This window comes from Ammodytes marinus (assembly GCF_949987685.1).
Source record: "Ammodytes marinus genome assembly, chromosome: 4".
NCBI classification, from domain to species: domain Eukaryota; kingdom Metazoa; phylum Chordata; class Actinopteri; order Uranoscopiformes; family Ammodytidae; genus Ammodytes; species Ammodytes marinus.
The window spans coordinates 17111002-17222484 of NC_137233.1; the positions used below are offsets into that span (position 1 = coordinate 17111002).

At 41.0% G+C, this 111483-nt stretch overlaps 8 protein-coding genes across 11 annotated transcripts; 2 read left to right on the forward strand and 6 right to left on the reverse strand.

Moving 5' to 3' along the window:
- Positions 1-7564: 7564 nt before the first annotated feature.
- il17rc (interleukin 17 receptor C) lies at positions 7565-14599 on the reverse strand. 4 transcript variants are annotated; one of them, XM_080025440.1, is made up of 15 exons: positions 14527-14599; positions 13982-14208; positions 13390-13636; positions 12503-12606; positions 12255-12369; positions 12113-12154; positions 11891-12009; positions 11039-11095; positions 10780-10855; positions 10457-10674; positions 10146-10199; positions 10005-10056; positions 9778-9873; positions 9342-9380; positions 7565-9252 (listed from the first exon to the last, which is right to left on the reverse strand). In XM_080025440.1, the coding sequence occupies exons 2-15, from the start codon at positions 14087-14089 to the stop codon at positions 8624-8626; spliced, it is 1956 nt and encodes a 651-aa protein (XP_079881566.1). In that variant the 5' UTR covers positions 14090-14208; positions 14527-14599; the 3' UTR covers positions 7565-8623. The 4 variants fall into 4 exon arrangements, with proteins under 4 accessions (XP_079881566.1, XP_079881568.1, XP_079881567.1 ...); XM_080025442.1 differs by having other exon boundaries at positions 13982-14224; positions 14527-14588; XM_080025441.1 differs by having other exon boundaries at positions 13982-14287; positions 14527-14588.
- Positions 14600-16249: 1650 nt separating this feature from the next.
- Positions 16250-29897, reverse strand: LOC307249706 (inter-alpha-trypsin inhibitor heavy chain H3-like; the record flags this gene model as incomplete). The annotated part of the gene is made up of 18 exons (XM_080026557.1): positions 16250-16364; positions 16451-16535; positions 16678-16826; positions 17476-17644; positions 18592-18699; positions 23470-23690; positions 24236-24357; positions 24444-24623; positions 24743-24924; positions 25165-25275; positions 25367-25535; positions 25625-25741; positions 25896-26024; positions 26232-26342; positions 26449-26611; positions 26852-26956; positions 27068-27228; positions 29826-29897. 18 exons carry the CDS (start codon positions 29895-29897, stop codon positions 16250-16252), a joined length of 2469 nt encoding a protein of 822 aa, XP_079882683.1.
- A 3719-nt stretch (positions 29898-33616) lies between these two features.
- On the reverse strand, positions 33617-58107 carry wnk2 (WNK lysine deficient protein kinase 2; the record flags this gene model as incomplete). The annotated part of the gene is made up of 29 exons (XM_080026558.1): positions 33617-33913; positions 37131-37453; positions 37565-37609; positions 38371-38469; positions 38698-38931; positions 39062-39294; positions 39408-39997; positions 40144-40208; positions 40331-40388; positions 41427-42292; positions 42786-42947; positions 43093-43135; positions 43272-43442; positions 43528-43644; positions 43737-43899; positions 44021-44070; positions 44263-44676; positions 44847-45269; positions 45414-45530; positions 45765-45797; positions 46396-46518; positions 47558-47868; positions 48212-48479; positions 49445-49664; positions 49852-49940; positions 51117-51274; positions 52225-52445; positions 53071-53243; positions 57424-58107. 29 exons carry the CDS (start codon positions 58105-58107, stop codon positions 33617-33619), a joined length of 6750 nt encoding a protein of 2249 aa, XP_079882684.1.
- A 3686-nt stretch (positions 58108-61793) lies between these two features.
- ninj1 (ninjurin 1) lies at positions 61794-67146 on the forward strand. The gene is made up of 3 exons (XM_080025445.1): positions 61794-62149; positions 64733-64970; positions 66436-67146. The coding sequence occupies exons 1-3, from the start codon at positions 62090-62092 to the stop codon at positions 66576-66578; spliced, it is 441 nt and encodes a 146-aa protein (XP_079881571.1). The 5' UTR covers positions 61794-62089; the 3' UTR covers positions 66579-67146.
- A 129-nt stretch (positions 67147-67275) lies between these two features.
- card19 (caspase recruitment domain family, member 19) lies at positions 67276-71487 on the reverse strand. Its single transcript, XM_080025444.1, has 6 exons — positions 71434-71487; positions 70797-70939; positions 69914-70070; positions 69704-69766; positions 69483-69548; positions 67276-69396 (listed from the first exon to the last, which is right to left on the reverse strand). Exons 1-6 carry the CDS (start codon positions 71438-71440, stop codon positions 69287-69289), a joined length of 546 nt encoding a protein of 181 aa, XP_079881570.1. The 5' UTR covers positions 71441-71487; the 3' UTR covers positions 67276-69286.
- A 498-nt stretch (positions 71488-71985) lies between these two features.
- bicd2 (bicaudal D homolog 2) lies at positions 71986-83494 on the reverse strand. The gene is made up of 8 exons (XM_080025439.1): positions 82998-83494; positions 79677-79889; positions 77232-77384; positions 76401-76835; positions 74888-75772; positions 74521-74672; positions 73710-73941; positions 71986-73249 (listed from the first exon to the last, which is right to left on the reverse strand). Exons 1-8 carry the CDS (start codon positions 83229-83231, stop codon positions 73247-73249), a joined length of 2307 nt encoding a protein of 768 aa, XP_079881565.1. The 5' UTR covers positions 83232-83494; the 3' UTR covers positions 71986-73246.
- A 1010-nt stretch (positions 83495-84504) lies between these two features.
- Positions 84505-86393, forward strand: LOC307249242 (uncharacterized protein). The gene is made up of 8 exons (XM_080025886.1): positions 84505-84533; positions 84797-84837; positions 84959-85030; positions 85194-85262; positions 85428-85478; positions 85661-85723; positions 85814-85888; positions 85991-86393. The coding sequence occupies exons 2-8, from the start codon at positions 84801-84803 to the stop codon at positions 85996-85998; spliced, it is 375 nt and encodes a 124-aa protein (XP_079882012.1). The 5' UTR covers positions 84505-84533; positions 84797-84800; the 3' UTR covers positions 85999-86393.
- Positions 86394-87542: 1149 nt separating this feature from the next.
- LOC307248956 (transketolase-like) lies at positions 87543-95269 on the reverse strand (the record flags this gene model as incomplete). The annotated part of the gene is made up of 14 exons (XM_080025523.1): positions 95154-95269; positions 93834-93951; positions 93616-93729; positions 93417-93514; positions 92248-92439; positions 91892-92010; positions 91544-91740; positions 91246-91410; positions 89912-90068; positions 89318-89448; positions 89124-89207; positions 88887-88980; positions 88680-88802; positions 87543-87730 (listed from the first exon to the last, which is right to left on the reverse strand). The coding sequence occupies exons 1-14, from the start codon at positions 95258-95260 to the stop codon at positions 87543-87545; spliced, it is 1887 nt and encodes a 628-aa protein (XP_079881649.1). The 5' UTR covers positions 95261-95269.
- Positions 95270-111483: the final 16214 nt, after the last annotated feature.

Consider the following 111483-nt stretch of genomic DNA (forward strand, 5'->3'; position numbering starts at 1 on the left):
CTTGCTTTTTTTCCACACTAAAAAAACTGAGTTTGGCATGTTCCACACACACCAGATTTGAGTGAATTTTGTTGCCATTTCTTGTTTGTAAAAGAAAGGAAAAGAAAGAGCTTAGAGATTTTTGTACGCCTTTCGCCTTGCCTGCAGCATCGGAAGTTTCCTTGGCTGAGTGAGCAGGGCCCTCCTGTTCCCTGGCGTGTTTTAGCCTTAAGGCTGTGGCTGCCATCAACGTTTCTCTTCATGTTACCTCATTTAATTCTGAAGTAGTCAAAAAATATATATATATTTATCAATCTATGCAGGTGTCCACATAGAGTGAGTGCATTTTATTTTCCCCATTATTATGCCAATTTATTGAGCAAAGTGTAATTAACCATCCATTCAACAAGGCCAAGAGAGTGGTCAGAAAATATTCATCAGTTAAATTATTTTGAGGTTCTGAGACTATGCACCTATGCACCTCCTCCGTGTTGCAGGAATTTTTACTAATGGTGCTTCTGCTGGTGCTCAAACTAAATGTTGTCAGATGACCTGGTCAATAGTGGAGGGACTCGACCCACAACAGGTTGCAGAAATAACTGTTAACGACTGCTTTGTACTTAGGATTTACCCCGGGGGGCTTTGTGAGCAACAATCACATCAAGACCCAAATAGAGGGGATTTCCCTGTATGAATACTGCTACTATACATACCATTATAGACTATTAAGTGGAGGCAATGTTCAATAGATGTTTTCCCTGCAGGTCTACTGGTACCATTGACAGCCCAGTCTCTGGCCTACAGTATGCTCCTGCTTCCTTGTGATTCTCCTCTTCCAGCAGTAGTCTGTGTGAGCTACCTGAAAAATAGTGACTTGTTTTCTCCTTCTCAACAAGGTGGCCTGTGCCTCGTAAAAACTGTACACATATGATAGATATGCATATATTATACATATAGAGAGAAATCTATAGAGTGTGTCTATACGTGGTCAGAAAATCGTTTCAAACTGACGAGATAATATATGTTTTTTTTTCTTGATGGTTATTTTTCTAACTGGCTGGAGGTCAGAGAGGTGTCTTATTCAGAGTTGAGCAGTTGGATTTTCCTCCTGGTTTGTTCATTGTGGGAAATGCTCCTCAGCAGCAAGTAACATTCCCTGTCTGAAAACACAGGACAGCCCAAAAAAAGAAGAATGAAAAAAAAAAGCTTTAGAGCAGTTTAAGGAGAAAATAGAACAGTATCCAAATCTATCTAGAAAAGATTACATTGTAACATTCCTTTCTTAATGTGAAAACATTCAGTTGGAGACCACTTGGCCTGTGGTGACAACTTTGAACAAAAAGAATATATATTTTTTGCAACTCACATAAGTAACAAAGAAATCATGTCTGCTGCACTCAGCGGTCAGAAACTTGCACTTGTGAGTGAGGACTATCACTATTAACATCCAAGTGGAGGTTTCGAGTGACTCTGTCGGGATGCATTTCTTTCGCGTGTTTGTTGTTGTCGTCTTGTGAAGTGGTGACATATTTGACCGTGACAGCTGATCAAGTAGAAAAAGCAACACACGTTGTTAAACTATATTGGAAAACTGAATTAGACTGTTACTATCCCCACTCCCTCTCTCTTACCCCTACGGTGCGTGTGTTGTTTGTTGTATATAAGTGTATTTCCATCTTCCACAAACTAAGGTGATCCACGCATCATCTTTTCGCGTATCCACTTCGCACATGAACCTATACAGCTCCTGTCACAGACCAAGAATCGGCAGTGTGAGTGAAATGTTGGTGTTTGTGTTTACAAATGTTAAAAGAAAGGTCCTGATTTGGATTTGTTTTGATTTTAAATGGAAAGACAATGCAAACAGACAGAGGAGCAAAAATCCTCCCACTTTACCATCAGGGGGACGGAAAACGAATCCTCCATTTTCAGGTCGTATCTACTGAATACTTGAAGTAGGGGGTTCTCCTACCATGAAATAGCATAAATGATTTACATGGTAGAAAACATGAAACATTTCAATTGTGCCCATGCATGCTGATTTTTACATAATGTGCCAACTGAAAGTGATGACGCAAGGATAATCTCCTGTTCACTATGCAGAGCGATTTCTCAAATGTTGTGTTAAAAAGGTTTAGGAGACACAGAGGCTTTTAGAGGCTGGGGCTGCTTTCCCAGGCTTAGACTAATCCTGGTCAGACTGACGTCACTCTCAGTTTGAGGTGGAGTCAAGAAGTCAAGTCTGCAGCCATGTCTAGAAGCGGTCTTGTAGAACGAATCCAGTTGAAAGGCCTCTAGTTTCACCAATACTTTTCAAAAGGCCTACTGGAAAAAGGATGAAAAGCCTAACATACATTTTCACTTTATTGTTGTATACAGATTGTTTTTCTTTTATTATATGTTGCTAAACAACTTTGGGTTAAACAAAGCACTGTGACCAATGCCAGAAACATTTTTTGTTTGACGGAACAAATATAGTTTACTTTTTTTATTATATAATTTGTTATTTAAGTATACTTTATTTTTTCTATTGTTTCAGATTATCAAAAATGCCAGTTTGAGACTGTACTATTTGTATAAGTAAATGTTTTGGGCTGTACAGTAAAAACCTAGGAACAAGTTAAATGTGAGTGTCCAGCATGCTGAATGATTACTTGTGTGAACGTGAGCAAATCTCTCATTAATTGCATCTGCATCGTGACGGTGTGATGTTGTGTTTGAGAGTGATGTGTGTGTCTCACTTACTGTGTCCCATTAGTAGACAGCCTGTGCAGTTTTGTGAGAATGCAGCATGTTTTAAGGGTTGCTTGTGTTAATGCATTCAGAAAAAAAGAGAGACGTGTGTATGCGGGTGTGTGTGTGTGTGCGTGTGTCTGCATAGCTGCTTTTACGGATTTGGGTGTGTTTGTAAGTGTGTGTATATGTGAGTGTTATGAATGCACAAGAGAAACTCTATTTCAAAATGTTATCAGAGAAAGTCCATAGAGAAAACAAAAGCAAGATTGAGTCAAGGTTTTGAATGAAGCATGGATACTCTGTGATGTTTTTTGTTTGTTTTTTAACCTAGGAGGCTGTCCTCAGTGCCCCCGTTTGCTATTGTATGTGCTGTATCAGAATATTACTATTGAGTGTTGGCCAGCTTGTTTATATCCATCAAATAAAGGTGACATTCTTTCTGTCTCTGTTTGTGACTTTCTACTAAAATCAGTTCGATCTTAGTAGTTAATGCCAGAATTTTCTATCACTAACACAGTCATGGTGTTCAACTTAAATGCAATTATGATACTGTTGAAAGCTGCAAACTGAAAATTCAAATGTCTAATTTAATTAAGTTTGGTTTCTATTTATATTATTCATTACAATGTTGGTACCGCATTAACATGTTTAGGGTAGGAATAATATTATGTGGTTAGAATAGTAATAACACAATTTAAAAAATAGCAAAAATGTCTAACTTGTTTAAATAACTATTACTACCAACTTCACTAAAATTTATATCATAATTTTTCAAATCACCCAAAAAACCCTGAATTTTCAGTAATCCAGGGAAGTAAGAACAGCGCCCTGCAAAATGACAAGAGACTGGTAATTATAATATAATTATATTAACACTGGAAATTTTAATGTAAGTAATTTATATTCTTAAAACAAAGTCTATATAAATGTACACATGGACAACAGGTGCATAAAAAATTATACTTTGTAACACATGTTACATGTTTAGAGAGTGCTATCACAGTGTTATTGACCAAGAATAAAAAGCAAATCTATAACATGGTTTATGCACTCATATAAATTCGAACAAGCTGCGCTTTCTTTCATCAAGCTACAATTGGTCACATTATGTAGCTACTGGTGGCTCCAAATACCATAACAATATGGCAACTTGCAAACAATAAATATCACAGGGTAATAAAAGCTAATTTCCAGCTCAGTACAGGGAAAGGTTAGATCTGGATAACAACTGGAAAAGTTAAAAGTCTTTTTAATTTGTTGTGAGATCGATAACCCTTACCCAGTTCAACTGAATCTCACAGTGAATAGTGTCTGCTTAGCTGCCATGACAACAAAGACAATTCCATCCACAGATGGAGAAATAGGCATTTAAGTACTTTTAAATCAATTACTTAAATTGTAAAACAAGATTCACCTCCTTTGTTTGAGTAATTATTTGAGGCCTTGCCAAGCGGTGACACGTGCATTTGCGCATCTGCAATATAAATCTTTTTCCTGCAACAGTTTTGATCTTTAATGTCCCCTCAGGAAGCTCTCTAAGAGACGGTCTCCCTTGTCAGAAAGCCAGTACCCTGCCATGGCTGCCACCGCTCCCATGAATATAGATGTGTAGACCAGATCTCCCTTAGCAGCCAGTGTGGCCAGAGCACAAAGCACCACCCCGGAGAACATCTGCTGCAGCACCTCCACCTCATCGTCCTGGACGTCCTCAAACAGACCTTTCTCCTGGGCGCCTGCACAGAGGTTGCAGTAAATTGAGGTGATCACGGCATTGTGGGTGCAAACATCTCTACGCATGATTGTACTGTATGTGATGGAACTCACTAGGCTGTCGCTCCTTCACACAAACGCTGTCCCTGAGGAGGAATCCTTCAGCACAGTCACAGCGGAAAGAGCCTTCTGTGTTAACACAAATCTCATCCAGACCGTGACAGGCGAGGACCCTTTCACTGCATTCATCCACATCTGACCAAATAATGAAAGACACATAAGGATGCATGCTGCTAATGGCATAATACTTAAAAATATGATGTGATAATTATAATACCCAAACACTTGGCCCCTGTCAGTGTGTACCCAAAGGCACATTTCCTGCAGCGTGCTGGTCCCTGACCCATACAACCCACACAGGCCGGGTCACAGTCTGAGGAAAGAGAAATACCATCTAAATCTTTACAACATAACTATGTTACAGGTATTCGAGGTCTCTTTATTGATTGCTCTGCCATGTCTAAATAATTAGCCAAAAAATGATGAAAAGTGTGTTACTGTTTTTATTGTTGTCGCTACATTTCCGTGCAGATAAACACACCACCACATATTTTAGTGTGGCAGAAGTGATCAGTGAGAGGGATTATTTTTGTGTGACTATATCATTTATTTTTTCATTACAATTTTGCATAATTTTGCAAAAGCTCTCAAGTGGAGCTACTTAGTTGGACAAAATAAAAAATGTCTTCATCAAGGGCCATAATGGAAGACTTCTTGGCCTTAATTGAGTAATGATCGACAGTTTGTAGATGTTTGTGATTCAATTTCTCCTTTCTCAAGATGTCTAACAAACTAAAAAATTAACTTACTTTGTGGGCATTTACATGACTGCTAAAAATTGTTTACCTGCTGTTTAGAGTTTATACTGTTATGCTTCAGCTGTATACACTACAGTTCAAGAATGATTATAACATGATCTCAACTTTTTTATTTTTTTTTATTAACCTTTATTTATACAGGTAAAATCTCATTAAGACCCAGGGTCTCATTTACAAGACCCATTTAATGCCATGGTGTAGTTTTATAAAGAAAGTTAACCTTGGCTACAGTTGGTGGCTAGTCAACACACACAACCTTCAACAACTGTACATTCAGCACACTGATTTCATGATCACATAAATATTATAAAAACTGAAGATGTTGTTAAAATACGGCATTGATAAATAAATAAAAATGTAGTAAAACTAATAAAATGTTGCACTCTTAATTTATCTTAATTATTATTCAAATATGATTTATTGATGTACTCAAGATTGACTTTTTTGCTTTTTCATATAACCTTTTACCAACTTTTTTTTCAGTTTTGGTGCTTAAAGGTAGAGTCCGGGATTCTGGAGAACGCTTGTCGTCCAAATCCCTTTTTGTCAAAATCAGTGACTAAGTCTTGATCCACTACCTGACCTTATTCTGTGCGCGCTAAAAAACATCTGGTGTTAAAGACAAGGCTCTGTAAACTGGTATGTAAACAAAGGGGCCACGTAAGTAGCAACATGCCTGTTTGCCTGTGTATTAACACTGACTTTTCAAAGCACACAGTACGGACAGGTAGCAGATCGTGAGGAGATTTTCACTGATTTTGACAAAAAAAATATTTTGACAACAAGCATTCTTCAGAATCACTAACACCACCTTTTCCCTGGAATAGTGCTAAAACATTTTAATGAGTAGATCAACAGATTGCAAAATTACTGGTTCTCTCTCTTCCATATTATTATAAATTGAAAAGTCTATGGATGTTGGACTGTTTGGTTGGTAAAAATATGTCACCTAACAGTGAAATTATAATTGACTATGTTGTGATACTTTAAAGGTTTATTTAGTTATTAAGTTTAATTTTATTATTTTTTTACAATATAAGTATATATGTGTATTTTACACCAATTATAATACACTGACCTCTGCACTCAAAGGAACCCTCTGTATTGAAGCAGTAGCTGTTTGCAGGACAGATACCCATCTTGGTGCCACACTCATCAATGTCTAAAACAAATTAGAAAACATGTGACCAATAGTCTTATTTTATTCTTGTGCCATACGAGTATGATTTCCAGACTCAAACAATGAGCTCTGTTTACAGTACCTACACAGGTGTTATAATGGAGCATCCATCCTGCTTTGCATTCCTCACACTGGTCATTTTCTGGGCTTGAACACTTATTGCAGGAATGTGAACAGCTGTGCACCATAGCCATCAGACAACACAGCAAAGAAGCCTGCAGGAGGTCCCAATGAAGAATCCTCATACCCTCTCAGTCCAATCAGGTCCACCTAAGATCAAGTTGTGTATCTTATATATAATATAAAATACAACATCCAGGTTTGTTAAGCTAAACCATTAAAGTGCTTATTTCATACTTATTAATTGGTGCGCCCTGAAATGTGTCCTTTTCCCTTTTGAATACTTTACATTTTAAAGTTGGTTACTTATTGATTCTAATACTTATGTAGGCTAGACTTAGCCTACTACATATTTTGAATGCAGGACTTATATTTTTAATTTACAGAATTGCTACCTTTTATACAGTCGATGTTTTCTACAGAAAATCTCCCACCAATGTGAGGAAACGGAAAGAGTAACAGTTTCTCCAACAGCACTTTTTTAAATGACTGTTTAACAGACAAGGACAGAATTTCGGAGGATAAAGCGAATTTAGGCCTAATATTCTGAGCGTTCAATATGTCATTTATTACACATATTGAGCTAGATTTTAATGTCAGCTCACGGTAAAAACTGATATTTGAACAGTCAACGCTCCAAACACTTGAATGGAGCTTAAAAGAAAACAGTGCCATGTATTAAGGGATTTGTTTTTACCTCTTCAATGTCCGTCGACAGAGTTTAAACTTTGAAGTCTATGGCAAAGTTTAAATGCTGTAACGAGGCCGAGACGCGTGCGTTACACTGACTGTTGATTACAGACAAATAAACCAAACAGTCCGGGCGGGCGGAATGCATCAGCCTGGCAGCACCGCCCCTCCGGAGTGTAATGAAATGCTTAACAAGCGCAGGAACTGACACCAGCTTGCACCAATAAAATCCATCGCACTACACGTAGAGATGGCCAATCACAATCCCAGATCCCAAATAAGCACATTTATTTATAGACAAGGGTTGAGAGAGACTACAGTCTTACAGTAGGCCTACATAGATAGGCCTATAATTAGTCCATTGAATATAATCTTAAACATGTTCTCATTTAAAGAGTAAGTCTGGTCATATTCTATATTTGTATAATGTATGATCAGCAAATACCAGGAAAAGACTAAAAAAACATGAATTAATCTGCAGGCACAGGCTGATATCTTTTCCCCTGTGCCACAGACCTAAATTGTATATGGACACTATATAGCCTACAAAAGTGTTGTTGTTGTTGTCGTTATATTTAACATCTTCTGTAAGACGAAACAAATAAATGGTTTGGGGTTTGAAAACACCAGACAGGGAAGTATCGAGAGACAAACTACTAGCATATTTTTGTTTTTGGTCAATTCATGACATTACTTGACAATAACAACAAAATAGATGAAAGCCTTCCAGCCTTTAAAAGTGTCAAATGTTTATTAGTGGTTGAGGAAACGTTTTTATTTTCTATGGCTAGTGCCAATGGAGTAGGTTGGTCAATGGCTGATAATGCCGATATCACGTTGGTGTCTTTTTTTGTTTGTTTTTTGCATTTAAAAAATGTATAAAGATTTCATACTTATAACGAATGAGAAATAAAATTGAACTTGCGGTAAATGAACATGTATTAAATAAAAGTAGGCACAGAAAAATATTTGAAAAAAAAAGAATAGTCATTGTCTATTGCACTTTGCCTTCCCTGGCTCTGTGAAATATTGCCATAGGGGACTTCTGGATATCGATCCAGCAGTCTGTAATTATTAAATTAGAAACAGATACAAGGTACAGTAAATATTTAGGGATTTTTTTTTTTCAAGCGCTAATGTTGTTCCACAGCAGCAAATCAGTACTTTTTTATTGGCCTGCAACCGGAGTGTAGGTTAGGTATTGGCCATTTATCGTCCTGATAACTCGGCCGATGGAAAAATCGCTCGACCTATGATATTCATCTCTTCCACAATTTGGATGATCATGTCCTTCATATGCAAAGAGCAACAGTAATGTTCAGGATGACAATTATGGGTGCTTCAATGACTCGGTTTCCAAGCTTTTCTGGTCCCTCTCTGGCCTCCATCTCCATCTCCACCCTCTCCATGTCCTTCTACCAGACCCCCTCCCTGTCCCCCCCACAGTGAGCTCAGACAACAGGCCTTTGGACTGAGAGGGAAGCTGGAACAGGGGCAACCCCTGAAAAAGCTCTGGTAGTCTCTTTTCACTGCTCAGACGGGAGTCAAATTTCACCAGAATGAAACGCTCTGAAGCTCTGCCCAGCTGCTTGTCCGCTTGGATGAGGCACAGGGAGGCCGTGTACACATCAGTGTAGGGAGACAAAGTCTGAGGGAGACCCTTGCCTTCCCCCTTCGTCTTGATAGCTTCTGTTTGCCGATGGGTCCATTCCTCTGCTCGCTCCAAGGCTTTGCGGGTCAAGACGAGCACAACTCGACCGCCCACGTTTTTCAGCTCCAGCAGATGGGAGTGCAGCCATGGCAGAGGCCCCCGAGCGCACTGCTCCCTCCTGCTCCACTGGTCCACACACACACTGAAGCCCTGCTTACAGAGCAAGTAGCCCAGCTGAATTACTGACTCTGAAACACCATCATCCACATCTGGAGGGCTCAGCACCACCACATGACGCTTTCTGCCAACTAAGGAGACAGAAAGCAAGCGGATAAATGTCAGAGAGCTGGCTCCTAATGACCCTATGAGTTATTTATTACATGTAAAGAACACTTACTTTCTAAAAATCTGCCATGATGCCAGCTCCATACCCACTCTATAATGGACAGCAAATAAGTGAATATATCAGAGCAGGGTTTTATCAGAAATACAACACAAGGATTTTTATCACGTGGGTGCCACTAAAGATTGATTCGTTAACATGTGGGTAATATATTAATAATGGGCAGTGCAGAAATGTCCAGATCTTTTAAAAAAGATTTGACCTTTGAGGAAATTAATGGAGGCTTTGTGAGAAGTGCCTTAGGACATTAACAGTCAAGAGTCAAGTTGGATAATGCATATTTTATTGGTAACAAATTATATAGCAGAGAAATTAAGCACTGCTGTGTCTTCTTATTAAGTCTTCATGTGTGTATCTGGTATTCTTACATATTTAACACACTTAAAGCACACTAGAGAAGAAGTGAGAAGAAAAAATGAATCAGACTTACTCTTGACAAAGCCATGAAGGAGATAGAATATGAGCACAGCCAAGCAAATGAGCAGCATAACACCAACAACTAGGAGACTCCAGCGCCACCTGTCAGCTGCAAGTGTTACACAGCAAAACAAAACCCCATTGATACAAAAACAAAAACTGAAGAGACAGGTGCCTTATTTCAGCAAAATATGTCATGCAGCATTAGTTTCTGCAAGTAAAAAACGGTGTCGGACTCACTGTTTTTAAAACAGAATGGACCCAACTCAGATCCCATTCCTTTTATTTTCACCTGCACAGATACAGAAATGGGTTATTCTGGTTCAGTAACTATACAATGTAGTATATGACTCACAGGAGTAGGTCTTGCTAATACATTACCATCACACATGGTGAGAGCTCAAGGTGGATGTCTTCAAACACCCCTTTTTTTACCTGAAGAGAACACAATTATAAATTTGTTAAGGCGCTAAACCTCACTTATGCCCGCGGCTCAGTCATTATAAACACATGCTCTGCAGCCAGGCTTTATTCTAACCCACAAAACTTTATTTTTAATTGTGGCGGAGATCCCGTTGTTTTCGATGATACCAAAATATTTCTATTTTATGATGCATCCATAAAAACGTGGATATTTCCCTCAGTGTAAACATTATTTTACACACAAAACTAGGTTTTATAGTTTTTCTTACCCAGTGTCCCTTGCTGTTTTGTTTCCATGTGCCAGTCGCCAGCTGTTGTCTAAAGCCCTTCATCTCCCTGCAGCTGCTCTCCCTGAGACACGGCCACACTTCACCCTCCAGCCTGCAGGGGGCAGACAGGTTCCACATCAGCATGGTGTGGTTGTTGTTCATCTGACCCTGGCCCACAGACACTGAGACATTGTCCCATACATTCTTTTGGAAGAAATCTGAAAAAGACACAAAGGAAAACATCAGCATACCAATCTTAAACCTCCCTACCCTGTTAACTGACAGTGAAAAGAAAGTGGTGGCAACTACAAAGAGAAGCAGACCTTCAGAATTCTCCCCTCTGTTATTAAACGGGCAGAATTTAGAGCGTCTGGACATCTGACCATCTTCATCCCATACCTTAACACACACACACACACACACACACACACACACACACACACACACACACACACACACACACACACACACACACACACACACACACACACACACACACACAGAGTCATATGGTAGTCTACTGAATACACATCACTGTTGATATGTTAGCCAAAATAAATGATGATGTTTTAGTGGTGTTACCTGGAAACACATGCAGGAAGTCACAGAATACAGTGGAATGGTCGGGCTGCTCCATCTCTATAAAGTAATAATTAACACAACTTGGCTTTAATAATGTGGCTCCGCCCGCCTACCTACTTCCGCTCAAATTTCATTTTCCCTTCAGTGGTCAAATGAATCGATGATCTGGTAGAATCAGGATATCTGACAGCTGCAGTAACCAGCAAACTGGTAGATATAAGTTAAAACAATTATTCATTGTTTGAGTAAATTTTCATACTTAAATGCCAACGATTTACTGGTTCTAGTTGATCCTTTTTTGTTGTTGAATTAAAATGTTTACCTTTTTGACTGCTGATTTGATATTTTTCTCTTTTTACATTTTTATTTACAAAACAAAAAAATTAGATTAATTCATCTGCAGATGAATTAATAATTAGCTTATAAGTTATTTCACTTTTTTGATTTGTTTGGTTAAATTCAGTAATTTGCAATCTACATGCAACAGACAAATTTCCCAAAAATATTCTGTTAATAAAGTGAAATCAAATCAAGTCAGTAATGAAAATAATCATTATTGATATGAAAATATATGAAAATCCTGCTCATAAGTTAATGCATATAATAATAATGCAATAGGTGTAGTATAAAATACAAACATGCACAGGGAGCATTCTGCATAGTGAGTTCTTTCTTTTTGATATACTTTCAGTACATTTAGCTGATTTCATTTATTTACTTTAAGTAAAACATGACTTATTTACATTGTTTTATTTATACTTTCACTTTATCTGAAGCTGCAAAAACAAACAAAACGTACAAGAAAAAATTAAATAAATAAAAAAAAATCAGACACTGATATACAACACTGACCTGACATTTTCCATTCTGCTCATACTGGACACACATTGACGGGAGGCTTTTATTCCTGCCAGGAAACTGCAGCTCCAGACATTTAATTTTGTGGTTAATTTTGTATTGGGGTATTGGCACTGAATGGAGGGAAAGAGAAACTGGTTTATTTCTCCATAAAGATGCAAAACATTGCAAGGAAAGGAAATGCATGTATTAATGATAATGTGAGGGATCATTTACCATCACACTCTTTTACACGATCCTGCAGCTTCTGGGAGCACACTGAAGACGGACAATAAATATGTGTCAAACACAGTTGCCATACTTGGAATAGCCAAGTTAGGAGTTCATCAGGTGCTTTTAGTTACAACTCTCACTTTACCTTCATCTACTGAAGGAGCATCAACTTCTCCAATTTGCCGTGGTTGCTCAAACGAGTAAACAGACACTTTACTGCTGAAGGAAACCCCAGTTGGCTCAATTATCACCAAGGAAATCTGTAGAAGTCAACCAAACACACACACACACGCACACGCAGCCAGTTGATGAGATAGTGTAACTGGAAGTGAGTAGGCAGAATATCCCTATTGACAGAGCAAACTTTATTCCAGTATTGGGAGGCTACAGTACCTTTGCCGTTTTTTTCTGAGTAGGAGCTGCATGGTTAACCGTAAACTCCACCTTCTTGCATGCAGGCATGGCATTTACTTCTTTGTAACACACCGTCACAGACTCTGTTGCAACATAGAAAGTAGAACAAAGGGTTGGGCTTTGTAGTCATTGAAACAATTATATAAAATTGAAGTGTAAGAGCAGCACTTAAAACTTAAAAAACCTGCGTCTACCTGGTCATTTTAGTCTTAAAAGGGTATACTACCACTTCGATGTTCATACCAGTGTTTTTTAAGGTTTTAACCTACGAGCTGACTGTGCCGAATTTTTTTTTAGCCAGTTGTTTATTTCCAAGCAGATCATAAACTTATACTACTGTGACTTAATTATCATTTCAGCGAGTTTATCATTATCAAATCCAATATGATTCATTAACAATGGCAATAAAGCTTAATATCTTGTTTCCACAAAAGTCCAGCAACCTCTACACCAACACAAAACACAACTGGTAATGTTACATTATCCTTTTCACATCTTCCATGTTTGCTCATTCATTCTTTCGGGATTGATTTCTAAACATCTCACAACACGCTCTTTGGTAGCTGACTGTCAAAACTTGGATCTTGTTCAAAATAGTTTCCATTGCAATTGCCATGTGAGGATGATCTCAGACTTTTTTTTTTGTTCACTTTCATGGGTTGCCTATCACAAGCAAGTTCATTTTCAGGCATTACTGAAATCCAATTAAACCAAAAGGAAAATATTTCAAAACGTGGTTACTTTATGAGACGGTCAGTGGTTACATAGAATCCATTTGATGTATTGGTTAATGGATTTAGATATACAAAACATGTTCCTGTAATAACAAGGAATAACATGACAATGTGCTGTAGCATAGTTCATACCTTTTGGACTCCTCATCTCTTCATTATAATCCTTCTCGTCAAGCCCAGAGGGGTCTTCATCCTCAAAGACTTCATGCAAATGGATGTTGATGTCTATGTCTACATCTATGTCTATCACCAAACATAATTTACATGGTCCTCTATCTTTACAACAGAGTTTGAAATATGGCGTCAGGTTTTGGACATCCGCATGATTCTTTCCTTTGGTGAGAGGCATTTCATTCTCTATGGTGCAGTTAGAGAGACCCTAAGAAGGAAAAACAAATGACAACGCATGACGTCATATGTTTTCTGAATGCATCTGGATTGTAAATATTTTTACTTCATACTTCTATGGCGATGAATGTACATAAAAGAGCCTGTATTGTGACTAGCTGGCAGATGGTTGTAGCCCTTATGTCTGCTTTTAATTAAATGTTTGATAATAAAACACTTTGTGAGTGAAAAAAATGGAAATGAAAACGTCAGGGCAGGCTACACCAGTACAAAAAGGAAATTAAGGGTGATATCGGTCAACACAGAACCATGTGTAATGTACAGCAGCACAGGAAATGTATGTTTCAGTGTGTCCAAGGAGCATGCCCCACTGTACCTGTGAGCAGATGACTTTATCTCTGTCCAGAGAACAGGTTGATGTGCGTAGAGTCAGTAAGACACACCAAATGGACCATTTAAGAGGAAACATTTTGCATGTGAACATCCTAGTCCAACAGCATTTTTCTCCAAATATCTTTCCCCAGGAAAGAAATGAAAATCTTGTTTAACAAGTCCAGTTTCTTCCTCCCCATCGTGACTTCAGGTTAGAGATTCACTTGATGGCTGAAAACGAAACAAACTGTAAGGGCCAATAGAAGATTGTGATTGATACCTGGGTTTCACCTTTAGTTATGTGTGTGTCCTGTGGAAAAAAAGACATCTGTGTTCTCTGGCAGTTGTTTCTTCATAGGTTTCCTTTGAGTTGAACATGGAACAATTGCAAACACCACATTTTTCTATTTAATACTAAAAAAACTGACACAGACAGTTTTGTGGTGTACGACTAACTTCACAAATATTGGAGGATATTACTCTAACATTAGAAATCAGGCTGCATCAAGTTTCACTAGTTAGCATAGAAATAGCACCTGCGTTACTTACCGAGTTAAGTAATCATTGAGGAGTGGTTTTCCTCTCTACAGATCATTCTGCGGGACACCTTGTGAAAAGTGTTTGAGTCAACTGAAAAATGAGCCATACAGCAACGTCTAAGTCATGACTCAGGAGACGTCCCGCCCTATCTCCCTCCCACTCTCTCTCTCTCTCTCTCTCTCTCTCTCTCTCTCTTTCTCTCTCTCAGTGCAGTTGTCTCTGATTTATTCTCAGCAAAGAGCATAACATGTCAATGCAATATCCTGAAACTTCCTGCTCCCATTCCTGACTACAGCGTAATCAGCATGACCTATAGGTCAAAGTCCACAACTTTTGTTTTTATCTTAACAAGACTGCACCTTGAAGAGTGGCTTGAGGCAGCGTTGTACACAGAACTGTGTTTTTGAACCAGCACGGTTTCTCCGGCAACAACTGTGCCAAAGTCAGCTTTTACTTGTTAATAGGATTTGGCATAGATTTTTTTCACTTTCAGTAAACTGTGCCTTGACAAACAAGTTTGTCACCTCGGCTTGTAAGAATCCACATACCTTAAACATGAACAAATAATGCACCTTACTGAGGACAATCCCACATCACACAATGAAAAACAGCAGCTCAACTGGTTTGACCACATGTCGAGCTGAACACAGACCCCTGTCTGCCTTAAACTCACCAGAGTAAAAAAAACATCTTCTATTTACTCAAGCTCATTTCTACTTCAAGTGTGACTGTGTTGGGTCCTTTCCATTTAATTAAATTGTACATTCACTCTGCAATATGTTGCTGTAGTTTTTCCAGAATAAGATATAATCCTTTGTTTAAACTATACAAGCAGACAATGCAATGCATGATCAAATACTTCTAACATTTCTTTTTATTTTAGTAAAGTTCTTAAAGCAGGAACTTTTTTATTATTGTCATGTTTTTTTTGTATTGTGGTATTGCCAAAAAAAAAGGATTGAATAGTCTGCTGTGTAATATGATGTGTGACATTGTGCTTTCCTTTTATCGAGTGGAGAAAATTGCATCTAAATCTTTAGCAAAAACATCTTGAGCCTTTCCTTTCACATTTCATAAATGTAATGCCAGGCTGTAATAATGCTGCGATATATAAACAGTACGCTAACATTCCACTGCTTCCACTTTCAACGTTCTTACCGCAGAAACAGTCTCACACAGGGTTGCAGGTTACTTTTAAAGCATTCATTATGTATAAAGCACTAAGATGCTTAGCTTTAGGGCCGGCTATGATAAGAAGAGATTGCAGGATTCGTTGTTCTGTTATTTATTATGAATAAGAAAGAAATATACAATTTACATATTGCATAGTAGCATGTAACTATACAATGTAATATCATTTAAAAAAGTTGAATTTTTAATTACAAGGTTTTAACAGTAGACCTTGTAGTATTGATGCCAATTATTTCAAATCTGTGGATCGAGGTCAATTTGAAAGGGAATATGGTGCAGGGCTGTTGTGCTGTAGAACAAATGCCACTTTGAAGTCTTAATTTATTATGTTCACTTTAGAATAGCCTCTTTAATTTTTGAAGAATTATAGCAAAACAAGTATAACAGTGACACCATTGCCAAATCCCGAATATCAATGACTTAGGTTCTTAAAAGACAACTGAAAATCTAGGATACAATTGATTTGTTTATGTAGATGACAGATGGTACGTATTTTTCGATGACGAATCTGTGATTGCCTAATTATTCTTCAACATGGTTCTCAGAGTTGAGAAACAATAAAATCCTCCAGGGGCCTCTGCAACGCAGACTCAGCGGGCATGTGCCAGCAGTAGAGCGTTGGGGGAAATAAAATGCCGTAGTCAATGGCAACAGATCTACAAAAGGAAGACATAAATGTTCAATTATCCTTGAGTATCAGAGTTATAATAATCATGGCATTCTCAAACAGAACAAAATGTACCTGGTAACATCAATCTCCTGGTCTCCGATCTTAAGCTTTGTTGAGGGCGCTTGCTGCACCACCTTATAAACTGCAGGTTTAAGAGCTGGACACACAGAGGACAAGCAATAACACTAGAGCTAATAGACACAGCACAAAATATTTGTTTCTATCAATGAGTCATTTCTCCATCAATATATTGCTGACTTGATGTTAAATCAAAAAACAAATCCAGCCTTTTCACCTACCTAGAATTCCTGTGAGGTTGTTGTCGGATGGCCGCTGTCTTAAAACTGGCCAGAGGTATTTTTGTTGATTATCATTATAAATTAAGATGACCATGCGTGTGTCTCCAACCGCAACATCTATTTCCTTGTCCCGCTGAATCACTGTCAAACTGGGAAAAAATGAATTATGTCTCAGCATTCTTTTGGACTCTTTTTTTAAAAGGCCCTGCACACACACACACACACACACACACACACACACACACACACACACACACACACACACACACACACACACACACACACACACACACACACACACACACACACACACACACACACACACACACACACACACACACACACTTTTTCCATTTAATTTATCTTGGCTGATTACAACACTGCTCATGCATAACAAGTGCAAAGCTACTCTGTGCATTATGGGAGTTCATCAGACTCAATTCACCCATAAGAATGATAAGGGTGTAAATGATCTCAACCTGGCAGGAGCAAAATGTCAATCAAAAATAAGTCAGCACTTTTAAACACACATTCAGGGGTATTATAGTTCAAAACAAATCAAATCACCTGTGTGGCTTTACAACAGGGTGTGCAGGGGCATTTAAAGGGAGTTGTAAATAGACATTTGAACATCATCAGTGACATGTTTTATTTTTTCTTGTAGAAAGTTAGTGGGAAGATTTACTGTATGCCACTGTCAAATCTGCTCATCAAATATGAAGCTCTCACCAGCAGCCAGTCAGCACAAAGACTGGAAACAGTAAGAAACAGTTACATTCAATTAGACTGCAAAGTCACCTTCCAACTGTGATGGGATCCTGTCCAGTGTGCTGAGTCACTGTCTGTCCCTCTCGGATTGTGATTCCATTGGTGTCAATCTCGACATGCTGGTCAGCCTCGAAGTGGATGATGATCCTTCTGAAGCCCCCGTTTACTACTGAATCCAGCTCACCATTCACGTACAGCTCTATTACAAATTAAAACAAAAGCAACTTGATGCCACACTTCAGTTGTAGAGAACTAATGGAGCGTAGCGTTAGTTCAGGCAGGATACAGAGTCAAGCCGGCTGTCAAACTCTGTACGTCAGCTGACAGCCAGTTTCTGCTTCTAGCATCCCATTGGCCATCCACTCAAAGTGGCGCCTCATTTAAGCTGCTAGTCTGCCTACTGGTGCTGCTTCCTCTGCAAGCTCTTGCAACCCACCTCCACCCCACCACGTCCTTGTTTACTGTATTTGTCTATCAATGTCATTTCTGTTGTCATTGACGCTTGTTCTGTTCTGAACCCTAGTGGGTCCTTGCTGCAGATCTCTACACGTTTCGGTGTATACTGCAAAGTATTCTGCTAATTAAAATAAACTTCTATTTTGACTAAAGTATCCCTGCCTAAACTCAGATTATTTAGGTTAGTAAAAAAAGAACAAAACAAAGGGTACTCAATCAGATTCAGGCAGACAAGCTGTTGTGAGATGAAAAATGGGAAATCAAAAAGACACAACAAAATATGTGCTATTTCATTCAAATGTGGGAACTTTTCTCTAGACCTACTCTTTGCATTTCTATGAAACAATGGACCTCTGTAGGCCTGCGGCTCAAACAGTTTCTTCAACAAAACCATCTGAGATGTTTAGCAGGGAAATGTGTCAATGGTGGAATCGTTAAACATTGGAAAATTGACAAGGAGCAGCACCTCTAGACACTGCTTTTTAAAAGGGATCACAAGCCATAAGGGTTGGTTTAATCATCAACATTAATACACTTGTAAGTATAGGCTACAGCAAAATAAAATAAAAAATAGACAGTTTTATATTACACTTAGAGAACAAAAGTCAAAATAATAGGGATTTATTGATAAGGCTGTTTAAGGTTTTGAGGGGAAATAGTGATGGAGAAAAGAAGAGGAGTATTACTGACCTCTGCTGGGATGGTGTAGTAGTTTAAGGTGGGCATTTCCAGTGACGTCAAAGCATAGTGGAAGAGACAAATCCTCGGTTTTTAGCAAAAATCTGTGAATGGGAGAAGCTGCAGAGGAACACAGAGGCAAAGAGACACGCAGAGTCACACAGCAGTGGTGCCTTCCTACAGTGGTGATCAGTACATGAATATGTAAAACTTCACAGGCATTATCAAACAATGTATTTGAAGATCATTTGAGATTTATATTTACATGTGTATCTATGACACTGATGTGAAAGAATGAAGGACACGTTCAACATATCTCCAAATATCTTTTACTACTTATTTATGGTGGCAGAGCTTTTATATACTATCTATGTGGCAGAGGTCATAGTTATGGAGCAAACCTGTCTAAAAGTTTTGAAACAGGGACATGTTTTAAATCAATTTTAATTTTGTTCTGACACATTGTTGTATATTGTTTGGACTTAATTAGCCTTTTTTGTGTTTTTAAGTGTAGTACTTTACTAATTAACAAACCCAATTATTAACTATGGGAGGGAACAGGGCCAAACCATAAGAGAAACGGGGTGATATTCAAGATTCAAGATTACTTTATTTTGTCCCGAAGGAGATTTGTCTTAGACGTACAGACTGCTGCATAACACATAACACAACAAGACAGTAGAAAAATAGAATACTATATAGAAAAATACAGTGCCTAGCACACAAGTGCTGACAGTGCAATGATAAAGTGCATACATACATACAGACAGACATACATACATACATACATACATACATACATACATACATACATACATACAGATCTACAAATGGCATTCTACTAACGGCCTGAGTTCAACAGAGTAACGGATAGTGGAATGAATGAAAATTTATACCTGTTCAAATATCTTTTCTTGCATTTAACTGGGACTCTGTACCGTCTGCCTGAGGGTAGCAGGTCGTACTCAGAATGTAAGACATGAGAGGGGTCTGCAATTATTTTCCTAGCCTGTCTAAGTACTGTTTCCTCAAATATTGCTTGGAGAGTGGGGTGCTCCCTCACTCCCATCACTTTCAATGCTGTGAGAACCAATCTGTTGATTTGAGTCTTCCACTTCACAGTTAAATTACCAAACCAAACAGAGATTGCATAGCGAATTATACTTTCGATCACCGAACGATAGAAAAGCAGCATCACCTTCCTTTGGACACCAAACACCCTGAGCCTTCGTAGAAAGTGAAGTCGCTGCTGGATCCTAGAGCACACACTATTTACATGAACACTCCAGGATAAGTTATTGTCAATATGCACGCCCAAGTATTTGTACGAATCAACCTGAGCAATGTTAGCATCTTGAATAAGTAACAGAGTGTGGTCCCCCACATGACCTGGGTCAAACACCATTTCTTCAGTTTTTTTTGTGTTAACTGTGAGGTGATGGTCCTCACACCACCGTACAAAGTTGTTTACCTCCTGCTTATAAACAAGGGTGTTCGTATCATTATCCATAAGACACAGAATGGCAGTGTCATCCGAGAATTTAATAAAAGAGACACTAGGATGCCTACTGATGCAGTCATTAGTATATACTGTGAATAAGGGAGGAGAACTTACACACCCTTGAGGAACACCTGTACTTATTACTTTTGACTGGGATGTTGTCTGGTTCACTCTAACCTGTTGGGTCCTGTTAGTTAAAAAAGAGTGATACCATCTGATGATATATGGATTAACAGACATCTCTAGCTTAATGTATTTGTGCTAAACTAAGTGATGCTATAATGCCTGATACAGTTAAAGATGGATCAACTGGCCGAGGTGAATCCCTTTCCAGACCTCAACAACATACCTAGCCTCTACATATGTGAGTTAAAAATGTCTTTATGATGCTTTTCTTGCCAATCTTTTTCAGCTCTGTAACAGAAACAGTCAGATTCTATATAAAATATTCAGTCGATTACATCTATCAGATACTTTACCAATAGAAGCAGAAGTAGGCCTAGTAGTAGTAGTAGAAGACACAATGGTGGGTGGGTGAATCATGTCCATGTCCAGGTCAAAATAGTCTATTGTACAGATACCAAACAAAAAAGGTAGGATGAAATTTAAGGAATTTCTCTGATCCGAGCACAAATCTGAGGTTTGTGGTAATAAAGCTGATAAACTCATGTTAGATAAGACCAACTCTCCTAATGTTGATGAATACAATTTGTTTATAAAACACATTCAAATTTGAATTGCCTTTGTGCATTTAGATATGCAGTAATACATTCTTTTTTAGATATAAATTGAAATTGCATTTTGGTAGGCATCAATTAGTTATATTAGGATTTTCTTTTGAAATCTACTTACATGTTACTTTTTGTTTGTAATTAAAATTGTATTTAATTTTAACAAAGCATTGCACTGAGAGATATACATTAAAAACATTATGTTATCAATGAATTAACAGTGGATTTGTCATGTCAGAATTGTGCAGACGTGTATATATGTTATACCCCGAAATGAATATTGGCTTCCATCTGGAAAAGATGTACAGTATTTATTTACTTTAAAAAACAAATTAGCTTCTAGTTGGCCAAAAGATGAATGAAAAAGAATGTATTCCTGAGGTAATACAACTGGGAAGAGATCCGCCTACTCACTTAAACACAAAAGAAGGGCAAACTGCGCTGAGCTACCAAACTTTGTGGGTGTGTTGGCACAATCTTGTTTGTGGATACCGTGTTAAAACGGTGCAGATTGTGGGTGCTATTTCTCTGCAAATCATGGCACTATTAGGTCATAATTAAGTAATAATTCAAAAAATTTGTATGTATTTGATATTTCTACTACAAATCTTCAAGTTTAAAATATGATTAATATAATAATGCAGTTTTAATCCTAAACAGGGTTTGTAACCTAACCCTCCAAAGCCCTTTTCACACATAGGTTCCAGCAAATTACTGGTATTACATTCTTGCACATTGCCTGCACCACTATTGATTTTCACTGTAGCTTATTCCTGCATATTACCCTATCACTCTTTTTCACACGTGACATGGGCCTGTGTCCACCAAACATGCTTTTTAAAGGCGGAGCGCTCCTCCCGCTCTTTTGGCCGCGCTATATGTAGTTGAAACAGTGCAGATGTGTGTCAAAGTCATACCAGGGGGGCCTCCAACACCATGACGAATGTCCATGAGCCGGTTATTTGGTCTTACTGAGGAATTAACAAGATGATAACAGGAAATTACAAAACAGTAGTTAGTTTAGCTTTTTTTATGATGTTGTTTGTAAATTACCTACACCCTCATATTAGTTAGTACCAAACTCAATAATTAACTGTACAATAAAGGGTTTAAAGAACCTTGTTACAAGTTTTACAGTGCCTTGCATTAGGATAACACTAAGTGTGTTGGACAAATTCCTCAATATCATCTGTGGTATGTAATTATAGACTCATTTTAGATACGATGCTACTCATTACACTGCATGTTCACAAATGCCTATATGAAACAGAGCTTGCCTTGGGCATATTTCAGCAACCCTATCAGGAAATCTGAACAAGCACTGGAAATCAATCACAGTGAAATACTTATGGTATAGTCGTATTGCAAAAGTGCGGAATCCATGGTATACCTCTAGCAGGGGGGGAATATTGTAGCCCTAAGAAAAAGATGATAAAATGACATTACGATGCAGTTATTAACCTTGAAATACATGCATATAGTGTGTTGCTAAAACAAATTTAAAATCTAAGTGGCATTGTGCATTTAGACATTAATTGTATAAAACACTTTTAGATATAAATTGGTCATTTGGCAACACATCAATTAGTTCTATTAGAATAAGAAAATATTTATTTGAATGTAACTTTTCTTGTTGTGTTTCAAAATTGTATTTACAGAATGTAAAAAAAGCAATGTACTCAGAGTAAAAATAAATACATTGTATTATCAATTAAATAACAGTGTATCTGTAATGTCAGACTGGTGCAAATGTGTGCATAGGTCATACAGTACCTGGCATTAAAGCAGCGTCTGTGAAAGATTGATGACAAAAAATAGAGCTATCTATTAACTTTAAACTACTATTTAAAACAATTGTGCATTCAGACATTAATTGATGGAACTTTTTCAGATATAAACTGGTAATTTGACAAAGCCTCAATTAGTTCTATTAGAATAATTAAAACATTTGTTTGAATGTAACGTTTTGGTTATCATTCAAATTGTAGAGTAAAAATAAATACTGCTGTGTTTCTCTGCGGCCTCGTGCCTACGACCGAATCACAGCAGTGCTGATATAGAGCGACAACATGCTCCCTCTCGTGTGCTATTGCTTAAATAAATATGAATGTATCTGTAATGTTAGAACGGTGCAGATGTGTGCATATGACATACAGTACCTGGCATTGAAGCAGCAACTGGAAAAGATTGATGACAAAACATACAGTTATCTATTTACTTTAAACTACTATATAGTTGTTGACAAGTTAGCCTTTGGACCAATTGTGTACGGTGTCAGCGTTTCCTTTTTCATGACCATAATTCATTTCTATCAACGGTCTACTGTTGTTGAATGACACTTAAAAGTATTAGCAATTCATGTTAATTGTATAGTTAGTTTTGATTAGTTATCAATTATGTTTCATTTGGAAACAAATAGTTTAATCAATCAGTTGATCAATCAATTCATTATTGTTAATGAATTAAGTGGACTTCATACATAAATACTTATGTGCAGCTCCACACCCACTCTTGAAATGAAATGTATCAATACAAGTACCTCCCATAAACTGTATAGTTAATGTAAAAAAACAATAACTGTATCCAACTGACACCACATCATGGACGTGTGCCTTACATTGCGCAAAAAAAAAAATTATACACATTTTCGTTGCTCACCCATAAAACCTCGTGTCCTAGACGAGTGTTGACGATTCCTAACACCGTGTCTCCTTGGCTGTGGTGTTTCACCTTCTTTGGGTTTATGGAGCACATCTGTGTCCTCCCCCAGCGGCTTGGTGACCACCATGGATGTGTGTGGGGTCACAAAGTTGTACTTCAGTGACAACTCCAAGGCCTCTTTCTTCGCATTCTCCTTTTTGGGTCCAGACAACTGCAGCCTGTGTCACACATGATGTCCATATGTTTTAAATAAGATACTTAACGATGATAAAGTAATGTTTTGGCTAACACGATCTGTTAATTCTATTTTTAGGTTGTCTCCTCAGAAGCTGTTAAATATTGGTTGATCAATATTTTTATCATTAGCATTAATTTTGCTTTATAAAAATTATTCTGATTAGATTTTTGAGCAGTAAATCTGCCAACCCCTCAGCATTATAACTGCATATACCACGTAGCAACAGTAACTTAGGAGGATAAGAGCACTGTTTTTGATAATCAATTGAATCATTGAAGTCACATACAAAATGCTAAACATTCTCTGGTTCAAGCTTCTCAAATCGTCAGATTTACTTTATTTCACCGGATTTCAAATTTTTATCTGTTGGGGTTTTCAAAGACATCGCCTTGGGCTCTGATATTTTCATTTTTCCTTTTTATTTTATTTATTAGACTCAATAATAAATTGATTCAATAGAAATAGTATTGCAGTCTTTCCATAAAAAATGAATTATAAACTAAAGGAGGTCGGTGTCAAACTTACTCTTTCTCCAGCAGCTGTTTGACTGTGAGGTAGGCCCAAACCCTCTGGATGTGGCCATCAGTCGCTGTTCCAGTGGACTCCACGGTGCCGTTTGTGTCAGAAAATACCATCTTTCTATTCCTCTGGCATAGTCCAAATGAAATGTCATGTCAGTCAGTGCACACAGGGACTTTAACTCATGTTTTGGAGGATTACATCTGATTCTTACCGAAATGGCCACAACTTGTGGAGAGAAAGTTTCAATGTCATTGTCAGTGATCTGACCGGCCACCACAATTTCCGAGCCATTATAATACTGGCTGAAGTTACTTTGGGTTACATTGGTGCCCCCCTCATAGATCATTGTCACATCTATCAACAGAGGAGTGGCCACCTCTTCATAGAAACCCTGTTGAAGCACAGTATGGAAAATGCATTAATGTTGAATGTCTCTTCAAAGTCAAATAATTATTTTATGAAAGTGTAGCAAATCTATAATGTGAAGTAAGTGCTACTGATTTAAAGTACCTCCAGCTGTAAATCAGCATCAGAGTCTTCATAAATTCGTCGTGCCACACCATTGTTCTGCAAGGACATCTTCTCAAGGAACTCAAAGTTTACGTCAAAACCAAAACCAAGACAGTAGAGAGGGAATTTGCCAGCAATAGCCGCTCTTACATTTGACTGTATTTCTTTGGGATCTCTAACCCCTGCAAAGAAACCAGACATTGGTGGTTTTCAACAGAAAAATTAGCTTATACACAGTAACAATGTTCCTGTGAAAAGTTACAGTGTGCACATGAACACATTTTAAGCAATTAATTGTTAAATATGTTGTTGTTGGTTTATTTAAATATCCATGATCTTGTGTTGTTAGGGGTGTTATAGTTATTTCTTAAGTATGTGTGCATGCACATGTGTGAGTGTGTGTGTGCGTGTCTTATTGTAACCTGATGTCGGGTCTCCATCGGTGAGAAGTATAAGGATGGAGGCTGAACCGTCCCTGTGATGTACATTCAGCATGTCTGCTCCTTCCAGCACTGCTTTATTAATGTCTGTGGCTGAAATGAACCGAAAACGGGTTTCATTGATGTCGTCCTGCTGTCAAACGTTAACATCCCTAGATAAAATATTATTTATGAAAAACCTCACATGCTCTTGGTTCAATAGCCTGTGCAAATTCTTTGGCACTACTCAGGTTTTCTTGGGTGGCCTGAACAAGTTCTCGTTTCCAGTGAAGAATGCTGCTGTCGAAAGTGATGATACCAAAGAAGTCATCTTCAGCCAGGTCGTTCAAAATACGGATTAATGCAATACGGGTCTGGGGAAAAAACATCATAGACACATTGAAACAGTGCAGAAGAAAACTAAAACTAAAAAAATGTTTTTGATTATTTAAAAAAATTGTACCTGTTCCATTTTTTTGCCGTGCATTGAGCCACTGCGATCAATAACAAAGATGACATTTTTGGGTATGTGGAGAAGATTAGATGGAGCAAAGTGATGAACAAAGTACCCATCTGACGTCTTGGGAGGGGGAAGAAGAAGGTTTGTTGTTGAGAAGAAAGATATTTTGAAAAGGCAAGGGAAGATAAAACAAACATTCACATGGTTGGGGTATTTATTTTAAGGTCTTCCTTAGTTAAGGAAGGAAGTTCCAAGAAGGTAAATTGTGCCGTACCATGATTTCTCCCAGTGAGGTGTCCCTGTTGACATCATAAACAATAACCAGATCTCCATTCATACCCTCATCTCCACAGCTGTCACATGTTTTCTGTTGGTCTTCTGTCGGGTAGAAATAAACCCAGGCCTGGGAACATAATGAATCAGGTGTAATATGTGGTGTATAAAAATGTATGAAGGATACTAAGAGAAGTGCACAGGGATGAGCAATGAGACTGAAGTCTGTCTAGTGCCTGTATGTACTGTATAGTTGAACAGTTAAATAATAATATAGCATAATATAGCAATCAGCTAAAGTTAAACAAAGATTAGGAAACCACTGCAAGCTGTATACCTGATTGTCTGCTTGTGTTTTGGTGATGGCATTGGCCAGGGCTTTGGTGCTTAGTCCTCCTTTAATGTCTATAACATTTATGCCAGCTTTCTCATTAATGTACACATCAACCTGTCGTTAAAAAGAAAACAGAAAGTTCAGACCCTGGAAGACATTATTACACAGGCATTGTTTTTATTGAAAGACCACTGAATAGGAACCAACAGTAGAGACACACCTTGAAGTCTCTGACAGGCTGCATGGGCCGGGCATGGATTTGCAGCTCATACTTGCCAAGCCTGCGTTTCAGCAGTTCCTCATATGTTAGTTCAAATGTGACCTTTTTGTGAGCAGCCACAGTCACAGAGGTCTTAAATTCCTCCAGGGTTCTCCCTACAGAACTGCAACAGAGACAATAATCATTGCCTACAGATGACCCATCATCACAGGTTATGTATTGCCTTAGTCAGGTTGTGAGTTGAGAGTAGTTCAATGGCAGCATTTTTTTTGCAAGAAGAATTTTTTTTCTTTGTCTCTACTCTTATCCTGAAGTACACAGTACATGATTTTACAACATAAAATACACTTTTCTGAAAGCCTGGCATAAGCCTGGCAATAAATGGATCCATTAATACATGTACCTGACAATCCCGGCGCTTTCACCACGGGACACCGCCTCAGTGTACTGCTGCTGTGCGGCCTCCTTAGCTTTCACAACACCATCGTATGGCTGGCCATCTATAAACCTGAAGACCAAGGGAAAGTTTTATTTTGAGTGTTCCATGGTTTTATTTTTCACGATTCTTTACTTAATTATTTGCGTGCACATTCCTGTAAATGTTCAATGCTTCACACACATTCGGAATTTAGAGATGAAGGCGTTCTTGGGAATCCGTACTTCAAACTCTATTTCCCTTGGTGCGTCCACACGATTGGCAACGCGGCTTGTGATGACAGTGGTGGCATAACGACTGGTCACTGTTGAGTTGATGTGAAAGCTGTAGATGTCCCAGTCGTCCTGAGCAAATACAGGGGGCACATTTAAACGATAATGCAGTAACTTATTTTTCCATAACATGATACAAATTCTAAACTAATAACATAATAACTTTTTGCCCATAATGTAATGCGTTATTAGCCTCTGAATGGCAGGTTGTTACATCATTGTAAGGGTTTTTAAAATATCCTTTAAAATTGTAATAGCTGGATCCAATAATGTAGGGGAGAACGGGGTAAGTAGGCACACGTTTTACTCTAGTGAGAATTGCTTATCACCTAAACATCTTTCAATAGTCATTCCTACATTACATTGAAGCTTAAGGTGTTGGCTTGAAATATGTACCCCTCACTTTTTCTATCTTATTGTAATAAAGAAGAAATTAATCATCAAAGACACCCTTACACATTGTGACAACCAACCCCATCAAGGGGTCGGTTGTCAAACACTATGGGGTTGTTTGTCACAATGTTATCTTAATGGGAATAATCTTAAAAAGAAGGCAAGAAAGTAGAACTAAATTTGAAAGTTTAATTGCATTGTCAAGTTGACAAATAGGCCTACATAACTTACTGTAGCCTTGGCAGCTGGTCTAGTTTGGGATACACTGGGTTGTTTTGATTTTGTTGCCCTTTTTTCTTTTGCATGCTAGCTGCCTTTTCCTGCTCTATTCTTTCCTTCTCTGGGGTGTCAGTGAGGATACAGCTTAACAATTTATTTCGTTATTGGGTTCCTTTTCTGGCTGCAGCCTTGAGATAACATGTGACAACCAACCCCCCAAAAAATGTGACGACCAACCCCAACTTGAATTTCTTGCTAGCATCAAGGCCAACAACCATCTGACAACTAATTAGCTTGCTAACCACAATCTAAAATATAGTTTACCCTTCACACTTTGTATGGGTAACAAGTGTTTTGTTATAAACCCATTGTGTAAAAGCCTAGAAGAAAAATACTGAGGAGCTAAATATTTTCAATTTGACATGAAAAACACTAACAGTCGTCTCACTTCAAATTCAGCAGTCTAACTCCAAGGAAGACTATGTAGGTGACCTCTGATCCCAATTCTGGATATTTACATACCAAAATTTTGCAGACAGCGCCTTCTGGTTCAGAGATATAACGATTGTGACAACCAACCCGTGTGACAAATTACCCCGTTCTCCCCTACTCATATCACTTAATTTAAGTTGTATTTATTGGCTACAAAGTTTCCTATATCTTAAATATTGCCTTTTTCAAATACCTGCTAAAAGTCCTGACCACACAAACATCCCTACCACCTAAAGTAATTAGATTATTGGTTCAGAAATGTAATAACTTAATTGGAAAGTTACTTCACTTCCCGCTTTCACGACACAATTTTTTTTTTAATTATTGATTATTATTGGCAGTTATTGCATTATCTGCAGTTATACATTATTGGCTGCTATGTTGTTCTGGCTGCTGACAACCAACTGACCAAAGATCAGATAGTGGTACAAAAAAATAATAATTATAAAAATAGTGGGTGGTATCAGTCAAATCTTATTGGTCCAACTGCCTAAACACCCCATTCTTGTTATTGTACATCCAGTGACATGATATGGACACCCACACTCCCACCATTTCACAACCCTACTGTTAACTAGTCCCTGTGAACCTTTTAACTTGAGATCAACATGATGGGAACCAGCTTTTTTTCCAAAAAGGGAGTTCAGTCCTCCCTTACATCACATAAAATAACATGTTTTTTTATGTTCCTTAAGAGGACATAACATTGTTGAGTTATTGTTGACAATAATTTCCTAGAGTTTTACCATAACCATACCATTGCCAAATACCAAGTCTTAACTCTTAAATTGTTCCAGTTTAATGTGTCTTTGTCCCCCACAAGGATAATCCAGGTACAATCAAACACACAGGCAAACACACACATACTGCAGGAAGAGGGCCAGCAAGTCAAACTGCACTTGTTTATCAGAGTGAAAATTCAACGTGTTGCTGACACAGAATTCAAGTTAACCTCTGGTGCATCTCTAAAAAAAAACTCCTTAATAGACTCCTAAAGCCATTTTACGTACATTGAGAATTGATATGTTTATAAAAATAACATGAATATTTTTTTCCCCAGATTTTTTTATCACTTTTCTAAAATGTAATTTTGCTCTCCCCTGTTACTTAGGCCACTGCAGGCCACATTAATACATTAATTAAGATTACGAAGCCATTTGCATGAACACATCCTCAACAGTTGTATAATGAAAAACCCAAATGTCCGTAAAAACAGTACTAGATAAAGTACTGTGCAAACGTTCAAGGGAGGTGGGGGAAGAAAAATGCTGTCAACTAAGAATGCTTTCAAAAACGGAAGTTTTAATGAGAAGAGTAGATGGCTGTACCTGGGTCCCACTGGTTTCTGCCACTTCTGGGCTGATGGATTGAGATTTTTCTTCTGTTCAGCTTTCTCTTCTCTTTCACTGAACTTTGTTCATTTATAAAAATCAACTATTATAACTATAAATTCTTATGTTACAGCATTTTTCGAACCTGCCTAAAACGTTTGCACAGTATTGTATTTCAATTGATTCAGTTTCTTTGCAGTGTGTTGGTCTGTCTTTCAGGTTTTCTAATCCTACCTTGACTGGTAGTGTGGTAACCGAAGCCAGCAGCAGCCCACAGAGGGCGATTCGCACTGCAGTTCTCTCCATGATAGCTCCCACCAGAGTGCAATCAAGGCAGCTGAAACAGTCTTTTGTACTCAAACAGTAAAGGGCAGCATTGATTTTCTCTAACACTCCTCTTTCAACAACTCTCTCACTTGTATACGTGACAAAAACTCTAGAATAAAAACACACAGCCACTCATTTTCGTACTTTGCATACTTGGAATCAACCCCCATAGCAACGTCATAAATCAGAAGAAATGTATTGTAGTATCTAACGTTATGACACATTCTAAGATTACTGTTTAATCAAGAGATTGCTTGATTACATACAGAATTAACTATAAGGATAGGCAGGAAGATTGTCCCCTCGTGTGTGCAGTAGAGCTAGGAATTAATGTGAATTGTTAAGATTAGAAGTCTGCATGTAAATGATCATTAAATCACGTTTAGTCCGTGTATCTGCTTAGAGACAGATAGAAAGGATTTCAATGTCCTATTGTACGGCAAGGCTCGGTCAGAGAGAGTTCACAGCCTCTAGCGTCCAGGAATGCTTCTTTTAATTGGCATAGCCTAGAGATAAGTCATAGGTTATAGTTACACAAATTCAGGAGATGAAAATAACTATAAGTTAATTTATCTGAGGTGTCCAGCAAGGTTTCTGTAAGGCGTGGGACCAGACTTTCTTGCGTCTCCTCCTTCGGTCAATTTATAGCCTCAGACAGGTCAGTGAGAGGATGTTTTACCAGACATAATTAAAGGAAGATAGCATAGAGACACTTAGAATTCATCAATCAGAAATGAGTGAGGGCAGATTTTAGAGAGGGAGACTGACCAACCAGGACATCACATTTTGGGGTTTAAAAAGGACACACACATGCAGAGAAGGTAGGTGTAATATGGAATTGGGAAAACTAGGTTGGCCACCTGGACTGATGCAGGCTTGAGTTCTTTGTCTTAAATAAAGTCTGTTTTTATCCACCTCAACTCAACCTGTCTCAGCAGATTATTTTATCTTTCAAACTGCACCTTTTTGAATGGAAACCAGCCCAGATACTTCAGTATCTTATACGGAACTGCCTTATTGAGGGCCTGTGCACTTTGCCAGGAAGCTTTTAATGCAAACACAGACAGCACTAGTTTGATAACTTCCAGTGAGGAGACACTTTTGAGAAAATGTGGCTTATTAGGTTCATTGTTCCCTGTGAGGCAAACTACTGTTGATGATGCAAATACAAGCAGGCTTATTTCCTCTATGTTTGATCATACTGACTCCTGTACAATGTCACCTCATGTCATCAGGGAAATCTAGACATTTGACCTATGAGCCTTTTGTCTTAAAACAGATGATAGATTTGCATTTCCTTAAAGATATATGTGTGAACTCTATGAACTCACCCAGGATGACTTCCTATGAGAAGCTCACTTGAAGCAAAATGGGAATTAAATTACCCCCATTGATTGTAATAGTATCAAGGTAAAAATAGAAAGAACAGCTTCCTATTTGCATGCGTGTTAGTCTTACTTTTTCTTTATTATCTTGTGTACCATGCTCAGAGCATTACATGGTTTTTGTGGGATTGCCAAGTCACTGTGATATCACTGTTAGTCAAACAACACACACACACACACAATCAAGCAAAAATGAATTTATTATCTCTGTCTGTAAGTTTGTACAGCTTTTATGGAGGAGTACCAATCTGACGAGGTCAAAACAGTTGATGCAGCAGGCAAAAGCAATCATACACCTAGCTTTCATTGTAAGCATTAAATAGATCAAACACAGGTGCTACTGTGTAAAGCACAAAGAAAATGGCTGCATAGGTAAAGTAATCAAGAAAAATACCTTGAAATACCCTGATGATGTCAATGATGCTACTGTATTATAGGAAATGTAGGTTCCAGCGTTTCTCACAATCAAGACAAAAAGTCTGGATGCCTCGGCCTAGCTTTATGACTTGGAGCAATCTTTTTTAAATGTCCCTCGTGTGAGTCTCTCTACCCCACCCCACCCCCACCCCCCAACTGTATGTAAATACAAATCCTGGATTATTATTTAATTGTAAGAAACATGTTAAAGTTTAGGGGGCCATGAGTTGGGAAAAACAATAACTCTTAGTTTTGAAGACTAATCATACCCATTTTACTTCTTGACTACATAGATTTTTGCAACTGCTTTTTTTTTGTTGCAAAATACATTAAGCATTGATACATTTTACAAACTATTTGTCCGATAGGAATTATAGCAGTTATAAAAGAGAAGTAAGTATTGGAAGTGAATGTGTTGTTTTTGAGACTGAACTACTGAATCAACTGAAAATGTGATAGTGTAATATTTGTTAAAGATCTTTGAATTAAGTCAGCCATAATACACACAATTACTTGTGTGAGCCAGATGATGTTGTCAAGCCAGCATCTAATGAATATAATTTAGAAAACCTATGCATTGTACAAATAGCATGTCAAATGGCTGTGGCTTCTCAATAAATCACATTCTTTGTGTGCCTCTATCGCCATCATATAATCAACATGTATCAACTGCCGGCCACACAGTAATCTCTTAAAAACCACAAAGGCAACAATATGTAAAGCTACTGATTGCATTATTAGAGGTATGGTATGATTATGATTGTGACTCGTACTTTTAATCGAGTCCTTCAGCCCTCCTTGGCGTATGGTTTCAATGCCAGTTGCCAATCTTTTCACAATATCCTCTCGTAACCCACCACATAAACCTGTGAAAATTCAGAATATCAATATCCGTATGCATGCAGGCGGTGGTTCAGGTGGTAGGACTTCAGTGAACAATATACACAGACATATATATATTGTTCTGTTTTTACAATCTGTGATATTTTGTGAGCTGCAACACGATCCGATTATAGTTATTGTTTATGTTTTGTTGCTAAATTAACTGTTTCAATCCACATTCATTATTAAAATCTCATGTTTAACCTTTGAAGGCAAAAGCGTATATAGAATATCTATTGTCTGCTTTGAATCTAAATGCTTTTCTTCATAAAATTGAAACTGCAATACAAGGCACTCTCACAGGTGTTTTTAGTTTTTTTCCACCTGAAGATAAAGTTCAAGTTCATTCAAATCTCTTAAGGATATTCCAAGAGCTTGTGCTGGAAGCATTTCATCGATGAAGAATGAAATCTATCCTTGGACTGACAGAGCAGAGGAAAGCAACCGGTCCTAGAGACCAGGATGTCAAGTCTTCACAGTGACGGCATGATGTTGGCCAATTAAGTGTTGCATTAAGACACATATCTGCAGCACCGACCAATGGATTATCTAATGTTAACTGTACAAACACAGGAGCTATGTACAGACTAACAAGAATTCATATGTACACACGGCGGTTTACACATAGGGATGATATGAGCAACACAAACAGGAACTATTCATATAAACACAGCATGGACAGTATCTTATGTACATTCAATGGGTGGTAAGGTTCATACATAAGCAACACAACCAAAGTCTGCACTCTTAAGCCTGATGGGCTAATTTAATTTGTTTTGTAATGTACTATAGTGCCTTTACACTGCACTCAAGTATTGTGTTCTGTATTATGGACATGAGGTATGTTGATGCAAATGAAACAAAAAACATAAAACTCAAGAATTGGGACGAGTATGTACATAATATGGTTAAATACATGCCGGTTAAATATATACAGTATGCACATAAGATTGACTAGACATACAATGCGATTTCTTTTTGGTAACGGAATTGGAAGACACAATCCTACTCAAATTACAGAGTCCTGGCTTTGGGGTCAGGCGGCTGATATGATGGAGCCGGATAGGGACCGGGGCTGTCCCGCGCTGAGGGCACAGCGGGAAAGGCAAAGACACCGGAAGGAAGAGGGAAAGGAAAGCCAGGCCATTGGCTAACACAGAGCGGTGAGGACAGGGACAAAGCCCTGAACGGAGGAGGAGAGTGGAGTTGATAACTGGGAGGGGGCCGTATGGAAGGGCTGCTCCTCACTGTTGACAGCCACGGCATGGGGAGACTGTTGCCCTCTGGACCTGGGGCAGTCCATGTTGATACCTTAAGTGGTTAGGCAATGGATAAATATTAATCTCCCCAACAATGATTAACTACATGTATACAATAAATAGTGTGGGTACACAATCTTGTAAAGTTTGTTTAAGCTTTTCTTATGACCACAGGCAGAGGTGGAAAGAGTACAAAAACATTCTACTCAAGTAAAAGTATGATTACTTAATTTTTAAAAGTAAAAGTACTGGTCTAAAAATCTACTGAAGTAAAAGTGAAAAAGTAGCTGATTTAAAATGTACTTAAAGTACAAGTTACTAGTTACCTTTTAACAGCGGGAGGGGGCAGGGGTCTCTTCAGTGTAGGGCATTATATATATAGACAAGGGGATATAAATCTCAAACTAGTTTTGTTTAATTAATGCAACAATTTTACAAATTAAAGTGCACAAATTAAACAAATCATGTCACCACACATGTATGGATGTATACTGTGTCATTATACTTTAGATAAGCAAATATGGAGCAAATAGTCTGTCAATGTGGGAATGGGAATGTAACCGGTCTACAGACCTAAACAGACTGCAGTTCTAATAATGTAATTGTGTATAATTGATCTAAACCATGGAAATTGCAGGCTGCTCGATTGACAAAAATCATAATCATGATTAGTTTGATTGACATTGTGTAATCACAATTATTATAGAAAATTATTCGTTGATTTAAGAACTGCAACATGCACTTATTTAACATTTGACACCATGACTTTTGACTTTAAACATATCCTAATTGAACTGAAAACAAGGAAAATGCAAATAGCCTAAGTAAAACATATTTTTAATAATTAAATTAAATAAGTGTCAAAATCAAAATAAACCGTTGCAAATGTTGTTGATAGGGCACGTCTTTTGCTAGCAGGAATGTGAGGGCATATTTTATTTATATCTCATGGAGCTGGCTGGTTAAGCAAGTTGCATTGTAGGCTACAGTGTTCTTAATTGATGACTGATGTGGTGGCAAGAGTCAAGGAGCTTTAAACTTCCTGTGTTTTTTATTCCTTTATTGCTTGGTCATAGACCATTTGGATTCGACTTAAAGTGAGTAAACTAATAGGTCGTGATGTTTTGAGGTGCAGCTGGGTCGCATATGCCTTTTTTTCTCTCTCTCACGGTCGCGCATGTCATCTCGCGTGTCCGCGCGTAACATATCTTGCACATTATTTTAGTCTATTAGTTTTACCTTTCTTCTCGACCAAAGGCTGACTTTCTGCCGTCTTCTGGAAGTTTTTCAAAGCTCCCGGCAACACGCACCGTCTCCATCCAACTCTGCACTGTTAAACTGAAAGCTAAACCAGCAGGTGAGGGAGGGGCCGATCGCACGGCTGGATGAAAGGTTTGCTGCATTTAAAGCTCACATATTATGCACTTTGCTGTCAATTTAATATGGTCTAAGTAGTCCCTAATACTTATTTTTTTAGATGTTTGCTGAAAAACCCGTTCAGATAATTTATTGTAGCAAGCCTCTCTATACCCTGATTGTCCTCTGGTCTCAGGATGACCTATATTTGTGCGATCTGGCTGGCCCCTCCCACCTCTCTGCCGGGCTTTCTTTATATGTCCATGGGACTCTCCCACCGTCTCTGCCGTGCTCTCGCGATACTAGAGAGACACTGCGTGACTGCGAACACAATAGCCTCGTTCGACTTGCGCAGGTCTGAGCAAGACCTGCGCAACTATGACGCGCGTCTTGCTGAGCGCACAACAAAAATACTGGAAAAATGCTGTGCGCTCAGCAAGCCGAGCGTCATAATTGCGCAAGACGGCGACATGTCGAACAAGGCTAGTGTTTACCCGGCCGGAGCTAAGCCATACTTTGAGAACAGTTTGACATGACCTGACATCATTAAAACCAGTGAAAACAGTAGCTTCAAAGTTTGATTTCTACAGGAATATCTTCCCATCCTCTGTCATGTTAAAAACGAGTCATTTTCAGACTGCTGTGGGGAATATAAACAGCGTGTTATGAGCAAAACTTGGTGCTGCAACCGAAGCTACATGGGCGCTAACGCTAAAAATAAGACTCAGATAAAATAAACTAAAAATACCACTAAAATCAGTGAAAAAAATATCTTCAAAGTTGACTTCCACACTATTAAGTTCCAATCCTTTGTCCTGTTAAAAACGAGGCATTTCCAGACTGGTGTGGGTAATAGAATTATGTTTTTATGAGCAAAAGCTGAATGCTTGTCCCAAAGCTAAATAGCTATACACCAGTCAGGCAAAAATACCAATAAAAACATTTCTTTCAGTTTCACTGTTTGAAAAAACCCACAAGTAGCTTCCTATCCGTTGTGTTATTAAAAACGAGGCATAGACTGCTGTGGTTAAGATAAATTAGTGGAGTATGAGCAAAAGCATTCTGTGTTGGTGTATGTAACATTCAGGCTGTAGGCTACTATGGGCATCTTGTCGCTTAGCGGGGAAAGCAACATGGCTGTCGCTCGGAACATTTTCCAGAGGATCTTGGGGCCGTGGACCAATAAGAAATGGTTATCATAGACTACTGCTAATGTGGGGGTGAAGCATGGACATATAAAGAAAATATGGGGATGTGGCTGTGCAGTTTATGACGTCATAAACCGCGAGAATTCTGAACGGAGTATATTGGGGGGAGGGGTGGGGGTTTCAGAACGGGGGAGTGAGAAAAGGAGAGATTGTTATATTTTTTGATATTTTGGCAGTCTCTAGGCACACCGTGGACCCATGGATATGTTGGAACACATTTAAAAAGTGCATTTAGCATAATATGTGACCTTTAAAAGCCTTCACGTCTTCACGTGCGGTACAATGATAGTTTAACTAGGATTATGTTGTTTTAATGATAGAGGGAAGCAATGTTTGTTGTTATCATTTACTTGCAATGTGTTCTCTCTCCTGTCGATCATTCACTGTGTTAGTTATTTTCCGGTATTGTGCCGTAAAAACAAAACCCCCCTGCGATATTTATTTTCTTTTCTCTCCTTTCCCTATCTATTTTTTTACTCAGTAACGCAGGTGATATAAAATGTAGCGAAGTACAATACTTCAAAATAAACATACTCAAAGTAAAAGTAAAAGTATAGGTTTTAAAAATCACTTAAAAAATTACAAGTAGCCTACACGAAAAAACTACTCAATTACAGGAACGCGAGTACATGTAATTCGCTACTTTACATCCCTGACCACAGGGTTGGTTGAACAGAAGATGACAGATAACTAGCACAAACTCACTTGTGAAGCACTAGCCAGTTGTCCATGTGTTCGAGTCACAACCTGGTGCCAAAGCTCCTGTCCACTGATGCTCAGAGAGTTAGTGCGCGGCCTGTGGGTGATAACAAGAACCTCCTGGGCCCAGTCGTCCATCAGCCGTTGCAAGTCTTCAGGCAGGTTGTTTTCATTGGCATCCATGGATCTTCCAGTGTATGTGGCTGTCTTGTTGTTGCTGTTATTGGCCTGAGCTTGGGCCAGTCCCATCACTGGCTGATGGGAAGGGGGTGTGGCACCATTAGGCGGCTGCTGTGATTGATTGGTATTCCCTGGCCCGGCTCCAGATCCTGAAAAGAAACACAAACACACATTCCGTGAAATGTTTATTGAGCTGATTCAACTATAGTCAATATAAGCTAACATGATTTTAAAAATAATGAATTTTTAATTCTACGTACTGCTGCCACGCTCTTTTCCAAGACACAGTCTCTTCAGTGTTGTCCCTATAAGACAAATATATTTTTAATAGAAATGATCCTTTCCATTGGCTGGTAACAATTTCTTATAACAAGATGCAGTGCAAAAAAGAGGCCAAAATAAAAGCAAACTGTCAAACTAACAAACAGATAAACAAAGCAATCAGTCCCCTGACACAAATAAGTACATCTAATAGGAAGATCATGCAATGGGTCCAGCTGATAGCCATGTCCATGTGCAGTGTTAAGAGTTCTAGATAGACAGAGATAAGAAAGAGGAAGGAGAGAGGTTGAAATAGATGACAGATTGTCTAGCAGATTGAGGTGCATGTTGCATGCAGATGACAATTTCCTAGCATGGGACGAGAAGTAACAACAATGTGCATGTTATGAGGTGGATAAACAGAACAAGCATCAGAAGAACACACTATGAATGAGGGAATGCCCATTACTTTTGGAATCAATGTTGATTATCCAAACCACAAACTTCAAACCGAGGAAACTGGTGCAGTATATAGGAATGATGAGAAAATTAAAATAACATTCAATCAGTGAAATATTTTTCCTTGTTCAAAACAGAGGTTTGAATAAGCAATACAATGCTGTGCAGGCACAAATTCAAGCTAAAGTCCAGTGATAAGTGCGAGGCGTAGCAAAACAAAAACCAGCAGTGTTGCAAAATAGTTTGGCAAAGACAGGAAAAAGATAACGGTGAGCGAAGAGTTGTGGAAAATAAATTATAGACAACAGAAAAAGTGAAGCTATGCCAGAAAAGAGGAGATACAAACAGATAGACAAAGACACAGGCCCACTGAGAAATCTAGCTCGTGGCTTGCTACTCGATTTATAGGTCACTCTCTCAGGTGTTTGAGGGTAATTAGACCAGCCTGCAGAGGAGTATAATCAAAGAGGGAAAAAAGACACCAGCGTAAGAAGAGCACACGTTGAATTACCCAACGTTTATAAATAAAACACCACATCTATATGTGGTATATATACGTATATATATATATTTTTTTAAATTCTCCAGTGAATCTAGATATATCAATGTGTGTATTAGAGCAAAGGCTGTCAAGATAAGATGTTCTGTTGTCTGTTGTGTTGCAAGTGTTCACCTTGTCCGGTTGGAGCCTGTGTGCCGGTGCCGTCTCCGTGTAGTCCAGCGTAAATATTATCTGAAGACAAAGAGCCCTTGAGGGAACAGGGTTGCTGAGTCTGCACGGGCTCTGAGGTTGAGCTGGGAAGGTGGCTGGTGCACGACCGTGCCCTGCCGTGAGTCGGGAGAGACACTTTGGCTGGAGAGCCGTTTAAACTCACTGTGGGCTCACCTGTACCTGTAGCAGCAGCACCTGAACACACACACACACACACACACACACACACACACACACACACACACACACACACACACACACAAGCATCAGAATGTTATTCTCCTCAGTCTGGCTGTAAATATAAAGATCCTGTTATGGTACTCACTGGACCTGTTGAAGTCGCTACTTTTGGTTGTGACATTTCTAAATTGTTGGACCAGGGGGCTGAGAAGTTTGCCTGGCTTCAGTCTGTGCTTGCTGGACCTCTTCCTACGTCCGGCATTGGGTGCAACATGTGAGAGACCCAGGGCTGCAGGAGGGGCTTTACCAAGCCTCATATACAGAAACTCCACTTCCCCCCTCTGATGCGCCTGGAGCTCAGAGATCTCCCTCAGATGTCTGAAGAGATTGGAGGCAGGAATACACCAGTCACTTAACAAGCTATATTGCTAAATTATTTTCACATAAAGACAATAAATAAGGCCAAAACATAAACCGCTGGCTGTACATACTTCTCTCTGAGCCTTTGTAGCTCCCTCTTCATGTCCGAGTCCTCCATCTCTGAGTCATTGTCGCTGCTGGCGTAGGCCGAGCCGTGCACGCCTCCATGCCTACTGGGTGAGTCAGAGCTCTGCACACTGCTGCTGCGCCCCGAGCGACGGAGGAAGGCCACCGCCCGCTTCATGAGGTCACTTCCCCTGCGCTCGGAGCGAGTGTGTGGAGACGGGTTGGCGGGAGGCATCTTGGCAGGGCTGCTCTCGGCCCCCGAGTCTGAGGAGAGGAACCGAGCGTGGATCGTCACGTCCACGGGCACAGAGGGCGAGGTCAGGGCACGAGGCAGAGAGCCCCGCTTGGCCATGGAAGGAGGTGTGTCCAGGTAGAAATCAGGCGGGGCGGAGTAGCGGCTGCAGCGCGTGTACTGCAGAATGTCATCTTCAGCGCTCACCACAGAGAAACGGCCAATGGTGGTGGAGGCAGCCATGGCCTCAGCCTGAACCAGGTCCTCACTGTATCCAGCAGGGTGCGCCGGTGAGGCAGCGCTGCTCCAGCTTCGTTGCTTCACATCCCGTCTGTTGGCCACGTCAGGAGGAACAGAGATTATCTGCCAAAAGAAAAGAACAAACATGGTACAGAGACAATAATAGCAAATGCAATTAAAGCAAATGCAGTCGAACCAATGTGAAAATAATTCACATTCAATAATTAATAATCGCCCTTTAAATGTCAGGAAAGTCTCCCTTTTCTTACCTTAAATCGGCCTCTTGTCCCAGAGCAGGACACAGAGTGAGGAACGTGTCTTCTTGACAGGGAAGCTGCAAAAAATCCCTTAACAGTGAACACTTTGGCACTGATGCAAACACTAAAATATGAATTTAGTTAGAAGTTAATGATGCCACCAGTCTTGTTAGATTTGATTAGTGTCTGTTGTACGTACCACACACGGCTGAGTCACTCAATGTGCTCAAACTATCCATTCTCTCTGGAATTTGAGGCTAACAGAGGTGACAGGATGAGAGATGAACAAAACAGAGACATGGGAAATCTACAATACAAGCCATTAATCACTGTCCTATTATATACAGTAACTCTTAACACCGACTAGAAGGTTTAGGAATGATGACATTGATATGTATTTCTCATAAAATCTTACTGCATCTTGTGTACATTTTAGGCAGTGCTATTGTTCAAATCCCTTAAGCAATTAAAAGGAATTCAGTGTATACAACAGGCATTTCAGCAAAGTTAATCATATTTTTAATGCATCTGGCAATCAACAGCTGTCATGTACTAAAAATTATAATGCCATATATTCGCTGTATTTACTGTATATAAACCTACATTAAGAAACTAGAACAACTAGTAGGGGAAATGCGTGCAAAAGTCCTTCCCTAGTCATTTAATACACTGCATTAAAGCGTTTTAATATATGCAAATAAAATATGTTCATTTTGCCATCATTCCCAAATTGATTGACAGGTCTTTTATTACATAGATTAAACCAGACAACAACTCAATCAGAAATATTTGCTTCATACAAGTCAACGTCATACAAATGACACAGGAAACAATATAACCACAAGGTCACTTTAGGCACATTGTAGGAGACATTTGTTTGTTTCTTTTGTTTTGCAAAAGGTCTACACGGCATCGAAATGTTTAGTTAGTCTAAGTTACTGTATGTGAACAGTTTTGAGGCAGAACTTGAATTGTAAAAATCGCACTACACTCTCACACACACTCATTCATTACAAGTAAATGATGCTGGATATCAATGAATAGTGCATTGAGTCCATCCCTATAGATGTCCTAGGCTTAATGTAAGGACCGAGAGCGAATACACACAATCTTCCGCAGTAGGTTGATACTTACAACACATACAATTCACTAACTCCACCTACTGAGTGAGACAGTGTGATACCATGTGTTAGCCCCAGAGCAGCTCAAGAACTAAATTGTATGTGAATATACGGCAACTGTAATGTATACAAAAATATGACATTGTTTCAGAAGTTACTGATTGTTGTGCTTACCAGCTGTTCTCCTGCCCTGTAGCGTCCCTCCCCCATGGGCCCTGGTGTGCTGTTTCCTGAGCCTCCTGTGGCGCTGTCTGGACCGGGAGGAGACTGGAAGTATTCAGTGCCGGAGCCGGGCGTCTCTGCAGCGCTGCCCGATGGATACATGGGGGCGTATTCCTGGTAGAGCAGGTTCCTTAGCTTCTCATCCAGTGTCTTTATGGTGCTGTCTACAAAGCCCCCGCGGCCCAGCCGGCCTTCGCCATCCAACTCACCGGGCCCTGCACCAGCATGCTGTGATGGCGCCGGGCTCTGGGGTAGTGAGGGCACTTTGGTCCCTCCCACACTGGAGAAGGGCTGGTGGAGCACCACCGGCTGCTGCTGCGGGCGCTCGCTCCGGGCCGCAGACGCATAGGAGAGGGACAGTGGATCAGTGCCTGAACCTTGCTCCTGGAGTGCAAGAGGAGTGAGAAGAGACTCACTCTGTAAACCGCTGACATCCAGAGACAGAGGCATGACCAGAGGGCAGCAGGGCACCTCGTCAGCCATAGAAACGGGACACGTCATGTTGGCCATCTGCTGAGCCGCATGTATCGGGGAGACGGAGCCAGAAGGGGATCCCTGTGACTCGTCCACTGGGAAGGTGGTGCGTGGGGATGGTGGGGCTCGAGTTGGCTGAGCCTGATGAACACTAGGCTGCACAGAGCCGCTTGCAGGCTCCACTGATGACAGTGACTGAAGGGTGGGGGGTGCGGACACAGGGGGAGACAGCATAGCTAAGAGGAGAGGGTCCGTGTTGGACATTATCGGAGGGCTGCAGAATCCGTACACGTCATAGGTGAAGCCTCCACTTCCACCAGACATTGTGGAGGACGAGCCATTTTCTGCAGGAGGAAAAACAAAATCGGATATAATTAAGATAAGATAAGATAAGATAAGAGAAAGGGTGTGGATAAATGTGGATTTTGCACACATGAGCTGTAGGGGGTCTTTGCATTTGATAAATTAACTCATTAAATCTTGGTAAATGGACCAGGCTTATACAGTATGTAGGGCTGTGCTAAGAAATCAATTTGGCAACATATTGCAATGTATAGTTAAATATCATATTGTGACCCATACATCGTTGTGTATATCGTATCTTGAAGTCCTTGCCAATACCCAGCCAATTCTTTGCCTCTGAGTCACCCACTCACACAGACACTCTTACACTCCGATGGCAGCAGTTAACACGCAGGGGTCATGCTAACCATTGGGATAAAGTTGGGGTTCATAGTATTGCCCTGAGGCGGGGGGAATGAACCACCAACCCTGCAATCAGCTCTAACTGCATAGCCATAGCCGCCCCTGAAATTGCTCTGTAGAAAACCATGTCACCTCTGGATGCAGACGGCTTTACTGTGCCACTGTCTGGAGGCTGGTTAGTGGCAGAACTCCCAGGAGACTGCGTGTTTGTGCCATCAGATGGGGTCTCCTGGCTGGATGTAGGCGTCTCCTCTACAGGACAGATTATGAACCATCTCTTTCCTGTATGAAGAACTGCAATGCAAGAATTCAGACCAGGATTACCACCTTCTTCTCTTCTTTTCTTTTTCTTTATTTTACAAGTGAATGTGACATATGCTAAAAAGGTTTACTGGGCGTGCATATGGATACATTTTTTTGAGAGAGATCATTGTTTTACCATTCTGCTGATAGATGGGCTGAGGTGCTCCAGGCTGCTGACTCTGCGGAGCGATATACAGTCAATATGCTTCTTTTCCCTTGCCTTGCCACTGCATATATGTGTTTATATCCATTTCCTAACCATGTATAGTGCACCTGTAGAGGCTATAAGCATATCTATATCTACGCCCCTCTTACCTCTCCTGCCAGACCTTCAGAAACCTGGCTCTGTTGAGGACTACAACTCAAGGCGGAGGCCCTTTCCCCCTCCATGTCTTCATTGAGCATGTCTTCTACTTTATCCACAATGTCCTTAAGCTGGTCAATGAAAACCTCCTTCTCTAACAGAAGGATAAAGCCATTCTCTACCTGTAGGCATAGACGTGGGGAAAAAAATGATGAATGTCAAAGCAAAAGCTGACAAATACTGTAAACTGTAAAAGGTTGAACTAACCATGTAAGTGGCGATTTCCTCTGGAGCATCTCCGTCCAGATCAAATTTAAATGTCACCATCTTGTGGTTGTGAGTCTCCAGCTGACATTCGACCATTTTATCACCAGTGTTGCAAACCTGTGTGTGGACAGGGGTTACATTTCACAACACAGAAATAGCCACACAAGAAAAAGTATACAACTGTCCCAAATGACACCAACGTGACTCACGTTGAGCATGCTCAGTTTGGGTTTGCTGATCTTTTCTTGCCGGGAACGTGTGCGGGCAGACTTGCGGTGGTGTTTCCTGGGTTTTCCTTCCCCCTTTCCTCCACTGGCCAAGCTGTCATAGCCATCACTTGTTTCCTTACCAGATGCCACATCTGAGTTGAGACTTTAAAAGGAATAGTTGAAAACATTTAATCACCTCTCTGTGACACATTTACAGTGTAAAAATATATAAAGAAAAGTCAATCTGATAAGAGGTGAAAGTTGGTGAAAAACTTGACACACACCTGTCATAGGCAAGGCTGGGTAAAGATACTGGTTTGTCCTGAAACACATCCTATAGACAGAGAAAAGGGCAGTAGTACAGTTGATGACAACTGATGATACTGCAATTTCTAAAGGCAGTCTATGGTTTGATTATGTTTTCTGATTAACAATAAAAAGTCACAGATGCAATTATTTTGTGAATATGCTTATTTACAGATATTTTTTACACTCAAAATTGTAAAAACTTTGGCTTCATCCATACCTCCACGTTGGGCTCTTGTTGAAAGGTGCTCGATGCAGGTGTGGACTCAAGGTTTTGCTGAGTCGTGGCCAGACTTGCACACTCAGACGCTGAGTTTGTTGTCTGAATGCCAGCAGGCTGCAGAACTGGGGCAGGGACTGAGGCTGCGGATTGAACCTGGGCTTTATCAATTGCAGAAGAAATATCTGAGCTTGTAGATGAGACTTTTGGTGGTTCAAAAGTTGGACCGGATGCTTGAACTGGGGCTGAGGCTAGAGCTGGAGTTTGTGCTTGGTCTTGAGTTTCTGTAGCTGAAGCTGAAGCTGTATGGGTGTCTGCTTCTAGTCCATTTCCCCAGGGAGGAGGCAAGATAGGGTGGACTGGAGTTGAGAGCTGGACATTTCCCAGACTCTTCTGAGGTGTAATCGCCTGTAACTACAAAACAACAGCAAATTTAAGTAATTATTCAACAGTTAATACAAATATTGTTCACCTCTAAATCCTGCATGACCTGCATGCATTACACCAGCAATCAAGACACATTGCCACCTTAGTACTACTGATTGCCCATGACCATTACAGTGAGAACTGAGTCACATATTCACCTGGACAGGCTGCTCAGCCAGGTCCGGCTCAGGGTGGGGGGCGGGGTATGGGGTGGGTTGTACCTGGGAGAGAGGTAAGGGATGCATGGCATGGAAGCTACCAAGGTTTGCCTGTGAAATGGGAGGGCCGCCCTGCTGCTGGGACACTGCAGGGGGCATGGCCATGGCAAGGAGTGGAATAGAGAGTGCCATATTGGACACGTGCTGAGGTGTGGACAGAGGGGTCTGTGGGGTGCCGGGAGTGGGGAAAGAAGGATAGGCAGCGTGAGGGATCAGAGGAAGGGAGGGATGGCGGGGTGATGGTGAGAAGTGTGCGCTAGACAAAGGAGGGCCACTGCTGCTGTAGGAAGATGGCAGAGGACTTAGTGGGAAGGGAAGGGGCCTGAGGCCCCCTGTTTGAATAACAGGATATGGTGAGGGAAACTGGGAAAGAAAAAGGGAAAATTATATAAAATGAACAAAGGAAACCATTCGATAGAAAAAGCATTCACATGCCCTGTATGCAACTGAGCACTATTTTAACTTGGATAGGATGTTTAGACCTTTTCTAATGCTATCACAACGCACCTGTGTGCTGATTTGCAGGGGCAGGAGTGGGGCAGGAGCACTGGAGACTGACAGTGGAGAACTGGTAGATATGTCAGGAGGACTCAGGTGAGATGTAGGCTGGTCAGCAGATAACAGCTAAGAAAGCAAATCAGACAAATGTGTTCTTATTTTAACTGGATAGTATGAATATTATTGTACATAAATACAAAATTATTCTGAATAAAATTGACAAGATATTCTGGTCTAAACTCTTCTTAATAAAATGTGGCTGCAGGGCAGGTAATGTGATTCAAATGTTCTGCGTGGTTTGCGATGTTAGTTTGTATTTATATGTAGACAGCAGAAAGTTATAACAGATGATGGCTCTACCTCTGGCAGGACAGCAGCTGGTTGGAGATTGCTCTAAAAGGAGGAAAAACAAATTGGAAGGAAAAACGTGAAACGCCACACAGATACACACACAGAGTATTTTAGTTAACAATAGCATAATTAATGGGTGACACTGAATTCCTTCAATGGAAATAGTCATAATAATAACCATTAATAGATTCATTATAACTAACCCAAACCACAACCAGCGATCCAAAAACACTAAAGTCATCATGACAGGCAGCTCTGAGAAGGCTTTGATGCGAGACTTCAACTTTTTCCACCTAATTGCTGCTTTTTGTGTCTCATTACAGCTTTTGCCAGAGCCTGTAAGTAAGTAAGTAAGTAAGTAAGTAAGTAAGCTTTATTTATATAGCGCCCTTCACAGACCAGGGTCACAAGGCGCTTCACAATACACATTTTTTATACATACACTCAAACACCGATGGCAGTAGCTGCCAAGCAAGGCGCTGTCTGAACCATCGGGAGCAATTTGGGGTTCAGTGTCTTGCCCAGGGACACTTCGACATGTGGGTAGGCGGGGAATCCAACCTCCGACCCTGCACTCCAGAGGCAGACTCCCTACCTACTTCGCCACTGCCGCCCCGTCACAGTTAGATGCATGCAGTACCTGCTCCTGGCTGGGTTGGGCAGTAAACTGCGGCTGTAGATCGGGGACTGCAGCTGGGAAGCTCTGTGCTGTCTCTCTGCTCTGGTGCACAGTCTGGGCTGGCGTTGCTGGAGCAGAAACTGTCTGTCAGAAACGCATAAAAGAGATCACATGTATTGGACTCTGTTTGTTAGGTTCAATATAACATGATGATAATCCAGCTCAAGGCTAAAATGTCGAAAGCAGGGTTAGTTATGAGCAAGAATGTAAAGAGGTTGCAATAAAGCAAGCTAAATTGGAAAAGGAAGTTCTGTTGGTAATCTTTAGACAGCCATACTGCTGGAGACTGTGTGGCATATTATTTCATACACTGCCACACTCGTTTGCTATGTTACGACCTTACTCATCGAATAAAGAGTTGAGGATTTAAAGCCTATATTTTGAATTAAGAAGGAGCGGTAGCTAGCTATCGGGCCGGCTTTGCTACTGTCATGAAAAAGGCCAGAGGAGCAGAGCAGTCGGCAGAATCATGAAAGATGAAGCAGGACTCTGTCCACATACAGCCTCCTTATCTAACCTAGCAGTGGATCCGGTCTGCCTTCACTGTCATGTGTGGACAGCAAATTCCTGTCCAGATGTGGGCTAAGAGAAGAGTGGGACATACAGGCTCTGTCTCATGTCTATACGCTTAGCCACATCTGCCTCCCTTTGTCCTGTCCCTCAGGAGGAGAGACATGCAAGCGTTGCAGTGGTGGTGCGGCTGTGGTGCTGGATGGGACACTCAGATGCAGCTCTGAGGCAGCTCGTAAATTCAGGGGAGGGAGAGGTGACCTGGAATGACTTGCTGAGTCATGTTGAGAGTGTCGACGTGGGGGAAAGCCAAGAAGAGATCATAATGACTGAGTCTGGGAAGAGTTAAAGGATAGGCAGTATGTTGCATGCACAAGTGTCTCTGCACTATTGTGCCCGAATACAATCCTGTGACAGACAGGAGACATCGGCTGGGATTCATAGTCTTAGTGGAGGAGTTTGTCCTACGCCGTGACATCTCAACCAGGGAGGCGCTCTGCTGTGACGCTGATCAGCTATTATTCCCAAAAGAAAATCTGAAAATAACTTGGGGGGGAGGGGGGCACTAAGGTATTTAAAAAAACTCCCACATGTAAGAAATGTTTTTACTCACTATCTGAGACTGACAAGGCCCCTGGTGCAGTTCCGCTGCAGGTTGGTGATAGGCTCCATGATGCAGCTGACCTGTTGTTTGCTGGTAGACTTCCTGCTGTAATTGAGTGGATGCCTGTGTGTAGATTGCGTGTGAGGCCTGTGCTGTGGGTTGCTGGTAAGGCCGTTGGCTCAGTTGTGGGTCAGCCGCCTGTGCAGGAGGACTGTAGATGATCTGAGCTGTGGAAATGGGCTCTGGAGGTGACTGGTAGAGGCCATTTTGTTGATTGTTTAGATCATCCAATTGCATGGCGGAGCTCACTCCACTGTCAGCTGTAATAACAGAGTGAATACAACTTTACAATTCGCCATGATGCCCTCTGCAGGAGGGACAGCCACTGAGGAAAAGGCAATGGGAGAAGTGGAGCGGCTCTCATTAAAATTCTAAAGCTGGGTGTCTGATGACTAATAGGTGTTGGAACTATGCTACAATTGCAACAGTTTCTCTCTTGCATCCACAAACAATATTTGACTAATTTAACCATTTCAAGTCAGAGTTGCCTTTCCTGCTAAATGGCTGAGTGACTTAAAACAATGGTTAGACTTATTACCAAAGATTGATGTTGTATATTTTATATGATACATTCCACATGTGCTTCTAATGGCAGGTTCTCACATGTGTTAGTTGTTGTGGCTGGCACGGTGCAGATCAGGGGTTGCTGCTCCGACTCTTGTTCCTCATAATCAGTTGTAGCTAACGTGGCTGTCTGTGGTAGACCAGCACCGGGCACCTGCAGTAGGTTCTGCTGCGTCTTCTTCCCAACTGGCTCGCCATTTTCTGACAACACAGTCCGCTCCCTCCTCCATTTGATAAGAGCCACGCGGTCGCGGATGGACTTCCCGACTACTTTCACATCACAATCCAGGAAAAAGCCCGACTCCACCTACAGGACACAGGTAAGACACCCGCTTTAGCTCAGAACCAACAAGTCAAGGTTGAAACGCAATACTTCAAGAAATAAATCAACAAATCTACATTGTCTACTCCTGCCTTTTCCTGCCTTCTCATAAGTGTACGTAGAAGAACTGATCAAATGCTCTAGTTTCAATCAATACAGTACAGGCCTGACATCCTTATAGACATGACCACTTACCAACTTCCAGTTAATTAAAAGGTTGTGTTCCAAAGTAGCTGCATTGCAATAAGATACTTAGTATACTCACAGGAATCTATGTAGTGGGATGATACTGTTCTTCATAGGTAATAATCCAGCACCAGCGGTCCAAATATGTCAAAGGTACCTTATTGCATGACCTCTACTACCTTTATTGTGTAATACTGTGCTTAAACCACAGCCATTTATCACAGGCAGAATAAGAAATAGTTGTGTGAAGGTTTGCTTGTAGAAAATATAATCCATGGTTAGGCTGGTTTAAGGCTACTATTGAGAGTTAACTAGTTATGTGGCACAAAGCAGAAGAAGTGTTGCTATGGTAATCTCCTGCTTAATATTCCCCATGCACTGAGTATGAACAATTTTTAAGCATGAATGGATTTTTCCAGACACTTGCAAGCCAATATGATTTTATTTTGTTTCCAAGGCCATGGCCATGGCCGTGTCAACATATTAAGCCAGTTTGCGGAACACAAAGCACAGTAAGGCCGAAAACATCAAAAACCTAGGTTCAAATCAGAGAAGAACCATTCAAACTGTTCTTAAGAAAAAGGGCTCTGTCCTTTACTTAGAACACCTGATGGTTTCAGATCTCTAATTACCCACTTAGTAACACATAATAATTTAGCACTTTAATGAAACAAAACAATAATAAAGAAAAAGCCTAACTCTATATTGTCCATTTATATTCAGCATAAACAAGGATTTTCTTCAGGAACTTAAAATATGTTTACCATTTCTTGGGCGACCACCTCTGGGTCCTCTCCCACCAAGTCAAAGGTAAACTCAATGGCACCAGTGTCCTTGTATTTCCCCTTCAGCTTTTTAGCATCTTCAACCCACAGCTTCAGAGCAATGGAGGATTTCTTCCCATCATCCTCTTCATTGAGCTCCACCCTCACGCCTGTATCCTCGGCAAAGAATGCATGATTCAGGAGGTCCTTGATGGAGTATCTGCAGGAAATACACAAACACTCGCTACTGACCTGCACAAAAGGTCACTATGACAGTAAAAACGTGGCTTTCACGTCACAGCGAGGGAGTAGAAAACAACATTGTTATGGAAAGGATCGACCTCTACCTACAAAACTAAATGTGCCACAAGCCCAGAGAAACTTGTCAAAGTTCATGGTCCACGTACCTTTCTTCCCATCTGTGACAGATACATTCCCCGATTATTTCCTTAATTTCTGGGTCACTGACTTTACAGTAGCTTGCGGGTTTCACCCCCTGCAAATCAAAACCAGCATTTAAATGTATCATGTCACCAGCTGACACATTCAAAAACAGCAGTACCGAGTATGTGACTGCATAATTAAGAAAGTGACTGTCTGCAAGTTTATTTGGCATTTTAGCAAGCACTATTTCAAAGTCAGTTCAGGATGTACCCTTGCTGCCACGTGATGTGCTTTACCCTGCTGTTACAAAAACATTTTTTCTTATAGTCATACAAGAAATATGAGTTAAGAAGAAACCTGTTGTAATCGCAATACGGCCACTTTATTAGGTACACCTGTTCAATTGCTTGTAAAACAAAAAGCTAATCTTCCAATCACAAGACAGCAACTCAATGCATTTAGGCATGTAGACTCGGTCAAGACAACGTGCTGAAGTTAAACCGAGCATCAGAATAGGGAAGAAAGAGGGTTTAAGTGACTTTTAACGTGGCATGGTTGATGGTGTAAGGCAGGATGGATCCATGCTTTCATGTTGTTTACGCCAAATTCTGACTCTACCATCTGACTTTCGCAACTGAAATCCAGACTCATCAGACGTGGCAAGACTTTTCCAATCTTTTATTGTCCATTTTTGTTGAGCCTGTGTGAATTGTAGCCTCATTTTCCTGTTCTTATCTGACAGGAGTGGCACCTGGTGGGGTCTTCTGCTGCTGTAGCCCATCTGCTTCAAGGTTGGACATGTTGTGCGTTCAGAGATGGTATTCTGCATACCCTGGTTGTAACAAGTGGTTGTTTGAGTTACTGTTGCCTATCTATCATCTCAAACCAGTATGCCCATCCTCCTCTGACATATGACATCAACAAGGCATTTTCGTCCTAATATAATGCCGCTCACTGGATATTTTTTCTTTTTCAGACCATTCTCTGTAAACCCTAGAGATGGTTGTCTGTGAAAATCCCAGTAAATCAGCAGTTTCTGAAATACTCAGACCAGCCCTTCTGGCACCATCAACATTGCTATGTTCAAAGTCACTTAAACCCCCTTTCTTCCCCATTCTGATGGTCGGTTTTAACTTCAATAAGTTGTCCTGTCCAGGTCTGCATGCCTAAATGCATTGAGTTGTTGCAATTTGATTGGCTGATAAGTTATATGTGTTAACAAGAAAAGGACCCGCTGTACCTAATAAAGTGGCTGGTGAGTGTATAAAATCTTTACACATGGACTCACACTGGTGACTTTGCGGTAGATCTGAGCAGCATTTTGACACTCAGAGTAAGGGTATTCTGAAGTGGCCATCTCCAACATGCACATCCCAAAGGCGTAGACATCCACAGCTTCGTCATAATGCTCCTCATACATCTCTGGGGCCATGAACTCTGGAGTGCCTGGGGAATTCAAGCCAGAATGGAGACAAATTATAATGTTGCATCCGGTTATCATGGGGTTCCTCCTGTTTCAGTGGAATCAATACCAGTGTCAAAGACTGAAATCCAATTCAGTAACTTAATCATGATCGCAAGGATTTTCTAATCACTCAAATGACATACAAGAATTAGTAGAGCAGTAAAAACCACCCATGTTTTTGGAACTGTGAAACTTTATAACATTATGTGCTGTCACTCTTCAACAAAAAGTCATTATACTATTTGATAAAACTTTGACCAAACTATGGTAGGCTTAAAATGTACACTTTGCTAACACAGTTATTTTCTATGAAACATAACAGTGATCACAAGGTTTCATAACACATTGGCTAAAATGTGGGCTGATACCATGTTAATTGGCCTAGGAAAAACGGTTATAAAAGCTATAAGCTGTTTCTGTATGATTAATGTATCACATGAGTACATGCACGTAAAAGGGCATCCAATTGTGAAAAACTTTACGAGAAAAATCACTGGATTGTGCCGTTCCTCTCAGCTCTACAGGGGCTTATAGTGTCTTTCAGGTAATTGTTCTGGTTTCACAGCCCTCAACTTTATTATTTTGATACTCTAAGGAATCTGTATCAGTATCACTGTCTGCCCAGAAGCAAACAGCAGACAGACAAAGTAGGCAACTAGCTGGTGAACATTGGCGGAGCAGAGTTGAATATGTACAGTACAGTACAGAAGTTGGTGGAGACAAGGCCAGAGCCAAAAGGAGAGTGAGTAAACACAGATTAGCAAAATAGATGCTACTGTTAATCCATATCTTCCGTCAGTGTGAAAAAGCAACAGGTTTGCCTAAATCTATCAAAACAGAAACTTACAGCAGCTTTAAAACAAATATTCTGATCATGCGTTTCAGTCACACTTCAATGAAATGGTTTCTTGCCCACTAGCTGGTGACTAACCAATAACGCTTTTAGCAAAGGAGGCCCTCTTCAGTGTTGCCAGGCCCAGGTCTCCTATTTTGACAGAGCCTGTAGGACCAGTGATGAAGATGTTGTCACACTTGAGATCTCTGTGGATGATTGGAGGAGCCCTCGTGTGGAGAAAGTGAAGGCCTTTGAGAATCTGTCTGCACCAGCTCCTAAGAACTTTAGGCTTCATCACCTTGAAGCGCTTTAGATACCTGTGAGAAGACATATGGATACATACAGCATGATATAGATGGTAAAGTTGTCAACAGGTACAGAGAATTAGTTTTTTTGAACATTTTTAACATTGAATGTTAATGGTTTGTCCTCAGCAGTCTCTGTGTTGATAAGTGTTTTTTAATAAACTCTGTCTCTGTTGCACTTTCATTGCTTTCATCAAGCATCAGCTGCCTCACTGTCTATGAATCCCAGATGACTAATATATTCTCAAACTAATCTCCTCGCACCGACTGCATGGAAACTTTCCTTTTCCGTAGTATTTATTGGATTCATTTGTCTAGTTAATTAATAAGGTTTTGAGCAACATAAAAACTATTTTTGGATCGCAACCTTTCATTTTTGTATCATGAACAAAATATTGGAGTCTCCACACATACACTACACTACACATCATGTAGAAATGTCATATTCCAACCTCATTATAAGCTTGTCTTAAACTGACTAATACCAGTAGGGATAACGGACCAATATTTCTGTCTTATTATCAGCAATTTATTAAAATATAAAGTCAAGTATAAGATTGAAAAGAACGTACACAAGCTAAGTAAGGGGACATACCAAGATATCTCAAAGATACAGATAAAGATAAATATTACTCACGTTTTTAGGGTCCCTGAAGTCATAAGCTCTGTCACCAGAACGATGCACTTCTTCCCCTTGACCGGTGATTCCCAGAAGTCGTAGAATCGCACAATGTTGGGGTGCTGGAGAGCCTTCAGCATCTCTGCCTCCTCTTTGAACCTCTGTCTCTCAGCTTTGGAAAGTTTTCGTTCCTTGGGGAAACAGAAAAAGACCATTCATCTTTAAAAGTCAGAAATGACGAATTCCACGTTTGCCCTCTCATTTATTTCAGTCTCCTGGAGCTTTATCAGAGAAATAGCTCGGGCAGTGGTCAATTAGTCAAAGTCTTGACGAGTGGTAGAGGAGGAGCGAGGGGTGAAGCATCACTATTTACAGTAAGATTTTTCTAAGAAGGTGGTAATCAAAGAGATACAATACATTTTCAACCTCATTTGCATATGGCTGATGTTTATAGAGTGAACACAACTTTGGCATTTTCAATGGGTAAACACAAACCATTCACTCGGTCACTACTGTATAGAACACACATTACAGAAACACATCATAACTATGAGTGGAATCCTGACTTGTCTTTTCCATAGGACGTAGAAGCCATAGTCTGATATCTGCCATGACAGATAAACAAAAGATTAAATTGCATATTTAATCAGTAAATGTCAAATGTATTTTTGGTGAAAATGGAACAATGAAAATCCCATTAAGAGCTTATAATGGAAGGCTGGGGATCAATTATTTTCCATCACAAAGCCCAAAAAAGGAGAAAAACTCTATCTTACGTTGTATGAATCTTAAGTTTTATTATAACATCTTTGGATATACAGAGGCAATCTGTGTATACTGGATCAATACTTTGGCCCCTAGCTTCCCTGGACTGTTGTATAAATAGTAAAACAGCTGACAGCGAACATCCTCTACATTTCTGTTTCTCTCCTGTCAGCATGGCAGTTCCAACCCAATGGGCTCAGCCATATGCTAAATGACCTCCAGATGTTCTCTCCTGCCGTCCTAATACAACCATTTTAATGATAATGATGAGGGGTGCATTTAATATTTTAAATGTTGGGCATACAGATTAACCTAGTGTTCATCTCATGGCATTGATTATTGACGGGGATCAGATTTCATTCACAGCCCACAGTGACCTGTGCATTGTAGAGACTAATGCGTCTGCGATCATGTGCAGCTTTGTGAAGAATACACCTCCCACTTTAGCCACCGTCATAAAGCGGATCCTTATTGAGGATAAATATGTCACAGTTTATGTCATCCCTCTGTCCATATTGTCCAATTTTCTATGCAGTTTACATACAGATTATTGATGAGTCTTTGCAGAGAAAGGATCATCCCCGGGTGTGGCGCTTACACAACAGAATCTGCTTCACAGAGGATTCATTTTACACATGAAGAAAATTACAAATAAGAAGTTGGCAGCACATATATTGGTATCAATTGCAGTGAGGAGTAGTGTGGGCATAATGCTGCAATTAAAATTTAAATCAGAACCCTTGATTTGCTGTCGTATCAAATACTGCACATCTTACTGGCTGTCCTTAGCTGAACCCACCCTTTCCTCTCTCTCCCCTCTCACCGTCTTGGTGCAGAGGGCTGCATCAGCAGGATTCACTCTCAGACACATCCGTGTGGTAATACTACAGGGCTATAAATCAGTGTTTACTATTCATTACTAAGCCATCAAACAGTACAAATAATAGCGTACGATAGTGAGACACAGATCAAAGTGGTTTGGCATTTAACTAAATCATGTTGCATAATTTGCCCATTTCAGGTAAAAACCTGCTCAGTAGATGTTTGATCATCTAGTGATAAAGATGTAAACAGACTAGCAGTCAGGTTTGCTCCACACCAGGCACCAGATCCTCTTCAAATCTGAGTCATTTATCTGTCTTTGAGCATCTATGTTTTTCTGCTGTCTCACCCTCAGTCCTACTCAATCGCAAGTGCAGTATACAGGCACCAAAGGGCACACTGCTATATTACAGCGGCTTTATGTGAGTGAGGCACACAGGCATAGGAGTTCTGAAGGGCAAGGCCTCCCCTCCAGGGACAGAATGGTTGAATCATCACTAGATCTCCCCTAAGAACATGCTCAGTTCCAACATGCACACACATTACACACTTTCTGTAGAGCCTCATCATGCATGATACATGCCCTTTACTGATGTGTATCCTGAAACTCCAGTAAATAATGTAGAAGTGTTTAAAAATACCTGTGGTGGCATTTTCTATTTACAGGAGACATGCAATACTGAAAAAATATATAAATTAAGAGTGATCTGAAGTTAATGGTTTATTTATATATAAGCATTATGGAGTATTTCATGGTACTGGGTTATCAAATTCAGATTACAAATATAGAGAACCAATGGCTGAAAATGGAATGTAACCAAGAGCCAATATATAACTTAGATTGCAACCGATCAGGGGGCTCACTTTGTACATTTCTACAAGGACTGATTGAGGTTTCACATCAAATTGAGCCTCATTACATGTAAATTATGGCACTGCTGTTAACTTAACCTCACTGCAATCTAGACCTGTGTTGTTGTCCGGTTGTCCAACAAGAACTGTGAGATAAGCACAACGTAATAGTGATTTCATTATATGTCTAAACCTGATTGGGCTGTATTTTGTATCACTTATTCCCTCTGGCCTGACGGGGTGAACCTGCATTCTTCAGCAAGACAGAAAAAAAGGCATCAGCAGCTCTGCTTTGCTTTGAAGCCGCACTAAATCTATAAAACCATGCTGCAGGACTGTGCCTCATATTAACAAACGTTATTTTTACTATGATAATGTTATGTAAATGAATGGTTCATAAATAAGTGTTGCGGTGTTGACTCAGCCTAATTATTCTGGCCCCTCTGAAAAGTCTAAACCCAGTTCCAGCCAGTGCATTGACTAAAACAAAACAACAAATAGCTAATCAAAGCAGCTAATTAAAGCTTGGTCAAATGACTTGCTGTAAAACAAAACACAGTATACAGTATATTATAATTAAAAACTTTAAAAAAGCAGTATTTGACTATATATGTTGATATAGCAGTAACATTAACATATATTTCCAGGAATTCTTAAAAATAAGTCAGCACTTTATAAATTCTTAGAATTATAGCTAAAGTAAAGCTATAGCAAAGCTTTGTCCTATCTGTACAAACACATTGGTTTTGTGGATATCTAAGCTTGTGAATGTGTTCACAGTAAAACGAGGTTTCATTGGAGAAAGACTACTGCATAAATTACATTATTCTCACTGCAGTATAATACTTGATTGTTGAAGTGTTTTTTTAAATGTAGTTTCCAGTCATTAGCTCTGGACGGAATGTAAAAGCTTAGGAACATTTTGAGCACTGAAAGGCCAACCATCGTCTACAGGTCTGTCTGTCCGCAGCATAAGCTTTATATCACATGGATAGCGTGTAACTGTAAACTGATCATTAGATGACCACGTACAGATTAGTGACACAGTAAGCTGTCACTGCTATGGCACTATGTGTTTATAACAGCGCCATCCTAAGATTCTGACTAATCACAGTAGTAGTGTCTAAAACTCATCTGCTGACACTGTGCAGAATGACTTCAATTCAATGTTATTTGATTTAAACCCAAGAATATTAAGAGAAAAGAAGAGTGCAGGCATCCAATTAAAATCGCAGTGACTTAGAGCACTGACAAGAAGTTACATGAGTGACAGTCCCTCCCTCCACCCTCTGCCCTGCAACAATACTTTGAAAGATACTTTTCCTCTGCTCACTGGAGAGAAGAAATACTGCAAGTATTAAACAGAAAACATTATGGTAGGTAGTTCATCTGGGTGCTTTATAAAAATAGGACGTTAAAAAACTACAAAACTGTTCTTTTGATGAAAGCGATATAATTCATATAAAAGTATTTATAAGCTAACACAAATTTCTATAACTAAAATGGTACCCTGCTCCTCAATAACAAGTGGCTCAACCTAGTGATAGAGAAAAGACAACAAGGCTAATAACCATAACAATAAGCCATAATCAGTCTTGGATGTTTAGACATTTATAAACATGAATGAAATCATGGGCCCTTCAAAAACAATATTTGACCTGAGAGGCCGTGGCCTGACAGTTTGTTGGATATAATCTGGTATTGTAAAAGTGTACACATCTCACTGTTCCAACTTCAAATGAATAAGGTTACAGTGAAACATGGCCCAAATTTTGGCATCATGTGCACAACGCTGCACACTAAACAAGTGACTTTTTGGGCAGTATTCATGTAGGCTACTACCTATTGATCTCATATGGCTGTTACAATATAGGCCTGCAGATCCCAGATAGCAGTAGGCCTATAGGCTACTTGAATGATCAATGAACCCACCTGGAGTTCACACCATGCCACTTCGACCCAGGTGTCGGTGTCGAGACCTTTGTAGACGGTCTTGAATGACCCTCTCCCTAGCTCAATGTCAAACTTGAGGAAGCGGCCTCCAGGTGAAGTGGACGAAGCCTTCATCCCGGGCTCCTCTTCGTTCTCGTCACTTCCTGCTTTACCTGAGACATCCGAGAGCGCGACCTCAGTCTTTGGCTCGGTCTCTCCCCTGTCTCTTTTCACGTCGGCGCTCAGTCCGCTCTCTGCGGCGCTATCCTTTAGTCCCACCTGGCTCTCGGTGCTAGAAGTCTCCTGGAGGCCTATCCGGGCTCCGTTCAGAACCCGGGTCCGACTCCGGTCCACGATGGTCCGCAGGTCGATGTTGAGCACCGGGCTTCTATTGATACAGTCTGGCGGGTCCACCACCGGCACCGGCGGCTCCTCGCTGTCTGACACCCACAAGCTCCGCCGTATGAACCTCTGGCGAACCAGCCCCTGGTAGTCAGAGGGGTACGCGCTGGGGTCACTGGCTCCTCGCAGGGCTGCGTTTTGGATGTTGACATTGTGGTGTGTCCCATTCTCATATATAGGCCTACAGGCATTTGCATTGATGTCGGAGTCTAAATTGGGTGCTGAGGAATATGTGGATCCCAGTGGTGGCGGATATTTTCTTGAATCGTCCGCTGAATCCATCCCCGGTAACTTGTTAAGCTCTTAGCGGCGACATTGTGTGTGAAAGATGATGAGCATGCTTCTCTCCAGCTGGTGGGAGAGTTTGCTGCTTACCTGCACCACTCGCATGCAGTGACGCAGTTCGCCAGCTCAGGATGTATGGCCTTAAATGCCTTGAATTTGTTTTGGACACCGAACATCCCCACAAAATGTCCAGCTCGGAGGATGTGTGAGCATTGCTCCTTGCCACCTCACGCCACTGTCGGTCCACCTTGCTTCAATACAGCGCAGAGATATTCAAGTTAAGCCTGATGTCATTGCCAGTTCAGCCTATGAGCTCAGGAAAACAGTTCCCTCCACATTGCATAGGGTCCCCTCTCCAGCGCATAGCCTGCTATAAAAATTGTATTTGTAACGCAGACAATTAGGCTACTGGCGTTCAGCGAACGGGGCAGGATGTTGATTCTGTGCTGCACACTAATCCTTTTTAAAGACACATCACGGGACGCGCAAGTGCGCAGCTGTCATCCCCTGTAAAAACTCGTCGACCCGGGCTCTGGTTGATGCAAATAAATCGCAGGTGTTCCGGGAGGAAATCTGAATGAGCATGACCGCAGCTTCTCTGCACTGTCCCTTTAACTATCCGCTCTTACTTTTTTTTCCTTCTATCTTTCCAGTGATGTCCTGGAGCGGAGTGCAGGATGGACAGAAGTGCTTATCAGATTATGCCCACTGCGGCACAGTTTGCCTTGCAGGTTGGAGCAGGCGGTTCTCAGTTCTCAGTGCATCTTTCGGTCAGCTGATGATGCGACTTATGTTGTCTTCCTTCATTTTTATCTCGTTTACGTTTGGGAAAACTCGACTGTTTCACGGCACAACCCACGCCCCTAGCAACAACACGTATCCAATAACTCGGCACGCTTTAGGCGGCACCCTCAACCTCCCATGACCTGTGGACCACACCACTGTCCGCCCTCGTCGTGACGCGCTGAGCTTCCAACGTGAAGATGTCTGGTGAAGTCTGCCAACCAAAGGGGACGCTGCTAGGAATAACGGGCCACTTGATAACACACACTGGAACCCATCTTAAAAGGCTATTAGGCTATAGGCCTACTCTCACATGGACCCCGTGCAGGGAGGCTGAGAAATTAGACTCTTGTTATAGACTATTATGAAATCTGTAGCCCATAAAACACACCACTGCATGCAGTTTTTCCAATCCCTCTGTTTTAGGAATTATTTCAAAAGTCTAGGCTATTATTATTTGAGAAATGGCTTTTTGTACCATCCCCTTTTTGTGAAAAAGATTTCCACGTGAAAGAGCCTATACAACATTAAAAAGACTTTCAAATATGATTAAAAGGAAACACCAGCAAAATGATGTCTAAAAGGTTGGAATAATATAGCCTGACACCTTATATGTTTATTGAAACATATACCAGTTATATTATATGTGATCATGTAAGCTATTAATTATATATTGTGATTGTTATCACTAAAGTTGTAAATAATTAAGTTAATCGCATACTCTGCATCACACCCATTCATTTAGGCCCTTTACAAGTTCAAAAATGTATAAACTTCAACTTATAGTCACTATATAGATGCTGAAATTCCATTGACATAACAGAGAAATTTTTGTTTATTAAATACCCTACATTTCCCTATTTAATAACAATATTTACTCTCAGCTTGCAGAAAAGTAAGGGTTTAGAACGGCATGGGTACTATTCCTTTAAACCTTGTGTGCAACTTTGTATCACTTTTACAAATGTAGTTAAAATACATCAAGTCAATATACTTGGAATAAATAAAGCTTATTTCTGGCTCATATAACACACAAGTCAGAGATGAATGTTAGGATCCCATCATCGTCATTCTCTACCCTGTTTAGGCTTTTTTCCCCCATCCTTTTATTGGTTTGTTTAGTGCCATAGGATCATGAAATGTGAAGAGACGGACACAAGATAAGGACAAGAAACGAGATGTCAACATTCTCACTTTCTCTCCAAGGATTGACTGTTAGGGACGGTTTTAAAATGTAATGGGGACAAAAGATCACCAGGGAAACAGTGGGAATAATAGCAAACATTTGGTGGGAGCAGTCAGGCCTTGCAATTGTAACGTGAATGAGACAATAGGTGGGTTACTATCCTATTCACAGAGTCTCACTTCCTGAAGATGTTCAACCAGATGCTTTTCATTGGATTTTTAGACTTTTCAGTGACCATGCTGCTGCTTTTCTCGCGTTGTAAACTTTGCTTAAGATAGGCCTGCATATCATCTTGGACTAATGGGAGACAAAAACTGATAGTAACATTTATAGTATAGCCATTATTATCACTACAAGTGTTGTCTACAGAGATAAAACACTTTTGTTAAAATTCCTGCCTCTTTACAGCCCCTGGTTTTTAAGTAAGACGTACTTTGACTTGCTGTGTAAAGGTGAAGATCAGAATCAAGCAAGAATTCCCTGTAGTGCATATACATGCTGTAATAGGGTATATTTATTTAGTTACACTTCCACTAAATCCATGGTGTAAAATACTAACTGGATTAAAAAGGGCAGTATGCAACTGCCTAAAGAGCTCTTGACCGCTTGAGTAGGCACATACAGTACATTTATTTATTATTTTAATTTTTATATGATTTACCATTTCTACACCCTGCATTTAAATTGCACTTTTATATAGCATACTGTATCTTTGAACTATTGTCTTTTTTAATTACTTATATTATCTTGTCTGTTCTTGTTCTGTATGGTGCGGGGCCGGTTCTAGTCATCTAGTTTAGGGTGGGCTAGTAGAAATAATAGGTGGGCAACTTAGACAGTAGCCTAGGTAGCCTATATACTATGCTGGCATATTCCATTGCCACCTACTGCGCCTGTATTTGTTGTGCATATTATGATAAATGAAGAAACATAGCCTACCAATATGCAATCAAAAATGATATGGGCTCTGAGTCTGATGTGATCTTGAGGAGGGTCCCTATATTTCTGTCGATATTGATATGTAAATGATGCTCATTATTAAATGTGTGTTGTTTCAAGTGCAGCATGCAGCTCCGCATTGACACACGGGGTGGCAGTAAAGAGCCGTTTTGCATTTACAGTCTGTTAAATACAGGGCCCCAGGATGCTGCCTTCTCCGAGCAACCAGCATGGACATGTGGCCAACCCATTAGTATTGCATGGTGAGGGGTGGAGCTTATTTTCATACGGCCCGTAGGCAGATTTCCCTGTCCACACAGTACAAGCGGCGAACAAGATTGTGTCTCTGCAAAAATTTTCTGGATATCAATCATAGGCTCATACTTATCTTTAGACCATATACTATTAAAACTGAAGTTTTCTCATTTCAAAACGCCACCTCAAGCGTTTTATTAGCCCAACGGCTTTTAACGGCTTTCAGTTTGTTTTCGCCAGGCTAGATGCTACAGAACGAGAATGATTCTACTCCCGCCTCCAGTCCGCTACGCTTGCCGCCCTCTTTCTTGATAGGTCCATAATGCAGCTACGTCCATGCTACGTCATGCTTTGGGCCGTATGGAATTTCCGGATTATACTTCCTTGTTGCTTCTCTGCGCCTATGAGCAGCTTTCATAGGAATGAATGGGCGCCATGTTTCAATACGGTGTCCATTTCTTTATATGTCCATGGTTAAATAGCAATGCATGACTTTGGCTCAGTCAGTCCAAATGGAACACTTCGTGGCTAGGTAGGCCTATATAGGCTACATTACATCAGAGTTTCACTTCACGTGTGGTGAAAAAACCCTATAGGGGCCTGCCCTGCTCTCACTTCCCCTAACAGGGTACCGCCGCCCCACCAATATATTGGAGGGGCGGTAGTCCGGAGCTCTTCTACCCTCATGTCGTCACAGCAGGCTTTTGTATACAGACCGTGCCCCTGCCTACCCGCCGCCAGGACCCTCGACTGCTTTGAAGCCCAAACACCAACTTGTCTGGGGTGTTACCTGGGAATTACGCTGTTATTAACAAGATGGCAACGGAACACTTGGAGATGAACGGTGATGCTGATGACCGAAACGGCGAGGCGGAGGTAGGCAGCGCACCAGTCCCCGGGTTGTAGCTTGTAGTTAGGCTAGTATCCAATCTAAGCTCTCTAAAAGAACCCTCTTCATGTTCACTCATGTTAAACCGCGACTTATTGGCCTACTGGTCAGTCTCAGCCAAGGGCAACCCCTACACCAGTCCGAGTGTGAGATATTGGTCTGTTTGGCTTTTATCCATCTCTCTCATCCATTGACACATTCTCGTGCCTCTTGGTTTTAGCCTACTATTTATGGTTTTAGCCGGCGAGGCAGTTTATTATAAACTACTCCTACTGTTTCAAGGATTTTGAATTCATTGAGTAAATGTGACCGGTTAGCTGCTGTGGATTAGCTCTGACTTCAGGGCTATAGGATTTCAACGTATCACTTTGTGTTTTACTTTTGTCGCTACTCCAGTTCCTGCTGTTGCTGCCCACAACGTTTCAGATTACATGACCTAGCGGCTAGCCTATTTTTTCTTTTACGATCTATGATAATGACCAACGATACGGAAAGACCATGCGGCTAAACTGGGTGCAATGATTGCTCTGAAAAAGGAAGTCCAGGTCGGTTTACTCTGCCAGTGACCCAATGACATGACAACAAATATGCACTTTGGGTAGGTCCTTACAAAAACAAGTTGGGATAGCTCTTTCCAACAACACATCAGTTATTATCTGTCAAGATAGTGTCTAACAATGAAATGCATCTTGCATTAATCAATGCATCATTGAAACAGTGACATTTGAGTTATACAATGTTATTATTATTTTTGGCTTTTTAGTTGTGTATTTTGAATGACCTGTCCTGAAATTAAACAACTATCAAATTACGAAAACATATTTTTCAACATGCTAAGTAGATCTTCCAAACCTAAACAAAGAAGTTGTGTTTATGCAACAAAAAAATTGTCCCGGCCCTCATCCAAAGTTATTGATGTCATTTTGAGTTTGGGTTCTCTAAAAAGAGGATGCAAAACCTTCCTGCCCAAAACCTTAGCACCTAATTAACATTTTAAAAGGGAAGTTCAATGAGAGATCATCACTCCCTGGAATGCAGGGAATCACTCCTGGGAAGAAATTTAGAAACGAAAGAAGAAAAAAAACTGAAAACGAACTTGTGGCAGTACGAGAAGTGACAGATGTAATGGCTGACAGCTAATGACCTGCTCACACTCATCTGCTGGTCTACCACAAGAGCACCATTTCCCTCTGTGGCCAAGCAGGTGTTGGTGGGTAAAGGGAGCAAACGCTGAGTTGAACTTCACCGTGTAATGTTGACAACCTGAGGCACAAGGCTGGCTTTGTTGGACTGCTACACTTAACTCCCCCACTTAACCAAACGTTGAGCTCAGAACTCAACTCATATGAAGAGAAACTGTTTTCTCGACAGCGACTGTGGTTTATAATGTGTTTTTTTTAAATAACTTACTATTTACTACATGACCGCTTCACTTGACCAAGACAAGTCATTTCTTAACTGCTCCACTGAGAGGAAGGAAATTAGTTCCAACATGGGAACTTTTCCTGGGAAAAAATTATCCAGCCCTTGTGTTTGGTGCAAAAACACTTGAAACTTTGCTTCCTTTGACTTTCCACAGGCATATATTTCACATTTAGTTTTTATCCAATAATAAAAGTATCTGAGAGTGATTTTTGTTATAGGTGTGTGCTCTCACGTGTACTTTGTGTGGTGTATTTGTGATCTAGGTCACATGTTCATAAGTGTCTTTGCTCACTTTTTCCGCTGTACTGTATATGGGTGGAGGCCATTCTGGCACGCGTGTTTCAGATGTTTGAGCTGGTCAGCCCTGAAAGAAAGGATATGGGGGCGGGACCTGATAAGCCTTTGGCTTCTTCCGTCTCCCTTCGGGCAACACAAAGTATGATGTATGAATATTTGCAAGAGAAAATTGTGTATTGTGTGGAATTGTCCGAAAGAATAATAAATAAATATGGGCTTGACAGATTATTTTCATTTTTATACGTGAATTTAATATTTTTTTTTCATTTATATGATGCAGCTTTGACAGAAAAGCCCCTGTTTGAGCGGACATGATTTTGGAACGTGTAATGCCAAGTGGGGTTTGAAGAGCCTGCAAAAGAAAGCTCGACAAATGTAGCCGCATTTTTTTAAATCTTCTAAGAAGATTTTTTTTTTAAATCCAAGTTAGGCGGATATGTGCTTTCTGTCTCCAGGTTAAAGTTACTTTTCAAACATTATGTTTAGGTTTAGACAAGTTTCATACAAGGAAGCGCATGCTTTTGCAGTGTCAGTGTTACAGTGGTCAAAGCTAACATTTTCCAAAATTAGATCTCTATCACAACAGCACACTGACAGAGGGGTATGTCTAGTTTGATTAAGTCCATTTAGTTAGAATAATAATAGTACCAGAGACTAGGTTACATCACCCGATCACTAACCAACATCTGATGGCTATATTTGTGCCTACCCTAATAGAGCCATTAATGAAGGAATATTACAGATGAAATCATGCACTGACAAAGCTTGTTCAGGTATCACATTGCCAGCCATCACCCGTGTGTTATTGTACGTGATATACTGACGCCAGCATTTGTGTTTGCGTCCAGGCCCCGCTGCGAGGCCGCTGGAGGAGGCAACAGGGACCTCTGAACATGAACCACTATGCCAACAAGAAGAGTGCAGCAGAGAGCATGCTGGATGTGGCTCTACTCATGGCCAACGCCTCCCAGCTGAAGGCTGTTCTGGAGCAAGGACCAGACTTCACCTTCTATGCGCCTCTCATTACTCTCATCAGCATCTCGCTCATCCTACAAATCGTAGTGGGAGTTATGCTCATCTTCATAGGTAAGTCTCCACGTTTCTTTTTTTTTAATATATTTTTTGGGCATTTTTATGCTTTATTGATAGTGCAGAGAGACAGAGGTGAAATGGGGCAGAGAGGGGAGCGACATGCAGAGAACGACCGCGGGTGGGAATCGAACCCGGGTCTGCTGCTGGGCCCGGCCCGGGAGGGGGACGCCTTACCAACTGAGCTAAAGGCGCCCCCAGTCTCCACGTTTCTATTATGGGGTTGTTAGCATTGACAACTGACAAGATTCACATGAATAATGTTTACTCCTCTGCACACAAAATAATTGAAGTGTCTTGTACTCCAATATACAGTATAACTCGAAATACCACCTGGCCGAACGGTGAAAGTAAAGTAGTGGTAGGCAATGCGGAAAGAAGGTAAAGCTCCTAAAATGCTACAATACAGTACAAGGTCACTGCGACCTCACAGTAGGTAAAGTCACCGTAACCTTTAGCCTCCAAAACCTAATAAGATCACCCTTGAGTCCAATTGTGACCTTGTGCTTAATTTGCCAACATTTTTAACTCTTAAAATATTGTGCTCACAAGATTTGAGGTCAAAGTGACCTTGACCTTTGACCTCCCAAATCGAATCAGTTCATCCTGGAGTCAGAGTCGACATTTGTTTCCAAGTGGTGTGTGACCCTGATGTTTCACACAGTGTTACACAGATCATGGGAACAAAAATGACAGCTGCTTTCAATTTGTGCTCAGACGTTTTTCTTTTTTGTTCTCAGTCTTTACTAGCTCCACCATTGATACTTTCCATGCACAAATCCTGTAAGACATAGAACGTTTTCCCTCACAAACTCCACGTTTAAAGACTCTTTTCTCGTGCAGAGTTTTTCCCCACTGGTTTAAAAAAATGGGTTTTACAACCACAGGCTTCCCTCTTTTACCCACATCGTTCCACTAACTCACAATGTTATTTATGATTATTTGGGTAATCTGGGCTCACAATATCGTTTCTTTAACTTCTCAGTAAAATTGCTGACTAATGTATCAGACTGGTAGATTTGGGGACGGACTCAGTCCTGAAACATAGTGTGTCCTCCCACATTCGGATGTGCTACCTCCTCCCCCCTGCCTGCTCCCTTATCTTATCCTAACAGAGAGTACTAATCTGTCAGTCCCCTCTGCTGGCTTTAAAGGGACCTCTTTAAATACAAAATATATGATTTGCCAATGCTAAGAATGTGAGGGAAAAATACAGATCAACTCCCCATTTCAGACCAGCGAGGCATGTAATGAAGGATGAAGCCAATTATTCACCTGAGGGCACTGCTGTCACATACTGTTAATATACTGTATGTCCCAGTGCTCACTGCTCAGTAATGATTACTTCACTGTTTATCTGAGATGAAACTCTGTGATGCCCCAGTGTGGGGAAAAGCGGTCATTCCTGCTTGACTCAGCAAAACCCACTAACGTCTTCATGTCTTTATTTCTCTCCTGTCAGTCAAGTGGAACCTGAATGATGAAAGCACGCACTACAAGCTGAACATCATGGAGAATGTGGCCACAGCCTTTGTCTTCATCATAGTCGTGATCAACGTCTTCATCACAGCCTTTGGTGTCCAGCGGCCTATCCAGAAATCTTGAACATGACTCTCCATGCCTGCTGATTAGCTCAGTAAAGATGGGTGACCTAGCGCAGGATATTTATTTATTCACCAAACTAAGTGGCAGTCTGGCTTGTTTGCCTTTCCTTAATTCAACCTCTAGCACTTCAGGTGACTCAACATACATTGATGATCAGGTTACACTGGCTGTATGTGGGTGCTCCATTGACAAATGTGTGGTTAGCTTTTATTTCATGTGGCAATTCACCAGTTTGTTACCTCATATCACGCTCAGGTTACTGATGCAAATAAATTATTGCCTTTACTTGTGTTAAAAAACAAAACATATCAGGAGAATACCAACATATTCTGAATATTGACTGAAAAAATTACATTTCACAATTACAATTTTAATAGGAAGTGCATCAGGAGCCATCTTGGCCTAAACATAATATGCAGTGCTACAAACCTCAACCAATGAATGAAGTGGACCTCACATGCCCTTTTAAGTACTATGCAGAGTTTACTGTGTCATGTTTAAATTAATTTACATGTATATTTGTTTGTTTCTCTTTTGTGTTTGAAGTATTGTGTACATAGTTACTTTTAACCTTTTTTTAATAACTTTTTTAAAGACCAAAAATGTTCACATCTTTTACTATATGATCTTATTTTACACACTGTGACTTTTTTTAATTAAATTTATAAATAAAACAAAAACAAAAAAAGCAACAAGATGTGCTTAATTTCCTGTTTATTCTTGTCATGCATTATTTTTTTCTATTGTACAAAGACAAAAGTCTCAATCCAACAAATGATGGCACTTCTAAATATAAGGCATTTTTAAGAAGAACACACAATGTGTCAAACTGTCAGGCACTGAACCTCAACGCGGAGACATCCATTGACAACCATCACAAATCAAATATAATTATTTCTTTATCAGAATGACAAAATGGTTAAGTGAAAAAACAATAGAGACATGCAAGTTGCATAAACGTTGTAAGGTTTCTGTTATTGGCTTCTGTTAACCTGACATTTAACCACCATAGCACAAATACATTAACAAAAGCACCCACCATGATAAGCCCAAAAAATTGTTTACAGTCTGGAAAAATAATATCAACTTTTTATACACTGACTTATCAATAGGCATAGTCGTCAAAAAGGCACAGTAATAACAAAACAATATCCACTCTATATGATGCCTAACTAAAAAATTGGTGGAGGTGGGACTTTTACAACTTTATTTTGAATCGCACAAAGACAATCTATGTTAGACGGTAGAAAAAAGTATACGTCTCAGAAATTGTGATCGTATTTAGCTTTAGGCTAAATGTTGGAGGCTAACGGAAAAATAGAAGGCTTCATACTGCCCGACCAAGCGGAAAAAAAGACATGGGGACATATTCAGGCAGTTTCCGGTGATAAAATACAGAGGGGAAGCAGAGGGTGGGCGTAGTCAAAAGAAACTTAAGAGATGGTAAAGTATCTTTCAGAAGAGAAACAAAATGGAACTATTGTTTGATTTACAGCAATAACATAAAAAAAAACTTGGTTAGAGATGCCACGAAGTAGGTGACAATGCCTTAACCGTATATGTGTTGAAGACCACTAGGGCCTCTTCCATCCTTGTCAAGGGGAGTGCTAACCTTCTCTCCTTTCATACAACACGGCAACATAAAGGAGGGACGGCCGTTTATATAGTGTGTGACATGCAACTTGGTTTCACTCATGGTTTAATTTCCGGATTTACAAATATTACTTATTTATAATTGTTATATACAAGTCTTTAATATTTCCCTTGAAACCGACTTGTATGTAGTCAGGCTTCATTTTTACGACTCATTTTTCCACATTTAGACGTTTTGTTTTTATCATAACACTACCCATAATTCCCTGCGCTGCTGCAGCGGGATATCATTGGTACGAGCAATCACGTGATAGGAAGGCTCACAATTAACTGGTTTTATACGGTTTTAGCTTTAGGTCATACTCTACTGACACACCGCATTGTTTCAGGCCGTCCACAAGGCTGGTCCCTCTTATTTATTTATTTATTTTGTCTGAATCTGAGCACAAGGGTTTCGGGAAGCTGTGACAACTACCCGACACAACACAGACTATATTTGGTGATGTAGTTCCCTGTTGACCACCAGAGGGCAGTTAGGTTTACCAAAGAGCTTGGCCTAGTCTACAGTACAGGTTGGACGCAAGTGGCAGCATGTTTCTGACTCAGCTTTGGGAGTAGGCTTAATTGGGGAAAAATGCATAATTATTCATTGCCCAAAATGTTCAGGACTCAGTATCCTGCAAATAAATATACCAACTCAAGGAGTGCTGTCTGAACTGCAATACAAAATGTAAAGAGAAGAACGTCCCTGCAAGTGTTCATATTTAGTATTTAAAACGTCTTATTTTGTTCACACTTTCCCTATTTAATTTTAGTTATTTAAACTGCTTCATGCCACATTTGAAGATTGTAGCAAGAACAGCTTGATCAGCCTGTTTTTGATTTCACTGTGATCATCCCTAGATTGTATTCGATCCCTTTAACCCACTTGAATTGGTATGCCTAATATAGCTCTGAATTTTCCCCATAGTTGTCAATTTAGATCACAAGCAAAAACAGTAAACTGTGTACAAAATTTGTATTCAACCCTTGAAAAGATATATTGTGCTGTGTTTTGGTACAAGTATCATCCATACGAGCAGTACCGTTGAAGCCCCCGGTGGGAAGAGTAACCCTTACTTCATGAGGCTTTCCTCGGTGTACCATATGAGCACCTCATGAGCCTTTTTTTTCAAACCCAGAGCAGCCATCCCTAGGGCCCTGCTGCCTCCCGTCACTTTATCCTCTGCAGAACAAAGACACGTATTAGTGCCACTGAACATATATTACAATATTACACATAATCAATCAAAATGAGTATGATACACTTACCACTATAGTAATAGAGTAAAGCCATTCCCATTGCAACACTGAAACATCCCAGAAAGAAGAGGGGAGCTGTAAAGAGGTAAACACATAACAACATCAGTGAAATTCATTTAGCTTGCGTGCTGGTCAGTGATGAATAACATTTAAGAACAGCAGTTTAAAAAATGTTTGAATGATGACATTGCACAAAAATTGACATACATTCGTATACATTTACAACTTACTTCTGTCGTTCATAACATATTTCTGATGGTAGACACGAGGATATGTGAGTGGATCAAAGGAATCTGGAAGAATGACGAATGATAAGTTTTAGTGTGCAGAATATACTAGAATACGCAACTAAATACTGTATAGGCCTACGATCCATTCTGTAATATCCAAATCATCAATAGCCGGCTCACTGAGCTCAAAAGTTATGTTTGAGGACTAACCTCTGAGGCGGAGCCGTGTGGGCAGGCTGTAGTATACCTCCTCTACATGCAAATGAAGAGCTCTGTAAAACTCCCTGCAGGCCTCGTCTCCCTTCCGCTGCAGATGCGTCAGAAGCTCACCCAGCCGAACACTTGTAGCAACGTCCAAGTTTCGGAACTGGATACAAATAACAGTTATAATGGGATATTTTCAAACCCCAAAATGGAAATGTTCTTTTCTTGCGTGCTTGCTGAAACAGCTTAACTATAAGCCTGAATTAAAACATCTCTGCTGGAATTTATTTAGAAATGCATTTGATGCATTCATGTTCAAGTGTTTATGTGTTTTTATGAAGTCAAGTTATTTTTACATAACACACAAGACATCATTTCCTTGATCCATTTTTATTCCCACACAGGCTCTTCATGGCCAGAAGACCTGAATGTACCAAGCCAATGAGTGATGCTTGAGAAGAAATCACTTCAAATGCAGTGATAGTTAATTTAATCAAGCCATTTGAGTGAGTGAATGAGGGTCAATTCAAAATGAGCTGGTTGAAGCACAATTTTTAGGTATTTTCATAATGTGTTACTTATTTAACTCTAGTGTAAGGTACAGTTACTAATGCATTGTAAGATTAAGATTGTTCACAAAGTTTATACAATGTGATGAATTAATGCACTACAACACATGCACAGCTATAGCCGCCCTACAACATTAAATTCCGCTCACAAAGTTAAAACACCATGTGAAGTAGCCTAGTATAATAGCCTAGTAAAGGTCACAAACATTTTGCAGTCGATTTCGTAGGCTAAGCTACTGCATTACGAATAGTTTTACACTGTAATGTTACTTTGACAAAAGTAGCCTACCTATACAGCGAAATAGCCTACGATGACTCACTTTGGTGGCCTCCTTGTCTGTGAGGATCTGCGGGTAGATCCTGTTGAGCTGCAGGATGAGTTTGTCCACCAGCTCCGTGTCCAGTCTACGGTCAGCCTTAAGGAAGGCGCTGTCCTCTATCAGCTGCTCGCGAAAACTGTCTCCTGTCCATGTCAACAAAGGTTCACAAAAGTGACTTAGTAGGCTACATCGTCAAGAATACCCTTCCATGCATTTGTATTTTATTTTCATTTGAATAGGAAGCTAGTGGGCGGAATAGGCTATGCCACTAACCCCAGTCTTTCCCCGTAACAAGGAGAGGAGTTTGAAGACATGGGGGACCGGGATTGTCGCGAGACGAAAAACACTCGGTAGGCCTATATCACAAACTTCTATGTTGACAGCGAATTGAAATGTAATGCTTTTTCATTTGACAAACGTGTAGTCGATCAAACTTTTTCAGACACCTCAACTTAACAGGACTTGCATTGAGACGTGGTTACGCTGTCATTGACAGAGAGAGCCAACCTCTCGGGTCGTTAATGCAGAGGCAATGTATGTGATTTGGTCTTCATGGTTAGACATTATAGCAAAACATATGGCCAATAACATGGCTAAATAAGCGTTATTTATTTTATAATCAAAGAAAGACACGAACCTCCCATTGTGGAGTCCCCTCTGTCCTTTGTTTGGAAACGCCCTCTGGCGTCACCCCGCCGGTAGGGAGTGGCTTACGTCGACGTCTTAAAAAAATAAAAACTTTCCTTTTCACCGGAAATGGATATCAATGTAGCAAAGACCACTAAGCTACAAACTAGGAAATGTATGGATGGGCTGTCAGTTTTATACAACTGTAAAGCTACGAGCATTATGCTAACAAAATGGGTGCATTTCTGTAAAATTAATAGCAGTTTGCAGTTTCACATTTTTAATTGTGGCCATGATTAGATGAGGTCCGTATGGATTTGTCTAATTAGATTTTTTTTTACACAATGTTGCATCGTATATTCAGCTGCTGAATTATTTGTTTTAGAAAAGTGAAATATACACAGCAATACAGCCAATAGACTACCCACCCAATAGAACCATCATTGTACTCGCTAATGACAACTAATAACAAATATTTCATATATTTATTAGTAGCCTACCTTTTCAATTTATCAGAAACTGAACAATAAAAAGAGAACACCGACCACATAATTGTGAAAGTTAGGATTTATTTATTCACCAGCCATAACTGTTCAGTCGTGAATCTTGCTAGTGTTTTAGCACAAAGTCAGTCTTATCAATATTCTGACAAGCCACCTCCACCCAAGCTCCCTTATGAAACAAAAAGGATGATGGCATCCTGTATAGTCTGAACAGTGTCAAATAAATACAACAGATGTTATAGTAAAAACATATAAAATCAATTTGGATAAGTACGTGAGCAACAATGTGAAACATATCATTTATATAGCATAAACATTTAGTTATTTTCTTTTCTGTGCCATGTTTGCAAATCGCACTTGAGAATGGCACTTGAGGCTTCATGTTTACAGGCGATGAATATTAGGACTCAAAAGGTTTACAAAAAGTTGTATTAAAACAATTACATTAAAAACTCTCTCCTTCATGAATACTATCAACATCCGACCATAACTTAAAAATCTTTAAATAAGCTTTGCAATAATACTCTTCCTTAGTCCTAACAAGCACGACTGAATTTGTAACAGCTCTACCAGTTAAGACCCTGAATTTGAAGCTCCATATTTGCAGGATCATAGTTAAAATAAACAGCAGAAATGGTTGTCAAAATCCTTGATAACTTTGAAAGCTTGTTTCTATGGTCAGAAAGACACCCTGTAATAAAAGGCCAAAAGGAAAACAAATAAGGCAGAAATGATAATGTCTCTATACTTTTTGATTTCAACCAGAGTGGAAAGTTGCGGCCGTCAAATTACCCCATAGTTTTCTTGCAATGAAATAAATAGGGACACACATATTTTCAATAACTTGACAATGTGATCTGACAGATAAACATGCACATCCAGTAAAAACATTGTACAGTATAATACTTTAGAACAATTAGTATGACATGAGAAAGAAAAATTAATGACCTAAGAGCAAATAAGTAAAACAAAAAGTGCTCAGTAAGTGTAACACAGGAAATGGGTTATCAGCAAAGCACGCATCATGATTCACCCATTAGTAACAATAGTGGTGCAAAATATTGTTGGAAGACTGAAGGACTGCAGTGGGCAGCAGATGCAATGAATCGTTCTTTCTGCAGTCAAAATGTTTGACAGAAGTTTGCATACTTATTATGGCACTCTAAAACAAGGCCCTTGACAAATATTGAATATGTCCGTGTGTTGGCGATAACATGATTTGGATCATGATTAGAAAGTGAAGGAGCCAGGAGCACAGGTGACTGGCAACTGTCACAGATCCTCTGACATACCTCCTTAAGGTCACTTGGCAGGATAGATTTACTGCAAAGGCAAAGAAAAAAAACAGTAGAAAATAACATTTAATTATTGCTGACTGATTGTTGACATTTGAATTTCCACTGAATCACTGAGATTATCAATTCAATTAGCAGGTAGGAAGGTAAGATGCAGGGGACAGAGGAGCGAGGCCATTATGCATGCAGGTGAGAGAAAAAGAAAGTTGCGTTATGACCATGACGCAATTTGTGTAAAAGTGTATGTTCCTTTAGTTTGTAGAAAAGAAACGCCTGCTCAACCAGGCCAACATTGTGAACACCACCATGTATTGTCAACATTACAAATGTATTAAATAAAGCTTAATATAGGAAAACAATGTGTGTATGCAGAGTCTAAGAAATATGCTAATCTTATAATAGTATAGAAGTTTAGAAATGGCACATACAGCCTTGCAGATGACCCAGGGGCCTCTGCTGATGCTATTGGGGTCAGAGTTGGTTCTTACATGATGGTTGGAAGAGGCTCCCTTGCCCTTTGATTTGCCCTTGCCTCCCACCGCTGTAGCATTGCTGCGGCGCGCCTGCTCATGGTCAAACTCCAAGTCCTCCAGGCGCTGGGTTAAGGCCAGTTTCTGCTGGATGGCCATGCGTAACAGAGAGTTCAGGGTCTTCTTCTCATCCTCAGCAGCAGACAGCTGCCTCTGCATGTCGTCTAACTGGATCACATACTCGTCACACCTGAGAGCGAGAGAGAGAGAGAGAGAGAGAGAGAGAGAGAGAGAGAGAGAGAGAGAGAGAGAGGAGAAGTGGAGAAAAGAGCGGGACAGGGGAAAAGAAGAGACCAGTGATTAACACTATATCCAGCAGGTGGAGCAATTTGCCTTAAACTGCAGCTACTGTCACATGTTTTCTCCATTCCCCAGACAGCATTTTTTCCAGATGGGAGGATGAGTCTCTGCTTGCTGACTCACACAAGTATTACATCAGACTTTTTTTCCCACAATTCTTTGTGTCTTTCTTAGATACAGACACGAACACAAAATAGTTTGAAGATATAGGCTTATTTTTTGTATTTTTAAATTTCATCAGTAGAAAAGTATTCTGTAAGGAGGCAAAAAATATTGGGATAAAGATATATCAATGTTCTTTTGGTATATGTTATGTAACAAAGACAGAACAATATATGTTATGTATTATGGTCTGAGCCCTGGAATACCTGGCCACCAGAATGCCACATGATGGTTAATTTTGTTTTGTTGGTCAGTTCAGTCCTGACTCAGGACTGAAATGTAAACCGACCATTATGTATAATCGTACCTTGTAGCAAACATGGCCCGAAGAGAAGAGAATGTGGCCGCATCCTCTTTCAGAGCCTTGAGTTCATTGCGGAGCTTCATTATTGTCTCAGTCACCATGGCCTTCTCGCTCTCGTACTTACTCTTCAGGTTGGCCAGAGCCACCTCAGCCGTCTAAAGGGGGAAAATAATTAGTATTTTCTTGCATTGTTGCAAAGTCTAAACTAATTATCCTTTTTTGTGGAACAATGAAATGCACATCCTTCCTCTGAGAAACACACACACACACACACACACACACACACACACACACACACACACACACACACACACACACACACACACACACACACACACACACACACACACACACACACAGGTCTTCTGACCTGTTTGTTGGCCTTCAGCACAGCTCTGAGAGTGGCGATCTGTTCCCTTTTGGTGCTAAGTAGAGACTTCAGTTTGAGGATCTCTCCCATACAAGCTTCCGTGTCCTTGTCTGCTACCGTGCTCAGCTCCAGATTGGCAAGTCTCTGGCGTGACAGTTCTGTGGTGCGGTCCACGGCCTGCTGCAGGTGGCGGATCTGGTCCCTGATGATGGCCACCAGGTTGTAGACGTTCATGGGTTCTGGCCGGTACTCTGTAGCAGGATTCTTGCCTGCCTTGTAGTAGTCTAGCATGACGCGGTTGGGCGTCTCGTTGTTGCACATGCACACGTGGTTGTAGAGGTTGGCTAGCTCTTCACTGAAGACTATGAGCTCATCCTGGGCCACGTTCAGGCTGCCCAGTGATTCTCCTGCAGCCTCACTCACCACACGCAGCTCCTTCCCCAGACGAGCCATCTCTGTCTTGTCCACCTCGCTGATCTTCTCCAGGGAAGACAGCTTTGACCTCAGCTCCAAGACCTCGCTGTCCAGCCGCGCTCGCTCCTCTTCATACTTGCTTCGACACTGCTCATACTCTGCCCTCAGAGTCTTCAGCTCCTGCCTCAACTCCCCGGCTTCAGACACGGCCACAGTGTATTTACACTTCAGGATCTCAGGGCCATTGATGTCCAGCTCATAGTAGTCTCCGTCGTCGTGGCTGTCCCTGTCTTTCTCGCTGTCGAGGGCAGAATGGCGCTCCTTACTGGCCTGGAGCTTTCTCATTGCACTGAGGTTCTCTGTCAGCTTGTTGACGGTTTCCTTTTGTTCAGAGACCGTCCCATAGGCTTGTTCCAGTTGCTTCTGGCTCTCTTGCAGAGAGTTGATCAGGGCCCCTTTCTCCCGCTCCACCTAACATAAAAACAAAGGTTTGAGTCAGTTGGCGTTGTAACTTCAGCAACAGCCATTTGTCCAGCTGACAGAGGGCCATATTTTTCTTTCATTGCCTCTCTTTAGTCAAATTAAGAATATTTTTTAATGTCCAAATAAAAGTACTTGATGGTCATGGATGATCAATAACCAAGTATTTACACTGTAAGGAGACACATTTCTATATTCTCACTTTTTGTGGACAGATGAAACCTGACTGTGTCTTCTGTACATAGTTAATTTTGCAGCAATAATTTTAACAAACAAATAATAGGTATTTGCTGTTTTGACATTTGCATCATTAATGATATACTTCAGAACGCACCCCATAACCAACAATCATAATAAGCTTCTTGTAAGTCAAATTTAGAGTCAGTCTAAGTTCTTTTCTGAACCTTGTGTTTTCTTGATAAGATTTATTCAACAGTTGGCAGAGAATGAGAACTGTGCATTCAATTAGTTTAGTCTGTTCTGGACTACTGAATCACTGGGAACAATTAAAGAGTGATTGCGACTAATGTTTAAATAAAAAAAAAAAAGCATTTGAGGCACTGTATTGAAGCTAAACCACGAGTCTGGATGGTCTAAGAGCCTCTCACAGTATTCATACCTGCCCAAGCTGCTGTTTAAGTTTCTGGATCTCAGAGATGTTGAGCTCACTCAGCAGGTCGTCCACCAGGCTGGGAGCCGGCTTGAAGGACTCTCCTCTCTTGTCGGCCATCTTGACCAAGCCGTTCTCAAAGCCTCTGATCAGATCGTCGTTGTCCGGCTCGGCGATGGTGGAGGAATCCCCATGGAGCTTGATGTTGTCCATGGAGATGTGGAAAGAGCTGTTGTACACAGAGCCGCCAATGGTCATGTAGTGGGAGAGCTCCTTGCGCAGGGAAGCCTTCTGCTCACGCTCCGTTTTAATGGTTTCTAAGGCCTCTGTCAGCTGCCGCTCGGCGATTTCTCTCAGACGCATAGCTTCGTCCATCTGGCTGTGTAGACACTGGGAGTCCTCCTCCAGACGACGGATCTCATGCTTTAGACCTTCAAATTCCACCTTGGCGGATGGTCAAAAATATATAAAAAGATTGTTAGTAAATATTGTTACTAAGTTGATGTTGTCAAGTTGTGTCAACTCAACTGTAATTCCTGCATTTAGGCCAAAAAGGCTAATATTGTCCTAAATTAACATAACAATATTGTCCAGTGACCATTAAACAAAACCGCCAATGTAAAATTCGGTGTGAATAATTATACACATTTATATTAATGAGGTTTTAATGTCTTGTCTTGTCAACACTTACATGACACAATGACTATGTGGTAATATTAGAATCAATAATCAATCATTTGTCTTGTGTGAGTTTTGAGTTCAATCTATTTTTCCATGATCTCCACACGGCTCATGATGTGTTTTAAAGTGAGCTGTACCGCTCCGTCTTCTTGGTCTCACCTGGTTCTGCCTGAGCACAGACACTTGTTTCTGGAGAGAGATGTTCTCCTCCTCCAGCTCGCTGTAGTCCTGCAGCAGACGAGCCTCGCGCACCTTGTACTCTCTGATGTCATCACGCAGCTGACCCCGCTGCAGATCCTCCAGGTCTGAACTCTGTACACATGAAGCATGAAGAGAAGAGAGGCCATATGTTACGGTAGAATAAACTCTGACTCAAATCAACGACCAAGTGAAAGATCATCCAAGGCCGTGAAAATAACATCCTTTCAACTGTCTGTGGTGGAGTTAAATGAGGATGAACACGTTGGCATGTTTCACATACGTCACGGGCAAGACTTTGGCAGGCGAATGCATTGTCGGAAGGATGACATGTTCCACTTGCCAATCCATGCTACAGAGAGCCCTGGGGGAGAACATCCTTTGTCAGGTTATCCCCAGGGATCTACGAGTTAAATGTAAGACATTTTAATACATTTTAAATGCCACTTAAAATTAAATTGAATGCCAAAGTCAGGCCATACTGGAAAAAGTAAGTCAAATTCCAACACATTTTAAAAGGTACTCTTAATAAAGAACATTTATTTTAAACTCACATTAATATGCTCAAGTGGATATACCATAAAAATTGCTTTGTGAAGTATTTGTATACTGTTAATAACAAAATCAAAAAGTGCTTATTTGTCACATAACGACCCCTCTCTAAGTTTTTTTTTTTTTTTTTCAGACATATCAAAAACAATACAAAACAAAATGAAAAGCATAAAAATACAATAAACAAAATGTATGTTTAAATGACTTCACAAAAATAAAAATAAATATCTGTATTGATGTGATATGCCTGAAAAGGAGCAGGAAGAAGTATACACTTATTTAATCCTACCCCTTTTTCCATGGTAAAAAAAAATATATATATTTATTATATTCACTTCTTGTATTCCATATAATCTCTATACAATCTATCTATACAATTGAAAGAGCAAATCAAAAATGTAAGAACTTTGTAAAGTAAGTTTACTTACTGCTACATACTTTGCAGCGATATTCAATACCTTTAAGGCCGTATTTTGATAATATTAAATTCAATGCTTTCTTTAATGCTTTTCGGACCCTGTGTGTACCCCGTTTATGTCACTTACAGTGGACCATTACATCATCTTCCCTGCTAGTTTGATCGCAATCCAGCTAACCCCACTACAAGCATAAACTCTAACAACTCACCCGACCACTAGTGGGGTCAGATCGCCATGTCAATATAAACTTCCACTAGTTTAACTAACATTTTCTTTCATCCTAGTTTGATTGGAGCTGAGGCACACCATAAGCCTTTGAAGCACAGCGGTACTATGATTCAAATAATTTAACATATTAAGTTTCCACAGTTTAACAAAATAAAAGCCTAGTAAAAACCCACAACAAGTGTAAATGGTGAATGTGGGCGTCAACAACGTCCAGAGAGAAATTTCAGGTTAAAGGCACACTATGCAACATTGTAATGAACAAATCCAACAAAAATAATCCCACTCAATGATCACTTCTGCCCCACTGGAATATGTGGTGTTGTGTTTATCTGCACAGTCATCCTCTCTCTGGTTGTATTTTACATAGTAGCATTTGTTGGTATTGTTTTGTAAACAGAAGACTCAGGTCTAAGCTCCACCCAAGTTCCTCCCTGCTACTTTGTGCAAGCAAGCGAGCAGGCACCTCCGTCACTCGGGGGAAATTCACAGGAGGGAGAACACTTTCCAGTTAGACATACAGTGTGTTACCCTCTGAGCTAACCAAAGCTAACCCCAGTCAAGGCAGTGGGGAGAGGCTGCTTCTCTGTGCTCTGCTGTGGGAGAGCTGGACTAGCGGTCCAGTCATTCACCTGGAGCGTGCAGCAGCGTGACACCATGCGCTATTATTGGTTGAGGCTTTTAACACTCTCCACGTGCACTGCTCAAATGATTAACACCTAGAAACGTCCCAATGGGGCAAAAAATCTGTGAGCCAATAAGCAAGCAGCATGCTTGATGTGCCAAGATCTAAAAGTGCTGGTGATTGGCTGTGTGGAGCTGCAGTGCCTCAGGAGATAGGGCATTTGGGGTAATCTAAAAGCAGTTACTACGATTTCAGTTTATTTCAAGTTTTATTTATTGATATGTTGTAAAAATTCCTTTTTGCACGTAAAGTGTTTTTTTTAAATCATAGTGTGTGATTTCATCTTGTTAAAACTGATTTCATAAATATGGTATTGAAAAAAGTATCATTCAGGTCAGGAACCAGTATTGAAGTCAAGGTATCGGTATGTAAATATTTTAAAACGATACATGATATGTCCCGGCTTTATCTAGAGAATGCTGTGTTATTAATATTTTATACTCTTCATAAATTAGGACCAGAATGATTTAAATTAGATTTTATTAAAATGAGCAAAAAGTGTATATACTTTTGTTAAACATTCACCTCTTTCATCTCCAGAGCAATGGTTGACAGGCGTTCGTTTTCAGCTTGTAAGCCGGCGAGGGTTTCTTTGGTCTGTCGGAGCTCATTGTGCAGCTCCAGGACCTTCTGCTGGTACAGAGCCTCCTTACTGGCAGACTCCAGCATCAGGGACTCTTCCCTGCTCTCTCCATCTGCTGCCACCTTCTTGTGGGTTGAGTAAGCTTGTCCAAAGGCCTGGGGGACAGAGTGGAAGAATAAACATCAGGGCAATCTGTTTAACAATGCAGAGTTGATTCAAAAAGACCTGGCGCCCATCATTGACTGCTTTTATTACTGGCTGTTTGTTTGCCTTGTGTCACAGACGACCCTTCAATCACAAATTATTTTTTCTCAAGATGGTCATATTAGTCACTAACTGAGCATGGAAAGACATGACTGCAAGCACTGACATTTGAGCGGCATAGATTTGAATTTGTCATGCTCATGTGACAAGCTGGAGCAAAGTGAAGGCTGACGTCTTGCACTCTACATTCAGGAAGCAAAAACATTAATCAATTTGGTTTGTCTTGGAAATATGTGGTAAGAATTACGGTTTGCAATTGCATACAATAATTTGATTTAAATTATTGTTAAAAGCCTAGATTCCTAGACCATTTTTTTCACGCTACATGCAGTCAATCACAATCAAATTGCCAAATTAAACATCTGCAAAACCCTTATTTACATACGTTAACCTGAAGTCAGTTAATGGAGAAAAAACTGATGTACATATATCATCAGGGTTATAGTAAAACTTAAAGTCAAAATGGAAGTAAGTATTATTCTAATTTACTAAACCTACCTTAATTTAAATTACTGTAAATTAAGAAAAAAAAATCCATTTTCTCTCAGGTCTGATACAGGCCTTCTCGATAGCAGAGGTGTGGGCAAGGCAAGGTCTAATCAAAGTGATCATTTGTGGCATTGTGAATGTACAGTACTCATTGCTCAATAACAAATAAACTATAGGCAACTAACAGTACTACTGACAAAGTATTGGAGAACACATTCAAAGTTTGGATTAAAAGGTTTCAGATTCCCACAGCCATTGACTTGAAGAATTTGGACAGTGAACTAAGCTGGTGATGTAAAGACCAACTGTCAAAGAACTTCCCCCTAGCATCTAACCCATAGATAGTAAATAATAGATCTAACCCCACCTTTTCTTCCTCCACAGTTTTTAGGCAAACTACTTAATATGTGTAACAACAAGCAGTGGCCAGTCACTGGTGATGTGAATTGACCCATAGTCTAAAGCACAGTATGTGCTGATGGACGATTCCCTTTTCCTACATCAGCCTCGGTCAGAATCATGAGATACCACAAGCATGACTGCAAGAATGACTCGCACGCCATAAATGACTGGGCTGTGATCTATGCCATCAATAACATAATGTGGACAAACATCACTATAAACATAAGATTAGGAAAGATAATAACCTGATTATGTTCTCGTGTTTGACTGCTGATTGAAAAAAAAACAAGCAACCTTGATACATCACATTGGGCTGTGGAAAATTAGAACAGACATTTTCACTATTTTGTGACACAATGAGAAAGACCAAACCCCAGGATGTGTTAATGCTAAAAAATTATCATTTGTGGCAGCTATACATACACATTTGACTCAAATTAATCATGTAGCAATGTCTGGTAACGCTTTTCTTTTATTTAAAAAAGCATTTAAAAAAAAAGAGAGACAGATAGAAACTGACTTATATCTGAGCCTAACATGCTCTCTATTCAGAGACTTTATTCTGTCCACACACACATTTGTGGCTTTTTCCGGCTACCGTTAAAACACCACACAATGAAATATCCCCTAAATTATTAACAGTGAGCAATAGATATATAGTTGATTAATAGTTACCGCAACAGCTGGATGTTGAAGTCAAAGTGGACGTGCCTTTAGGATGCAGTTCCTCTAAACGTTTGTAAACTGGCTGCCTAATCTGAACATAATCAAATGGAAAACCCCAACTTCTCTACTGAAACACACTCAACGCTTCCCACACGTTGGGATCTTAGTAGCTAATGGAACTTCTTCTTATGTCTGCTGTTCTAGGAATTTCAAAATCATCATTGGTAATTTTAAAATATATTAAAGCTCACATGTATGTTATTGTTTGTTTTTCTCCTGGTTTGCTTGACAGGTGTCCTAGCCTCTTCAGCTGTGGCTGCTTTTCTGTACTACCTCAGATTGGCCCAGGCTCTCCCTCATTTACCTTTTTTTTTTTTGAGAGATGGCAGCAAATGGCAAACCCAAACACCAGTGCTTCAGAGATGACAACAGCTGGGCTCAAAGTCATAGCATTTGAATGTTGGGTAAAACCAGTCTCACAGCCGAGCTAGATCCCGGTTATGATGATAGATGAAAACCTGCTTGCCATGTGCACTTTGGTCTCTGTGGGCTGCTCTACTGACCCAACCATACTGACAAACCCCTACAGAGATAGGCGTTAGTGAGGACAAATTCTGGATTGACCAGAGGCTAGCGCTGTTGTAGTTGTTGCCAATTAGGACATCAGGAGAGGAGAGTTATAAATAAACCATGGAGGGATATTATATTTCTCACATGATTCTCTTTGACTACAAAACGAACCTGAAACATATGAATGCATTCTCTACCAGCCTGACCATTGCCTTTGCTTACCCACTAAAGCAACTGCAGGTTGGCAACATGGGGATGTACATTTGACGTTATTACTGCAGCTGCATACGTCGGACTTGAAGGCCTCATCCATAGCCTACCAAGAGCATAGGCCTACTACAGGCAAGTGGCCAAAAAGTAATAGGCTGCTCACTTTTTAATCTTTCGATGTGAAGAAGACATGAGGCTACACCACTATTATTTTTATATTGCTTATTTAACAATGAATAACATGAGTTACAATCAGGGTATAGGCTACAACATGTTAATAAAGCCACCATAACCTCAATTCCTGACAAACTTCATCTAACAATTAGCCTATAGCAAATCGATTAACACTTTAGACTCTTTTGCCTTAGGGCTAAGATTCAAAGGAATCTGAGTGTGCCCGTAGGCTTCATGATTTATTATGTTACTCAAACTGAGTTGTTCTGACTGACACGTTCAAACCTGTCGGTAAAGAGGCACTGTTGATGCGCCAAAAATGTAACACTTAACGTGCTGCAAACATATTATTTATGGGTAACATGCTAAATGTGTTCACATACCGAAATGATTAACGTAACATCTCCAGACTCTCTCTCTTTCTCTTTTTTTTAAGTGTCTGGTTCATAGAATGGGTCTGGCTGCGTGGCTATAAGACCCTGGGTTACCTCCTTCAGCTGATCCAGCTCATGTCGGACCGACTCGTACTCCGTCTCCAGCTCATCAAATCGCTGCTTGAGCAGCTGTTTCTCCTCCAGCACCGCCAGCCCGTACTCGGCCGCCTGGATCTTCTCGTGGCTCGTCTCGCGGAGCTCCCGGGTGAGACGCTCGACCTCGACCCGCAGCCACTGCGGCCCGGCCTCTGTCACCAGTACCGCGTCGGGATATTCCTGCTCCTCCATGGATGTCTTGGTGGGCAGCCGACAGACTCACAACTGTAACGGGACCCAGCCCTGGCTAGCAGGAGCAGCGCAGAAAACCACCGACACCACAAATCACTGCCGTCTTTGTTTGACTCAAATTGACTCGCATTGTCGGGACTCAAATGGTGTTTAGGTCCCCTTGTATTTTCCCGTCGCTGACTTCGACAAAACTTAACCTAAACGAAACATTTGTCATTCTCGAGGAGTTTTCTTCAGCCTCCCCATTAAGCTGACAGAGGAAACTTGAGTTGAGATCATCGATTGGGGGAAAAAACGCTACCCCTGAACGACATTCAAATCTGTGCGAGAGGGAGGGGAAATGTAGTTTTGTGCTACGCCGGTATCTCAACAACTGTGTAAGTCAGCTCGCCTTGTTGACGCCAAGTACCAGGAAGCATTGCGTGGTTTGGACCGCACGCGTTAAGTTACTAACTATGTTAATACAACACTGCCATCTAGATACCATATAATGAAACTACAACTGATTCCACGAGACACAACTATAGTTATAGTTACAGGCACAATTCATGATAAAGTCTGATAAGAAAATATTATTACGTTGCTGACATTTTTTTTTATTTTTTATTTTTTTTTACAATCTGTTTGTCAGAAAAAAACGGAAACTCCCAGAGCTTAAATGTGTTTTTTTTTTGTCAGGCCAGTAGTTTAGAAAAGTTCAATTTAAATGGATATAAAAAGGCAGAACATCTGTCTGAAACCATCAAATATTTAGCATGTTTGTTAAATTAAACAATTGATACAATAAATCAATTATCACAATATGTATAGGCCTACTGTCACATATAGGCTTTTAACTAAGTCTCTTATTGTATCAGCTCTATTTGTGATTGACATGTAGGCTAGGCCTGACGTAGCTCCACAAACAGAGTCAGAGTCCGTTTATAAACTGACACTATAACCCTAAAAGTGTTTTGTAATGTTTTACTTTTCTCCTTTGACATTAGTATTGTCCATGTAATAACCCTTTAAAGACATAAGAAATGAAAATGTTGATATTTTTTTCTAAGTCTTGATGTCAAACTCTTTAAATTCAAAATTCAACCTGTAAATAATAGGAAAAGGTCCCCTAGGTTTTCAGTTGTCTCTGAGCCTTGACACACCCGAATATGAAAGCAAAACAATCTTATCCGGGACTTTCCTTCAGTGCTGGCAAACTACTTCTGGTTGTTTATCCTGTTTAAGGAAGTTGTCTTTGAGATGTTTGATTATACCTGTTGCTGCACCTGCTACAGGGCATTAGCCTGCACCTGAACATTGTTGGTGAGTGAGTGGCTTACACTTGTTTTTCTGGGTCTGTCTTCCATTTGTGGGAATTTTAATTAATTATGTTATAGGCCTTACTATATATCTCACCGTATATTCTCTCTGCTTCTCACTGTATTTAGTTCTCTCTCTCTCTCTCTCTCTCTCTCTCTCTCTCTCTTGCTGTGTTTCTGGCAACAGCCGACTTCTTATTTTTCCTTCAAGCTATTTATGTTGATCTGTCTCTTTACCATGAGATCATGATGATGTTTTGTTTTCAGGAGCATGACAGGAGGAGAGCTCTTGGCTTTTTACAAACATTGTATGTACATTATAGCCTATATTAAAAGGGGAAGGGGAGGGGCACACAACACCCTAAATTAAATGTACCTTTTTTTTAATTATTTCTTCATTTTAATATATTATTTTTCAATGTTTCTCAGACAAGTATTACCACTTTTATTCATTTTGCTTTGGTCTGGGATGTGGAACAGCCCTCTATAGATCCTTTCGTTGTAAGTAGACATTGCATTCAAGTTTCATGTCAAATAATTCAGACTTATTTGGAGCAATGTATGTTTCCGGTTTGTTCAACAAACCAACATAGTTTTGCTTCATATTTTTATTTTAAGCTTATAAAGTGGCTTCTGTAACTTAATTGTTGTCTTGCTCTTTCAGCACTCGTGTTCCCATCAATCGCTGCTGTGATTTGCACCATATTGTTTGAGATTGTGGGAATACTATCTGGTAAGCTGAACTGCTGCTATTTCATTTATTTTCTTCCTATTCTTTTTTTTGTTGCAAGAAGGCAATTTTTGAAATATTAGACATATTGTTTTAAACAATGACTTAATCTTTATGTCTTGGAGAACAACGAAGATATCAATGTTGATAGTGTATGTTTCCTGTCAGACGTGCCAGCCCATACTAGAGCATGTAAAGGACCTCCCTATGTCAGAAGAGGTAAGCACACACTAACAAAAGGATTTGGATATGATTTGTACCAAAACTGTATTGTTAACTTAAAACAGATTGATGATAATAGCAAAATATGTGATCAACTCTAACACATTTAAATAATTAGTACAATTGGAACATTTTGAAACAGTTTTTTTAAACTAACTTTACCTTCCAACTCTCTTTAGATTCTTACTGGGGATTTTGTTTTGCACTTTTTGTGGCCATCCTGAACCTCAACTCATATCACGGTAAATCCACACATCTGTACAGAATGTTTGATATGCAGATGCCTTGGGAAAATGCCTGTGTCTATGGTTACATGATCTGCTTCATTCCAGTATACACACTGTCGTACGGATGTGGAATCATGGTGTTTGCTATTAGAGGAGCAAAACGGAAATGCAGTTCTCTAGGTAACGCTTTTAAAACTGTGCAGATTGCTCTAATAGATTGAAAGCTGAAGTAATTGATGGTATTTGTATGATTTAAGAATTGTATTTGTCTCTTTTGGACAGGAAGCTGAGAATGACAAAGCAGCCCCAGTGGGAGAAGGAGTTAACAACCACAGAGTGTGAATTAAAGGTGGCGTCAGTGATTCTAATCCAAATCATGTCAAAATTGGAAAATATCTCCTTACTGTACGCTACCTGTCTGTACTGTGTGTTTGCTGGAGAGAAAAAAAAGTCCAGTGTTTATACACAGCCCAGGCTGTGCAGGCAGAGCCTCTGAAGGTGTGCATTTGTTTTGGTGATCAGTTCAAATATCAACAAGCCTTCTCTGGAGTCGTCCCTGACTGCACCTTTAACAGGCTGCAATATCTCTGCTATCTACAAGATCATGCCTGTCTCCATAGAAACAAGCACTTATACTAGGTATCTGTCAGACATTGTTATCAAATCTTTTGCTGGCTATAGCTATCTCAGGAATTTACACTAAAGAAATAATTCATTTATGTAACAAGCTATGAAGATGTGTGCTGTAAGAACTGTGACACTAATATGTGCTGTCATTATTCATGGTTTGTGTTACACTTGCACTGTGTGAATAAAAAGTAGATATTCCTGTGTATGCATCCTTCTTTAACTACACATATCAACACAAATATACTAGGGGGAAAATAACGAACTTAAGTAAACACTCCAACTCAAATGCAGAGGGCTTTATTTCATGAAAGTAAGGTACATACAAAATTCCAAGTAACAAGTAACAAAGAAAGTGTTTGTTATTGGGTTCTCAAGTCAGATGTAACCTTCATAGTCACATACAGTAATATTTTCCATTCCCCAGCACTCAAAGAGCCTCCATCGCTCCACCCTGTTTAATAAAAAAAAGATGATGCCACTGACCACATAATAATTATTGTCACACTGCTGGTACGGAACAGTTGTACAGCACAAATTAACATTGAGGTGCTTAGGTTGATGGTAACTTTAAAATCAATAACAAAAAAAAACCTGTGCTGAAGAAAAATGATGCAAATTTTGAAACCACAAATGTTCCATTTGTTTGAAGATGTGGTCAGTTGTTTTTGAGTGACTGTTCTTTATGACCTACCTACATTTGTTTAATTTTTTCTAAACTAGCTTCTACAAACAACTTTATTTTTGACGCTGTTGTCATTAAAAACTACGCCCCACCCAGTTTACTAAAAGCTACATTGGAACAATATAAAAAACATTTCCAGTTTAATGAAGTTAATCAAAGCGCATTTAAAAAACACAATGAGAGCATCACATTGTACTCATGTTGAAAATGTTATAGAACGTATTGTTTTGTTGGGTGAGCATCCACCAGAAACAAAGTCAGCTACGGCCACAATTTGATTACTGAACAATGAGTTTAGATATGAGGATATGTGTGCTTGGATTTGTGTATCTCTGTCGTTGTCTGTGATGTGATGGATACATGAAAGAAAGGTAAACGTGGAACTCTACATCAAAGTGTACAGCACAAAAATCACATTACTCCAGTACACACTTAGGGGCATTCACAGTGAAGGACTTCAATAAGCTGGGCGTTGTGTGAATCCAAAACGTACTGGACTATGTGGGTGGGGCAGGGGGAAAATTACTTGGCATTAGTAGAGGTGCTGAGCATCTTGCGGACGGCTTGGGCGATGGAGTCACGGTCAATGCCATAGATCTTGAGCAGCTCATGAGGCTTGCCACTGCGGGGAACATGGGACACAGCCAGACGATGCAGACTGAAGCCAGACTCATTGACCATAGCTGAAGACACTGCCTCCCCAAGGCCACCTGTGGAACAGCAAGTCATGGCATGAGAGAGGTGGAGGCATGAGAGGACTCCTTGATTTATTGGGACAGTGGTGGTGGTGGAGGAAGTATTCAGATCCTTTACTTTGGAAAAGAACCAATACCATACTGTAAAATACTCTGTTACAAATAAGTTAGTATGTAAAAGTATCAGATGCAGAAAAGACTATCATACTATTATACTCTGCATTAGATTATTATTAATCATCATTATTGTAAAAGCACGATTTTATTTTTCGCAGTTGAGGATTTGTTTCAATATCGATTAATCTGCTGATAATGTTCTTGATTAATTTTCTGATATTTTGTTTGTTTGTTTGTTTTTTATTCTGAAATATTGAGAGATGCATTGTCGGCACAATTCCCCCAAACCTAAAGTGACACCTTTAATGGTTGTTTTGACCTATCTGTCCACATGTACAGTAAATAGAGAGGACAAGAAACATCTAAACATGCACTCTTGACCAGTTGGTCAAGATGTAAAATGAATGAGATACTCGGGCACCAGACTGATGCCAAATATCCTTTGTCTAGTCAGGGCCATGCGATTACCCATCCCTTTTCTCTTAACATGGCAGTCAGTGCTATCTAGGTCACGCAGAGCCCCATGGGCACATGCTCAGTTGAGGAAATTTGACAGCACTCTGCCTCTCTGGCTCACACACTTACAAAAATGCACCACAATACCAATACCTTGTCTGCAATGAGGGCACACAGCAGTCAGCCTCTGCTCATCCAATGAGCAAATGCCACCACATTGCGTCTCTGTTGCTGAACCAATGGAAACATGCCACCACAACACACCAGAGGATACGGACCAATGACAGAGCTGCAGCTGCTTTGTGCTAAAATGCTTTTTGCTGCTAGGTTTGGTAATGCTCATATTATATGCAGAGGCTGAACAGTATGAGCAACTCTTGTGTAAACCTACCTTCATAGTAGTGGTCTTCCACTGTGAGGATGCGTCCTCGGGTGGCACGTGTGTGGTCCATGATGGTTTTGGCATCCAGTGGTTTGATTGTGAAGGGGTCAATGACCCTGACGGAAATCCTCTCTGTGAATTCAGTTACTCCAGTTAATACGGCATACTATACATCTTATCTTCTTATGATCAAAGCATGCATTTGATGTACGGTACCTTTCTTTAAATGTTCGGCTGCAGCCATGGCCTCATGCAAAGTCACTCCAGCTGCCACAATAGTCACCTGGTCATCTTTGCTTTGGTACACCACCTGGCAAAGGGAAAGGTATTATCTTCTGTTTCAGATAAAAGTGTTGACAGTGCATGTTGTGTTCATTTTGTAGACAGACAGTTTTTCTGCTTTCTGCTTTTCCTCACACTCTTAATGGTATGCTTGCACAAAAAATGTCGCACCTTAGCTTGTCCAACATGGAAGTCCTCGCTGCTGTTATAGACAATGGCACAGTCTTGGCGGCTGGTTCGGATGTAGCAAACACCCTTTATAAAGGGAAACAGGACAATCACCACAGGGGAATTTTGACAGATTTTAAATTTTTTTTAATATAGATAAATACTCCACAAAAAAAATGCATTTTCGTTTTTGGTACCTTTGTCATAGCTGCCAATTCCACAGCCTTCTCTGTAGACACACCGTCACAGGGATAGAAGATGGTCGCATTGGGAAGGGCCCTGAACATAGCCACGTCCTCTAGACCCATCAGAGAGGGACCCTCCTCTCCTGTAAGATGTACATTTATAGCTGATGTCATACGTCCAGCATTCAGAACAGTCCTCAAAAAGATATTGACAGGTCAGATCAGCTGATGCATGCAGATCCAAAGACAAAGCCAGACTTTGCATGCGGTTGTACCTGCACTAACAGAGGGACACCTGGTTCCCTGTTGACAGCTTCCAGGGTACACAGGAAGAGAGTAAAGGGGGAAGGATTGAGTATGGCTGTAGGGCCGAGGAAGGTCACGGTGAAGAGAACACAGGGAAAGAGGGAAAGAGTGAAGGATTGAAAAACGTGCAGATTCACAAATACAAACACGCAGATCGCTCTTGTATACATTAGGGATACTGAGATAAGAAAACAGGTGTTGTGATATGTCTGGCTTCAGTGTGAGGGAATAAAGGTGTGTGGGTGGGTAACAAGTGTGGGGGGTTGCAGTGTGGTAGGTACTTTCCAGCAGTTAACTAACCGGTGGACAGGCCGCAGTGGGAGCCACACAAGTTGATGTTGCTTTCTGAGATGGCAGCTATGCGGAGCTGGTCGTAGGCGCGGGTGAAAAGGGAAGCAAGAGTGCTAGCGTACACAACGTTCCTCTCACGGGCAGCACATCCCATGGCAACACTAACCTGGAAAATAAATATATTTTGTGTGTTTTTTTTTTACAAGAGATATATCTTCCATGTTCTAAATTAGGGTAGATACAGGTCAGGCCCTCTACCCTCTAAATCCCTAGAAAGATCACCCAAAAGGGTCAATTATCTGTGGCACAAACCAAATTTAAAAAGCTCTTTGAACCAAGACTACCTTTAAGCAGAGACTCAGTGAGAAGGGTTTTCTCCAAAGCTCAGGGGCTTGGATTCTCATATGGGTGGAATCAGTCTCATACCTTCGCCTTCAAAATAATTTCCGTTGTCCTGCTTTCAAAACTCTCCCCAATCCCACAACGTCTGCCTTTGTTTTGCCAGAATCAACAGCACAGCAGCACCCACCAAAGTGCAAACGTCATGCTAAATAAACTAGATACCGTCAAATAAACCATACTACCTCTTCCCCAACTGCACATTAACAAGCAGTTGTTCCATTCAAAATTAGGGGTAAGAAAAATTAATTAATAAGAAATAAAATTCATCTGTGTTCATGACAAATCCGACGTCAAATTTTATAGCGTCCAAATGTGTTTTCGTTTCATTTCCAAAAGTCAAAGAAATGTCGCTAATCAACTTTTGACTTTCTCATGTATTCAGCCAGATGGTCCCACCCTCCGCACTTATTAATATTTTACTTCTGAACACACTTGTCATGTCTACTTATCATCAAACACATGCCTGACCTACATTTGGAGTTGGCTGCTGCTGGAGCCACAACAGCTCACAGAGTTAATGTCTGATGGCCTCTCTCCAAATTATTAATCCCAGATCAGATAAAATAATGACGGAGGCAAAATAAGGGTGCTGCCTCACCACTGGGGTCAGCGGCAGCCGCATAGGGAGGCAAGTGGGTTGTTTCTTCCCCCAACCTTTACATTATGGATAGACAAGTCATGTATAATTAAAGGACAGGCTCAGACTCACAGCTGTGATGTGTAAGGTTAAACTCATGAGTAAAACTGTCAGAGAGACTGAATTATCAAAACCACCACATTAAAGAGATAAAGGGAGGTTTTGCTTGAGGATTTTACCACACTTGAAAAAAGAGTGACCAAAAATACGATATATGTAATAAAGATACCTTTGTTAGTAAATATAAGTCTTACAAAATATATTTTCCAAAGACTTAATTCCATAGATTCACGAGGATTCCTACCATGTTCTGCTGAGCGATGTAGCACTCCACAAAGCGGTCGGGATGCTCATTCTTGAAGATCTCTGAATAGGTGAGGTTGTTGGTGTCTCCGTCAAGGGCCACAACACGTTCATTGTAGCGGCCTAACTTGGCAATTGCCATCCCATAAGCCTTCCTGGTGGAAATCTATGAAGAAAGAGTTTACTGGTCAATCTTTACCCAGTGTATAACTATTAGCCTCTGTTGGTTTCTTTAGATGCACTTGAGAAACAGGGGGAATATGGGGATATGAAGCCCGGCCTCTGTACAGGTGACAGACCTTTTCTCCAGCCTTGTAGCTGGGTGCACTGGGCATCCTGACGTTCCTCAGGCTGACCGGTGGAGAATCCTCCATGGGCGTTGGAGGGTACAGGTGCTTGCTGCTGTTCATGATGCGGCTCTGCAGCTCCTTCAGAACCATCTCAGCCATGTCTTTGGGCACAGGTTTGGCATGCCACCCCAGCTTATCCTCAGCAGCTTCAACCACATATAGACATCATGGCATCACATTGGTAGATTGAAACACTTTTTGGTGGACAGTTAGATTGGAAAGCTGATGCTGTGTGCATGTAATATGCACCAGAGTGAGAACAATGCATGCGGATGAGTAGTTGACAGTGACAATTACCTGGAATGCCTTTGCCCTTGATGGTTTTAGCGATGATTACGGTGGGTTGATGGCGTGGCTGGCTCAGAGCTTTGCAAAGCTCCTCCACACTGTGTCCATCCACAATGATGGCATACCAGCTACACACACACAAACACACACATCCAAGCCATACATAAAAACATGTGCGATACAGTATGCTTCATCCAGGTCTATTGCATGGATATGCACCAGAACAGATGTAAAAGTTATGGGTAGACCTCAGATAATGCATGTTGAATCTAACTTTATATTATCTCCACCTCCCAGCATAGCATTTACTTTACATTGACACCATCAGCCACTATTCCAATATAGTCAGTTGAATGCACTATTACCCGAAAGCTTCACAACGTTTCTGATATTTCTCCACGTGATGCTGCAGGGGTGCAGAGTCACTTTGGCCTAGGCGGTTGATGTCCAAGATGGCCACCAGGTTGTCAAGCTGGTAGTAGGAAGCGAAGGACATGGCCTCCCAGACAGCACCCTCCGACATCTCTCCATCCCCGAGCAGGCAGTACACACGGTAACTGAGGCGGAGAACACACAAGACTGCACAATTAGTGTGTGTTTCCAAGTGTGTGTGCATGGTGTGTATTCAGATGTGGGTGGGGTGTTGTGCTCTGAAGAGAAGCTGCAAATCTCACGCAAACGTTCTCAGACACTTTTCCAGTCCGATTGATTCTCTTTCCATTAACTGGCAGTTGAGCTGTTAACCAGCTGTGACATGATAAAAGCTCCCCGAGGCCCCTGGGGCGTGGCTGCGTGAGTTTCACACCTTTCTCTGAAATATTTCTTCCATAAGAAGCTTACAATGGGACGAATTGTAAACTTATGATATAAAGAAATAGTAATTTGTAAATACAAATTAAGTGTGCGTTGATGTCCTCTATATACAGAAAGTGTTTTATAAAAATAAAAAAGTGGAAAAAATAAATAATTTTTTTTGGCTGTCATTACATGGGGGAAAATAAAGGAAAAAGGTTCAGTTTGAGATGATAAATTCCAACAATAGACTAGGAATTAGTACATGGTGGAAAACACAACGCCTACATTCGATTTTGAGATTAAATCAGCTTGGATGGTAAAACATTACTGAGATAGGACTGCTGGGCCTGTGATTATTAGAGCAGAAGAATTGTGAGAGCAGAGCATGTAGCCACAGCACAAACCCACAGAATCCGGAACATCTTAACCACTAAGCAATATAAAGAGGTATGTTACAAACCTATAATTTAAATCAAGATAAAAAAAATCACTTTAAATCAATCAAATTATGTTATGATTATATATTATGTATTGTACATCAAATAATAGTTGGGTCAGTGTCTGGATTTTTTTTAAGGTAAGTGAGAAATCTAGCGGCCTTATTTCCCACAGGGGAAGAAGGGGCATAGGTAAAGTAAAAAAGTGAGAAATCTAAAATACATTTAGATGTTCAAGAAAGGTCAGAATTGTGTGCGCGTGTGTGTGTGTGTGTGTCCGCCTGTATGAGTCGAGAGCATACCTGGCCTTGTCGAAGTATTTTCCAGTGTAAGCCATACCACACGCCACACCAAGACCCTGCCCCAAAGAGCCAGTGGCTGTATCCACAAACTGGTGCTTCTGAAACGAAACGCATACAGCACACACAATCAAGTAAAACCAGACGCTATGCTGCAAGTGCTCAATGAGAGTGTAATGCATGCAACGTATGTGAAGCTTACATGGGTTTGGTGGCCCTCCAGGGTAGAGTCTACATTGCACAAACTGAGCAACTCGCTCTCCTTCATGAAGCCCGCTTCAACCCACATAGAGTACAGGGCCGGAGCAGCGTGGCCCTGTGGTTGTAAGTAAATAATTCACAGGAAAAAAGTTCAATTCTTTATACCATTTAGACACAAATCAAAATATAAAAATGAGGCTTTCTGTACAACCCACTTACCTTGGACAGGATGAAGCGATCATTGTTGAAATTCTTTGGGTCATCGTAGCGGTACTTCATGGTGTGGAAGTAAAGCACTGACATGATTTCTGCCACGCTGCAGCATGATGTAGGGTGACTGCACGACAGAGGAGACATTGCTGTTACCCCATATGTCAGACATAAGTACACCAACATGCACACATTGACACGTTTGAACACATTTATTATGAAGTGTACTGTATGTACATAGAGAAGTACAACTAAAAGTTATTATGAATACTACTATACATATTATTACAGGTGATATTGAGAGTTGTGACGTTAGATGCTGTGAAATCATCCAGAGTTTTAAAGTACAGTAACTGGAAATAGTACACATACACTTTTATGAGTGAAAAACTAAATGTTAAAAAATAGGTGCTTTTAAAAATTAAAATTCAGTGAATAAACAGGTCACTGTAAATCTACCAATCTTTTTATTTTTTTATTTTGTGTTACCACAGATTGAACAATACCACACTATTCTTTAACATAGCTATAAGAGGACATGATACTAAAAATTGCGGTTTATCATTAACATTTTGAAATTATTTTCCTGAAGCAGCTGCGCAATACCAAGTCAAAACGCAACAAACAGTCCATTCACTCAGCATTGCACATGGTAGTCGATTGTGCCTAGTACTGGAAGTGCATTCACTTTACAAAATCAGAACTCAAACAATATTTATCTTCCAGTCAAAGCAAATATTTAAACATTTTGAAATATTCTTATGCACTAAAGAGCATCAGGTCCATTATATCATTTTACAGAATATGGAAATCTGATTATCAGAGAAATAAAGATTAAAGTAATCTATTTTAATGTGCATTATGATTACAGTGTCTTAGAGTTGGGTTTGTTCACTGCATTTCACTCAAATGACAAATGGTTTAATTGAAATTTCTGCAATCCATGATTTATATATTTCCTGTAAAGCAGAATAAAGCACAGCGTGTAATGTAGATTTTTAGATTTCATTAATTTAACCAAATGAAATTTTGGAGCACAACTAATTAAATAGCATTGGTTGATGCTCAAGATATCCTATCAGTAGAGGAGGAGAACAAAGGCAGGACATGCTGTTCCTTTGGCTCCTTCACCTTCATCCACAGTATATCTGTCAGTGTGAGTCTGTTCATGCAGGTCTGTAGTGCATTATGTGTGACTGTTGGTGTTCAGCTATAGATGCTGCAAAAAAGTATTACGTTTGCAATATGTTTTGCACACTCTTGTGCACTGTGCATTGAATTCACAATCTGAAAAGCTCAAGTGTGAGAAAAAAGTGGAGGGCAACTCACCCACTGCCAGCTGCAGTAGTTGCCTTGATAGAGTGGATTCGAAGGCGGTTGGCAATGTTTCTCAGTGCCTGCACTGTCTGCTGGTCAGGTTTGTGGTAATCCTCCATTAAGGCAAAATGTCAAGTTCCTCAGCACAAGAAATATGGACTCACTACGTTCCGTTAAAGTGTGAGTGTGTGTGTGTGTGTGTGTGTGTGTGTGTGTGTGTGAGAGAGAGAGAGAGTGAGGGGTTGCAAAATAGTAGGAGCTGAATGTGTGTATGAGTGTGTGTGTGAGTGACGGCGCCAGAGAGAAAGAGAGAGAGAAAGGAGGAGAAGCTGGATTTATCCTGCCAGGCTTGCAGGCACATAGATGCACAAGGACACACTGTAGACACACACACACACACACACACACACACACACACACACACACACACACACACCACATGCACAGACATACACATACACACACAAACACGCATGCACGCCTAGACATACACACAGGCATGCACGCACAGACATACACACACACAGATGAGGAGAGATGGGTGAACCTTGTGACGTGAGCTGGGCGTTACTGCTAAAATCCAGCAGCACTCATTTCATTGGCTACTGTTTGACTGGGTAGGCGCTTAGGCGGAGAGTGCATGCATTTGTGTCTGTAAGGAGGGGCCGGATAATTAGGATAAGGAGGAGGAGGGGTAACATTTGAAGCATCTCACCCTGATTCATTTTGGCTTTAACTGTCTAAACTAATCATTCAGATCCTGGTGGTTGATAGCATAGTTCTTTGTTATTAACTTACACCAAACGTTTTGTTCCAAAGCCCTTTTAAATATTTCTGAAACAGTCAAATTTTTCCTCTGATGATCACACATTACATGTTATAGCAAACAAGACCATCAGTGCAAAGAATGCTATTTTTATATAGTTTTTCTTAATGCCTTTGTCATGAGTCCCTCACCCTGGAACTATAGCTGGCATAGTAGAAACACTACCGCTTTTGTCCAAAGGGGGTGCAATAATCAACAAAACCTGAAAGTTCCTCGGGGCACCTTTAAGCAGGCCTTAAAGACAATGGATGTGACCAACAAATGGAAGATTAAGGAGAAAGAGAAAAATAGGAAGTGAAATTGCAAAAGAGAGAATGAGAGATAGATAGCAAGCAAAACTAGAAAATAAATTATTCAACTTAAATTCATGTTCCACGACAACATATAACATTCAAATATAATAGTGTATCTTTTTCTTCAAATTCTGAATGAATAAACCTACACAGTTAACTTTATGCAAGCTGCTTTGGCAATACTGTGCTTATTTATGGTCATGACGAAAATTTGAAAATTAGAAAGGGAGAATGAGACAGACGGACAGACAAAGGAAAAGCAAGATGACAAAGGAAAGAGTTTATGTCCTTTAAGATATAGATTCACTCTTACTTCTGTGTACAATATCTTTCCTCAGTCCTGACCTCCTCATCCCACTCTGTTTCTTTCTGACTTTCTTTTAAAACCATAATGCTCAGTGCCCACTGAGATTGATGACTTTACAGACTGGGGACATTGTGTTCTTTCCCCAGAAATCGTCTGCAGCAGACCTCAATGGGCAGATATACAGACATGCCTCGGCCTCTCTGGGCCAGGGCCAGCTCAAACCATTTTGGTGCCCTAGGGGAGATTAGAACACCCCACCCCCCTCTTCCATAAAAAAAACTAAATATGTGAGTAGCCTAAGTATTTAGTTATATTTTCTGGAACAATTTGGAGACGCTGCCATAGAAGGTATTAAAGAAAAAATCATAATTTTTTATTAAAATCTTTGTTTAAAATGAATGAATTACACATTATCAAACAAATTGAGTGTGCTACAGGAGATTTATTTAGTATAATATTTGGTTTTAATTTTCAATTATATGGTCAGCATAAAGATATTGAAAAAAACATTTGTTTTGTGTAAACTGCAGTATTTTATTGACAGTCCCTCAAGACATCGCTAATGTTAGCCGCTTAGCGGCTGGTTTCACAGTTGCTGTGTTATTCTTTTGTTCGCACCGTTGCTTGTGTGTTTTTCGCCAAGCCCGGTGGCTAATTGTATGCTCAAATGTATTGTTTTTCTAGCATTGTTGCACTGTTGCTCGGGTGCTGAGTTCACCTAGACCGGTTGCTACTTTGATTTAATCGAGAGCGAGCGGCTTGGGGGTACAGGCCGTCGCCGCAGTATTTTGTTAGCATTGTTGCACTGTTGCTTGGGTGCTGAGTTCGCCTAGGCCGGTTGCGTACTTTGATTTATCGCCATTAAGCCGCCCGATAGCCCAGGGTCGCCGGCATGGTTTCTTCCTAGCGGGATCGCACTGTTTAGGTGCTCTCGTCGAAGCACGTTGGCTCAGGCTACTTATTGGCTCGTCAGTGGGCGCTTAGTTCTTCCTAGAGTCGCCATCACTGGTGATTCAGGGGTGTCACATCGTTGCTCGAGTGCTTTCATCTAAGGTTGGTTTGCTTGGCCTGCTTTAATTTGCTTGTCAGGTGGGCGGCTTCGGGTCAGAAGTCGCTTTCACTGTTGTATTGAGCTGCCTAAGCCTTGTGTAGCATAGCTTACTTTATTTGCTTGCCAGTGGGTGAGCCGGGCCACACACTTTGTATGCTGTTGTATGTATACACTGTATGCTGCTGTATTGTTCGCCTGTGGGCGACTTAGTTTCCTAAATCGCCTTCACCGTGTTATTATAGCCGTGTCGCACCGTTGCACGGTAGCTCACGCCTTAGCCTGGTTGCATAGGCTACTTAATTGGCTCGCCAGCAGTGAACGTCTTGGGTTTCCAAGTGTTGCCGTCACTGTGTTATTTAGGGCGCATTGTTGTTTGGGTGTGCTCTCGCCTAAAGGCCCTTTCCCACCGCCGCGCGGAAACGCCGCCGCCTCCATTCATTTCAATGAGGGAAGGGCGGCTGAGGGGAGGCGGTTACAGCCGCGGCGGTTGGACCAGGAAGCGGTTGCCGCCCACGTGAACGCGCACAGATTTTGCCCAACCGCTCAGCTTTCCCCGTGTTGAAACTTTCAGCGGCAAGGCGGTTAAAGGCAGGAGGTGGGAAAGGCCATTTAGGCTCGATTGCCTATCCTTCGTTGATTGCTCTCCAGTGGGCGGCTGGGGTTACCAAGAGCCGCTGACACTGCCAGGGGACTACAGATAAAGAATAGCCTTTAGGCTAACTCTAGCATTTTAAACCCATGTAGGATCATGTGTTTTATTAATTTGCACTGTCCCCTTCTTGAATAAACTGAATTCAATTGAACTGTGTAATTTAAGGGGTCGCATTGTTGCTTTGGTGCGCCAGTGAGCGTCTTGGGTCTCCAAAAGTCGCCTTCACTGTGTTATTTTAGCTGTCACACCGTTGTCGTGTCTGTGCAGGCTACTGTAATTTGCTCGCCAGTGGGCGGCATAGTTTTACTCCGCCACTGTATTATTCTAGAGGTGTCGCACCGTGGCTCGGTTGCTCTCGCCTGAAGCCCGGTTGCATACCTTAATCGGATGGATGTTTTAATTGGCTCGAGAGTGGGCAGCTTAGGCCTTCCTAAGGTCTCCGTCTCTGTTACTTTTAGGGGTGTCGCTCCAGTGCTCTGGTGCTTAAAGAGGACCTATTATACTACTTTTCTGGTCTTAATTTCTTGTTTTACACTGCTATAGAGCAACCTGACACGAATCACATCACAAAAAACTACGTTGATTTTCGGGAAGCTCTTTCTCTTATTTTGGCGATCCAGCACTTCCTGTCAACACTTGAGTGTGTGTGCTTCGGCAATCTCCGCTCCCTCCGCCTGTGCATCGGCCATCTACGCTAACCTCCCCCCCTCTTGCAAACCCCACTCCGTTGTGATTGGTTACCTTCCTTCCGGAACACTTTCAGTGGCGGGAAGCGCGAGCATGGACCTATAAGGGCGCGAGGCAGACGCGAACAGGGAAGTGACAGCATTACCATACATGGAAACATCAGCGTGGTCACGTCACGAATTTTTATGCGACGTCACGAATTATGAAAGGGTAGACCGCTTTGAAGACGTGACTTCTCGACTGGCTAGAATAGTGTTTAGTGCTCTGCACAGACACCCCAGACGGTCAGCAGGGAATACGTCGAAATGCATGTAAGTCATTATTTGATAATTTAATATGGTTAAGCATGACTATGAATCATCATAACAACGTTTATAGGTCATAAAAGTCAAAAAGCATCATAGGTCCTCTTTAAGGAGAAAAGAGGAAGGCGCCTGAAGCCCGGTTGAGTAGGCTACTAATTCATTTAGCCTAGCCTGCTAAATTGCTGACATGTTAAACAACCATAATTGTGACGCCTACATGGCCTCCCTACAGTGGAGAATGGCCATGGCAAGTGCCCTGCAGGTCTCGGGATTGAGCACCTGAGGGAAGCACTGTCCCATGCATGAACTGTAGTTTCATGCCTCAGGCACTAAGGTTTGCTAGGTAGAAGCTCTCCTACTAGCCTCCAACCAGCTCATGGTACCAGCGGCATTGAGTAACCTTGCGGCTGTGCATCCTTCCTACTCAAGGGATGACATGCTGTCCACAGCTGCGTCCTGTAATCGCTTACAGGTGGCAGCAAGCGCTAGAGGGTCAGTGTCCGTCCGTGACTTGCCAGGTATTGGGTTAGATGAAGCTCTGGTTTCATCTGCACCTGCGAATGCCTTTTTTCGGCAGGCCCTCAATCCTCCCTTTTCTCTGGGCCTCCCTCTGAGCCTTACTTCGTAGAGCTCTGTGGATGTTGGCCAGATTTAGTGGCTCTCTCCCATGACACTAGTGACAGCAGAGCTCCGGCAGCCATGCACAATGCTGATAGTTAGGGCTTGGACTGGTTAGCTACGATTGAGCCTGCTATAGCATCCCTGGTTGTCTCCCCAGACGAGGCTCTGAGAACCGATGTGCGCTGCCCTCGGCCCCAGTGCCGGATTACAGACGACCTCCTCCTTACTAGGAGTTACGACATTGCTGCCCGTGTGGGCCATCTTGGGAATTTGCTTTCTCGCATAGTCCTGGCTCCTGGGGCCTCATTTATAAAGCTTTGCGTGGGATTCACGTGGAAGCTGGCGTACGGAAGAAATGTAGGATGTACGTGCGAACAAAAATATTCGGATTTATAAAACAGTGCGCACTCACGTCCTACGCCTGTTTCCCTTTATAAATCACAATCAACTCTAAATGTGGCGCAGCCTTTGCGGGCTTCACGTGCCGCCCATATTTACCCATACATAGTCATCGACACGCCCGAATTAATATCATTTACTGAGTGCATGAAGGCGGTAGTGGCAATCGCCGACTGAAAGGGAAATGGAAAAATAAACTCCACACGGTGTGGATCACTGCGGTCACCCCGAAGTACCCGTTGGAGAAGTGGCGAACAGGGAAAATATAGTTTGGTGGCAGTGTGAGCGTAAAGGCGATAGAGTGCAGCCTGTGGCGATCTCTGTGAACGCTGTGGCCGAAATAAAAAGTGATCCGACATAAAAGTGGACGCAAACAAGTGCATATCCTCACTCACACAACAGTGTTTGTGCCACGAGCGGGGGGCACTGAGACCCCCCATGAGATACAGATTCGGAGAATTCATCCCGGGGCAGTGACAGGCGGCGGAGGGTTAATAATAAACTTCACAGTCCCTTTCAAAACACAATTGCGACGTGCTTAAACACAAAGAAAAACACATAGATAAAACGGACTAAAAGCCGTGAAAAAAATCACAGTAGCCTATGTGATGTACAGTAGGCTTATCATTAGTGTATGAAAAGGTGCACTCCTGTCTGCCTGACTGAGGCATCGAGAACAGCGTCAGTGTAAAAGTAATAGGCTGTATTCCACCTCAATATTATCAGAATTAATTCCACAACATGCAGATAGGTTATTCTTTAATAACTGCAGAGTTTATTCGAACGTTGCTATTTTGTTTTTATTTGCACTCATATGTCTTCGTTTTGTTTTTGTTGGTATCACTCCATGGAAAAATCCGTGGAGGCATTTGTTCATTAGTTGTAAGAATGGCTTCATCCGTTTTGCAAAGGAACTCCCAATATATGATAGACCTACATGGCTTATAATAGGCCTATCTGGATAAATTTTACACAAACACATTCGTTCTTGCACTTCATACATGTGCCGACGGAGTCGCCGTTTCTCCTTTCTCCACTTTCTGTGCGTACGCATGGGTCAGAGTTTGCGTGGAGGACCGCACATCTCCCGTCAAGTTTGGTTTTTATAAATCCCAATATTTGCTTAGAAATTGGCGTGCGCCCTCTTCTGGGCGTACGCAACGTTTATAAATGAGGCCCCTGGTCCTTTGCATTATTGACTTAGGGAGCTAGGCAGGTTGATGGCAACTGTGACGTGGCGCGCTGCCAGGGTTGGCTGGCGCAGTCGTCCCAGTCGGAGGTGTGTCGAAAGACCCTCCGTTCTCTTCCAGTGATCCCTGGCCAGACGTTGGGCCAGCTGCTCTTTGGGCCCCGGTGCGAAGTGTTCAGGTTGACCAGGCTAGACAGTAGTTGCACGCTGCGACGTGTACCTCTGCCTGATTCCAGGCCGGGAACCTCTGTGGTGCCCCGTGCCAGTAGCTTCAACCACGTTCAGGTGGACAATCGAGGGGCCAGTGCTTCTCAGCACATTCTGGACGGTCTGCATTTCAGGCGCCAGGAGGTTGGCGTCCAGCCTCCGCCCTCCCCCAGAGTCCTTGGGGGTGCTACTCGATGCTCGGTAGGTTCTACTCCACCTAATTTCAGGTACCAAGAAGTGGGGCGGGTTCCCCGTTCTGGACTAAGAGGGCGGAATCAGTGCCTCACGGTTCTTCCTTTCCACATGCTGCGTGTTGCAGGTGTCCTCCAGTCTATCGCTCAGGCGGACTGGGTTGTGTCAATAGCCCTGAAAGACGCTACTTTCAAGTCCCTACTGCCCAATGTCACAGGTGGTCCTCCCCTTTGCATTTCTGGGCAAGGTGTACCAGTTCAGGGTTCTTCCGTTTGGGCCGTCCCTTGCTCTGTGCATATTAAACAGTGTGTGGCAGCTTCCCTGTCACCATTACAGCTCAGCGGTATGGTATACTGCCATACCTAGACAACTGGTTGATCATTTCGCCCAACTCAGGAACAGGCGGTCAGGGACACTGCCACGCTCCTCAGGCATGGGAACAGGCTTGGCCTCACGATCAATCTTACAAAGGGCAACTTTACACCAGGTGTTGGGTTGTGAGTTACTTGGGGCTGGTGCTCGACTCGGCGGCCATGCGAGCCTGCCTTTCTCCAGAGCGCATAGCTACCGTTCGGCAGCTACTACAGCACTTCATACAATGGAGGCTGCTGGAAGACAGCCTCTTCCTTCGACCGATAGGTATGCTGACCTCGGCATCCATGAGGGTCCGACTAGGCCTTCTCAAGTTGAGTTCTCTTCAGATCTGGGCGAATGGTTTCCACTTGGACCCCAAGTGGCAGAGGCGCAAGATGGTCAGGGTGTCTGGGCAGTGCCTTCGGGCACTCAGACCCTGGAGAGAGAGGGCATGCTTGATTGCAGGGTCGCCCTTATGGAGGAAACCCCCGGCGTGAGGTTGTAGAGACAGATGCCTCCTTGTCAGGCTGGGACGCAGTCTGTTAGTGCACAACTGTCATAGGCCAGTGGGATGCCCAGCAGAGACTGGAGCATGTTATAGGCTGGAACTCCTTGCAGGGCCCTTAGCACTCAGGTTTCAACCACCAGGTGGGCGCCAGATCGAAGCAGGGCCTGCTGGTTACGCAAGGGCTCCTTATGTCGGTGCTCCCCCATTATCTAAGCTGTCCATGTACCAGGTGTCTGGAACACAGCGATAGACCTTCTCTCTCGCCAAGGGCCACCCCACGGAGAGTGGAGACTCCATCCGGAGGTGGTAGGCATGGTGTGCTTGCGCTGCCAGGCGTGCTTGCGCTGCCATGTAGAAGGGTCAGAAGTGGTGCTCTCGCCAAATCCATCCTTCCTATTCAAACGATTGTCTCCCCACCATGTAAACCAATCGATCGAGTTGGCTGCTTTCAATCCCCTAGGCTCACCAGGGGGTGCAGAAAGAATGTCAGACCCACTGTGCCCGGTGCGGGTGCTTAGGGCATATGTTGTGGAAACAACCAGCTTGTGTAAGACAAATAACCTCTTTGTCTGCTATGGAAGCTGAAGGAAGGGGGCTGCCCCGTCCAAACAGAGACACTCCCACTGGCTTGCGGATGTGGTCTTAAATACATATAGAGTCATGGGCCGCCTTGAAGCGGGCTCCACGACATTTGCGCCTAGGCTACATGGTCTTCATCATGTACGTTGCGCGGCTCTACAGAGTATGTTGCTGCACCTCATCCTGTGGGATGACGGCTGTCTTGTTGATGGCTGCAAGCCCTTAATTGATGAGAACTCTTCGTGACCTTGTTGGTATAAGTCATCCAGTGCTGAAAGCACCGCCTCTGGCGATCAGTAGGAACGAAATAGAACGATAGTTACGTATGTAACTACTGTTCTATGAGTTCCGGATGACCGCCAGAGTTCTCTGTCACTCAGACTTCTCAGATACCGCGAGAAGATCCAGTTGGAACAGATCCTCGAGTGACTTCCGGAATATATAGATATTCACGGGTCACCCAGGTGCCACAGGTGACTATTTTGGTATAATTACTCGACCTGCGCATGAGCGGATGGAACATCCAGTGCTGAAAGCACCGCCTCATCCGGAACTCATAGAACAGTAGCTACATACGTAACTATTGTTTTGTTTTTACTTATAATAATTTGATTAATAAATTATATTTTCTTAAACTGTTTGCAGACATATTGGTTTGGTTTGCAGCCTTTGTACATGGTATTATACTGTATGTAGTTGGCCTGCCGCCTAGAGGATAATCTTCTACATTTGACCTGTTTCCATCGGTTACCTGCTGTATCTAACATGCCCGCTGTACAGACACATTCAAATAAGAGCCAAGTGAAAACATGTCACAGTGTTCTGTTTAGGACCTGTAGGTGAATCTGATCCTTTTCAAATTCATTAGGTACAGAGTGTTCATGTATGACAGCATTACTCAGAAATAGATAGGATTTGCTTCACTTTACAACTGCAGATATGGCATCCATAATCTTACCATCTTACAATACTACCCCATTGCAGAGGGGTAGTATTGAAATTATTGTACAATGGCATTGATGTCAAGTAGTGAGCAAATTTTAATGAGCACAATACAGATTGTCCAATGTCGTTTATTTTTTTAAGGATTTTAGGCATACAGTATCTGTGTTATTGGTATAATAATAAAAATAATAGATCAATCACACATTACTGTATGTTGCTTGAGGTCAAAAACACTGACAAAGTAATTCAGTGAAGCTGAAGGTTATCCTGCACAGTAACATAATATGTTTCATTACTCCATTTTGGACGGCCTTTCATTACAGACCAGTTGTATTCCTAACAGTAAACACCAGAGGACACTGTCCTCCCATAAATGTAGGATGATTGCCTTTGTAAATGATTGTTAGATAGTTCATTTTATCAGCAAAAAACAAGGTAAAACATAAATATAATACCTTAACAAAGAGGTTTTTTTTAAATAAACTAATTGTCTTTGAATTATATTAATAGACTAGATCCATTATTAAGGTCAACCGGAGATAAGAGATGTATTTAAATCTCCACCATATGGACTGGAACCAAATGTGGTCAGATGTTTTGGTAACAGTGAAATGGTATGACAATAAATTGAAGGGCTGACTGAACTTATGTGATCATGACACGTGCTCTGAGTGACATTGCTGCAAATCATCATCCTCCCATTTCCCATGTTGTTTTTCCCCTGCACCTCTTCAGTCATGTGATCATCTCCTGCCCTTTGATGTAGCAGGGAGGTCACGTCCAAGCACCTTCAGTGCTCACAGCCATGGTGATGCCATCTCGAGCACCACACACACACACACACACACACACACACACACACACACACACACACACACACACACACACACACACACACACACACACACACGCACACACCGCTCTCCTGGTTCCAACAACATTGTCCTTCTCCCAGTTTCCAGCAACTCCTCTGGGCTCCTGGGCCTTGTCAAAAAGGCTTTTCCTCACAGAACCCCACAGGTGCCGGCCAATAGAAGCCTGGGAAGGAGATGCCACGTGATGGTGGGCAACCAATGTCAGACACCCACAACTGCACACTTCCTGGAGGGAAAGTACATTCAGAGAGCATGAATGTTTCTATTTTTAATCTCCCTGGCAGAAAAAGAGGAGCAAAGCATCTACTTTTGAAACAATGCCGTAATATAACACCGCATGTGTGTGGCTCTTCCAACACGATGCACGACTTTTAAATGTTGAGTTAAATGATTAATGGGATTTTAGAAGTAGCACAAATGCAGATATGCACACACACAGGCCTCCATATGTGCATTTTCACTCAGGCATGCTGACATTTGCGCTTGTGCACACATACAAAACACAAAGGAACTGAGTAATATTCTCTCACCCACATGCATAGGATCTTACACACACATCCATGAACCTTGGTACATTTCTTTAATGCCAGTCGCTCCTTCAGGCTTGAGCCTCTTCCGCTCTGCTCTTACCACTCCATTTCCTTAAATTGCTCTGCAGTAACCATGATGACATAGTGCTTGCCCTTCTCTCTGTGAGCTGTCTGTCAGTCAAAGGCCCCACCCCCCTAAGAAAAGCGCAAAGGACTTATGATTGAATTATCTACAGAGCGTTCAGTCATACATCTGTTCACAGCTGGACTGAGTGATCATCCTGAAATTATGGGTGTGGGTTGGGTTGAGGGCACACATGGGGGAAATATTAGTGAAACGTACAGGCAAGGCATACAGATCAGTGAAAATGTGAGGTAATTGAAGCAAAGTGGACAAGGAAACTATTTGAAGATGAGAGATAAAGAGATTCAAATGCAGAGCTAAGCAGAGAGAGGGTGGATGGAGAGAAACAGGAGAGACAACAAAGAGAGAGGGAGAAAGATTGAAAGAGAAGAGGAGAGTGTGCTAGCAGGGGTTAAGGCCGAGCGTGTGTTGTGGGCTCAGCAGCGAAGTTGACGATGCACTGGGAGAACAGCTGCGCTGCAGGGCTTTCAGGCTCCATCACTACTGCTCTCCTTCAAGCAGCTCCACCAACACACACACACACTCTCTCCCTCTCTCCCTCTCTCTCTCTCTCTCTCTCTCTCTCTCTCTCTCTCTCTCACACACACACACACACACACACACACACACACACACACACACACACACACACACACACACACACACAAGTATACACATTGCTCTCATAAACATGCATAAGCACTGATTGTTGCATCCGTGCTTTTGCATCAATGGCTTTCTAACCAGGTTTTATATGCCTGGTCAGGCCAGGAAATCAGACATCGAGTCGCATGTGTGCTATTATCCAAACTCGCTACAAGTATCCCAAGCCATTATAATTACTATATGACTGCGTAAAAATAAAACTCTTCAAATATACAACCTCTGAAGATAGAGAAAAGCTGAATGAGATTTAGATAAAGACATCAACACTAGTAAGAAAATAGCAGTTTTTCAGCGCATGAGCACGTGAGTGAATCTCGCATATATAGTGCAATCTGATTTAAAATAGAGAAGCAGAGAGAGGACAATCCAGAGAGGAAGTGAGAGGTAGGGTGAGGCTAAAGGATGAAGGACAGAGTAAAAGCTAAGTGCATTTACAAAGAGATAGATACAAATGTAACAGATGTCCGCTGTAAAATGTGTAAACTAAACACATTTGTATTTAGTCAACATATCATAATCCCTTCAGAGGTTGGCCAAATACAAGATTCAAACAGGACCCTCATCACAGCAGAGTCAAGAGCCGGAGACTTGCTTTTTGAAGGGTTATGTTTGTCTGATTTTCTTATGCAGGAATTAATCACTGGTCAAAACAAAGCATCCACATTGGAACCTTAGTAAATATTCCACAGAAAGTATAAAAATGTACTGGGAGATTTGGGATTATAATGTTCCCTTTTCTGGTACTGCGAAAACAGAAAAATATGAAACTTCTGTTGCAAATAATATAGGTTCAAATTTAGTGGATTACCATGTTTGAATAATATTAATTTGAGTTGTGAGAGAGAAATCCTGTGTTTTTACTCCATTTTCCGTGAAAATGAACTACAGACTTGTGTGCTTTTGAAGGGAAAGAGAGACGCAGATCTGAAACACAATCTCACATAAAAACACAAATACGCACGGACACAGAAACATGCACATCAACTATTCCGGGTGAAGGATCACGGAAACATATAGCTGTTATGTCTACCATCCTCACCACCATATGGCCATTTTATAGATGAATCATCAGTGCTGAGAAATCCAGGTCGAGATCAACACAAGAAAGAAGAGAAAAAAATAAAATATCGTCTGGATGATGTAGGAAAAAGAAACAACAGAGATATGTTTACCAAGGAAGTGTAAAGTGTTTTGCTTCTACCATACTGCTATGCTACTATGCATTCTGTGTTGCTTATTCTATGTTTCATTTGTTCAATCTGTACAACAACCAACATGTAAAAATAGCTAATTATGTTCAGTTTGTTTTTTTACAGGGTTAGAAGCTGGAACTGACCAACTATTCTTTTATATATATTTTTTCTTTTTAAGATATTCAAATTAAATCACAATGAATGGTTGCAAGGTTTCTACATGTATTATGTAGTGACAAAAATACATTATAATAATAATATATAGCCATACAATTAAGAAGCCCTGAGGTAAATTCACATTTCAAGAGACTTCTTTAGATATTTGGTTTGGTATGAGAAGGTGTTGATTTGACTCCAATGACCACTTGGCTGTTAATCAAATGTTGTATTTCAGTTGTGTGTGGTGAAAGGGCCAAATGTGATCACTGTAATATTTTAAGCATTTACTTCCTAAGGTGTGTCGAAGGTTTGCTTACCTTTAAATTACATTACCAGCAAGTGTCAATCCTATTTAATAATGATTGCCTCCTAAATACAATGTGATGTGTGACCATTTTCTGACATCTGACTCCAAACAATGAGCAGCAACACGCAGGCCGGCAGGCAGGCAGGCAGGCAGGCAGGCAGCACACACACACACACACACACACACACACACACACACACACACACACACACACACACACACACACACACACACACACAAACACACACACACACACACACACACACACACACACACACACACACACACACACACACACACACACACTCATCCATAGGTGAATAATTCAAGATGATTCAAGAAGAAACCATTATCCTGAGCAGACAGGTAAGTTGATACGGTGAGCCTCCTCTCTGCCTCCTCGCCCAGTCGCTCTCCACTTCGCAACAAACACTGCTGAAGTTCTCTCACTGAGTAGCCCGCCAGGTAGGAAGATGACTGTTTTCTGCTCCTTGTTGTCAGCGTGGACATGTAGGTAAAGCAGAGGCTTTGGCTCAGCTCTTCTACTCAGGCAGGTAGGATTTGCATAACTCTGACTATAATAGCTCTTTGCTGCTGTTTGCGGAAACTGCAACTAAAACATATAATTGTTATCAGGTGCTGTTGTTACGTTGTACTATGGTTGTGGATATTGATGAAAGCATTATGTAGAACAAATTATTACCTCTTGGTTAAAACCATTATTTTGAAATAGTTTAACTTTTGTATTGCAATGAAACTAACAATTCCAGCTTAGTGTTACTAAAGAAGCTTGATCCCAGACATGACAATTGAATGCAAATTAAATCCATAGAATAGTTTTTAAATGGTCTTCTGTGGGTCAAAGCTATCATTTGGTCATCTGTCTATCATGAGGGTGGGATTAATGTAGCTCTGTGTGACAGATGTACAAGTGCCTTGTAATGCAGTTGCCTTTTTTCACTTCTGAATCCCCTTCTTTCTAATGGTAGGACAATGTTACCCATTTCACTAAAGGAGCATCACCAAATAAGTGACTTCATTTGAGATAAGGAGTTCATGAGTTGTTCGACTGACAATTCACTTACAGAGTAACGTATCTGGACAGTTACAATGCATTGTTTGCAGGATCTTACAGGAATCAATCTCTAAAATGAATCATTTCTGAATGTGATAGAGATTAAATTGACCCTGCACAAATCTTTTTTTAAGTTGAAATATGTTTTTTAGGGTTCTGTGTTTTATCTGTAACCTTTCAGGATTTTATGAACAGCTGCAATGGGAGAGAGGTGTGTGACAACAAGAGCAGGCACGGCGGTATTAACTTACTTTCTCACCACGAAACACATGCACTGGAGGCAAACGGGAAATGTAGTTCAAAGGGGAGAATAAAGGATAAAATATTGTCTGTGGGTATATTGCAGACGACATTTTAGCAAGAGAAAATAAACAAGAGTCTGTTAAAATAGTATATTTCATCAAGAAAAAATCATATTAAAATGTATCAATTTACCAACAACAGTACCACCTTTGCTGTTTTGATCACTCTAAATGCTCTTGTAGTTTTTGGCTTCAGCAGGCAACTGTTTTCAGATGGAAAGCATTAAAAAAAAACTTTTATTTTACCTGCTCAACACCAATGGGCAGACCAACATAGTTAGCAACATGGCTGCGAGGATAGCTGAAATTCACGTCAGATGGAGATCAAAAACACGGATAAAAAAACTAGAATATTGGGCTTAAAATCACCAGCTGGATACAAACACCAATACTTACTGTAGAGTCGCAACGGCTGGATGTGTAAATAAACAACTATTTGCTAAGAAGCTCGATATATCAACTGAAAAACAGTTAATGCAACTTAAATGACACAGTGGAAATCACTTGAACCACAGTTCAAATAATTCCTGAACACAGTACCTGGTAACAATGACAGGAACATGTTGCTTATGCCATTACATTTTTTCCATACTATCAGTTTTTATGTACTAAATGTAATCGTATCTTTACTTAACTACATAAGTAAGTATGAACTTCCTGCCACTCCTTTTTGGACCTGTGAGCCAAATCATCAAGTGTTTGTAATTGTATCTCAAAAAAAGAGTGAATACCCGCACAATGTCTTGCAAAAAAAGTTAATAAATAGCAACCTTTCGGTACTAGACCTTCATCAGGCAAACGATCAAATCAAATCAAAACCAGACCAGTATTGTGCAGCACAAAACTGTTTGAAGTATGACACTTTGTCCTTGTAAACATATATATTTTTTAATCTGACTATAGTGTCTGTACTGGATAGTACAGACACTATAAATATTCTTGTTCAATGTTGTCCTAAAACTTGTGCTCTGTGGTTCTGTGTAATTGCAAGTTGTTTTTTCTGACTACTCCAGGCCCTCCATAGATTAGGCTACACCAAGGTGTACAAAGAATTGAAAGCTATTACATAGTGTGGTTTCCGGTACATTGATTGTACCAATTTACCATGCATAAAGGAGAGCAAAAGGAGCTATAGCTACAGATCAGAAAACCTGGGATTTTTCACAATTCACAATTTCTCAATCTAAACTTTGTTGTCATTTATGACCCACAAATCTATAGCTTTAGAGAACTTACTGATTTAGTAACAATTACAAAACCAAACTTATAAAGAGTGCCTGCCTTATTTACCAAATATATTTAATAAGATATCCTATGCTGTTAAGCCTGTGTTTGACTATTTTCTATCTGTAAAACCAAAATTAAACATCCTAGAGGCTCACGCTGATCACTCAGATGTTCTCTTCTTGTGACCTTCACGTGATTAACGGATGCTGCATGTGACACCCTGTTTGAAAGGTGTCCCCGACCACTGAAGAACGTCGAGCAGGTTGGGGGACAATGGCATGCCATAGAAACTCTGTGGTGTGAGAGGGGTCTTGTGCAGCGACAGAAGAGTCAGTTGGGGCCAGAAGGAGGAGGAGAGCTTGCTCTCTGATGTGCACTCGTTCGTTTCACTGTTCACTGGCGCCGTGACGATAAGCAGGCAGCGGACGAGGATGCTCTGTTGTCTGGTGCGCACATTCTCCTGTCTCCAGCTCCTCACCGTCACCATGGAAGAGCTGAATTAATGCAAAGGCTTCACGTGTCCCTCCTGCTCCCGGAGCCGATGAAATTGATACCACCGTTCCAGACCGGACCTGAGCGTTTTTCGCCCTCCGAAACACTGGACCCCTCTTACCGAGCGGAGAGGACCGCGGCTGAATTATAAAGTCTTCAGAGAAGGTACTGCTGCACGTTGCGGTTTCTGCTCCACAAAACTGAAGTTAGCCCCCTTAGCATAGCTGCGTTCTCGCTTCTGTATGCAGACAATGATTATGCCTTTTCTTTATTGTCA

Bases quoted from the DNA above. Each gene is read 5' to 3' on its own strand.
- il17rc (XM_080025440.1), bottom strand. From the start codon at position 14,089: ATGTTCACATGCAAAATGTTTCCTCTTAAATGGTCCATTTGGTGTGTC. The intron at 12,010-12,112 runs GTAAATGATCCC...CCCTCCATTCAG, and splicing joins TCGTGTAAAAGAGTGTGATG to TGCCAATACCCCAATACAAA. The intron at 10,200-10,456 runs GTAAGAAAAACT...TGTTCTCTTCAG, and splicing joins AAAACAGCAAGGGACACTGG to GTAAAAAAAGGGGTGTTTGA.
- ninj1 (XM_080025445.1), top strand. From the start codon at position 62,090: ATGGCAACGGAACACTTGGAGATGAACGGTGATGCTGATGACCGAAAC. The intron at 62,150-64,732 runs GTAGGCAGCGCA...GTTTGCGTCCAG, and splicing joins ACCGAAACGGCGAGGCGGAG to GCCCCGCTGCGAGGCCGCTG. The intron at 64,971-66,435 runs GTAAGTCTCCAC...CTCTCCTGTCAG, and splicing joins AGTTATGCTCATCTTCATAG to TCAAGTGGAACCTGAATGAT.
- LOC307249242 (XM_080025886.1), top strand. From the start codon at position 84,801: ATGACAGGAGGAGAGCTCTTGGCTTTTTACAAACATT. The intron at 85,031-85,193 runs GTAAGTAGACAT...TTGCTCTTTCAG, and splicing joins CCTCTATAGATCCTTTCGTT to CACTCGTGTTCCCATCAATC. The intron at 85,263-85,427 runs GTAAGCTGAACT...GTTTCCTGTCAG, and splicing joins GATTGTGGGAATACTATCTG to ACGTGCCAGCCCATACTAGA.
- bicd2 (XM_080025439.1), bottom strand. From the start codon at position 83,231: ATGGAGGAGCAGGAATATCCCGACGCGGTACTGGTGACAGAGGCCGGG. The intron at 76,836-77,231 runs GTGAGACCAAGA...CCATCCGCCAAG, and splicing joins CTGTGCTCAGGCAGAACCAG to GTGGAATTTGAAGGTCTAAA. The intron at 74,673-74,887 runs GTCAGAAGACCT...TTCCCCCTTTAG, and splicing joins TGCTGAAGGCCAACAAACAG to ACGGCTGAGGTGGCTCTGGC.
- card19 (XM_080025444.1), bottom strand. The intron at 70,071-70,796 runs GTGAGTCATCGT...ATTTGTATCCAG, and splicing joins CAGACAAGGAGGCCACCAAA to TTCCGAAACTTGGACGTTGC. The intron at 69,767-69,913 runs GTTAGTCCTCAA...TCATTCTTCCAG, and splicing joins CACACGGCTCCGCCTCAGAG to ATTCCTTTGATCCACTCACA.